Source organism: Sturnus vulgaris, chromosome 4 (assembly GCF_052056855.1).
Source record: "Sturnus vulgaris isolate bStuVul1 chromosome 4, bStuVul1.hap1, whole genome shotgun sequence".
Taxonomy (NCBI): Eukaryota; Metazoa; Chordata; class Aves; order Passeriformes; family Sturnidae; genus Sturnus; species Sturnus vulgaris.
Window position 1 is genome coordinate 63,600,711 of NC_142246.1, and position 144,179 is coordinate 63,744,889.

At 39.9% G+C, this 144,179-nt stretch overlaps 1 protein-coding gene and 1 long non-coding RNA gene across 9 annotated transcripts; one reads left to right on the forward strand and one right to left on the reverse strand.

Moving 5' to 3' along the window:
* Positions 1 to 5,773: 5,773 nt before the first annotated feature.
* Positions 5,774 to 100,732, reverse strand: GAB1 (GRB2 associated binding protein 1). 8 transcript variants are annotated; one of them, XM_014878967.2, is made up of 11 exons: positions 100,577 to 100,732; positions 45,885 to 46,179; positions 35,203 to 35,416; positions 27,717 to 28,318; positions 25,359 to 25,444; positions 24,849 to 25,152; positions 13,219 to 13,308; positions 11,354 to 11,447; positions 10,887 to 11,010; positions 7,884 to 8,006; positions 5,774 to 7,676 (listed from the first exon to the last, which is right to left on the reverse strand). In XM_014878967.2, the coding sequence occupies exons 1-11, from the start codon at positions 100,646 to 100,648 to the stop codon at positions 7,518 to 7,520; spliced, it is 2,163 nt and encodes a 720-aa protein (XP_014734453.1). In that variant the 5' UTR covers positions 100,649 to 100,732; the 3' UTR covers positions 5,774 to 7,517. The 8 variants fall into 8 exon arrangements, with proteins under 8 accessions (XP_014734453.1, XP_088020252.1, XP_088020253.1 ...); XM_088164126.1 differs by lacking the exon at positions 100,577 to 100,732 and adding an exon at positions 74,387 to 74,481; XM_088164127.1 differs by lacking the exon at positions 100,577 to 100,732 and adding an exon at positions 64,473 to 64,816.
* LOC148224050 (uncharacterized) lies at positions 47,377 to 51,619 on the forward strand. The gene is made up of 3 exons (XR_015803377.1): positions 47,377 to 47,491; positions 49,366 to 49,439; positions 51,426 to 51,619. It is a non-coding gene; the product is annotated as an uncharacterized LOC148224050 (long non-coding RNA).
* Positions 100,733 to 144,179: the final 43,447 nt, after the last annotated feature.

Consider the following 144,179-nt stretch of genomic DNA (forward strand, 5'->3'; position numbering starts at 1 on the left):
TGACATATGAAGACCAAAAGTCTTGCAATTTGTGCCCAACCACAAACCAGTGAATATTTAGTAACAGCAACATGGCATGCAGATAGCATATCAGATTCTGCTTGTGTCCAGTTTAAAACAAGCCTTTTGATCAATAAAATTTACCCATGTAAAAAAAAAAAAAATGACCCCATAGGGAGTAATTTCTGATACTCATTACAGAAATCCTCGAAGAAGTGGGATTCTGTAACAAGCAGCACTCTCACAGAAAAAAAACCCAGAATGAATAAAATGCTTTTAGATTTTATTTCTTTGCTGCTGTGACTGAAAAGGCTCAATCAAAAGGAAAAATATCTATTTTTCCAATATGTAAAATACATTTTTTGTAAAAAATAATGCACAAACACTTTTATTACACACATAGATTCTTCTCCTTTCAAAACTTCGTGTCCTCCTCCCTCTCAGCAACCAGGTTCTGCCCTGACTCTGTTTTCTTTCATGAAGTTCACTCCTCACCTTACAGTACTGCAACCAGAGGGAGATAGGGCAAGGAAAGTTTCCTTTAGAAAACTTACTTCCTCCACCTATTGGCACAGCAATTAAGCCACTTGACTTGCAGAATCACAGAATTAACTAGGTTGAAAAAGACCTTTGAAATCAAGACCTCCTCCTGCTGCTATTATTCTTAGAGCAAAAAGGGACTTTAAGAAGTTGGATATTTACCTTCAGTGAAAGATAGGTTTTAAAAAGAGGTTTTTTAAAGCAGGACATAATACTTTAATTTTTCTATTTTAACTACATGGGCAGTTTAAGTAAAAGTTCTAGTTGGATTCCACATATACACCAGGCATCTATCTGTCTCTACACCTAAATTCCATACATTGATGCCTCTGCCATGGCATCTGAATCTGATTTTCATGGTTTTCTTGCCTTTCTTATGCTGCTATGTTTCTCCTCAGTTGTGACCTGGGCCAATTTTCCCCACGGTGTTTAGATACTTAAATACTCATGAAAGACTTTGAAAAACACTTTGACACTTAACATTGTCAAATATCTGCTTTCCTATAACTATAGTATCAGAATAGGATACAGAATAGGACATACAGGGGCTTCCATCACAGCTTTTATTGCAAAAATGGTGGGCTCTCATGTGTCCTATGGACTGTGGTTGTTTTGTGCCACATATATTTCCTGAGCCCTTGGTTTTAGACATGAATATGCCTTTTGTATTAGCCTATAGTCACTGTTTTTGGAGTTACTACTTGGTATACATCATCTGAATTCCTTTCTGCAGTAGTGATTATTCTGAATCACAACAGATTTGCTATGTTCAAAAAACCTCCTGCTCATTCACAGAAAACAGAGCAGCTGTTATAAAAGTAATTGGTTTTCAACCTTTCTTTAATTAAAGAGAATAGCTGAGGGGAAAATCATATCAGAAAGACATGGGAAATCAAAGTAAGACTTCACAAAAGAATTAAGTCCTGGAGAAAATGTAACAGCATTTATTCAGATCATTATGATGCAGGGGAGATAAAAACTACTAAGAGAAAAGTCTGACATTGTGTGTGCAGAATGGATAATTTAAAATAATTTACTTTTCAAACATTTTGTTTGGTTTTTTTTTTAAAGCAGAATAACATCCCATTTACAGAAAAATAACTACTCGCTTCATTTCAAGTTTCCATCCTTATACACAATGCACCTACTAAAGGAATATCTCAAGATCTTAGAACTATCCATTGGAAATTTATTCCTAAATTTAAAATGTTGTTGGGAGCCAATGTTTTCTGATCCTTGACCCCAGACTTGAAAGATAGCCCTTCTCCTGCTACACCAAATGCTCTACAAAAAATACAGACCACAGATACCAAAAAACTGGCGTGAACAATGGTGAGATACAGCACGGCTCCCAAAGGGTAGTACTGAGTATACTTGCATCACAATCCTAAATATTATCCTAATCATTTTACACAGAGGAAACAAACCCACCAACCCTCTCCAAAACTAAATTTTTGTTTCAACTCTTGTTTTTAAGCAAACCACTTTTTCAGAGCTTTTTTGGTGCTTCCCTGGTACTGGCCACAGGATCTGTGTCCCAACTTCTGAGCCAAGCACTGGAACTGGGGGCAGCTGCACCCCATGGTGTATGAGGGGATCAGAGGCTAAATCCTGAGTGGCTCCTTTACTTTTTTCCTTCTTTTTAAAATAGTTCAAGGAACTATTGAACTAATAGTTCAAGGGCCAAGTCTATTTTGTGCTTCCTCATACTGGGCTGTCAGTGAGTAGAGCTAAAGGCAAAAATGTCTTAAGAATCACCACTTCTTTCATTTATGGAGGAAAAAATATAGTTAAAACCCAAGAAGTGTTTTTCAAATTTAATTCCTAAACTTATATTTACATAATTGAGTAGAAATTAGATTTTGAAAAATTCTTGGAACTTTCACTTACTTAAAGAGGACAGCAGTGCCTTGAATATTGAATTCTTCTCCTCAAAAGATCCTAAATGGATTTGTGTGCCTGGGGAATTTGAACCCTGTTACACATAATGCCTTTTCAAATGCTGCTCTATGCCTAACTGGAGATTAGGGAGCTTAACTCTAAACACCATTTGTTTCCAACATTTGGGTTTCAATTATGATTAATTAAAAAAAATTAATTATATATGCACAGCATGATTTATAGGTATTACTGTGAAGATCACCTCAGCAGAGGGGTTGAATCACTGTTTTGATGCAATTAACTCCAGACTCTGAGGTACACCAGCAGGCCAGTCTGAGGCATCTCCAAACTCCCAGGCCAGCATCCTTTACCTAACACATAATGAAAAGAAAAAATCCCTAAACATTTCAGTTAGTCTGCATGGTTTATAGTTGTACAAAAACCAGCACAAGTGCACAGAAGCAAGTAGTAATTCCTTCCTTTGAAGTATATTCCCTGAAAAGCACATAGAAATATGAAAACTTACATATTTTTAAGTCTGGTAGGAATTCAGGGAAAATAAGGCATATTTATATTCTCCTCTTCTGGCCTTCTGATAAAAACAATCAGATGTCTGGGTACCTTGTGCAAGCCTTGTGCACACACATTAAACCAGGACTTCAAAGAGCATTTATTAAAATCTTCTTAGGATTGGCCTTTCTGAAAATGTGATGAACATTTTCTTTTTATTTCACTGCAGATATAACTTACCAGGAAAAGGCTTGGCAATGATGAGATATCCTGGGAAAATTTTCAAGAGAGAATCATGATGATTACTACAAGTGCTGGCTTTAAAATTGCAGGAAAACATTGAGAGTCTCCATTTTACCAACTTGGTGCTTTATGTTCTAAACCGTACGGGATTTTTTTCTATTCCATTTTAGCATATTGAAGTTAAATATTTTGTGTGTGTGCATAGCAGATTACAAAACTGTACACTTCAGCTAGCCTGCTGCTTATAAAAAAGCTGAAGCAAACATAGATCATCCCTTTCAAACAAAACATGGAAATTTTATTTTCTAGACCATCTAGAAAGAAAACTGGCACCAGAACAGTCTAGCTCTGTTTACCTAACAATGAGATGGCAAAAACCTTTCAACTGGTCATGCATTCAGTACTTGTTCTCCTCCCACTTTGTTACTGAAAACACCAGGGCTGTGGAACCATAAACATATTCTGGAAAACTTAAAATGTCAAAGACATTGTTCATAACCCTCTCAACACCTTTTCTTTGTATCCCACTCTGCACCTTGTCAGGCTGAGAGCTCAACTCAAAATGTTTGTTCAGTTAAGGCAAAAAGACAGAAACCTCATTGCTTGGGGTTTGGTTCATCTACACCCATTCAACACAATGTTTTTGTGGAACACTTATTACCCTAATTGCTAGACAAGCACCCTTTTTTGTGGTGATGGACCATATTAGTATCCCCAAGTAATAAAACAAAGAACAAGAAATGAACATTTAAGAAGCAGTTTGATGCAATACACAGAGATCAAGAGCAGATGTAGGAAATATGGAAGATAATCTCCAAATTTAACTGCACCTGTGGATAGTGCTGAGCCTCTTAAGAAGTACAGGTAGGAAATATTTCAACAGATGAAGTGACACTATGGCTGTCCAAATTGCATGCTGATATTGGATGGCAATACCTTCTCCTTGAGCAAATAAATATCCATTCACTTTTCATGACACAAACCTCTATAGCTGAGGAAGAAATGGAACTTCTGTCCAGGCCTGCTAAGTTTCCAAAGTAGTTTCGCCAGAGTATTAGATACATACATATATATATATATATATATATGTACACACAAACACACACACACACACACAAATTTACTGCTGCAGTAATAGCTAAACTTAAATTTCACTCTGATAAAAATCTTGCTTGGCTCATAGTGCACTGTGAAAATTACAGAGGTGCCCATCACTCCCTAATTAGCTACAAGAAGTGATGAATTCTAAATTACTTAATCAAAACAGCCATTCTGTAATTTGTCTGTACTCCCTAAGTGTGGCACTATGTCACAACTGCCATACATGAATGGATTGTTACTATTTTTTTACACAAATACAAATGTCAGGAAAGAAAAAAGACTATGACCACATTTTCACCTTTTTCTATGTCACATTACAAAGTTTTAGTGGAACAGAGCAGCTGTGTTTGCACCTGCACTTCATGAGGTAATAGTGATTATATCACAGTGTGTAAAAGTGTGGCCATTGGTACTTACCAGATCTTTATGTTCAGATCACACCATGGAATGATACCAAATCACCTCTCAAGTCAATCTTAGTGCACAAGGCACCAAGTTTTCTTTTGATTTTTAAGAGCAAGATGTTGTGTATTTGTAAAAGACATACTGCACATATGTATTTGCAATTTATAGTGACACATACAGCAATGAAAACTGGTACCATATAGTTTGAGTGAAACAAGAAAAAGTTAGCTATTTGAAAAAAGAAAACTTGACAAGCAACACTGACAAGCTACTTCTGCACCAGTATCTGCTGGAGTTTCCACCAGCTTGCCTCCAACAGGAGTGTCCTCACAAAACTAGCAATTGGAAGTGACACAGGGCTGACATCAGTTTCACTTGCTTTCTACCACCTACAACTTCAGGAGTCATATTTTCAATTTTATAGTCACATCCTTAGACCATTCAAGAGCTCAGACAGATCTGCACTGTGAAGCTCCTGTAGCTTCACTGGTGAAAATGAGATGTATCATCAAAAGTTAATATCACACCTCTCATTCTGAACATACCGTGGACAACATATAAGTATGGAAAATGTAATACTGGAATATGGGAGAGAAAGCTGCTTATAAATCTAATTAAAGAGAAATTGTAGACTGCTACTTAGAAAATGTTACACTGTCTGTACAGCGTGGAAACTGTTTTCCTTAACAAAAGAAAGGAGAAAAGCCTAGAAATTGAGTGGATTCTCAATCATAATAAAAAATGATGTTGTGAATCCTGCCAAATTTTAGATGAAGAAAGAGTAAGAGTAATCTGTAAATCAAGGACTGATATCAGCAAACCTAGAGCAAACCCACCTTCTATCACTAGCTCAGCGTGAGAGGCCAGCCTAGGAAACTGATTTTTTCCTGGCTCCCAGAAGAGTGAGATTTCACATTATTTGGCTTCTTGGTGCAGGGTTTTAAATCAGAGATTAATGTTAAAAATTGTTCTAGCTGTACACGTGGTTTTTGAGAGGTACTAGGAGGCAATCTACAATTCTAACAAAACGTGGTTGGTATCCAGGCACCTTCCCAGACACACTGACATCCGTTTGCTGCTTCACAGGACAGAGTTTACACATCAAAACCGAACAACTTGATTTATTTAAAATTCACCTCAAAAATGCATTGTGTTTAGTTTCTTTTTTTAAAATGAACATTCAAAGCATCAAAATATTACTAATTTCAAAAGAACCTTTGTTAAGAATAAGATAATTTACATACTGTAGATTGTGGCTGTGAGGGGAGAGAAACAACCGACGGTAGATTAGGCACAGTACGAAGGCCAACATGCCAGAAAACAATGCAGCTTTATGCTCAACTTTTAAATGACCTGGACAAAATAAAACAATTGGGCAGGAAAATGAAACCAACCACTTACTTGAGGGCATTTTTATAAAACAAAAGTGTTAGTAAGTTTTCTATCTAGACCTAACTCATTCATGTATTTAAAGAATTCTATCTTCTTCCAAACAACAAAAAAGTGTTTCTAAACCAAGGCAGATTATTATTTGGAACTGGCATAGTAAAATAAAGGATCACAGTATACAGAGCTTAAAATCCTGTACCAGGAAAGAGCAACAAGTGGTTTACAAGGGGATCATTTAGGTATATTATCTAATTTTTAAAAACAGAGATATAAAATATCAGTTGCATAGGGATTTAAATATAAGGCCAAGCAGGAGATTAAAGTAAAATAGAGCTCATAAGAAGGGCACTATGGTGTTAAAACATAGTATTTCCATTTGAATTAATGTCTAATTCAAAATCACAGTATTTTGCTAGTACTACAAAAAGTGAATGTCAAACTGTCCCATTAATCTTGAACTGAAAACTGACATTAGAACTTCTAAACAGTACAAAACTAAAGCTCATTGTCTAAACCTGATCAGTGTATTAGCACAACAGTGCTTGGTACGTACCTGATTTATATACTCTACCTTCTGTAAATAATATAAAGGTTATTTCTTGTTAATAAGTGTGAGATCACAATATTACTGCATGCCATCAGTGGTTTGCAGGCTTAATCGACATTTAATTATTCAGTCTTTGAAAGTGTAAGATCCCACCCTGCAGAATCTTCACCCATTGAACACAGAACACTGTCATTAATAAAATACAATAGAAGTTCCACCACTAACAACTAACATATAAGCCAGGATTTTAGGTCTAAACCCAGTACAGTTCATTATTATTAACTCACAGCAATTTTTTGTTAGGAAGGTAACCTGTAGACTTCCAAATAATCTTGTGTGTATTAAATATAAACAAGTATGTAACTAACGGTCGTCTCTTGGCATTTCAAGTAGATTATTCAATTGTGAAAGTATTTCTTCAAAATCAATTTTCAGTTGTTAAAATGAAGTTCAAATATTAATTTCTGTATCTACATGTAGCTTAATTAACCTAAAATTGTAAGGAATAGTAGTGTAAGGAAAAAAGAACTCTCCAGACGAATTAGGCATTAAGGTACACTAACTGTGAATACCTGAACCAACATTGTAACTGAAAAAGTGCATAAACACAGTAATACTACAAATGTGTTAACTACAGAACAAAAGGTTTTCTGAAAGCTAAGTGATACTATTTTACATATTATTTACAGGCTGCGATTTTTCCAGACACCACAGAGCCAATTCATGATCTTAAAGTTCCTTTGATATATTCAAAGTGTCCTTTGGCTTCCATCCTATTCGGTGAGGAACTGATTCCCACCCCGGGCAATCAGGTACTGTACAGCCGAATAACAGCGCCTTTGTGGTTCTGTGATTCTCCAAAATTCACTTCTTTGTGTTCTTCAGAGGCAAGGCAGTGTTTTCACTTCACACTCTTGGTGGGCGTCTCGGACTCTGTGGACTGTCTGCCGTCAGTCCACGCCTCCCGGGTGCTCTTCAGGGCCAGCGTTTTCTGCTGGTCCACCACAACGTAATCGACCCTCTCGTCCGCCACGCTGCTGCCCGAGCCACTGCTCTTCTTCTGGGAACAGGGACAAACAAACCCAAGTAAATTAACAACAAAAAAGCAACTCCTTGCCCCATTAGATACAGAACAAGCACCGGTTTCTCTGAAAGGTCCAGCGCTGTCCCTCAAGCGATCATTTGAGAAATGACCATTGAGATGATCTTGCCGAAGGCAATTTTGAACTCCTGATGGCAGAACTGACAGAGCTGAACATCTGCTTACCTTGCGAGGTGGGGTAGACTTTCCTGAATCTAGGTCCAGATCCAAATATTCCACTTGTTTATCTCCTTTAGGTTTTACCATAGGGCTGCTTCCTCCATCAAGGCTGTTGCTTCCAAACAAATTCTGAAATCATAACGTAAACAACCTCAGCAACAAATGTATAAACTAGTGGTGTGCATTATTAAATACGTTTACTATAAACTGCCAGAATGTTAAAGGTTAAGAAAATGACTGAGACTCTTGCAATCCCTTAAATCATGCAAATTTCATTGACCCTGTATGGCAAGGGGATACATTCTATGTCAAAACTGGGACAGAGTCAAAAGCCAATGGGAGGAAAAAACCCAAAAACCACCCCCCAAATTTAAGGTTGCCACCAAACCCATCTGTGCCTTCCACTTAATGTCCCCTTCATATCATGAAATAAGAACAGAGCGTGTTTTGTTCTTTTTAAATGTAGTTTTTATATCTCAAATTTAGCGTTACTTAAGCACAAACTTTTTTATTTACTTAAATTGTTGTTAAATACCTACAATAATTTCTGCTTTACAGTAGTGACAAAGGTAAAAATGAAACTTTTACATTTCATTCTAAAGTCATTATGATTAAGCTGAAAATCAAAGAGTATTGTTCAACTGACAAGATCAAAATATTAAAACTTTGGAAAATATGTGTAGGGCTACCTGAAGTTGCATTGTATATACCTAAATTTCAATTAGCCCAGACTTTTACAACCTCACCTCCTCTGTCCTCTCCCAGCCTGATCCCTCCCTCTTAACAGGTGTTATAGGAACAGTACAATAGAAGGACTCTTCTCTAAAAGATAAAGAAAAAACAGGAAGACAGAGGGCAGCAGTCAGCAAAAAATGAAGAGGAAGGCAGAAGGAAAGACAGAAGGGTAAGGCTGAGAGCAACTTGAAAGAAAAAGCAGAATATTGCTGATTTTATTAAATAAAACATAAGTATGACACGTCCAAACAAGATGTTTCAAAGCTGATGACAGAAAAAGATGAAGAAATACAGATTCCTTGCTAAGATAGAGTTGGAACAAGTAAAAATTCTTTAAAAGTCAGATTTTAAAACAAAGGCCGTGAGATGTCTGGAAATGTTCCGGTTCTTTAGGAAATACAGTATTTTATGAGCTAAAGCCAAATGGGCTGGGCTTTTAAAATTGAAATTATCCATTATATCTCTATTGTCCAACTCATTTAATGTTAAGTGGTAACAAGGACAAACACAAACAACTGATACAAGTTCATTTTTGTTGCTCAAATACTCTGAACAAATTTCTGCGTATTAAACATACAAAAATCAGATTCTGTATCAATGTTTCCAGCATAAATTAAAAAAGCTGTTACTCTTTAAATAAAACATAATCTGTTATTTCAAACAAACTAGGCAGGCAGAACATATGCATTAGGAAACAAACTTGAAATTCACGCAAAAGAAACAGAAAGGAAATCTGTAGAATAACCTGAAAATAGGACCAGTGCAAGCAAACAGAAGATATTAATGAGCTGGGGCATTAATTGCACCATCTTGGTATGGAAGTGAAGCCCCTGGAACAGCCTTAAGAATCAACAGAAACGCTTGGGTTGAACTGTAATTCTGTGCAGGGAGAACCGTGGGCATGGGTGGGGCTATTCCCTGGTGTAAAATGGGATATTTCTCCTGTGGAATGGGACATCACCCATTACTTACCAATAAGAGAGGGTCTAAGATTTAATATCAGCAGGTCCCCCCTGCTCAGTGCCTTTCCCCTGGGAAGCACAGCAGGCACGGCACAAGGCACAGCTCCAGAGCCTGCACCCTGCCAGCTCCCATGGGGAATGGCATGAAGGGGATGTGGCATCCAGAGGTGAGCAGGGGGGCAGGGACACTGGAGGAGACTGGAAGGGGATCCAGAGCAGCAGCAGGGGACAGGGAAGCGAGCAGCCTTGCTAGAGGAGAGTCCAGGGGCAGTGAGATGGGCCAGCACATGCCATATAAGAAGGCAGACACACAAACAGAACAAAAAAGGTGCTAGACAGGGCCTCCCCAAAAAACGTCTTACATAAATGATTTAGAGATGAAAAATGCTGCTGTATTCCCTACTAAGAACCCAAACATGTGAGTGCACTGAACTGACTGGATGGGGCTTTGAATGACCCAGTCTAGTGGAGTGTCCCTGCCCATGGCATGGGAGGTTGGAACAAGATGATCTTTAAGGTCCCTTCTAGTCCGAACCGTTCCATGATTCTATACTGGACAAAAAGCTGAGCTCAAGATACAGGATTCCTTCGGTGTTTTATGCATATTCTAAACCACATTTTAGTTTAGGCCTAGGTCTACTGTTGTTGTCTTCCTTAAAACTACTGCTATTGGGTCTTCTTTTTCCCTCTCTCCTTTCCCTCACCAAAGAAAAACCACAGTGTGCATCATTAACTTTTCCTAACTAGCTGCACTCCATGCTGAGTATCTGAAGCTTCATTATCTGAGAAAATTCTCCCCCAAAGGGGAAAAAAATACACTCAATACACAAAGGCTCCTTCTATCCTCTTCTTTGAAAGAAGCCTAATAAAATACACATGGTTCAGTTTCCATAGGATGTATACAAGTATTAATCCTTTTTTTCCTCTGTTCCTTCTAAATTTCCTGGAAGATGTCTTTTAATACAATTTTTTAAAGCATGTGTCAGAGGTCCTAGGACAGTTTATTTCCCTTGATGTCATAATACTAAACTGGTGCATAGCCTGAGGACAAGCAATTACAAAGAGGGGATAGATTCTAGGAAAGAGGTAGAAAAATTCTTGTCTTGAACTGTTTTATATAATAGATATTCTCTTTATGCTCTTAACTTCTTCAGTGAAATCCTACCAAAATTACAGCTTTGCTATGGAGATTTATCATTCTGTTGATCTAGAAGTATAAAGGGGGTGATGTTGAGTGAAGGATCTGTGTTTGCATGATTTAAAAGTAAGGACTGCGCAGGAAGAGAGTAGTTAAGATGTAGATTTTACATACTGGGTCTTCAGTGGACTGATTTGGGTTCATGGATACATAATTCTCTTCACTGTCGTGCGAGTCACTGCTGGAAGTTGTGCTATGAACTGAATCCGGTCTGGGAGACACGGGAAACCTGGAGGAGCTAATTACCAGGAATTATTTTACAAACAATACATCTCGAATATCTTAAACCTCCTGGTAAACAACAAAAATAAGCATATTAGAGCTGAAATTTTCATTCAAGTTTACTAGAGTGTCACATTTTTTGGTTATACACAGTCCCTTATATTTATTATCACAAAACAAAATTTCACACGGACACACTTTATTTCAATGCACAGATATACACACACAGACTCACACTCTTCCACAGGAAACTTCAAGCTACAAACAAGCTAAGAATATGATACAGATGTGCACACATTTATTAACACTCTAGTCAGCAAAAATGATTAACCTGAACGAGGAAAAACCAGGAAACTTACTCTCGTGCAAAGCTTCTGGTGATAGGAGATCTAACTGGAGCTTGTAGTTCTTCCCATTCAGGCAGAGGTTTTATTTCTAGTGGAGCTGGTTTTGCTATGTAAGAAACAGACAATTGTAAAGCACAGAACATTCCTAAACAAACTTAAATTTAATAGATTTTCACAGCCTAAATACAGAAAAAACCCTCTATCTTTCAAATAGTAAATTGTAGTAAGGAAAGGGAGACATTTCCATTTCCAGAAAGACATGATCTATTAACTTATTTCTTTAATATTTTCAGGTAATGAGACGAAACGTCAATTTGAAAAATTAAAATATAAAATTTTTAAAAAACACTGCAATTTCAGAACTTTGCAGCATATACTTGCAGCTAGTAATTCTGTTTTGAAAAAGAGATTCTGAAAGTGGCAGCATCGTGTTCTGTCCTCATTATGCCGTGGTGGCTTGTTGAGCTGGCAAGCCCAGGGCAGGGCTGATGGGCTGTTTCAGCAGAGCCATCTCTGGGGACTTTTCTTGGCTCAGGGCCAGTTGTTAATATGCAAACTGTGCCCTGGCTGTGTACATGTGCCCTTACTGGTGAGGTTTCACAGCTCCACGAGTGGGCAGAACCTGCAGCTAAGACTAAGCCTGCAAAAGTGAGAAATGAGCCAGCAGCAGGGAGAGCCTGCTCAGTGCTCATCCACAGGCGAGCAGAGCAATGTGCCACCCATGACAGCTTGTGCCACCCATGACAGCTAACACTGTTCTCAAAAAAAGTGCCATTTTAAAATTCCATTTTCAGAACAGAACCACAAATAGGCTATTAGCAAGAAACACATTATCCCTCCCTCCAGCTTATCTGTCTCACCCCTCCTCAACATTAGGGAAAAAAAATATATATAAAGAGGTTTGTGAGAAAAAAAATATCACAGAGTCAAACTGCTGTCAACTTTACCCTCCCTAAAACTGTTTTTAGAAAAGAAAATGCAATGCCATCACAAAAACAACCCTTTCTCTCCTTGTGCCCCCTCCCACCATGAGTTTTCTGCCTCTTGGCAGGTTCACTAAGATCAAGTGTCAGGCATGTAGTGACAGAACTGAATGTAACAGGCAAAATGATACTAAAGCACGACTGACACAAAAATTGATCAGCTTGGCTCAAGTCCTCTGTAAAGGTCTGAGACTGCCTGGAAGGAATAAACAGTGGGCAAGCTACTGCTGCAGCAGAGACAGAGCCAGGACTTTGTCCAAAGCCCACCAAGAACAGCCGAAGTATTTCATCCACTTGCAATGGACTTTAAAACCCAAAGGTAATCAGTGATATTTCTCTGAGATTTTTAATATTCATTATTTTCTCTACTTCTTGTTACCGTTTAAGGCACCAACTCAGCATCTTCAATAAAGCCCATCAAATTAATTGCAATCCTCTTTAAGATGCATAAATAGATGTCTGTACAAGTGTATGATCAGAGGATCAATATTTCGCTTAATTTCAGGAGACCTACGTGAACTGTGATTTCAGCTTATTGCCTAACAAAAGTTTCAAGTAACTCACAGGTTACTATGCACAAATTACAAGTTATTATATACTTGCTTCTAAATCAACAGACAAAAGTAAATCCAAAATATAAACAGCTACAACTTAGGAGATCAGAACATTAATGTTAATATCAAAGAACAGTTTCCATGCACCGTTCAAAGCAGAAAGTCTTTAATTCCTTGCATAGGAAACTGGTTGCTTGACATGGAAAATGCATCCATGACCTTAGACTATAGCAGAAAAGAATATGCCAGAGTGAAAGTTATTCTAAAATAACAGTTTTCTTAATTTTTGCTTCACTTATTTTTATAAAGCTCCATATACATACGGTGCTAAAGTACATACCCTTTCTTCTTGTAGTAAAGTCACCTATGGTTTGTGAATCTGTTCGCTCTAAACCATGTGGTTTAGGTCTTAAAATTTTAGGACTTTGACCTAATTGGTAAAAAGAAGACTGTCTTAATAATATTCTACTTGTAAGTGGAAAACTGGAATTTTGTAAATAAACATCACAACCCCCTGCAGAAAGGTTAATGCCACAAGCATAAGCAAGCTGCTGAAGGAGATTTTACCATCTAGCTGGGGCTCACACTAAGGGCTTAAGCACCAAACCAGAAAAAAAGAAAACACTGCATGCAAGTAATAAATATATTGGAGGCAAGCGTAAAAGGTGTACAAAAAGGCTAAAAAGTGCGTTAACAAATATTGTAACTGATCATTACTACTAACTGGTTTCATTAAAAAAAAAATTAAAAATATATCTTTGAGGCATATTTAGCATGAAAGGAGAACAGTCATGTTTCAGATACAAGTTGAAGAACCCTCAGAGAAATTAAATCCTCCTCAGTCACAAAATTACTTTGGAAATAATGACTCTTGGGAGCCTCCACTCCTGTGGTGCTCTTGGGAGGTCTTCTACCCACTGTGTATCTCCCATTTGAGATGCCCCAAGAATCTTTTTTAACAGTGTATTTGTTAAACTTCTTCCCCAGAGGTCTCCATCTGTCAGTACCAAACCCCACCACTCTGACTCTGCAGACACAGTGGGATTTTCTTCCCACGTTTCCAGCCTGCATAATGTCCCCATACCAAGCCACAACCCAACCTCCACTAGAAATGACCCTTGCATGAAAATACCAATCACCTCCCTACAGACAGCAACACAAATCCCCTCCCAACGAGGATGTTCTTTGGCCAACTTGACCAAACTCTTCCAGGTCACGCCATCGATTTTAAATAAACATGATTAATAATGTGTAATAGCTCCAAGATTTTATTAAAGTCTATCTGACAAAATGTTAATATTAAAAAGGGCAAGTGCCTTCAAGTGGTACACCAAGAAGCCATATGAATAGACTAAATGAAAAGTTTAAGTCTGATTATGTTAGAAAGCTGCCCTACAGCACAAAATGGAAAAGGACTGGTACAGACTCAGGTGTGGGCTGGTACTCCCAGCAATGGGTGAGAATGCTTTGTAAAAAATAAACTTGGCAACAAACACCAGTAGCTTGCAAATCTCTACCCCAAGGGTTTTGCATATGAAGTGCTCTATTACTGTTATCACTGAAGTATTGGGAATAATCAAGTAACAACAAGAAAGGTAAACACAGAGGTTTTGTACTGTATCTTAACTTCTATACAGTGCTTCTGAGAGACCATGCAGGTAAGATAAAATTTATTTATTCATTAGTTGTGCTGCATAGAAACTTCCTTAAAAAGGACATGAAATTATTTTTATACAGCAGTTTTTTTCCAATTTCAAAATCAGATGCTCCCTTAAATGGCTCAATGTGCTGATGAAATGGGCGAACAGTTGGGCAATGCTGACCAAAGACAGACTGTGAAGTGGAACATGAAATATTTCTAACTAGAGCCAAGTCAAAAGCAGGAGCCAACATGTTGGTGTACTCAATTCTCAGCTGATCCAATATTCTTAAGTCTTTGCCTATAACTCTCTGATAAAAGCCTGCTGATTTAAAAAGACCAAGATCTTAAAATCAATTGAATAAATGTAGAAGTTCAAATCCAAACACTTTTTATTAAGGACAATTCGATGCTGAATATCATTACCTGATCATAATAATTTTGTACTTTATAATCTGTTTTAAAAGAAATCTGGCCCAATACAACTCAAGTTAACATGCACTGACATAGAAGCACGGATCACAAGCACAGTGAGAAAACTAGCAGAGGTAATAGAGTTAATGAAATTATTTAAGCAGTGTGCACTTAATAACCTCTGCTCTTATAACCAAACAGACTAAAGTGCCTGAAACTCATAATACAGATAAGCTCAAGGAACTCAGGGCTGTGACTCATTATTTCTCCTTCTGTTAATGATGCTACGTGGTCTAGCACAACCAACCTTCCTGAACTGGGATTAGCCCCATTTGTAAAATATGGATATTATGTAACTGCCTGCTTCACACTTACTTTAGCATTTACCAACCACTCTGAGATTTTCAGAAGAGCTATATAAATATGTACAGGTCCGTTTAATACTTCTACATGAGACAAAGACTCACTGACCTTTCATCTCTTGCTGCTGGAAGACTGTTCAACCTCAATAAATTTGGTGGCAAAACAGCTTGCTGCTACCAACCAGCCAGGATAATTCAATTCCTCGAGTTTAATGTGTCACAGAGAATTAAAATATTTGTGCAGAGTGTTTACTTTTACTTCTCTACAAAACAAAAAACCCAAAGGCCTAATCTCTATTGAGGAGCTTATACCGTGCAACAGGAAAGACCTGCCACCAGGCAAAGGAAAAGAGCAGGGGGGATCAAAATCACAAATCTGAGGTTATGTATTGGTGTAACTGCAGAATTCTTTCACCCTGTTTTTGCCCATTTAGGAAGATATAGTGACATGAGCCAGGGCACTGAAAGCCCTTAATAATATCCCTTACTGCCTTCAAAAGAGAATTTTCCCCAGGAGTACATCCCTGTATCTCTGAAAAGCAACAAACTGATTAAAATATGGAGGGGAAAGTGCTTCCCACCTGTACAGCAGGCTGGTCTCCCACATCTGCTCTATCCACAAATACTCACTGAAGTGTCACAGGGCTGTTCTTCAAATCAGTGTAGTGACAGGAGAGCTCTATGGAGAGCCTGGCTCCATACAGCATTCCAACACCAGCAAGACTGAAGAACACATTTCCTGTGGTTCCCACAGGCCCAGATTTACCTCACCTCAGGAAAGATAATACTTATAACTTACATACCTATTCTGGGAAAGATAGATCTGGGTAATGGGAAAGAAAAAGTTTCATTTATGCAATTTTTATTTTTTTTCTAAGTGAAAAGGAAATAAATGTTGCAACACTACTGGATGCATACCTACACAGGAAAAAAAAAAACCCAAATAAATTATGTCAAGTGAAACCAACCAAACAAGAAGTGAAAATTAGATGTTTTCACTGTTCAGTCAAGTCACCACCTGTGAAATGCAAAATGCTACAGCCAGGAGACAGAAGCTCAGCTTCTGCACGTTCTATCAGACTGCACAAGGGCACTCTGAGCTGAAAAATCACTAATGAAGTCTATTTTTCTAACAAATGGCTGCTTGTACAAACTGCCAGGCAGAGCAGGCGATTATGGCTGTGGCACTGGAGCACACTCAGACACAGGAATTCTGCTCCTGGCATTTGGGGCACATCAATGCTGCCTTTGTCTGCAGAGTCACCAGGAGAAGAGTCCATTTCACATGTTTGGGTTTGTTTCAAACTCAACTGGAAAACCTTTTTGGTGTTAGCACCAGCTCTTGTTGTCTTCTATAGAACTTGGAATACAATACTGGGGGGCAGGGGGGGAAAGTTGTCCCACTGCAGTAAATTCCTGCATCAGTGTAGGTGGGTGCTAATGTTTTTGGTTTTGAGAACATAATGCTGAAGAGATTCGTTTGTTCTCAGACTATTGCCTTGAAACACCAGAACTAAACATGATTTCTGTTAAGGACACTTCTTTCCTGACTGGATGCTTGCTCCATGGCTTGCTGGCAAGGGATTTCACATCAGGAAATTGCAAACATCCTTACAAAAGAGGCCAACTCTTCTATTTAAATACCAGCTATTTAGGGCTTAAAATTTTAAGGTAAATGTACTAATGTGACATAAAATTTGAGAAATGCATGATCTTATAATGCTGTTTCCTGGCCAACAGGACTAATCCTCATGAGACAAGGAGATCAGAAGTAGGAATGCTAGAGCTTGAGCTAGGAGGGGCAGAGGAAAAGGAAAAACCAGCCACATAAGTGCTCTGCATCTACACAAAAGTACTTTCAGAGAGAAATAACTAACCACAGCTTCTCATTTCCATCAACAAAATACACATCTTGCCCCCTTTGCTTTGCAATTAGACGAAACTGAAATTTGCACTGAGGTCCAAGAATTCCTGTACCCAGAATCACTGTCGATTTTTCCTTGAAAAACAAGGCTGAAACTCACTGTCTTGCTCCCACAGGGTTTATTATTTGGTTTTCAGTTCTGCAGAGTAAACTCCTCCTTCTCTTCTCTTCTCTTCTCTTCTCTTCTCTTCTCTTCTCTTCTCTTCTCTTCTCTTCTCTTCTCTTCTCTTCTCTTCTCTTCTCTTCTCTTCTCTTCTCTTCTCTTCTCTTCTCTTCTCTTCTCTTCTCTTCTCTTCTCTTCTCTTCTCTTCTCTTCTCTTCTCTCCTCTCCTCTCCTCTCCTCTCCTCTCCTCTCCTCTCCTCTCTCCTCTCTTCTCTCCTCTCCTCCCTCACCCAAGTGAACCCTGATTCTCAAGTACATGGTCTTCAACATAGAACTCTACAAATATCCTAAATTTGCTATTTCATTTCTGTTTTTGTAAGACTGTTTCCTGCCAAGGTACTTCTAATTAGAAACATATATTTAGTTATACAACATTCAAATGGATTTCCATTCTAGTATCCACCAACAAATAGGAATATTAATGTGTGTTGTGCTGGTCAGTGATAAGATATGGATGCTGATAACTATGGCCTCTTTAGGACAATATTCTTCAATGTTATGAAATATGAAAAGCAGTCACATAAAGAGTCCCTCTCTAGTCCTCTCAGACATCTTTATCCCCTCAAAATAACTTTTTACAGTGAACTGGTACTTTGAATGCTACAGAAATTAAGAATGAATTGGAAAAAAATATCTGATTATGAAGAAGTCCAACTGGATCTGACAGCTAAGGTTCACTGGTAATTTCTAAAATATTTGGTAAATGCCATAAAACTGTTCAGAGAATGGCAAATGCAAGAAAAAAAAAACAAACTCAGAGAATACCACAGCAATTAATCATCAAAATACTATTTGACTGCTCTAATTTGTGGGCAACTCTACATGTCTGTATTTTAAAAGCCCCCAAAGCATGATGAACCAAAAGCATTCAATAACAAAGACTGTTTTAAAACCAAAGTACAGTGTTCTGGAGTGTTTATTGATTAGCACTTTAACGCTGCACTAAGATTCGTGAAGTCCAGCAGACTTCAAAATCAAAACACAGAAAAAATCCCCCAAAATTTAAATTATTCATCGTCAAACTAAAGCTTAACATTAAACCTATTAAAAATGAATGGAATAGCATGACAATGTGTGCATCAAAAACTATGTTTTCTTGAAAAAAGTGATAAGGACACAGCAGAGAAAAATTTTATGAAGAGAAATAAAAATAGGACATTATTACTCATGTTCTCTTGTTCCTGCTCTACCTCATATTTTTGGAATTTAAAATTACTTTAAAAAAAAAAAAATCCCTAGCCCTAAACTTAATCATCCCTAGCACTAGTATCAGAGCAAGTATTGCAGTTTGTCTTTAGAAAACTGGCATGTTTAATTTTCTTACAACCATTGTGTCCAGCAAAGCTCAGCTTCCTCTGCAGCTGTGATGCAGCCATCCAAATGAAATCTTTATTGAAATTATTTGTTGTTTCAGAGTTTTAGAAGACAAATCACAGCTGCAAGTTGACGACTGGTACATCACAGCAAGGAGTTATGTAAACTTCGTTTAAAGCTGTTAAGTAAAAACTAGACTTGTACAAGTAATTTAGTACAGGCATGGAAGAAATCTAATTTTCAGCTAAATGGGAGCTTGTGGAAGGTCAAAGAAGAAAAAAAACCAATCAATAAATTTGTACTCAACTTGCTTTATGAACTCTGAGGAAACACCAAAACATCTCTCAAAAGCTTAATTTTTAAAAATTCCTAAATGGAATGAACAAGGGGTGTAGCTTCCAAGAGAACAGAAGATAAAATGCATGGATTTCTCAAAAGCAAAATGAACAGAAAAGTCACCACAAAAATCACAGTTTCTTTTTCAACAGATCTTCTGTTCTTTCTGCAGATTGAAATCACCATTCTCCTATTTTCAATGCCTACTTGCCCTAAAGCCTCAGAACATAACTGAACCTTTATTAAAGAATATGCAAGACAATGATGTTAGTGTGGAACACTGAAGTGTTGCCAGCTCCTAATTATTATTATTATTATTATTATTATTATTATTATTATTATTATTATTATTATTATTATTATTTTTAAAGAATGGTCAGTTCCCGTTGTCACAAATGCTGTCGGTGTTTCTCTGAAGTTTTATTTAAGGATGTATCAGCACATGCAATATGTTCCCAGTGTCCAACTTAAATATTTACATGTTTGAGTGTCTAACAAGGAAACTGTTCATCAGGCTATTTATAGCTACCTTCATGATTAATGAGGGCTCTTAATTTCCTTAACAACTACCTGCTTTGCCTGGGATTTGTAGAGCACCATGCTACACTGCAACAATGGGAGATTATTCCAGTCATGCAGAAGCATCACAGCAGGTCCTGTGGGGACCAGAATGGGGCAGGTGCTTCCTGCCACGGGAAGGTTCTGCACACAATTACCTTTTCAAAGTGGGCCTGGGCTCTTTTATAAAGAAAACTGGAATTCTCTGTGAAGTTAATCCATTTGGGAGATGCTCGTGAGGAGTGGTGGCAAAAATACGGCCACATTTTTAGAAGCAATTCACATATTTGTGGTTTAACCACACAAATTATGTCTTTTAACATCTTAAATGAGAAAATAACTATGAGAAAAGCAACCAGATAAAATTTTTAACATTTTTAAAAACAATCACAATTCTCAACTCCATGAGAATTTTCTTCCTCTCCCTTGGTTTCTTTTGTTTGTTTGTTTTCTTGTTTTCAAGCTGCAACTGGGTATTTTCTTGGCATGAAAAGAAATGTATGCATCACTCACTGTCTCTAAATCCAAGTTTACCACATGCTGGGCTGAAAATTACCAGGGCCAAGCAGCAGTCTCTTTTAAAGGCAATCATGTGGACTTAAGTTGTAGGAAGCCTCTCAGTTTAAATGCTGATATATTTTTGTTGAAATACAAACCATTAAAAAACCCCAAAAGCCAAACAACAACAACAACAATAAAAAACAAAAAAAACCCAATCAAACAAAAAAGTTAAAATGCACCACACTAACTATTGGCTATTTTTGCTATCAGCAAAATAACCTGTGCCACCCAATCCAAAACTAGGGCTGAAAATAATGTTCTAAATAACCTTGAATGCAATTAAACCATAACAATATTTGGACAAATAGAGTTGCTATTCAAGACAAATGAAACAAAGTCCAGTATCATGTTGTAAGCTGGGAATCCTAAATTCTGTATTGCCTCTGCCAGCAATCTGCTGAGTGATCCTGAGGGCATTGTTCTGTCTCAGCTCCCCATGACCCTGAACTAGGACCTAAATGAAACTCTCTCAGAAAGTGCTGTTAAGTATTATTGATCAAAAACTTTACAAAAATGGCACTAATATTAATTCATTCATATACTATATTCAAATGAATGAGATTTAACTTTTGATTTTCATTTTATCATGGCCATGAATTGTTAGTTCAGCCATATGCCCACTGCTCATGTATTTCTTTTCAGAACCTTAAAAAGCCAACTTTGGTAGAAGTGTGCTATAACACAGAAAAAAAGTTATCAATTAAATGTAAGTTGGGCATCAAGCTGAGATTTTAAGGAAGTAAATTCTACCATCACCAATTCCATTGCTGACTTTACACTTTGATTCAGACATTGAAAAGCTATATTTTATCAGTGAAGATGACAAGCACATATTTCTTAAGATATTTCAGCCTTACAGATAGGATGATATTACACATCCATAAGGACTTGTTCTGGACAGCTCCTAAACAGTTATTTAAAAAAAATCTGGTTTGGTCTTAAAGTCTTGTTTCAAGATGAGATACCCCTCTGCCCTAGCCATGGAAACAAATCCTGGGGCAGGAGGGGGTCACTGTCATGCACAGAGGTTCACAGAGACCCCCATCTCTGCACCACTCAAATGCTTCCTCTTGACCCATCAAAAACAATTCACACCCTTTAAATTGTATTTTTGACCAAGATCTTTTCCCTTGGAAAGAGAGCCTGGTTGTTGTTTGGTGCCTAGTCTGTCTAGGGAGTCTTCCTTCACCTCACAGCATTTGGGCACCTTTAATTCTACTGCTCCTTCCTGCTTCCTTGTCACCATCACAACAAATGTCACTTGTGCTCTGTGGCAGAACCAGTCTTTGAACAATTCAGAGAGTAAAACCTATCTGCATGCTAGATGCAATTTTTTTTTCTGCTTGAAGCCTTTTGCCAGCAAACACAATTGCAATTTAGCATCAGGACGACATGCAATTGTGGCAAGCTAAAGCAGCCAAAAAGCAGAAATAAAAAAAATATCAATCTAGGAAATGGTCCTATGTAGCTAAAGAATCAGCACCCTGAAGAAAAAACAAATTAAAAAAGAGATTATTTTTGTCATTCAAATACACGTGAATGCAGAAAAGCACCTGCCAAATGCTCTCGATTTTGTCCCAAGCAATACATCACTTACCTTTCAGTGTGCTTCTCTAAAGAAAAAGTAAAGTGTTTTGATTCAATTTATTGGGGCAGAGAGCCAACACTATGTTTTGAAATTACTTTCAAGACTTCCAGAAAGTACTGGAAGTTCCCCATATTTACAGAAACAGCTGTGAGCTAGAGAAATGAAACTACACAAATCTGTATTGTAATCTCAAGGCTGTAGATACTTCTATTCATTATTATTCTTTAACCTACTTTCTGAAACAAAGTTCTTCTAGAGACCAGAGGAAAAAGAAACAGGCTGGGGAGATCAAAGAGCCTAAGCAGCAAGCCCTTAAACCAAAGGAAAAGAGAAGAGGTGCTAAACACATACATTTGACAACAAAAAGCAGTGTATCCTTCCCTTATGTGCTGGTTTCTGTGCATTATCTCTTTGTCAAATGCATTTTTAGTACTGGATGTAACAAACCTCCCTGGCCCACAGAAACATGACTGAGCTAAAGCTACTGCTCATGTGAAAGGTGTTGGTGGTATTTCTAACAGCTTCCAAAAAGCTTGGAGACAGTGCAAACACTGTTTTTGCAGCAATCTGTAATCAATTAAAAAAAAAAAAAAGAGCAGCTTCTTCTGACAGAACATAAAATGTGCCCTCCTCACACCTTACCCCCACCACACCTGACCTCTGCAGTATTTTAGAGAAGCACCTTTGGAGAAGCATCTTTTGGAGAAGCACCAGAAGTTCTTGAACCAATGGCATATCAAATCCTCTCAACATTTAAAGGAACAATAGCTCGAAGGTAAATATTTTATGTTCCATTTCCTCCCCTTCTGTGCCTGCCAAAGATTTATTGAGCACACAGGCCTACTTGACACTTCGAAAGCATTAATTTGTAGCAGAAGAGCATTGCAGTACATTTACATAAACAGAAACAACCTGATAATAGAAGCTGTTACAAGAACTTGAAAGCTCAAAAAGCAACACAGAAGAATATAAAGCACGCTATTGTTTTAGTTAGGTAAAGGTCCACTTAAACAAGGGCTTTACTTAATTTAATTCAAAGGAACCTGCAGTTTTATTTTCCCAAAGGTATATCTGGAAAGAGTTATTTGTGTAGAGACCTCAACTACTGAAATGGGGATATATCACCAATCTAATGTCATCAAATCTGCTCCTCACAACAATGGAAAACTCACAGTGGTGCATTTGATAAAATAAGAGCAAGGCAGTCAGTGTGTGTTACTAAGATAAAACTCCCAGTGGTAAATCAGAATCATTACTATGCTTGGCAGCTCAAGATAATTCACAAAACTTTTTTTCACCCCCTAGGCACCACATCACATTTACTTGTAGAGACACTCACACACAATCAGGCACACTCACACACACTTGGACACACCCAGGCACACTTGGAAACACCCAGGCACATTCAGGCACACTCAGACACACTTGGGTACACTCAGACACACTCACACACACTTGGACACACTCAGGCACACCCAGGCACACTCTGACACACTTGGGCACACTCGGGCACTCCCAGACTCACTCACACACAATAATCACTTAAATTTGTAAATTACATTAAACAATCTTATCATTTTACAGTGATAGTATCTTCCAAAAGCCTACAGGCAAAAATTTCATCCAATAACTCTGCATTCATTAAGAGGTATGTTAACACATCTTCAAGTCCTTCCCCTGGTATTAGCTACATCTTTCTGGCTGTAAAGCAGTTGAGGATGAGAGCAAAGCAGGAGCCTTACATGCCACTTTCTGAATGCAAAACACTAATTCAGTTCCAAAAAGAGAGATGCAAGAGCAAGGATGCTGCCCCAGCAAACATCTGTGTGGCAGCTTTGCACTGCCAACAGCAAAAGTGAGATGCTTTTCAACACATACATTTATTAATTCTGAAGGTCAAACATTTTATCAGTAAAATACACAAAGTGGCCAGTTTGGGAAACTATTATAAATCAGTTCAGTTGAGTTTATTCTGCAAATGTTTTCCAGTTTCAGCTTTCATCAATCTCTTCCTCTCTAGTATTTCTTAAGAACATAGCAAAACTGCTGTCTGGTATCACAGAAACAGACGCAAACAGAGGGCCAAAAGTCTTTAGAAAAGGCCATGCCTCAATTTTTGAAGATGGACAGGCAGAATGAGACATGGTACCTTCCATTTCACACAGCTCATTTATCATAGTGATACTCTCTACTTCCCTTAATTACAGGCTGTTGTCACTTAGTGGTAAAAATACTAATTCAAAGGTTTGGTTAGTGAATATTTTGGATCATCTGAATATTTGTCATCACTCTTTCCCACAATGAAGTCAGCCATTCTCAATGTAAATACAATTTTTTTCAAGTAAGTGAGATTAAAAATAGGACTTACTCAAATGCAAAATAGAACAGACATTTGACCTAATGTTCTTTAGTTCCCCTCTTTTACAAGAAAGTTAGTTATCTTGTCTCAAAAACTTAGTAGGGAAACAAGTTCTTTAAGCATTTGCCTGTATTTCTAGTAAGATGGCTGATAAAACATTTTAGATAAACTGGAAAATCCAAGCTATTTATTAGGGATTCTCTATGCAAGCATCTCTTATAGACACATTGCAACCCAATCATCTTGGTTCCTTAAGAACTCTGGTCACTCAAAAGATCCTTATTTTAAGGCAAAAGAAACACACTATGTGCCAGATTTAAGAGATTAACTTTTTAGGATAGATTCAACGGGGCCCTCTAAAATGAGTATGTGTGCTGATCCTGTACCAAGCATTGCTATGGCTATAAATTTGTGTTTTACCCAATGCCTTGTGTTCTCTCTCTGCATCACAAGTGTCTTCTATAAACAAGGACACACTTCTGAATTTTAGGAATTCAGTGACATTTTTTCATTAGTAACTACAGCAATAAAATCTAAACCTATGCTTTTATTTGGCATTGTTATTGTGATGTTTTAATAGTGTTAAAAATAATCCTACTAGGGCTCCTCTGTGATTTGTTATCTCATAGGACAAAAATTGTTTCTAAAATAATTTCTAAAAGCGTGATAATTTTCCACAGAGCAGAAGTTGAGAGAGCTACTTTATTTTCTTAGGTGGTTAAAAATTAGGTTTTCTTGGAGGTTTTCCTCACCTTTTCTGTCTGGTTTGAGGTTGCGATCCACAGGCGGAGGCTCACATTCCGCAGCAGGTACCGACCGTCTGGGAGGGGTCTTTGGGCTGGACCTGAAACCCATGTGAGCAGGAGGAGGGACTTGCTTTCCAAATAATGGAAAATCAAACGTGCCTGGTATCATTGGTACATAGTTTGTTTCCTGGATGGGTTCAGTGAAGCTGCTGGAATGCTGTCGTGGAGGAGAGTTGGGATTCATTGGGACATAATTTTCATCTAGTTCTTCACTTGAAACACTTCCCACTGTCAACATGCTTCTGTTTTTCTAGAATTAACATATATTTCCTTTAACAAAATAAGTTATGCAATCAGCTGTGAATCATATGAGTCTTTTAACCTAATCTACTCAGATTAATGTGTTCTATTGAAACTGAAAAATCACAAGCACTGCACAGCTTGCTTTCTTACACAGGAACAAAGAGCATTCAAGCACTGTCACTGCTGCCTCTGATCAGATCAAGTCATACTTACAAAGTGGTTATGGAAGCCCTCCAGTGAATTAGATCTGTCATTCGGAAACGTTCGTGGAATATCATAACAGTCTTGAGAACTAATTTCTGAAGAGAAAAGAAGAGAAAGTGGCTGTTTATCACCCCTCTTCCTGTCACTTGGCACAGGCATCCAGAGTCTGTTGTTATTTACTGTGGCCCCTAGATTTATCTATATTTGAGAGGACTGTCTTCACAAAGAACCTTAGCACTCATCAGTCACAACTTGAAGCTCTCACAGTGGCATTTTTCCTTGGCAAGAAAAGAGAAATGAGTTTTTACTTTTAAAGAAGCAGCAGAGTCTACCTTTCAGTTGACCAGGTGTAAGAATTTAGTGTAAGAGTGAGAATCTGGGCCCTCATGAGAAACCTATTCTAAAAAAACAAAGAGCAGATGTAGTTTAATGTCTGGAGAAAGGTTTTCTGACTGATGTCCTTTCATTGGAAAGTGTTTATTTAACAGGATCCCATCTGTTGCAGGAACAGGTGAATCCCTTCTCTCAGCTCCCCAGTGTGGTTTCCAGGGGCTTTTAGTTGGAATGGACTGCTGGAGAACCAAAGATCTCTCCCTTTTCTGAGTCCTGGCTCTTGGCAGTCCCCATTAAGCAGGTCCTCAGCTCTGTGGCTGGGTCTTTGCTGGACAGGGATTTTTGTGAGATTCCTGGCTGCTCATCCATGCAGGCAGCAGGCTGCCCTTGCCCTGTGGCAGGGATGCCCCTCCTCATGATGCCAGCAGAGAAAATGGGAAAACTCTGGAGTTTATCCCCACCTTGCCCTGAAAAAAAACCTCTGAAATTTTTTAAGATTTTCACCACAGAAAAAAGATAAACAACTCTGCTATTAAGTACCAAATTTAAACAGTGTTTTCAGAAATATTACTTTTCCTGAGGCAGAAAATCTCAGATTCAGTGTAGGAATACTCACCTATAAACTTAGCAAAATAAGAGAAAATAAGCAAAGCAAACAAGGATCTTTCATGGTGTTACTTTGTAATTTTAAAACACTAACAACCACCAGTATTTTATGCTCAGTCTACAAAATGAATGACAAATAGGACAATAGTAGCTGAGCATCTCTATGATCCATTCTGTATACTGCCTCCTCTAAAAGCCTTGTATTCATCCCTCATTTCAAACAATTCTCCTTTAAAATCACCTCTAACATTAGTATTGACTTAAACTAATATAAAATTTCACTTTAAAAACAACACTGTAATACCCACCTGCTTCAGAAATCTGAAAGAAAATGAAACCCTTAGCCCAAGAGTGGTTAACAAGACAATACACACAACAGCACATCTGGAGTACCAACATTTAGGTGGCCACAAGGAACAATTTTAATTTTACTAAAAAACTGCAGTAAGGATATCTATCACTTGGACAGAAAGAAAGGCTGGTGGCAATGGTCATCAAATCAGGGTTGATCTCAAAGCTCTGGTGGGTATACACCATATCCCCCTGATCTTCATGAAACAATTTCAGCCTCTGCAGATTGGACCACACTTCACTAAGCTCACTTTGGTCATTCTGAAAGACTGATAATGGTTGTATTCAATTCAGTTATATGGGCTTATTACCAAATAAATACATCTAGATCTTCAAACATTTTTAGCCAAGGCTGAATGCCACAGTGCCACATCCCTTACGGATGTTCTGTGCTTTGCTGTTTAGATGCTTTCCTTTAAAAATCTCCTGTTGGAACCCTGGAAACTGAGAATTTTGGGCTTTCTGTGCTGTCAGGCACTGATTCCCCAAGAGAACACTGCATTTGACCTGAGGCCGTGGAGAAGGCTTCCAAAATTGAGTGACAGAACTAGAATGATGGATGTGCAGCTTGAATGAAGGTGTGTAATACCACATGGTGGAAAATTAAGAATTTAATGCCTTAGAATCTAGTAATATATAGAAAGCAAGATGGAGGTTTTACGACAGAGGTTTTGTCCTTCTTCTTCACCTTCTTCTTCATGGGTTTGGGTGATGTTTTGTGTTTGGATGGAAAGGTCCACACTGTGGGCCACAAGTGGTTGGTTGTTGGGTTAAGAGTAAGGGTAGTTTGGGTAGTTTTTCTTAATTGGACAACTTGCCATTGGAAGGCCTTGTAGAGAGAGAGAGCTACCTCTCCATTTTTAGCTTATTAGCTAGAAGTGCTGTAGCACTCACTGTAATAACATAAGAATGAATAAACATCTGAGTCTGAAGGAGAAACAGCGCGCACCGGCGAAAAGAAGATAAAACGCGATAATCCCCTTTCCTCTCTCTTACATAATTTAAACATTGTGAGGGGCTAAACACTTGTTCCTACAGGCCTCCCAAATCGGTCAGGATAGCGCAGGGAGTACCGACCTTTCCGGAAGACGTTGAGGTCTCCCGTGGAAATGGTGTTGCTGCGCGAGGGCGGCGCTCCGGCGGCAGGGATGCAGTAGCTGCTGTCCGTGTCGGAAGCGGTGCGGCCGATGCCACAGCCTTCCACGGGAGATCGATCCGCAGCCTGGTGAGGTTTGGGTGGCCGAGGTGGAGGGATGTCTGGAATAGTCTCCAGTTTTGAAGTCTGAGACAACGTTCCCTCCGGGAAAGTCCGTGGGATCTGGTAAGTACCTCCGGGTGTGGGGGGAATGTCGTAGCTAATGGAGATGTGCCTCATCTGTGCGTCCAACGACGTCGCTGACGGGGCGCTGAAAACGTGCTGCTCTCCCTCGGCATCAGTCCCAGATGGAGACGCCGCCTTGGGCAAAACATCCTGGGAGTAACTCCTGGGCAGGTTGTAGAGGCTGGAGTCTGCCAGCGGCAGCGCGGAGCGGGAAGGCGGGGAGTCGTAGACGCCCGGCTGCGGGAAGAAGCCGTTCACAGCGTGCTTGCTCCCTGATGGAGCAGGGTTTTTGTGGGAGGGCAGGTTATCGTTGCAGTCTGTTTCTGAAGAGCTGGATTTTGCAGAGTCAGCATGAGATCTACGTGCGAGATGGAGAGATCAGAACGTTGGTGAACACGAACATTGCAAAGCCTAAGCACAACCTTCATCATGTAACCAACTGAAAAGTCTACCAATGTCTTCCAATTATTTTTTTTTTAAATGAGATGCAGGAACTCAATCATTAAACAAACAGGAGTACCAAGGGATCCTAAGTTACTACATTCATGCAAACCCATGCATGTGAAATACACAGCACAACTGTGGAGCTTTATCAACAGCTCCACAACAGGTTGATGTTCCATAAAGCAAGTAATTTTCAGGATGCCAGTTTGAAGCCAAGTTTGTTTGGAGACTAGAGGTTTTTTAATTACTATTTTCTTAACCCATGCTGCAAACTAGCAGCACTTTATTGGCACTGTAAAGGTAAAAATAAGATGCTCAATTCTTGGATTTACAGTACTTGCTAATTCTAATCAAAAAGAATTAATGAAAAAAAGTCAAGAGAAAAAAATATGACTACTTGTAACCCTCCTAAACGTGTGCCTGAAGTTATACTGACCATATAAAACTTATTTGAAATATCTAAGGAAAAGAGAAATAAGAGATAAGATCATAAATAGGAGGAAAATAGTATGTTCTTTGAGGGAAAAAAATCCATAAGTTGCATGTGCAACAGAGAGCTTTTGTCTTGAATGCAAATGAAGCTTTCAGATAAAGCTGCAGAGCAGTTTACTTTTGATTTCTTAGGAAATTCTTTTATGAGAACAGCACTCATTAGTACTGGTACTAACCACTACCAGTAAACTTACGTGGAAAGTAACCACATTACAATCATTTCATTTCCTTTCTAAGCCTACCCATTTACTGTGCTCCAGGCAGAGAAATTCTCTTATCAGTCTGGCTCCTTGCTTAAATGAAAGTCAAAACAGTGGCAAAATACTAACACTGGAGATATTAGTGGTGTAGTTAAGTCCATACACTTTTTGATCAAACATACCGTGATATTTCCTATTTTCGTTACCTCAATACCATACCATTGTGTTAATTTATACATGCATATGTAAATATTTCAGCATGCATGTGTATCAATGAATACCTGCAATACAACTCTTATTAGTAAGCTCTATTAAGCAACTGGACCACACAGTAACAAAACTTTTGAGGAATAAAATACATAAATAAAGTAAACCCACTACCACAAGGAGCATGGTTCTGCACCTCACAGTTATCACAACCAATATTTATTATTCACATTTCATTTGTCAATAAGTTTGTACAAAACTTTCTTAAGGGACACTGGATTTATCTCACAACCTGAGGAGAAAGGAGTCCAGTTAAGCTATTCATTTAGGTTCCCTCCCCAGTCATCAGAGGAATGGAGACTGTGAAACACAATCTGTTCTGAGATACCCATCTAAACCCCATGAATCACTCCCAAAGTACCTCTGCCAGCTATCAGGAGAACCAACACGATCAGCTGGCAATGGATATCTTCACTCAAGAGAAATTTTATTCACCTCACCACCTGGTTTTTGTTCTGTTTAACAGATAAAGATGCAATCTTCCATCAGGACAAGAGGCTTATGATAGCTCTCACTTCAATTTCATCACATTTTCCTAGCAGCTTGCTCTTATAGTTTTAGCATTTTTTTCATTAGAAGTATAGTAACTTTGCTCTGGCTACTATCTTAAACATGGATTTCAGTTCTGTCACTGGTCAGAACTGGTTTCTAGGTAACTCTGAACTTTAATCTGCATTTAGTTTAATTGACCTCCTCACAAAGAAAAGAATTTTCTCATTATTTGTTCTTAGCGCAACCAAGGAAGTAAAACTTCTTACATTTCTCATAAGGCTGACCATTAATATATATTTTTTTCTTGTATGTTAATAGTTGTCTCAGAGCTCTTTGCCTCAGAGCTTCAAAAATTCATGCATGAACCACTGGAAATTTAAAACACTTGCAGAAAATAGAGCATATAGGACTGAAGGAAGCACATGAGGTTACAAATCGTGAACACTGAGCTCAGCCCCTATTGCAGCCCTTCCTCTTTATTTAAAGGATGATTCAGGAGTCCTCACTTTCTAGATATACTCCCCTTGTTCTGTGATATCCATTTAGTCCAAAATCCCAGAAGAAGTCAAGCATTTTTCACATGAGCAAATATGGCAAGGATTGGGATCTCTAATTTTTATACTATAAAAATAAAGTGGGCAGTCTAAAGAAGCTGGACACTGACAATCAATTGCAGATCCAAAATTATTCGTTCCAGTTCACTGGGATACACTTTAAAAGAAGAAAAAAATTCTAAAACTACAGGAATAAAACAAGCACTACATTTATCCTACAAAGACATGCAGGAATACACAACCAAAGTTTGAAATGGAACAACAGCATATTTACAATGCCAGAGCCTAAGCATTGCCCATGAAATGCAAGCAACAAGCACTATTCTTTTTAAATATAGGAGTTTTTCTGGGTCTGAGTGAATGATGCTTCTTCTTTCTTGACCACAAGCACTTGTGCCTACAGAAGGCTTTCAAAAACCATGACATGTGAGGCAGCCAGGTCTGTCATTTGCTCAGCTGATGGCAACAGCTCACATTTCTTATTACAAGAGGGCATTCCTGATTTAATTCCCAATTTTGAAAGTAATCTTCTGGAATCAACAACTTAGTCTATTGAAATAGTTTTCAAAATATGAATGGGTTGTAAGCAATCTGATTTTGCACAACTGAAAGTTTGAAGACACTCTGAAACAAAGAAAGTAGTTTATGCCGAAATGGAGGCAGGGAATTCAGCCTCAGAATTTTAACTATTTTTAAAAGTCAGCAATAACCACTGGTCACGATAAGAACACCATATACAATTTTGAAAATGTACAGTGCATAGTTGACAGGAACAGACTGTACTCCTGGTTTGAGCTTTATTTTAAATGACTTCTGTACTTACTTCAGGAATTTCAATTTTTCCCTTTAGTAAAGCTCAATTAAAAAAAATCAATTGGCTTAAATATTCCATTAACAATTGGCTATTATGATAATAAGTATTAAAGGGTTTTTACACCTCAGTTTAAAAAAAAGGCAAAGCTGGATGCAATACAATGATAACTCCTCCCTTTATAGGCAGAGGATGACTATGACATGAATTCAGTGTTATCACATGTGTGCAAGTAATAATAAGTGGCCAAACTATCCTGTACTCAGTGCTAGGACTGGCCATCTCTTTGCACATACCAAGAAAAGCAAACTGTCCAGCCTGTTGGCCTACAAAAATGGGGATTAAGATGCACGGAGGGAAGGTGGGGCAGTGAGACAAGAGGAGCCCAGGAAAAAGCCAGCCTCCACATACTAACAGCCACTTGTTGACAGAGAGCCAGGAAAAAGGTTTATCAAGTGTTTTAGTCTGAGGGGTAATCATCTCATTTTTGCAAACAAAGTGTTCAGGCTGGCTTGACCACTCATCCTTCTCAGCTGATTCTTTTCCCGCCTGCAGGAATCAATATGACTGATTAAACAGAATATTATGAACAAAATGGCAGCAAAATTGCTCTTGTGTGCCAGCAATCTGGGACAGCAACAGCAAGCATAGAAAAAAACAGGATAGACATACAAACAAATAACAACCAGACCTCTTTTCAGAAAATGGAAGCCAAAGTTACATAGTTTTTCTGTTAAAACTCACAGAACACCATGCAAGATGAGTCTCAAACAAACAATATTTTCAGGCAAGTTATTGGCTCTGGGATTAATTTCTCACACGTGTTCCAAGAATGGCTACTGTTCACTCACTGCAGTGGAATCTTTTTACTTTCAAAGTCTTCCAATAGCAGGTATTCCTGCCCTTCTTCTGAGAGAAAAGGTGACCCTTGGCTGGTTCACACACATAGGAAAGATGGGGAAGACAGCATTTAGTATTTTGGTACACCTCTGGCATGAGCCAGAACAATAAGGGCTTTGGAAGCAATGTTTGGCTGCATTTTTTAATCTAGGCTCCATAAACAAACCTTAAAATCTCCTTAAATGCTACAGTGAAACAATGCTCTTTCTTAAGTCAGCAGTGATCAGAGCATGAAACTATTCTAGACAAAATACTACATGATAGTTACAGCTGCAATTGCTGCATGCAAGACATTCTCACAACAGTATGTGGTGCACTCTATGACACTGTAATGGAGCATTTAATAATTATTTGCTAGGTCTGAAACACTACAATTCTCAAAAATCCCAAAGAGGCGACTCAGAGACATTTATGTTTCACAATTACTCATCTCACCCAGAAAAGAACCTCAAAGCCTTGAGACAAAATTCAGTGGTTCCCAGATTACCTGTAAAGTAACATGCAAAATCAGAATAGAAAATGTTCCCTCTGCATATTGGTAATTTTTAAGTCTAAAGGGAAAACATTTAAGTAACAGTACCTGCCTGTTTAATTACAGCTATTAAGCCTTGCACTTCACATTAAGTCTGTATGAAATACAAAGATAAATTGTTCCAAGCCTAGAAAATAGGAAAATGATGCAGCCATTTAATTTTTTTTTATTTGCCTGTCAGGATGTGGATTGGGGTAGAGTGCACTCTTACTATCTCAGTAATGTGCTACACAAAACTCTCATTCCATAGGAAAATGTCTGTATGCTCCATGCTCTGTCCCAAATCCAGCTTACCTACTTTACCAGTCATAAAACGTTGGCAGTCCTTTTAGGTGGAACTGAAAGTCCAGCACAACTGTTATTCTGAATTTTCACTATCACAGCCTTTTCAATGAAAGGAAACAACTATTTATATATAGAAAATAAACTAATATCCAAGAGATCATCATGTCAGTGTATTCAAATATTCCTATAAAGCCATCATTTATTTAAACAATTTCTACACTCCCAAAGATTTTGTTCTGTTCTTTCATTCACTAGGCATTTTATCTCCACTGGACCTTTTGCCTTCCCCAGTACCTTCTCCCCTGTGTCACCTGTGACTTCCTTGAGAAATTTTGCAGGCTAATCATGGACTCTACACTTTGCCATATTTGGTGGCCCCTTCTATGATCTCCTCAGCTTCTACTTATCCCACACATCACAGAACTGTGGAAGTCAGGTCAGAAAGTCAATTACACATCCCAACCTTCATCATTCCTACCTACATCTTCACATTGTCGTGGTAAAACTCTGCTCTGAGCCTGTCCCTTGCAGGAGCAAATGGGCACTCAGACACATTTCTGATGGGCCAGGATGCTGAAATCCAAGTCAATTCCTCTGCCAAGCCATTCTGGAAGTGATACCAAACTTGAAAGCTTTTGGCATGAACACTGACATTCCTCTGCAGCACTATCAGCTTCTAAACATCACTAAACACTGAAACCTTCAACACTGGGTTTCCCCTTCTCTTGCAGGAGGTTCTGGGGCATTCCATGCTGCCTGTAACCTCCACATTCCATACTCTGGGGGAACTGTAGGCTCATTCCCTTGTTTATAAGGAAGGCTGTAAAGGGTGGATGCTTTTCTACCACATAATCATCAGTAAATGGAGCAGGAAACTCCTCAGGCAGAACAGAGCAAGATAAAAACGCCAAGGGAGTGCAGAGCACATGGCACAGGTAGAACTGGCAGAGCATCAAGGTGTTGATGCAGAAGGCACTGCCACTAAATGGTATGGCCCTAAGGAAGCAGGTGAAATAGTCATGAAAACACTCTCAAAGGAAGCTTTCCTCAGCCTTCCACATACTTGTCTGTAATCACAAAAAGAATATGATGTTTTGTTAATTTTTCTGGAAATATCCCAGCAGATTTTATTTGAAATTACTGCAGAAAAGAAGCTTGCCAGAGGGATTTATAAGGTTCTTCTACAGAACGCTCAGGGTCAGAAGGGACCTCTGGACATTATCTGCTCAGCTTTTCTAACACCTCTAAGCAAACCCTTCAAAATCAGGTGAGGCTCCTCAGGAGCTTGTCCATTCAAGTTCATTTGTGGTTCTTTTAAATAGTTTTTTTTTTAAAAAGGACAGAAACTCCAGTATGTCCTTGGGCAGCCTGCTCTAGGAACGGCCTCCATGATCCATTATAGCAAACCACAGTGATATTTCCCAGGTAGCTACTATAAATATCATATCTTTCTATGCAGGAGGTGCTGTGCATTTATTTAAGTTAGAAGTAGCAGATGGAGAAATAAATAGAGATTTAATTTGGTAGAAGTTCTAAATTTTTCCTTCAAATTTCCTATTGTACACTTCTCTAGAGCACTGACTGTGTAGGTACTCTTTATTCAGTAAACAATAAAGCTTATTCGAGTTTCCTTTAAAATATCTGTTATTTGGGAAAAGTTGAAATTCAGGATATGGAAACTGAGTGCTTTCTGCATTCTTAGTTTTCATAAAATAATTGGTCTTTTTTTCTTGTTTGAGAGTCTGAACCATGCTAGTAATAGTAAACAAATGCCACTTGAATATCACTGTAGTCAGTGATGTGGTAACCTGGCAAGTGATAATAAAATCAGCATGTTTTCTAAACCTCTTCCATGAAAGCTTTAACTGGCAAAACTGGGACACCAAATGCCAGGAGGGAGAAAGGGTAAATTCCTCCAGCTTTTTCTAGTACTAAACTGGACTAAGCAGACCAGACTGTGGCTAAAGAAAGGAAGGCTAAAGCTAAAGCTCTAATGAAATGCTTGGATTGCTGCATTACTGTGATACTTCATGTTGGCAATAGCTGCCCACACTTTTGGAGAATGCAATATGGGTCTAGCACTGATAAAACAACTTACAATTGCAGCAAAAGGTTTAAGGCATGGAAAGAAAAGAAGGAAAAGTTACAGGCAGCTTCCCTGTGTAGATATGTGCATCCAAACGCTCCAAAAAAAAAATGGGTTCAGCACAAACATTTTCAGCCTGTAACACAAATAACTGTCATGAAGAAACAAAAACCACTTACCTCATAGGTTCAGGTTTTTTACTTTGACAGTTTATTAGCAGTAAGTAGTCTTGAGGATCTTCTTGACCAGAGGAAGACTCCAGAGGGGGGACGTTGATGAGCCGGTAGGGAGAAGGAAGGGAAGATTCTGCTTGCATGGAAGGCGGTGAGGTGCTGATGGGCAAGGGTAACTCGGCAGATGGTTGTAAAGAGCTGACTGGGGGCTTCACAGCATCTGCAAACACAGAAGCAAAGAATTCCTTATACAGTGAAGAAACAGTTCTTCAACCATAAGAAAAGAAAATCATTAACAGAGGATGCAAAAAAACCTCAGGTTTTTGTTCGAATTTGTGAACGTCTGGAAGTTAACATTTGTTTCAGGGTATTTACATTTACGTACCAATCTTTATATTTTCAAACTGCAATCAATTTCTTAAGCAAGCCTTGGAAACAGAGGTTCTGCCTTACTTAATGACTTATTTAACCTGCTTTCTGGCCACAGAAAGAGCAAAGATGCTGACAGCTGCGGTAATACAGCTAAAAACACAATCTGTTGTTTTAATCAAGAGCAGACAAAGGCCCATAAGTTATTACTTGAACGTGGCAACCTGAGTCAGCACTTGCAAGTATTCATTCCTTTTTGACCAAGGCCACTTCACTGTTTTGAGATTAGTCACCAGGCAAGGCTTGGCCACTCTCAATATCTGAAAATCAAGAGGAAAACTGCTGCTTTTGCAATGGAAGATCCCTTACAGCTACAAAAATAATGGAAAGGTACAACAGGTAACATGTTCCACAAAGCCCCCTGATTACATACCCTCATTTTTTATTGTTGTGCAATAAATGGAGCAGTTGTGGTTGGGTTTGATTTTGGTTTCCTTTTGTTGTTTTGTTTTGGCTTAGTTTGGATTTCTTTTAGGGTGGGAGGAGAGGAGGTGTTGCACAGCGTTTGTTTTTTTTTTTAAATAACCTTATCTTTATAATTTTTATCCACTTCCTATCCATGTATACTCTACAGTAACTTCTTTTTTCCTTTCAAATACATGTATCCAGACTGTTAAATTATCTGTGAGACAAGAAAATATCGACACCATCAAACATTAATTTGGCTTTTTCATTGTTTTAATGACACATTGACTAAGAACCACATAATTAGGCAAACTATTTCCCAGTTATCAAGGCTCCCTTGCAACTCATTGTACATTCCAATTTGCACACCCTAAGAATGGACCCTGATTATTAGCACTGTTTAAATGAACATATTATTATCCAAGGCTGCTGCTCCTGCCAGGCTTACAGGCCAGCTATGCACTACAAAGTAACTTCATTCAGCTTCTGCTTCCCAGCACTAGCCTGGGAAAAACCAGATGAGCAGCCCAGAACACAGCCCTCCTGCTTCCAGTGCTGTGTACACCAGCTACAAGTGATTTAGACATGGAAATAGAAATAGCAGCACTTGCTTTGAACTCCCATGGCACCTAAACAGGCTCAGAAATTAAATCCCACCACACCCATGTGGGTGGAAGAAGTCTAGGTGTATGAAAATTCCTCAACTCAACCTACCTGAAAAAGTAGGATAGCCTAAAAAAAGTTATTATGAAGGGTTGTGGCTGACCTAATCATCAAACTAGTTAGCAGAAGAAAGGAAAAACCAGATTGTATCAAGGGATCACACACATAAAAATAAATTGATGCACCCAGGTCAGATAAATAATAGTATAGAGATATTTGCAATTAATAAAATATTTATACATTACATTTCTTGAAACAAATATTCCTGAAAATTCCTGACCACATCCTATGGTTTAGAAAAATGGGGGAAAAATGTAAAATTCACTACATTAATTTTTCCTGAAAACTGTTACTTAAAATAATCAATGTTTACTTAAATACCCTTGTCTTTATAATTCCTATGCACTTCCTATTTATTTGTATTCTAAATTCTTTTTTCTTGCAAATACAACAGTACTTGGAAGCAAAAGCTACTAAAAAAGTAGCCTATTTTCTACATGCTGAAATATCAAACACGAACAATTTTCTATCATTTAGGAAATTTGAGAGCTTGAAGGAGCCTCTTTGAGGCACCTACTAATGTTTCTTGATTTCCCCTAATGCATGGGTTCAACAGCAGGAACAGAGAAGTGCCTGAATGGACCTACCAGGAATGTACTTCTTGTTCCTGGAAAAGTGGTGGTGGGAGAAAGGACAAGCAGCTCCCTACCCTGTCCCCTGCAGAACTGAGGAATACAAGTAAATTTATGCACCAGTAAGAGCGGGGAAGAAAAGTTTCTTGCCAAATAAATCATTCTTTGACCACACTTAGAGATGAGATCCTGTGCCACAATCCCCACCCCATTCCTGGGCCCTGGCTGTGCACAACCTTGATGTCATTGGAGCTGCTCAGTGCCAGGTTCACACGAGGGGGGAAAAAAAAAAAAAGAAATCAAACAGGGTATCCTTGGGGCTCCCAGGGCAGATGGGTGTGTCAGCCAGGAGAGCCCAACAGGTACAAGGTAGGATGCCTACGTGACCTGACACAATTAAACAGACCGTGTCACAGCATTCCCAGGAACAGTAGCAACAATCAAGGGTAACTTTCCAGGGAGAAATAAAATCAAGAATTTTGAAAGAGGACCAACGTATCCACAAAGTCTGATGTACTGTTCCAGTTTCTGGGGCACCCCGAGACAGAGAGCTGCTTCCACAGCCTCTGCTGACCAGCCTCTGACACTGTTCTCTGAATTTCCCCTATTTATTTGAGTGCCTTTATGTTTTTGACCTTTACTAACATCCTGTGGCAGTGAGGTCCACACCTTATTACACATGACATGAAAACCTGCTTCCTTTTAAACCTGCTGCCTGATAGCTTCACTTGATATATTGCAGCTCCCATCTTCAATGAAATTGTGAACAATTGCCTCCTACTCATAATTCCCATTCCCAACTTTACACAACTTTGTCGTAGTTTTTACTGAGTTAGTGCTGCTTAAATTTTCCTGGTGCAGAAGCCATTTCACTGCACATCTGGTTACCCTTTATCCTCACCTTTCCTAGCTGTGCTACTTTTTCTTTCCTGAGAAGGGAAACTAACTATTGAACACAAAGCACAAAAAAAAAAAGAAAAAGTCTGGGACACACTTACTGATTTACAAAGACATAACAATGATTCATTCTGTTCCTTTCCTAACCTTTCCCTTTCAATTGTTACTGAATATTCAAGGTGATGCTGTCCAGCTGTCTGGAAGCTTTATGATTTGTTCCCTGAGCAAGGATTTGGAGCCCATTAATGCTAATAGATCGTTAGGGACACTTTCCTTCTGATGAGTTGCCTCATTTATTTTGACACAGATAATACTTGATAAAATCCCTGATCCTCCTACAGATCTGTGTGGGGTTTGTTTGAGATTGGTGTTTGTGTGGTTTGGTTGAGGGTTTTTTTATGTTGGGTTGTTTTTTTTTTCCTTCCAGCATATAGAGCATTAACTATTAAAACACCACATTTCTGATCTGAAATCCATCCTTATACAGGTATTTTGTATGTGTTGAAGAGTGTAGGCTAATGCTAGATTTAAAGATCTACTGAACTTGGTCTAAAGCACTTCAGATTTGCTTTATGCATTGCTGCCATTTCATATTTGACTTGGAGGGAAGCAGTAATGTTAAAACTTTCATCACTGAGCAAATGAAGGCTGTTTGCCTATCTGCACCCTCTCAAATATTCTCTTCAGCCACGTACTCCTGAAGCTGATATGAAGGAAAAGTTTCTCTCCCAGCAGCCCATTTTGATTTCAAAGAGTACAATCATCAGCTTGCTCCACTTTGGACTAGCAGATTTTTAGGGAAGGGGTCATCTGCACACCAAAGAGCCTTGTAAGTCATTTGGTTTGTTCCCAGAGCTCAGACACTCGGACTGCTTTGAAATAACTGGGAGCTGGAAAAACAGCCAGAATATTTAACATGCAAATGAGTCTAACAAGAATCCTATTTTGTTTTTATAATTCCTGCATTCAGTACAGCTAGAACAAGCAGCTTTCTCAAAACGGGGTGAGAGTTTTATCTTTTCTCAGTTGGCCTGTTATGAGCAGTTATAAGCTTCATTTTCACTAGAATTCATACTTTTTCCTCATAACTATTTTCGTATCTTATAAAAATGACGAGGTTAAAAGACCGTTTTCTGAACAAGAAGAACATCCACTTTCTTCCTTCTTAACTATATCAAGCTTCTTTATTCCACAAGTTCCTGTATATCTGTGCTTTGTGTACAATCTAGAAAATCTGAGTGTGGGAGTTTCCATTTAGGATTGGGTTTATATTTTGTTTTTGTTTTGTTTTTTTTTATTGAAAGCAGAAATTAAATAGTTTTCTACATTATGATGTACAGCCTCTTAATATTCTAATTATGCAAAAACTTGAAATGTTCTCATAGTGAACAAAACAGAGCCTCATTACAGCACGCATTAGTTTAAATGTCAAAATTGCAATCAAAGTAAGAGAATGCATTCTTTGCACATTGTAGGTAGAAAAATGAAAACAGAAATGGTATTTTTCCACTGCAACAGTGAATCAGCAATAGATGTGCAATGGCATGATTCTTCTATTCTTCTGAGATGTTTCATTCCATCCACTTACTATAACGCAGGTGTTAGTAAAATAACCAGTGGCCAACAAAATATCAGAGCAACAACTTTGTGCAAAAATTCACAGCTACAATAGTAAGAGCCATAATTAAAAACAAACAAACAAAACCTTCATAACTTCAGCTGAACTAATGTTTGTTTGAGAGATCCTGGAATCAAAGGGCCACATGTGCACACACAGAGCACAAGCACATGTATGCTGGTGACCACTTGCTCTGTTCACACATTAACTCGATAGATTAGAGGCAGATCCAGCCCAGAAGGGGCACAGACACACGAGCATGGATTTGGGTTTTGGCATTAAGTGGTCAGCTTGGCATCAATATGAAATCTATGCAGGAAAGCTCCATACTGAACCTAACAGCTACACCCAGAGAAAGTCCTTTAAAATGCTCTAATAACAACTTCCTATGCATTTCATAGGTTCATTTTCTTAGTTTAATACAATCTCACAGTATCTCTCTCTTTCTGAAGATCAACATGATACCCTATTTAAGGAATGAAGAATTCAGCTTTACACATCATGTCCAGGACAGCCCTGCCTGCTGCATCCCAACCAGAAACATGACTGACTGTTCCAGGTTCCACCACATGCTGAAGTTTTCAGCTTTCAGAGCTAACATGTAAAATTTAGTCCTTGCTATCTGCACTTCATGTGTAATTTTAAGCTGCACTTTTGGTTACCCATTTCAAATTTGAAAATACCAAAAGCATTTGCACTTGGAATTGACTCCCCCTCTCCACCTGCAATTTTCTTTTGAAGACTATTCATTTAAATGGAGAAATAAGAGGAACATCTGTAGCCTGTTCTCCCCATCCTCAGATGGCACACAGGCTGGGTGACACAGGGAAAATAACCAAGGAGTGTCTGACAGACTAACTTCTGTAGGTGCTCATGAAGAGAAACAGTGCAGACCACCACACTAAAAAACTTGGGAATTCTTTTCCTTCACCAAAAAGGCCCAGAACTTTCCTTGGCAGGGCATGCTGCTCTGACCAGATAGTGACTTTTTCCAGCTGGGTGCCTGAACCTCGGGTATCTCTGTGTTCCAGAGAGGCTTCCATCATTCCATGTGCTGCCTCCCAGCACCTCACGACCCATGGGATAACAACCTGCAAAAACACTTTTCCAGCCCTTCTCCCAGCAACTCAACAGCGATGTTAACAGCACAAGAGGTGTCTGGCAGGAGCAAGAGAAAATTAAATTAATTGCCTAGGCATAATAGATTCAGTTTATTTTTCCTCAAGGAAATTCAGAATCATCTTCCATGTGAACTTCTGTAACATGCAGCTGTCAATTTAAGATAATGACCACAAACACTCAAGATTAAGATTCTGATCATACCCCGAGAGTAAATTATTTTTTAAATATATGTGGTTTTGCCTCACATCTTGTAAGGGAAGACCTACTACTGTAGATTTTGTGCTCTATTCATCATCATCATCCTCTCACTTAACCACCTGTTCCTTTACTACATCATCTGAAGCAGAAGACATCTTAGTCCTGTCTGCTGTCCTCTCTTTCTCCTTTGGATAACAGGTAATGATCATCTCAGCTCGAGCTACCAGCTCTATCAAAGCCCTGATTACTTCTATGCAATTTTGCTAGTAAGCTCTAACATCATTCTTCACAGTCTATCATCACCTTCCTCGCAGTAATTCCACTCTTAAAAAAATCATATTTATATGTCTTGGTGGCCATTATCCCCCAAACTTTACTGACTCAAAGTAAGCAACCAAAAAAGCCTTCACAAACGAGATGCCTTTGCCCCATCATTCCCTCTAAACCTACTGCCTCGCTTGTGTGGCAGCAGACCCACAACCCATCTCTGGAGGGTTTCTCTCCTAATGCTTAACTCAGTTCTTTTGTTATTTTTTACTGCACTCCAGGTCATCAGTCACCCATCCTTCTGGCACATCACCTTTGGGCCAACAATTCTCTCTAGCTAATCATATCTGAGAGATACAAAATCGCCTCAACTCTTCATGAAGTACATCATCTCCATAGTGCAAACTTGTTGCAAGTTGCTTTTAAGCTCACTACTCTGTCCTTGCACTTCTCTTTATGCTCTTCCAGAGCCTCCATTCCTTCCTCTAGAAGCTCAGCTATTTCTGCTCACTTGAGCCCTTTAATGACCAAGGTCTCAAATATTCAACATCTGCTGTTGGGATGGTGATTTTGCTTTGCCAAATGTGCCACGCCCTGTCATCAACTTGTTACAGCTGTCAAAGAAGAACATTTTTTATTTCTTATGTGCAGACCCTTCTGCAGGAAGGGCACCCTAAACACCTCTAATAACCACCATTTCTTTATCAAAGACAAGGAATCAGGATGGGAAAGTGAAGTTACGTTCATCCTGTCAGTCTCTGATATTGCACCCAAGCTATGATCAACCTGCAATGCATGGATTATTAGAACATCATTTTAAAAAAGCATGGTTACCCAAAAATAATCTTATTGTTCCAAAGGCAAAAACGTATGAGAGCATACACCAGCAGCCTGGACAGAAACTTTAAAAGCATCATATGTAAAGCAAGCTGCAGCTCCTTCAATGTATGGTCCTTAAGACAACAAAAACTTTTTCACCGGATTTTATCACTTGTGTAAATGCAATTGCAGATTTCAACATCTTGTTATTCCCTTTTCCCCTCTCTTCTCTACCTTGTTATTTCTTCTGGTTTATTTTGCTACTGCTATCTTTATACAAATGAATACATGCAAGTAACATGTTTGCATACAGTAAGATCATTTCCTCCTTTCCCTGCTCTGCCAAGCAGGCAATTCACTAAATTACAGAAACATGGAGCTGGATCACATATGAAACATTCATCACAGATGTCTACTAAATTCTAGGGAAGGACTTTCACAGCTGTGCTTAGATATCCTTCGAAGGCTTTTCTTTATCATTACATCACTCACTGAGAGAAAAGCAAGTTCTCTCTTCAGATAACAATGGATCCATGTCCTGCTTATCACAGCTTTGGTTTTGAAAGTCAGTTCTTCCTTCAATATTTTCTTCTCAGGGGAAAAAAAAAATCCTTCAACCTTTCTTCTCATCAATCACTCTTAAAAGCACATTTCCTCTCTTTCTACCTTTCTTAAAACATTTATCCTCATCCTTCTGAAAGTTCAGGCCACAGTATTTCAGAGGACATCTCCACAGCAGCAGCAGGGACAAAATAACCATTTTTGGACCCATCAGGTCTCTCAATCCCAGATTGTTTCTCACTAGAGTTCAAAGCGAAACACTGGTGACACATTTTTGCCTTATAATTCCATTTTAACCTCTGGATGATCTATTATGCCATGATCTTACAGAGAAAATATGAATGGTAAAAGTGCAGCATGACACTCTGTGACAAACCCAAGCCCAATTCTCACGTGTAGCACCCTCTAACTTTGCACATGTATTTTAAACATATAGATGCTGAGAAAGAAATGTTTTACACCTTCCATTTGAAAACAAGAAGCATTAGCTGAAGAAAACAGAAAAAGTACTCAGGAATTTATTTTTAAAAGTAAAAGAATTATTGACCCTATTTAAAATAAAAATTTCTTCCCATTTCTGTCTTAAGTTTAAAATACCTAAATCACTGTGAAACCTTTCTTGAAAGAAAGTCCTATAAAAAGCCAAATACTGCATATATTGTAATTGTAATGTAATCATTACAGATTACACTACACTATGATGCAACCAGAAATGTAAGCATTCAGTGCTGGTAAATATGATTGAAGAACACAAATTTATCTACTCTGTCCAAATACAAATGTAACATTGTAGATCTTTACAATGAAGAGATTTCACATGCAAAGCTCAATTTCTTCTTGGAAGATCAAAACAAAGCATTAGGTGAAAATGAATATACTCAAAGTAATTTCTAATGAAATAAAACAAAACTTTACATCACAGGAATCACTGAGTCTTTGCTATGTCTGAAAGGAGCAGCTCAGAGCTACTCTGAGCTTTATTTTTCTGGTCTCTCCACTGTTATGAGCAGTACGCTTTCTCTGTTTGGTCCCAACACCAAAACAACAACTCCACATTTGTTTTCTAATAGCACTAGCCACTGCCATCTTGCAAATTTTTTCTTTACAAATCCAAGGAGGCAATGTTCCTGGATTTCCAAATGAACCCCAGCAGGAGCAATAGGGCAGTGGTGTCCCTAGTTCTTGACTGAGCAAAGGATGCCAGTGACAGGACACTCACAGCACAACCCTTAATCAGTCTGGCAAAAGACATTTTGTCCAGCTTCAAAGAAGACTGTCTTCTGCTTCCACAGGCTAATAGAAAGATTGGGTATACCCCATGCTCCTTTTGTTTAGCTCCAGAGTAAAATAATAGTGTGTTTTTACTGCCTGAACTTCACCTGTTCTTTAACTCCCCAAAATAAAATGCAGGTGAACACAGATTTTATAAAGTACATTTACGACCCGCTCTTCTATTGGCAGGAAGATTCATCTTGGAAAAATAAGAACTTGGCAACAAACACTCAGCAACTGATTTTCCCATTTTCCTTTGTTAAAAATTCTTCCTCAATGCACTGCAAGGCATCACTAAACCCATAAAACAGACAGTACTGTCATCTCTCAGCTGTGTGAAGTAAAGATGTTGGGATAATTCAGCCAAAGCTAAAAGATGAAACATGCAATGAGAGTACAATGGGGAGAAGATATCAATACAATTGACTGAAGCAAAAACTCAGTTTGTGAGGGCACAGTTCCATCTGTCCACATCCACAGCAGGTTTTATCTTCAGTTCAAGGACAGAAAACACAGGGCTAACAATACAGCAGCTCTCAGAGGAAAGCTCTGATGGTTTTGAGGGGACCCCACCTCTCTGCTCCGTGCAATGGACACGTGCTCCTTTGTGCTCTGCCAAAGTGCTGCCAGGTGAACACGTTTCCTCCTTGGATCCCACAGTCCCAGTTTGTCCCCAGAACCAAGGACTTCTGCCCACACTGGTGCATTGCCCCCTGCCCTCCCCTCTCTGGAATGCAGGGATGCCTGGCAGGCTGAGCACTGGATCTCATGGCAGTGGCTCTCTGAGATGTGCTGCAGGTCCTGGGTGTGCTCAGCATGCCTCAAAAACATCCTGGGACGGTCAAAAGAAGCAAATTCCCTGAATTTGCTATTAGAGTGGCAATTCATAGGTGAGGTTTTCATGACAAAGTTGGAGTTCAAAACTGCAATAAGGAGAAAGAAAAGGGCCCCTTCTTCAGAACACAACAGTATTTTCCAGTCACTTTTGAAGATTTGGCTGGAGCAAAATTATGCAATTCCCTTTTTGTCCTTCACCTCCCTCAATCCACAATCCTACAGAAAGCAGGGATTTAATTCTAGCCCCCTTCAGTCAGGCATGCCTTATGCATAACCCTCTTACCACTCCTATTTAATCTTTTCTTGGAACTGTGCACAGAGCTACAGCAAGTCATGTAACCCAGTAATCTCCAAAAGGAATGCAGGAATAATAAGTAAATAAATAAGAATGGATTCAGGACAAGCAATGGCCACAAGGTATTTGCAAGGAATTAAACACACCATCATGTTTCCTACAAGCTGCCTTCATACAATAGCTATTTTGGTAGGATTTGAGTTGGATAGTGCAGAACTAGAGGTTATTTTTTGTTTGTTTCAGCTGATGGGGGGTGGATTTCTTTTCCCCCAAGTTTCAAAGCAGACGGAGAAATGGTAATATTAGAAACCTGACATTTTGCACTCATTCCTGCTTGCATAACCATATGTTTTTATACCAAATGGGACTCCTTTGATGATTATGAAGATCTACTGCTGTGCATGACTTTACTTAGAGATTTTTCCTGTACTCCCAAAACCTAACACCACGCAGAACAGAAGAGCGTCATCCAAGTTCCACGGCACACTTAATTTGTAACAAATTCTGAATATCTCCCTCTGTTCTGCTTACTTTTTTTCAGGGTAACAAGGAAGTTTCAATGCCAATACACACAAGTTTTAGAGCATATGCCAGCTAAAGATAGCCATCTGATCTTTGAAACATTCTTCACACGTAGGCACCACACTTTCTCAGAAAAAGCAGCAGAACTTACCCTCATCTGTAGGGTTGAACCCACAGATATCACAGATACATCGAACCCACTTATTCATCTCCTCCTCGCTGTCTGCTACCAAATAGAAAACTCGGTCTATAGTGTTGATATCAAAAATATAGCTGTTTTCAAACTCCTTCTTGTTGAATGTTAATCCAGCATCCACTTGTTGACACAGATTTAAGTCAATAATACGGATAGGCTTCTTGGCATGGTCATTTTTGTAGTATTCCAGCACATCTGGGTCCCCCGTTAAGCGGCCGCTCCGAAGCACAAACCATCTTCTCTTCCATGCCTGGAAATTGGGGAGAGAGAAAAGGCAGAAAAATTAGAAGGAAGAAATCACACTTGAAGACCTTTTATGTGTGGTTTCAGCCTGGGTTGAACCAAGTAATTCAATTATTATACTAAGAGGTTACACACCAAATACCCACATTTTACACCGGTTAGGTATTGTTACAACAGTGGACTTGAGGATTAGTGAATTTGTATTTTAAATTTTATATCGTGGCTTTGTTTGTAACAAGTGGATATATAAATTAAACCACTGTTTACAAATGAGAAAGCGTGAATACACTAAAAAAGAAAGTGGGGTGGGGAGCAGGAGAGGGGGGAAAAAAGCACACAAAAAGGGCTGCTGAAGGAAGCACTCTTAGGCATGGGAAAGACAAGATAAAATACATCTTTCAGTGTTTCATGGTGTTTTGTTTCCAATATCTGTTGTTTCAAGCTGATGCATTTTAACTGAATTTTTCACTGATACTCAACAGTAGTGGCCTGGATTTAAAGAACAGACAATGCTCACATTGTACACACACCTCGATGCCAGGGGAACTCTGCACTCAGAACCTCATCATATTTCTACAGTAGTACCTCTTACAGAAAAAGAGCAACATTATTATTTTCTGAAACAGTTAAGAGAGATGGGGATGGAGAGAATGACCAAGTGTTATAGTTTTACCACATAAGCCCAGTCTTTGGGGAAGACACAGAAGAAATTAATTTGACACTGTGCCTATTATACCAGCCCTCCTGATGCTGCAGAAAGAAGCTGACCTAAGAGAAAAGCAAGAGCAAAATGTCTCATTCTCTAACTAATCCTCAGCTGCCTTTCATCCCGTGGGTCTCCATCACCTGCCATAATTCTCATCAAAGACCTTAACTCAAACCACACAACCAAGCTCAGCATACAGCTGTCCTGCTGCTTCCAACAGCATCTTTATTGCCTCACTTGGCTGCAATTTTGTTCCTCAGCCCTACCAGCAGTACTGTGCTAGCAGCTTCTCTTTGTACCCCAGTGCCAGGATAATGGGCACAGCAGAAGAAACCACTCATGCTGCCACTGCTCACTAGGAGAGCTGACTGCTTCCACACTGAGAAATCTGAAAGCAGAGCCCAGACACAGTGGGGAGCCACCCCCGTGTCATGCTTTTGTTCTTAGACTTTTGCAGCAAAGTTGGAGACCAAGGTAAATCAGTGCAGTAGCCAAGCCACACCATGCCCCAAGGCACCCCACTTCAAACTTCTTTAGGATATTCAAACAAGGTTGTCAGTAAGTCCTTTGGAAGATAAACAAAACCAGCAGAAAAAATGCAAAAATACGACAGGTGAGTGCATTTTCCTTTTGGCCAGCCCTGGCTGTGTGCTAACCAAGGAAAGGAGCAGAATCAGCAAGGATGGTCCCAGAAACGGTCAGGATGTGTAATGTCCTTTAAACACTGGGACAGCAGCTTTGAAAACAAGGATTTCTTACTATGGATTAGGGAATGATTCAGAGCCATTTTTGTGAGGCATGAGAGTGCATTCATTTCATTTTTTGTAGCTTCTACCTTCTAAGTAACTAAAGGAAGGAGGGCATAAGGGACAAGGAGCAAGAGCTGCACTGCCATCCCCCTGCTCTGAATGAGTGCTGTCAGCTTTGCCCCAGAGACACACAAACCCTCCCTGTGAAGTGGGCATGCCTTTCTGGGGTTTAGAAAGCTATTATGAAAAGATAATACAGAAAACAGGAGAAAGAGGAAAAGGACAGACACCTTAATTAAGGCTTGTGATCCATTCTCCAACTACCAAAGCCCTAAAAGTTTTTTTATTTTAAAATAATGTCTATACTTTACAAAACAATTGTATTTATTGTAGTTCTGAATAACAGCATCTGCTTTTAAACTCTGAACTGTGTGAATCAAGTCAAAGTATCAAACAACTATTTCCATGGTAGCAGTAAGTTTAACTGGGTGAACAGTAACAATGTGGAGTATGTAATAGATTAAACCCCTTCAATTTAGATTTCAAATGTGAGTATATCCTAGCAGCACAGCTGGATAGGCACCGTTTACCAGCGACCCAAAAACATCAGCAGAGTTTGTTTTGTTTCCTGCTTCCAAATCAAGTGACAACTTAGATGCTGGGATAACAGGAAACTTCAGTAGGGGAGCCTCTCTCCAGGCAAGGCTGATCACAGATAACTGCTACAAGCTGCTTCAGAAACAAGCTTTATCTTTAAACTCAGCCTTCAGTCACTCAGATGAAATTTTCAAAGCAGAAATCAGGAGGAAAGAGATTAGAGATAGGAGAGGAACAAGAGCAATTGAGAAGCGTGATGCGTTTTGTCTCACGTTTTGTGCAACAACAAAACCCCATGCAAAAAAAAAAAAAAAAAAAAAAAAAAAAAAAAAAAAAAATCCATCAACTCTGTATCAACCAGGCATGCCTCTTCTAAAAGTTTATTTCTAGTACTGTGCTGAATGGTTTTTAGCAATCTTGGAAATTTCTATTAAGTATTAATGAGTAAATAGGACTCTAAAACTGAGAAAAAACACTGAGCTAAAAAGAATTTCCTTTCAGCCCTTCAGGCTACAAAACAGCAACTCTTAAGTATTTAAAACATTGAATTTAGCCTGCTAGCACCTGCTACTATTTTTGAAGGTTTTTCACATAGTGCATATGCGAACATTTATTTCGGTCCTATAGTGAGTCACACTCTGAAACTGGCACAGATTATATTCAAAAACAAAAGCAATTCCATAAACTACACACTAATAAGGCAGATACAAAGGTTCTCTGGACTCCAGTACAAAGCACAATTTAGCAGCAGAATAAAGCTTAAAGCTAGACAAGCGAACTGACATCAGCACCCTTGCTAATCATAGTACAAAAGCGCCTCTATACTTTGTCAAAGTGCAAAATGAGCTCACATAAATCACCCTTTGTTATTTGAAAATATCTGGGATTCTTAAAGCTTGATCTATTTTTAACATTTCAGTATTTGTCTCTGCAATGAAAGCTGTGCACTGCCCCACTGAAGTGCAGAATATTGTGTTATTTGTGTTGTATGTGCAAGGAAGAGCTTCTTCAGCAACAGCTTTCCAAAGAGCATCCCTAAAAGAGAGAGTGCACATGTGAAATACATACTTAGGCAAGTTTTATCTTTTCCTCTTTTTTTTTAGCCCATTTTTGTTTGAAAATATTGTGTTTTCTCTTACAGAAGAGCATGCTACAAACTGTTTCACATAATCACTCAAAAAGATGCGACCAATTTACGTCACAGGAAAATTAAAGGTACCAATTATTTATCTGTCACAGAACTGATGTTATTATCAGTCATACATTATCAAAAACTGCTTTTCTGTGCTAGAACTGCTTTAAGTTGGAGAAGTTGAAAAAATAGCCAGAATATGATTTACACATTTTGTAGTTATTTAATTCTGGGAAGAAGTTTGAGCAAATAATTTTTTTTTTAATTAAAGAGTCACTCAAGTATATAAAATATGTTATTAATTCAAATAGGGTTTAAAAATATATTTTATAACTATACTACCACTTAGTCACTAAACACTGCTTGCAGAGCAAATACCTAATTCAGAAGAAAAACGGCTCAGTTGTAAGGCAAACATCATGGCAATCAAGATCACCAAAAGCCTGTGTAGCCTCTGTAAATTAATACAAAACACAGTTTAACAAGGTTTGCTGCTTTTCCCTCAGTCTAAGAAAGGCCTTGTGTGCCTCTGAGCTTGTTTTCTGCTCTGGGCTGCACAGCACATCAGCTGGCCCAGCACAGGACACCAGCACGCCTGCCAAACATTGTCCTGCTTCTGTCATGAGACCATCGCATCATGAGACCGTCATAACTATAGAAACCAGCTTGTTTGCCTGCTTTTGAGGGAGGCTGAAATGTGACAAGCTGCTCACCCACAGAGCATCAAAGGAACAGTGGAATTCTGTCTTTTTCACACAGCATTTTGAGTAAGGTTACAAGGTAAAACCAAGACATTGCTACAATTAGGGTTTTTTTTTACTAAGGTTTATGCAAACTGCTGATTTCAATGTGAATGAATGAACTAAAAAATTGACAGAAAGCATCATGCTGCAGTGTTAGGGTTTAGGCTTCTTTTTTTATAACTACTGCATACTACTGTATGCAGTACTCAGAATTTACAATATATTCTACTCACAAGAGGTATACCTATTGAAGAAGTTGTAGCTATACTTCCCTTAATCTTTATATTTATGGATTATTTTCCCCTCTGCTCTCCTCATATACACTCTAGATGTATCTCATCCAGCTGCTGCCTGTAGTTCAAAGATGTAGGAAATAGGGGATGTATATGTAAATGGAAAGGGAAAGGAAGGAGGAAGGGGCAGGAAAGAGCAGATAATTTATATTTTTTAAAGGATTTAACCTTCCTTTTAAGTCTCCCTAAGATGTTGCTCAAGAGGCCAAAATGATTACATGACATGTTTAAATAAAAGCTTAGAGATGTTAAATCAAAGACAACTTCTTCTGGTCAATTTTTTACAGATTTAGCTCTCACATGTGAGCCAAGTGATTGCTTACTGATAAATTGATCAATTACCCTTCTGTCTCCTACTGTTATTATCCACCATTCTAAGGTTGCTTAAAGCTGATTTTCCTCTTCTAGCACATTTGCCACCATTTTTCTTCTGGGTAGCATCCAGTCAAAAAAAACTTTCAAAACTCCTGAGCACTGGCTAAGTTGAAGAGGGTATCCCTTACACCTCACCCCAGTAACACTGCTAATAAATCTTTCCCCATGTATAACCAGTAAACCCAAGAATAAAATTACAAATCTCAGGCATTCCTTCTCATCTCTCAAGTGTGCAGACGTTTGTGCTTAGGTTTTCATCTCTGTATTCACAGAGTGCTTTAAAAGGGCACTCTTTGGCATCCTTGGCATCCACCTTTCTCAGAGACATCAACTATGTCCTGGCTGAAAGAAATTACTTACCCAGGGGCACAAAGAAGGCTCCAAAAAAGTATCTGGTGTTTCATAAATACTCAAAAAGATTTTTCCTTATTCCAAAAGAACTTATGAAGTGCACAGAAGACAGAAGGTAGAACATGAACCAGAGAGAAGAACAGCAAAAGACACAGCCTGAGGTGACTTCATAATGCTCTTGTGGACATTTACGTCCTGTAGCTACTATTAAGAATTTTTCAATTGTCTGCTGGGATCAAGATTTAATTTTCCTTATGCTTTTTGTTCCCATCTATTTACTGTATTCCTCTCTCTACTTGTTTTTCAGTGCCAAGGTTAAACAACAGTGAAATTGGTACATGTCTGTGACAAACAACCAGAAAAAGGATCCTCAAACAGCAGCTGAGGATTTCTGCTCCTTTTTGCCCCCACATTCCCAGTGTCCAGTTATTCCAGCCCTTGCAGAAGACAAACACACCTCTGGCACAGCTTGACTTATGAGTTTAGACCTGTGCTCTGCATCCCAGTAGAAGCTCAAATGAAACAAAAATAAAAGCGTTCCTTCACACTGTGCCTCTTTTAAAGTCGTGTTTGTGGTCAGCCTAGCCCAGTGACAGCTACCCCCGAGGAGCTGCATCCCACAAGGCACGTACCAGGGAGCAGTGCTGGGAATCAGCACAAAGAGGTCACATCAGGTAATGATACTGCAAGTACAGGACTCGACTTTTTCCACTTGCTGCTCTTCCAACTTGCAGGACTAATTCCAACACGGTGAAATTGTAAAATTTCAAATGTTTTCCTTAAAATTTCCATATGGATTTCTATATAGATTTCTTAATTTGGGGTGTTTTAAGGAAAGCATTTTCGGTAAATCTTTTAAAAGATTTTTGGTTGGTTGGTTTTGTGGGGGTTTTTAAATCTGGTTTCTTTTTTAAAGGCCATATCATGAGCACCAGGAACTGAAGAATATGTAATTACTAGTTATTTCTGAAACTCTTGTCATAACACCAACTGGCAATAGATATCCTCTTATCCTTTTCCCTAAAAATTATGCCCTTTATTTTTTGAAACCTAAGACAGAACAACTAAACCAAGGACAAAAAAAACCCCAAAGCATATTTAGTGTCTTAATTCTATACAGCAGAATCAGCAATTTCATGATTTGACAATAGTCCAAATATCCTACTCTTAGTAGTGCTAGATACTAAGAAGTGTAAACAGATTGCTGGAAAACAAACAAATGTGATATGAGGAAAATACTGAATGTGTTATGACTTTCTTTAAATACTTAAGACTTGTTTTCCAGGAAGCACCATCTTTTCTCACTGAGCAAAATAAGGAAAAAACAGTCTCAGTGGAAGTTTCCACTCTCCTGGCCATCATCCTGATCATCTGTTCCGAATACACACAAGGCCAAAATTTCCTGTTTTCCAACTATTGTCACCATTTTCTAGTCTTGTGCTGTCGATTCTAACTTTAGCTTGTTAAATAAACAAAACACTGAAAATACAGCTGAACAATACTTCCACACACTTTTACTGTGAGCTCTGTTTCATAACTGATGTTTCAGCACGTGAGTTAGTCTGCCAGCGTGGTTAAAGCACCAAAAAAGGTACAAAATAAAATGCTGACAAATGTAGCACAAACTGCTGCTTTATTTTGTGAACCTGAAACTAAGTGAATATCTTCATTGTTCTCTCCATTTTGCACGAGAATTCTTAATTTTTTCTTGCCTTTTGCACCTTTTTTCCTACATCCTTATCCCTATTCCCAATCTACAATTGTGCAGCCTAGTCTGTACCATCTAATTCACATTAAACTGATCCTTATTACAGCTGGTTTCAGTAAATACTTTTCTGCAACATGTCAGAAATTTTCTAACGGCAAGCACAAACTTACTCCTGCACACCAGGGAATTATCACCATCTCTTCACCAAAGGAGAGCCTATTCAGAGCTATAGAGAGCAATAAAGCAGGAGCCCTGCAGCAGCACCTGAGCCCCCATCTCACCATCTCCAAGCCAGGACCAGTGACCAGATCATCTCTCTCTATTCCTACATCCCCTAATCCAATCGAAATGCTTATAAAAGTTCCATTGGTTCTGATCCCTTGCAAACCCACCTTTTCACTTCTGGTTGCTCTCCTCCACCACCCATCCTGTGTGGCCAAGACATAACTCCTAGGAACTTGCTGGGAGCACGTTCCCCATCACAGATCTGAGCTTTGCCATCTCCTCTCAGCACTCCATCTCACTCCTTTGTCAGCAGTGAAGACACAACACTCACAGCATGAGGTCTGCTTTGGCACAAGGAGAAACACAGCTATTGCAGGTCCCTTACTCACACATCTATATGGCCTTTGGTTTGCTGCCCTGTCTCCCAGAATATTTCTAAAATTTGGTCATTTCCTCTCTGATCATGAGCATGCTCTGATCATCCCCCTCTCTAGTCTTTCCCATATCCATCCGATTTGAAATAACGCTGCCAGGAGAATCTCCCTTCTTTCATTCTGATTACATCATCTTCTATTTTAAAGTTCTCCATTTATTGACTTGCTTTATTGTACTTTCGGGCCTCTTTTCCTATTTTGAGGCTTTTCCTACTTAGAAAGATCTGTGTTCTTACTTGACTCCCTCTTGCAAGTCTCCCCCTATTGCTTTTCACTTTACCACTTATACCAGATTTGGATCATTTTTCCTTCTCTCCTGCATCTCTCATCTTTCTTTTGAAGGTTTCCTGAACAAAAAAGCAAGGGCAAGACATCTCCTTCCTTCAGATTCCTCCTAAAGATCAGCCTCTTTGACAGCACTTGTGATCACCCAACCAAATTACAATCTGACTTTGCATCACATGGATTTATTTTGAAAATAATGTTTTTGTGTATTCACCAGACAAAGGTTTGTTTGTTGAGGTTTTTTTAAAAGTTGCTTCAGTCTTTTCATCAGCTTTTAATTAGCAGTCACTTCTCCCCACAACTCTTAATCTAAGAAAGCAAATCATCCGGGGCAGGCTCTGCCCTGTTTTTAGAAGTCTCAGTACATTGATTATCACAAGGATTACCACCATGCTGACAGAACCCCCTTAACAAGACAAGGCAGAGAAGACACCAGCCATGCTGTTTGACTTGGGTTCCACTCAGCTCATGGGTGTAGGTTGCATGAAGCAACACCCAGAAAAATAAAAAATTTAGTGTTTATAAAAATGTGAAAAATTCAAAGCTGAGAAGTCAAGCCTACACTCCACTGATACCAACAGCTGCTTGCCCTCTAATGGGCATAACTGGGGATTAACTGTTTCACCATATATTTTTATCCATTCATTCCTCATTTCCTAGGAGGACAGTTGTTTTGAAGCAGTGTTTGTAAAAAGACAGGAAAAATTCCCATTCCTCCAGATCACAAGCCCAGTGCTTCCCATAATATTTTGTACAAACTGAGTTTTATTTTTTTCACTTCTTAATCTCCCGTGTAGGTATCTATCTTCATAATCTGTGAAAGACTTACACACAAGGAAAAGCAAGAGGAGACACTAGAATTTTGTCATCTAACAGGGGTATGGATCCTCTAAAGGGCCCTGGAGTTGCAATGACCATACAACACATGCTTGAGTCACTGCTTCACGTTTGGATCACTCAAACATGCTAGTTCTGCAAACAATACAAGAGTTTTCTACAGATGACAGGAGGCCTAGCATTCTGTACATCATCTCTTCAACAAAATATTCACAGGCTTAAACCCTGTGCTTTGTACACCCTACAAAAATAAGGGGATTTAAGCTACAGAAGCATCAGCATCTCCAGCTTCAATAGGGAATGATGAATTAAGAGGGATTTAGCAATGAATTAAGGACAATGGTACAAAGATACCCCATCATTTTTACCATTTGCCTCTCAAATAACTAACCTGGTTTAACCTACCAGTTGTATTAAGGAAGGTCCTAGCCATCCATTAACACATAGTCTCCAATGGAAATTCAGACTATGCTTTAAATAATCCCTACAAATTAAACTTAGGACATGTTGACACTTCATCCTTATCCATTCCCCATGAGAGCCAGGATGCAGAGTCACTGGCACCTTTGCAAATGGAATATGTGCAGACCAAGGCAGGAGCCTCTCTTGCAAATAGTCAGCCACTGCTCCAGCAATGAAAGGACTGACACTGACCCAAGCCCTTTTCCTCAGGCACAGTGAAGGGAAAGCTAAAGGAAGCCTATTGTTCTGCCCAAGCTTCACAGGGAGAATCAGCACAGTAGTTTTTATACACAGTGAGGCATTGCAAGGAATTCCTTATACATACACAAGGAACATGTAATTCTGTGTATTAGAAAGGGGAAGAATTAGGAATGGCAATCCACATTTTAACACTAAAACTATAAACTTTCCCATTACAAGTCACCAGATCTGAAATGTGCATGTGCAGAGATGGCAGGGAGAATTGCTAAGAAAAGTAAAAGCTAAGATAAAATAAAAATCAGCATTCTGTCTGATAAATATATTCTCACTTTACACGGCTGAAAATATTTACCAGTTGCGCTCCAGCAGTTTTTTCTGAGCAGAACTGACCTGAAGAACTTCAGAGAAAAATTTATTTCAAAACAAACAAGCACAAAGTCCAAATCTTTTCAAGACATTATGATATATAAATTCCTTTCACTACGCTCCTTAACTCCGTGTTGCTATTGAAGCAAAAATATTGTTTTTCCAACAATATGCAAACGATACTTTTAGATTCAAATAACTCACTGGCAGTAATAAAATGGTTAAGAAATTCAGAAACCAGCAACATCACACATCAACAGCAAATTCAACTACGTACTGGGATACTTGAAAACTAAGATCCTCAATATAATTATTCAATATAATTACTTGGATTAGCTTACAAAACACTCCTCTAGCTCTCATTAGCTCACATAAAAAAGTTTTCTGCTCCTTCCAGAACTGTAACAGTACCCTCATGCTGTACATTATTAGGATGAACAGCTTTGCAGAATGTAACCACACAAGCAATTCCCAGCCACGTGAACAGACAAGGAATCACAGGCAGCTCTTCAGTAACAGCACAAATACTAAGATAAAATGTAATTTTAGAGAGCTGTATTAACACACTTAATACACATCCATAATCAGAGCTTCTGTTTGCACTTCATGGCAAAACCTTTCTCTTGTTTTTCTTTTTTAGAGCTAGTGATACGAGTGAACAAACAGGTAGAGAGGTTTAGGCTCTTGCTTCAGAAAGGAGAATTCACCGAGTTAACTTGTAAATCAAAACTAAAGCTCTTTTTGAACAAAAAAAAATTTCAAGCACAAAGATAACATTCTTTAAGGAAGCCCCTGTTTACTCACTCCCATTCATTCTCCCCATACCTAAGTTACAAAGCAGAAAAGTAAACAACATCAAGAGCACAGTTTTCGACTGGTTTACCTCTTCAAGCCTTCAGAAAATGTAAGCGATGTCGTGGCCATTTCTGTAGTTTTGTCTACCCCAAAATAAGCAAAGCTTTCTTTTTCCTGCCGGCTTCCCACCTCTCTCTACACCACCCTATCCTCATAACCTTTGACCAACAGGAAGCAGACACAATGGACTGAAAATAACAGCAATTGTAAGATTTCAAATGATTTAATACATGAGGGGTGGGCTTAAGATTCGAAAAACTTCCCTTGCTTTGGTTTTTTCAACAGCTGCTTAAAACACATTATCTACATAGACTTAAAAAATTAACTCAAAATCCTAGGTTGAATGGGGCTAAAGTCTGTGAAACTTTTACTAGGCACTGTTAAGAGCACAGAGGTACAAATGCTTGCATATGTTGAGATTTTGTGTTTAAGTCACAGTCATTAGGCTGTTTTATACAACAAACTTAGTTTTCCAGCAGTGTTAGCAAGAGAGGTAGAAGTTTCTAAGAGCATTTTGTCTTTCTTTAAAAAACTTTTATTTATCTGAGCTTCTAGATCAGAAATAGGTATCTGTCCCATAAAATTAGAAGACATTCTTATAAGAAATGCAAGTGCCCATTTAAACACTGCAGTTAATCCATGGTGATGGATTAAAGTCACCATGGTCACAAGTGAAAGTCACAGGTCAGTTTGCTAAGACAAAAAGGACTTTTGCTAAATCCAAGTAGCCAAGATGCACTTTGTGGTGTAGAAGGAAAGATCTTTACTCCTCACATAAAAGCCCAAGCAGTGATCCCATACATATCTCCATTACCAGTAAAAAATTCATGTGCTTTAAATTGTACCAACAGCTTGGCACAAACACTGAAGAGTTCCAGATTCCAAAGTCCAAATGGGCAATTGCAGCATTTCTTTTTATTAGTTATAATGTTTTTTGCCTTGCACCCCAACTACCTGCTGATTATTATTTTGCAAAGCCACAACCACGTCTCAGGTTCCTCCTCTGTGGTTACACCACAACACACAGAGGTCACAGAAGAACAAAAGCACCAACTCAGAGAGGGGCTCACCTCTTGCACCAGGGCTACACTGTGTTTTCTGTACAAAGGAAGGGGCAGGGGGTGGGATAAAGAGTCAGTGGCATTTTTACACAGACTCCTGGTCCTGAGCACACCAAACCCAAGGATCTCCCACCATCAGAGGGGTTGGTGACATCCTCTGCCTTGCAAACACCGAGGAAAATTTCAAGCTGTGAGTATTACATGGAATAGTTACAAGCATGCTGGAGTGCAAGGTCATAATAATTTTCCAACATTATTAATGTTCCAACATAATTCTGAGTACGTTATGCATACACTTTATCCAGCATTCACTGCACCTCTATTGCACATTAGGCACTGCTCCATTTCAGAGGCATTTTAATAATAGAATTACAACAGAAACATTCTTTTCTTGGCAGGGGAAGCTCGGGCACTGCATTTCTGCAGGATAAGACTGGATCTACCTTGTCAATGCAGTATTTCATTTAGGTCTGCCTAGAGCTCAAAATAACTCCAGAGAAGCCCCTCACAGCCCTCGGTATCCAACAACAACTTCCAAACACAGAACATTCAAACAGCACACGAGCAAGATTCTGGGCACAGCAGCACAAGCCACCACTGACATGTTAGAGGAGCAGCTTGAAGCACAAATAGCTCAACAAGGAAAGTAAATACAAGGTCCTCAGCCAGCCTGCAGTTTAAGAGTCCCTTGATACCACTCTGTCTGCTAATAGGATCCTCCTCTTCCCTTCCCCCTTTTTAAGACACAACCTGATGCCATCACACCAAGGAATAACAGAGAAAGGATATCCTGCCTAGATTTTCCATTATACAGATCAAATCATCAATCCAGAGAGGTCTTTGCTTACACATGGGATAAAAAGAAGATGCTTCCAACTGATAAACCCTGAGAGGAAGCAAGGTTGGCTCCATGACTATTTTTAAGTAGTTAACATTCACACAATGGCCTAAAATTAATGGCCAGCCCCCAGGGTCCACAAAACCTTCATTCAAAATAAAATGAAAATTAAAAAATAGGGAGTAAGCATGCCTGAGAGGAGAAAAGCAAAAAAACAAAAGAACTAGAAGGTGACAGATATAATTATGCTTCTTCCCAGACTCACCTTAAATTCAGTTTGGATGCTAAGTATAAGCAAGTGAAAAGATAGAAAGCTTTATGTCATTCTCTCTAAAAATGAAGCATTTCCTTCAACAATTGCTGGGTGAAATCATTCTTCAACAGCTCTTGTCATTTTGACTAATACTCTTTTGCTGTAAATATCATATGACAAAAAATAAGCAAACAGAGAAAAATAAAAATATCTTCATGTAGCTGTTTTATGAAAGGAGGAACTTGTTTCTTAGCCCTCATTTCCAAGGGCAGATACCACAGCTGTGCTGCAGCTCCAGCTGAACAGCTCCCTGCATCTCACCACCTACCAGACAAAGGGCATTTAGTTTACCAAATGTCCAGTGTTTCACATTTAGCTCAGTTAAAAGCATCCCACATCTAAGGCTTCATCTAAGCATAAGAAAAGTCACGCTTTGTGCATCTGGGCAGCTGATGAATACAAACATCTTCGGTATCATCTAAGGATAAATAATTTAAGTGGCATCGTTTCAATGTCAAATTCACTAGAAATGCATTCTCCTGCCAGGCATTTCTCTGGATAAAGGACAAGATGAGGTAAAAGGCCCTGTAAGATCATCCTTGTAATCTAGGAAATGCCCACAAACTCAAGACATTTTAAATATCACCATTCATCTCCACCTTCTAGTGCTAAGAAGGATCTTTTCTTTTAAGCATTTATCCTTGTGGAGGTTGTTGTTCTTGTTCTTTTTAATAACAGCATCCTTCTGATGAGTAACTAAGAGATTCATGAAAAACAAAAATTTCTGATCTCACCACAAACTATTCCCCTCCTCCTCTGTGCACTCAATAAAAAGTGAACAATTAGCCTGCTGTTTGCTCAGTACAGTGAGATTGTTCATTCCTTCATTTGTATCAGATCACATCACGGAATAGAGAAAAACATTAAAAATACTTGAAAGAAGAAAAAAATCTACCATTAAATTACCAACACAGCTCTGAGAATTTAAACCCCATCAGATTTTTATTATTTATTTTGGTAGTTTTGAGCAGAGTCAAGTGTTACCTTTTACCTTATCTGGTCTGCAAAGTACTTCACATTTTTACGTTTTGCTCTTTGACATGAAAAGCAAGCACCGAATTATCCAACTGTTTTTTTCCACCTTTTTTTTTTTTTTTTTTTTTTGGTGAGAGTTTCATAACTGGTTTCATTTGCTATAAAAGTGTTTAATTTTTAACTTACAGGCAGGAAAGAAACTCTAAAACTGGACTCCTTGTTACTTTATTTGTTGTCTTTCTTATACACCTAAACGGCATCTACTTTGTTTACTGACTGGAAGCTCTTACCACTGCCAGCACTTCAGGAACAATGTGACTGTGGAAAGGGAAAAACATGTTTTTCTACATTTTGTTTGTCATCTAACAGAATTATAAGGTACACATGCAGAAGTTTCAAAATATTTTTAATAGCGGATAACCTCAAATGGACAAAACAACTTAATTGAGCAGGTACTTTATCTCAACTCCTAACTTAACCCTTTTCATTCTGGAGCCACTTATGAATAATAATAACTCATAATAATGTAATAAGTAATAATGATTTGCTGTAGCAGTGGTTGTTTTCCAGTCTCTACATCATGACATTGAAAAAGTGTATTCTATTTCTAACAATGACCATTTTTTAGTCCTTGAAATGGAAAGAGCCATGAGAGCAAGAGGCGTGAAATCAGAAACAAGATTTCATTTTGTGCAGTATCTTGTACAAGATTTTCCACCTCCTAAACCTACATATAACATTATTATTATGAATCCAGATTTGATGATTTCAATTTGAACATGTTGTTTTGCCTCTTCCTCCCAGAAAGACGTAGAGCTGAAAGCTGCTTAATCACAACTTGAATAATGAGAGACTAAGACCAGCAATAACCAATGTCAAACCAGAATTTTGGAAATCAGTGATACAGAGGGACTGTACCTTCACTGTCACTGAGTGCACAGGCAAGACACCACTAATGTCACTTTATCTGTGCTGCTGCTGCCAGCTCCAGCCCCCTGTCAGGTAGGTGCCACTTCCCTGGAGCTACTGCATGATTTGAGAGCACTCATTATGCTCCACAGGCAGAGAGGCCAAAGGCTGAGTGATGTGGAAACAAAAGCATTCTCACTTTTGGTAGCAAGCTGATGTGCCAGAATGGCCAGAACATCCATTCTTACACTCCTATTTAATTTTTTTTTTCAACAGAAGATTAGGCATATTTCAATAGATTGGACAAGTCAACCTAGATTTTACTAAAGGAAAATTACACCACCACCCAGTGAAGATCAGAAGATTTTGAGGATAGGCCGATGGGATGATATAGCCAGAATGTTTAGGTTCAAAAACATAAACTTTAAAACATGAGGCCCCATGGCATGTGAATAGTATAAATACTGCTAGGGCTGCTCACATCAGCTACTGATGGACGCAATCCAAATTGTTTCAATCCAGAGGAAAATTATTTTGGTGATGAAAGTTGCTGAATCAAAGTAACAATAAAAAGCACTTATTTTAATGTCTTGGCACCTTAACCTAAAATACACTGATCAATCAATTTGTTAGACATTTCATGACTAATAAATAAGCATAACCAGTATTTATTGTATGCTTTCTACCTCTTACAACTCTGCTCAAACACAACAATAAAAACATAGTTTAATGGTTCACAGTTTAATGGTTTTCTATACTATGAATTCCTCCCCATGGTGGCAGGGATAGATGATTTTCTGCAATACCTTGTGCCTGAATTAGACATACAAATTACCTTCTGCCTGGCAGCATTGGATGCAGCTTGGGGGAGAAGCTGAACTTCTCTTAGCATTTAAAAGAGGTATCACATCATCCTGACAGAACTGACAAAATTCCCACAGAATGTTAGAAAAGTTTCAGTGACTTTATCACACTCAACAGAAATGAGCTGGCAGGGTAGAGAGGCATATACAAATGACTGCTTTCTCTTTGATTCACAATATTTAGATTGTTATTTCCAGCCCAGGTAAAACAAATTGGTGTTATGATACTATTGTTAGGCTGCATGTATAAACACACTTATGCACTTTTGGAGGCAGGCCAGCCAGCTCAGCAAACACATTACAAAAGAAACAGCAAAGAGGTAGATCATGAGCTGCTGCTTGGGTTCACCCACCAGGCTGTTATGGGAGGTGGGAAGGAAGAAAACAGCACGAAACAGTGGAGCAAAATATGTTGTGAACACACTATTTTAAGAAATGTGGAAAGTTTCTTGGAAAAAAAAAAAAAAAGATGGCTCAAGAGCTGTTTCACGCTTAGCAAAATAACTTCTGAACATTTCATACAGACAGACAATCAAGTAGTTTAAATCACCTGGCTTAACCCAAGGCAAAAGAAACAAAGAATCAGCGGATATAGATTTCTTACAGTGAAAGGAAATTGGTGGGCAAAGCACAAATTACCATCATCAAAATTTGAGCCAGTGGAAAAAGACTATTTGTTTTCTTTAAGAACAAAGAATAAGGACCAAAAAAACATTCTGGGTAACCTAGATCTTCCACTACACTTTCTAAGGAGGAGGGCTCAGTCTTACCCCCCTCTCTTCTGCAACCACTCAGGCCCTTGACTACAATTCTCCACTCTACCCAACATTTATCTAAAAAAATGACATTAAAAGTATTTTTTTTTCTCACTTCAGTCAGGAGAGGTGTTTGGAGACAGGTCATTTACAGCTGTTCTCCAGGAGACTGGGTTTACAGATACAGAGTTGAAACAAGTACATCTGAACCAAGAGAGATTATGGATTTTTTCAGCCATTTTACAACCAGCCTATATAAGCAGAAAAAGAGAGATAAGTTTTAAATAAGAAAGGCAGACTAACAAATACAATCATGGATTAATCTCCCTAGCTTACATTCTGTCTTGGTGATCCTGAAGTCACTAATCTGTTCCAACAGCCAAGAGGGCTGAGGTATCACCCCCAGAGTTCCTTTTCTAAGCACATCCAACATGCAGAAAGAAGACAGCTGCATGAAGAAGTACAGCCAGTAACTCATTCCCTTAGGAAAGGGTCTTGTGAGGTCTCTCATTTGTGAATTTCTCTCCTTCCTTCACAGGAGACGCTCTGGAAAGAGTAAGCTGGGCTGCACTCATACCAACAAAGGAGGTTTTCTATTCTCATAATCAAAACACTTGCCTTGTTTCATGGAAACGCTCCATAATTTTATATTCTATTCAGAGGAACAGGTCCTTCACTGGCAAAATAGAGCTGCATGACAAAGTCTGCCTTTGCCCTTAAGGTAAAAAAGTAACTGCAAAGAAGTGCAATTAATAGAGTAGCCCCAAACATTTCAGGAAGCATCAGAACTTGACCAAGGTCTCCAAAAAGGAGATCTTGAGATAATTCATATTTGAGAACAAGCTGAAGTTGAAATGGAAAATATTTTCATAAGTATACATTCATAAGATATTGTAAGAGTCAACTCACTTCAGTCCTCAACACAGGGAGATAACTACAGTAAAATAACACTTTGTGTACAGTTCAAAAGTTTTTTTCAAAATGAAAAAAATTAGACACTTTTCAATTCATTTATTTTCCTAAGTATTTGGTATTTGAGGAAACTTTACTTGATTTTGCATATAAATTATTGGCCTGCCTGCCTGTCTCTAATTTACCTATCACTGATAGCCAGTATAACCCTGGATTTTAAACTCAATCACTAGACAATGTCTCCTACCATCAAGCTATGCCATTTTTAGCAAGCTGGTAAAATCAAATCTGAAAATTTGATGTGCATTTGCTCTGCAAATCACAATCCACATAATACTGGTGTCTGTAACCTCTTCCTAACTTGTACAAGTTTGTCATTTTATTTTGTCAAATACACGTGAAAGAACATTCTCTTCATAGTGTGTATATTGCCCCACTTCTTCACATACTGGAATAGTCTGTTGTGGTGGATTTCTGGGGTTTTTTTTGTTTTTTTTTTCTGACACCAGATCCAAAATAGCTCCTAGACAAAGGTCACTTCCTTGCAGAACTGCTAAATAAATAAACCACATTTGACAACAGAATTCAGAAGATAATGCATTGCTGGGGTTCTCTTGTCAAAAAATGGAATACGTGTGCTTTTGTCTCATTAGATGTGCTTATTAGTACTTTATGTAAGCAAAAATGGACAAATTGCTCAGGACACACAATGGAAGTTACAAATCTTTCTTCTGTTTGTACTCAAGCTCCCAACAGATCAACTGGACTATTTTTTAATACAGAAAAGTCTGATTTTACAGCAACAGTGGTCACTACCAGTCTCACAACAGCAGTCCTGACTTTCCAAAATTCTGAGCTAGTAATCCTGGCATTACAAATATTGCAACACTGGAGATCCAGAATAAGAAATTTTGTAGCTTGCTAGCAAAAGCAAAGCTCAAGTATAGGACTAATCAAGCATAACAATTTTAATTTGAAATTCAGCGTTCTCAATGGGCTCCTTAGAACCAGAAGCACGTGAAGAAGTCAGGTGGGGTTTCTGTACACCAGCAGCTCTGGTGTGGGCACATGCTGCCTGCCACACTGCTTGTAAACAGGACAGGCAACAGGACAAGGAGTGACACTTACACTACCCCTCATCACAAAGGCAAAGCCAGCCTGCGGGAAAAACACAGACACTTTACAAAAGCACCACGGTGATCCATACACCGAGATACTCCATAGGAAGGTACACAAAGCACATCCTCCCAACAGCAATATTACAGAATTTCACAAAGAACAGCAAAGCATGATAAAACTAGCACAAGGCTGACAACGATTTTAAGAGAAAACTGCATCATCATACAGAACCTTACTTTTAAACACAGAAAGATGGAACATTCTTCATCAGCCTCCAGCTGCTGCAACTATTATCCAGGAGAAAAACCCAGCGAGATCTCCATTTCAGCATCACCCCAAGGAGAGCACTACACTTCTTTAGCACCAGTCCCCAACAGCAATGCTACTGAAAGCTCTGCAATCTGGTGGACTCAATGAAGGTTTTAATCATCTAATGAGATTACCTCATCCGTGTGTGGTTTCACAATGGTAGCCCATTATGGCAGTCCCCTGACACTCAGTATCAATCATGCTAATCGGCTTACTCTGCTATCACTCCTGCAGAGACTCACTGCCACAAACCAGGCACAGCTTCTACTCCACAGCATAAAAGGAACTGTGCAGGGAACACACTGCTAGCTCCTAAAGCCGAAAATTCATGTGACTTCTATCCAGCAGGTTATGAGCCACGTTCTGTTGGTAAATTTGACATACATATGCTATGCATTCTATACAGCAGCTCCCATGGAGAACATGACATTTACATATAACAATTGGCATGTTTACAGTTGATAAAGATCACGTTGGAAAAAAATCTTAAAGCTTCACAGAACATCCGTAGCTGCCTTTTCTGAAGCACAAGCTTCTTCCCCAGGTACCATCAAGTGGAGCTCACAAAGCACAGCTCCCCTGCTTGTTTTACTGTCACCAATATAAAAATGCTACAGTAATTAATGCCCTTCACTCACCAAAGCTGGGAGCATCCAACTTCAAAGTAACATAAGGCATGTACCAATAAAACTGGTTCTATTTGAGAGATGAGGGTAATGAGAAAATCTAAATGTTAAACACGCACACAACTAACACAACAAATAGGAAGCAGCTTTACACGTTCACAACCCCGATTATCAGCCCATTTTGCTGGGCCAAGCACCCAAAACTCTTCTGAATGCATCTCACTCCACTGCCAGGATACTCACTTAAAATGGAAATGCAAAATGGCAAAGCCAGCATGGCAATGTCAGGGCAATAAGGCTTTGGACCTTGTTATCCCAAATTAACTGCCTAGTAAGCCACTGACTCAGCTGGCCCAACAGAAGCCACGATCTGACTTGGGACTCTTGCTCTGCTGAGCAATCTTTATTTAGACATTAAGATACCAAAAAGTAACTCTGTGGAACTCAACATTTGAGATATGACAAAACACGTATCTTTGAAAAATATCTACATTTTCTGCCCTACTTTTCCACAAGCACGCTCAATTCAAGCAGTTCTATTTTTAGCATGTCATCTTTGCACATCCCAAAGTGAAGGCAGACAGCTCTAGTTCAAATAATTAAATGAAGACTTATAAATAATTTACCCTTGCTACCCAAATACATATTAGTTCTTCAAAGTAGAATATAAAATTGTAATACAGTTTAAAAAATGCACAAAAACCAAAACTCTAGATACAAATCAACAATGCTTCTTCCATTATTTCAACAAAATAACTGAGCTGATAAAAAGGAGACAAGACAGAGGAGAGGAAGGAAAATGCTTGTGGCTTGGCTACAAAGAGAAGGAAAAATATAACACTTTAATAATGTTTTAGTTCATCTAAAGTATCAAATATTGGTATTAAAAGTGGCATTATTATTCTGCCACTAGCATAACACTGAAATCCACCTAGATTGGGCAATTGTTAGCTGGTCTCTGTAAGCATGGAACACACACAGTGCAGAAGTGTCTGTCTTTACACTGCTGAGCTGTTAATAGACTTAGATATTTAATTATGTCCCATCCAGGAACTTTCTATTCTTTTCATATTTGAACAATATTCCAAAAGTCTCTTCCTTCTGAGGCCAAGATTTTCCTTCCCACCCCCCACCAAAAAAAAAAAAAAAAAAAAAAGCTCTTGTTGAAAAACATTGAAATACCTTCCAGGGTCTCTCAGCCTTTCTAGTGAAAGAATTTAACAGGGGTAGAGGACAAAGAAGGACATCTTGCTTAAACAAACCAGTAATTATCTCATTTTTACTCCTTTTCTCACACACAGCTTACAACAGATATCCAGGACCAAAAGTCATTACACAACCAGTTAAAACATGATTTAGCTAAGACAATGCTATAATGGGAGATGTTAGGCAACCTAAAACTTTGAAATTCATTGGATGGTCTATCTGTAATAAGATTCCTGATGTTATTATGTTAGTTTTCATTGGGATCCAAAACATTAATTAAGTGAAAAGTCAAAAAACGTGTGAGTTGCACTCTCAAAAAAAAAGAACAACAAACCAAACAAGAGATCAACTTTATATGACACTTGTTTTACCATGCATCTCAAATTTGCTTAATGCCTCTGTGTGATGCTCTATAAAATTGTCATTTAGATTAAAGTAACTCTCAGGTAGGAGAGTCACATAAAGCCCAGGGAGCTGCATTAGGATAAGAGAATTCATTTCTAATAGCAAAGCACACAATTTATTGGCTTTCTGTCACTCATTTATCAGTGGGACCATTTTTCTCCCACAGTCATTTTTGTTATTCTCAACAGAAAGGCACAACATGGACAGAAATGAACACACTGTGCTGCTGACTAGACCCAGTCTGAGCACCACAGAGATACACAGGTACTTGCCCATTATGGTGAAAGACCAGTGAATCACCAAGAGTGCTCAGAGGATTAAAAAGGGGGAAAATAAGCAGTTTAAAAAAAAAAAAAAAAATCAAGTCACTGTTCACCTTTCTGCTCATTTTTCTGGAGGATCTGGAATGGGGAGGAGGGATAGGAGAGAGCAGAAAGTAAGAATTCATGCATGCAGGTCATCATGCAGAATAGACTAAGACTAAATTAAGAAATTGCCTTCCTTTTGATAGAAACCGAGTGATAGAATCATGCAATTCCTGGATTTGCTTATTCTTGTTGATCTCCAAGGTCCTAAATACTTCTCCTAGTGCAAGATAGGCATCTTAAAATTGCATGAACATGCAAGCAAGCAGTGAATGGAGAAGAGTGAAAGACAGGAAGAAACTGATCTTCAGTGCAGGACAAGTAGGAAATGGTGATTTGTTTCGGAATAGGAACTGCAATTATAAAAATAATTTTAAAAATATTTCCAATTACTGCCACATATCAGGAAATTATTATCTCAAGCTTGGTATGCAAGACCATAATAATGCTTGATGCCTGACAAGTCATTTTGGGTCATAAAAACATGCTATTTCTGGCACATTTCTCGTTGGTCAGAACCTACAGATTGCTCCACACATCTAACCAGGGCATTGCAATAGGTGCAAATGTTGAAAGAAGGCTTTAAGAAATATCTTCCCACCTGACATTAATTTCTTTCTGACTTCATTATGATGAAGCAGAGTGTGAAGCTGCACTGGAACTTACACCCACAGAAAACTTTAAAGATGAGAAAATGCTTCTGGAGGTGGACATTTGACCACATTACGTATAGGATTGGGGTTGTTTGGGTGTTTTTGTAATTTTGCATATTTAAAAGAGTCCGTCCTGGGAAAGTGCAGGTGCTCCTCAGGCCAGCATGCTTTCAAACCTCACCTACAGGATTTGCAAGGGATGCAGTTCAGGAACCACAAACCTCAACACATTGGCTGCACGGCCCCGCCAAGACCACGTCTGCAGCGAGGCGTATCTCAGCCTGCCCAGCACAGCAAACAGCCTCCCTGAGCAGCACCACGCCAGGGCACACACACACACAGTCACACACAGTCACACACAGGCTCACAAACTCACTGCATCCCCGTCAGAGCAAGGAACCCTGAGCACTCCTGCTGATCTTAGCCCCCAGCCAGCTCTCTCACACAGGCGAGCAGGGAACCACCATTACCAGGGGACAGACCAGCTGGAGAGAAAGGAGCTCCAGGGCGTTGTCTTACTAATAGTCAAAATAAAAAGCTGGCCTAGACAAGTCTTCAGAGGCAGCAGAGCTCTAGCAGAGTGAGCTCTAGACCCAAGATGTTGCTAATAACCAACCTGCCATATCTTCTAATCTCTGTAGTGCAGATTCAGGGCTGAAAAAGAAAGGATAACATCTTTTTTTGGAATCTGCCTCCTGCCCCTAATTTCTGTTGTACATTATTACATACAGAGATATGGTATGCATACACCAGAAACAACATGATTTTACAATTATAAATTACCGACATTTGGTAAGACAGTGATTTCAGCCATTGTTCCAAGAGCACCGAGCAGTCATTCGTTAACATATGAATTGAAACTGCATGAGATTTTACGGTATAAATTTATAGTCAAAAAGAAAAACAGAACAGTCTCATTAATTTTACTGATTAAAAGCACACTTGAAATGTTTCACGAAGTACAGTGAGTGTTATGGAAGAGGGGGAAGCACTGAAGTGCATGCAAAGAGACAAGACATGTATAGGGTGAGCTGTTCCAGGTACAAAACACCATGGAAGAAACAGACCTACCAGAAGAGGGAAAACCGATTAATCAGCCCCAAGACCTGAGCAGTTAAAGTAGCATCAGCTAGCAGCAATAACACACCATGGGCATTTCAGCAAAGCCCTGCCCACACAGGGGCAGCCCTGGTCCCTGTCCTGCTGCGGGGGGATGTGTGGGGTGGGTGGCACACAGCTCACCACCCACTGAACTCCTCCTAGAGCCACAGTTTCCCGAGGCCATCTGCAGGAAGGATGTCTGCACAGCCTGCACGCCGCTGCATCTTGGATGCTTTGGCTTCAAGATTCCAACTTAAAAGGGAAAGCTGGTTGTATTTATTTATACTTGATCAGAGGTGCCTCTTAAGATCACAAAGAAAACAAGCCTTGCTCATCCTCCAAGAATCTCCCCGCAGCTGTGCATGGGTGCACACACACTTGCAGACAAGTATCTCGGGAGGACAACAATTGATTTCCTGCAAGTGTAACGTCCTGTTGTTTTTCCAAGGTAATCTAGAGAATTATCACAATCCCAGATGTTTACAGGGGGAAAAGAGAAACTGCAATAACTCTGCACAGGATGAGACAGTTGATGTTGCCTAAGCACATTATTCTAAATGCAAATTCAAAGTTTCACTGCTTTTTTCTATAGAGGCTCTCCGTTCCAAACCCTGGAACTGCAAGCTGTGGGATATTAACAAGCATACATTTGAGTTTGCAGTCACTTCAAGCGTGTCTGAGGCAATGAACCTATACAAAGTATTTTTAGACTTCCTGCAATCAACTGTCCTCCCAGCATTGCTCAATATGACACACAGTTGTCTGAGGGATGCAGTTGTGCTAACATACAGCTTAATTTTAAAGTTTCATTTCTGTGTTTTCCATAAAATAAGTACTGGCAAATTTGCTCATCCAACAAGTTGAATCACAAGTGATTAAGGGTCATCTAAGCCATGCCATATTGTGTAAATGCTTATTAAATTACATTTATAAAAAGTAACTCGTTTTATCTACATAAGATAATTGTGTAAACTAAACAAAACACTGGTAATGACTGGGTGTGTGCAGCAAAAAGGGATGGCTAAATTCTGCACAGTGAAGTTTTGCCATTACAGAGTCTCACAAGCCTAAGGTTATTCTTGCCTGGAGATAACCTACATCATCTGTGTAGGAAAACAAAGAAGAAAATGTTGCCTTGACTTTACACATCCTGCAAGCTAGAAGAGCTGATCTCTATGAACTGTCCTGTTTCCTGTTGTGGGGCAGAAAATAATAAACAATTGAATCATTTTGAGGAGGAGTTAGGAAAGAGTGTGACAGCTTGTATCATCTGGGAATCTTATGTGTCCAAGAAAGGATCAAGAAATATCAGTGCAAGCATAGCAAGCCAGTCAGAGTATTCCAATATACAAGATGCTCTTGCAAGAAAATAACCATGGACAGGGTGATTACTGGAACAAGCAAATTATTCAGCAGCATTGAGTAACAAATCACTATTTGATGCAGCTCCAGACTATCCACTATTATAATAAATACTGTCATTAACCATGATTAGGCATTATCTCTAATGAAGACGCTTCAAATGAAGGAGCTTGCTAATTAGCTGTGTCCTACATCTCAGAGCCAACAAAGGAATCTTAGAAGTCTTCTGCTACCAGTTTGTAAAAATGGGTGACTGGGACTGGCCTAATAACACGTTGACGACACTTCTTCCATTAAGAAAACAAAAGATGCCATCAAGATGTGGCACTATGATTTCAAACTGTTACTGGTGTGTTTCTTTTGGACTGTGACTGCTCTCGCTGCACTTTAGCACTGTGGCTGTCATTTAGAGAAGAAGCTGGCTGCTACTTTTGGCAACTGCCTCAATTCGTCATCTCCTCACTGCTGCCATTACTATTAGAATACTAAGTCACAGAAATATCGATCACACTGCCAACTATTCAGAAAAAAATGACAATCAGTTTCACAGACTAAAGCTGATGTAGAGACTTAACTGAATTGCCTTCGATTAAAGGCCCAGCTGAAATTACAATGCAAATAAAGTAGTTCATTTTAAAGAGTCAGTTTTCACAGTAGTGTCCTGTTGTGAAGAAATTTAAATTCTTTCTGAAGAATGACATCAAAATGACCTCAGTTTCATGTTAATAAGGACGACTGTTTTCCTCAGACTAAATGATAACAGACAAAGAATTTAAATGAAAGAAATAGTCTTGGGGTGGAGGGAATCCTCTAAAAATGGTGAAGAACTGAGTGAAACTATCATAATTACACTGGATGATTCAATGCTGCTGAGGCTTACTGCAGTATGTACAAGTGACAGTAGAGCATTGTGTTCCTTTTTGCCAGTTATAATCTTGGTCTTGAAAAAACCAAGAATGGTTCAAGGAGTTAAAAATTAAGCCACATGCTAAGCTAAGGATCCTTTTTAGTAAGCATAGAAAACATTTCTTATTATGACAAAAATGGGTTGGATTAACTGTGTTAGCAAACAGGAAAAAAAAAGGCTCTTTAGCCATTTGAGTTTTTAGAACCCCACTCCCATTCTGTGCAGCACAACCAGCAGTTCCACAAATAGATTATCAAAAAAGCAGCTTTATTAACTTGAACAAATTTCATACATTTGGTACACTGTAGAGGGTCTTTCACTGGCCAACACATATGCAAAAACATTCAAGCATCTGTTTTACACAACTCTTCATTCTCTTTTGCGTCACATGCAAGGAATTTTTCTGAAATACCATCTGAATGCAAGACTATTCTTGCTATCACCTGCAGGTCCAAAAGTAGCAGAGCAATCTCAAAGAGACCTTGCCCACACCTGCAAATTCCAAAGTGTTGGTTATAGGCTACTGTTTTCACCACAGCTTCAGTCCATGTTTAGACATTTAGCAGCCCAGCACAAACAGCAGTAGCTCCAAGAGCAAACCAAGTCTCAGCTTTTCAGAAGTCAAACAGAAGAAAAAAATAAAAAAAAAAATCAACCAGGCAAAATTCCAGTTACCACACTGACTTTGGGTTTGCATGTGCAAAATATCAACAGTGACAACAAAAGGCAATGCACTGAGTCCAAACTAACACCTCCTGCATTTGACATCTCTTGGCTGCCATGGTATTTAGCCAATTGACTCACGTCAGTCAGCTGGAAATGCACATCTATGTTATTTACTAGGGATATGTTAGGAAAGACATAAAAAGATATAACCCATGTTGTCACAGTAATCCTGCTCATGTGGAATAAAACCAAGTTTGTAGAGTAAACAACAAAGGAAAGAGAAAGCACCAACTCCTGTAAGGCAACATACTTCTTTTGTCTTAGATTATAAAAGGCTAAGAAATACTTCAACAGGGATTATGTAGATGTTTTAACAGGAAATTTTAATCAGAGAGCTACAGATAATTAAATAGTTATGGATTAGAGCAGAGCATAAACAAAAAGTTTTTGTTCATATTGAGGTGAAGCAAAGAGGTTGGTATTTGTGCCATGAGTACACAAACTATTTGTAATAAAGCACAAGTGATACTGTTGATACTCCTGAGAAGTATTACCAAAAAATACATACAGCAGGAGAAGCATGCACAGAAAAAAAATTAAAAGCACAAGAGTGGTTTTTTAAACTCAGTTTTATGCCACCTAGTTTGACAGACTGGAAAGGTGGAAAACCTTTCCATCTCCTCTCTGTTCTCTCTGGGATATTTAATATTCTGCTTTTTATTTTTTATTAAGCACACAAAGTCATACTGAAATAAGTGACTGGAAACTATTTCACTTCTTTCTACACATATTCTCATTTTGTATTACCATCAGATCCCGACACTTAAATAAGAAATCCTGGTTGTATTTCATATGGGCTGTTACAGAGATTTGCCATTCAGAACATGCTTTGCAAATTATTTTCCAATGCTTTTAACTGGATAGTTAAATGCAGTCAGAGGAAAGTGCTTGAGAAAGCCCCATAAAACAAAAGGCAGTTACAGAGAAAACTGCATGTACAGAACACTAGAATTTACACAAATCAAGAAATATCTCAGATCACAGTCTTATAAGCACCTATCCCAAAGTCTACAGTTAAAAACCAAAACAAACAGAAAACCAAAACAAAAACACAGAACAAAGACCTTCACGTGAGAATTTACTACTCCTAGGTGAACTTGAAAGCATAGTCAGAGCTAAGTTCCTCTTTTAAAGCAAGGTCAGTACAACAACTCCTGAAAGCAGAAATAGTGCAAGAGTTAAGTTTAGTTTCAGTATGAGAACATCAGTACCCGGAACATGACAGCAGCCAAGGTTAGTTTCACATTTTCTCACTTGAGGAGTGAACACCAATTATCTCTGGACAATGCATGATCTCACAGAAATTTCTTTAACACAGGTGATGCATGAGGGAGGAAAAGTCTGTTCTTCACATGGAGAGAGGCAAGGTGTGCAGGGCATGTCCAAAACACAGTTTCTCTTTTCTCTTTTCTTTTTTACTTTTCAAGTTTTTCTTAAAAAGTGTGGACTGAGGCACTTTGCAGATCTACTGCATTAAGATGAAACAAAATGTTTTGCAGCAGCCTTGGTAAACTAGAAGTCACAGTTTTAAACATCAACACCAATCATTTCAGTAGCACAGAAGTTTGAAAAAGCTACTGCATTAGCAAAGACTGAATTCCAATTGTTTATTAAGCTTTTTCAGGCAGTTATGAGATTCTAGATAGTTAGCAAATCCCCACTAGTATTTTTTTTCTCCTTTGAGCTATATGTTCTAAGGAAGCAAAACCCATTGGAGCTTTTTGCTAGCTTTCTGTGCTATGTTTTCAAACATCCGCCCTTTTATTTATTATTGCAGTTCTTGAGAAGAACTCATAAAAAGATTATGAGGAACCGCTTTCTCTAAAGTTGACAAACATTGTTTCAAGAAAAAGCCTATTACCTTCTGTAGTAAATCCAGTTAGTGTTTCACCACAGTCTCTGTACATACAAAGTAAAAAGGCACTGAGATTACAAACAAAGAGAAATACCAGTCCTATGCCTGTGCAATTGGTTTATCAATGTAAGACATGCAATCCCTGTCAAGATGACTTCAGATCTCATGTATTTTTTTTTCACCCAAATTTAGTAACCTGTAGATTATTTTAGGCAAAATGCTTGACTTTTTCCAAAAAAGAAACAGCTAATACAGACATTTCCAAGATAATAACGATGACGATAATCTGAGCTGCTACTTCTATTTATTGTACCAGTAGTTATCATGTGCAAAGAGCTCCTGCTATTATTTGTAAAAGTTTGGCTTGTATGATGTGCTTGTAGGTGCACACCTGCCTTTTTGTTACACAGCTCTACTGACCTTAAAAGCCAAGCCTGTTGAACACGACTTTCACCAATGAAGCGTGGTTGCTTAATGACTTAATGGAGGCAGACCATTAGCTTACAAAACAGCATCGCTCTGCCTACCCAGAGAGAAAGTAGAATTATCCCAGTGGGACAGAGAGTAAGGAGAACCCAGGAAATGTCAAGGAATTGGATATGCTGAGGATGGCAGGGCAGAAAGACCAGACATACCTGTGCCCTTGGTGCTGCCCCTCTCCATGGCTCACATCCCCGCCTGGGTGGTGTGAAGAGTGGTCTGCACATCCAGCTGCACATCCAGCACAGGCTGGCCCACGGCCAGCTGGGTGACTTCAGCTGCTCCATATTAATATGGCCACAGAAGCAGCAGGCAGGGGGGACAGCCAGAGGAAAGGGAGGGGGTTGCACCCTGTGCTCAGCAATCCCCCTTGGGCAGCCAGAGGGCACAGAGATGGGACAAGGGAGCCCCTGGCTCACACAGGACCATGCTGGCACCTGCTGTGCCACCTAACACAGCTTGGTGCAAGACAAAAAAAAAGACAGACAGACAGACATTCCCCTCCCTGCTGGGGAGCTGTTCACTGTTTTTACAAGGCACTTACACGGCAACCACCTCCTCAGCCTCGCCACCCAGCACCTCTCACAGACACTGGACAAAGCAGAACCTCCCCGTGGTAAAGGGGAAGATTAGAGAGATGGAATTTTAAAAGGCCTTGGAAGTTTCAAAGAGTGATAAAATGCACCAAATTCCTGCAATAAATTATCTTGCACATTCTAAGCTATTTCCTGATACACGAGCTGTTCAGTCAAAAACTTAAAGGTCAAATTTGCATCAATAGCCTCGCCAAAAAGTTTTCTACAGAGAAAGGAAAGGAGGAGGAAAGGCTAAAGAAGCAGACATGAAAATATGAAACCAGTATATGTATTTTGTGCAAGATAAAGTCACTTGCAGTGCAGAATCAGTCTGAAGGGGTGAGTTATTAGCGTTGTTTTTACCAATATGTTCTTATCTCTAAGTCTTTCTAATTAGCAGTATTCTTTCCAGTGTTACTTAGAAATTCTTCTTTCTTTAAAAAGAGGGGAAGGGGATTAATGACTGTCTCAGTTCTAATCCTTCCTCACACTCCCACACAGAGACCTTTTTCTTCCTTAAGGACACTTCACAAGTACTTCATTATGTTCAATTTTTTTTGTGCCCAGTATATATAAAACAGCTACTTGCCATTTTTAACTCATTCAAGCTGCAGCCAAGCATCTTGCCACAGAAAATTAGGCACACTGCTGTTAAAAGCAGTGAATACTGAACACTTAGAGCTATAATGGTATGCTTAAGCAAGCAAGCACATGAAAATGCCAAGTATAATTTCTTACCTATGTCAGGTTTCTTATGAGTCCACATGGGTTTGATTTGTTTGGGGTTTTTAAATACTTCCTTTAAATGAAGGAGAAATGGAAGCACCCGTATTTTTTACGACCAGCACACCCCAATAAGAAAAGTGAAAATCTTAATTACTCAAATCTGTCTAGTTCACAATTAATCAAGAATGCCCAGCATGAAAAGGTTCCACATTCAACCAGCTGGTATTTTAGTGAGATCACATCCATATTAAAGATTATATGCTACAACACTCAGATGGAGAAGAAAAAAAAAGCACAGCCACATGTATTCCTTATTTTCACACCTCATACTGTCAATAAAGCCTTTCAAAAGCAAAACACTCAAGAAGAAAAACCCTGTCTCTTAATGGAACCTGGCACTGTGATTTGCAAAGTAAACAGAACACATTTAAAGCTGTTACAACTTAGTAATAGTTTCACAGTGCTCAAACCACAATAAGCCATGTACAACTAATACCCAAGAAGGAAGACTTCTCAGTAGCACAGTTTCCAGGCTGCCACTTCATCCTGCTCAGCTTCTCCTCCAGAGAAAACCTGCAAGGTATGTACCCAGCATCACTTATGCCTGTCTTACACCAGAGTGCAGCTGTGCCACCTGGTACTTGTGCAGAAAGGCTGAACTCTGTTCAGCCCTTCCCTCCCCACTGCAGAGGCAGAGGAATACCAAGAACCCAGCACATTTTTCACACCTTGCTTCAGCCTCTCCCCTGTTAAGGTCACCGTTTTCCCTGGGGACACAGACTTGCACCTAAGAAAAAAAAAAACTCTGTTACCACCAGGTGCTGTGATCCACAGAAAGTAATACTGAAATTCCCCAAGAGAACAGATTCAGCCCAGCTGACAGCAACTGTAGGTCTGAATGACATATTAAAAAGCAATCAAGCTGATTACATTATGCATCAAAACATGGTTAAGTGGTACAGTTTTGCTGCAATGTTAAAAGAACATCTGATCTTCCTCTGAAGAAATACAGCCTCACTGTCAAGATACTGGCAGGGAAAAAAGATGTAAAAACTGCAATGGAAAAAACAGGGTTTTGTCAACAGTTTCTAGATGATAAGTCTAAGGCTTCCCACACCCAGTAAAAGCCTTATTGAAGCAAAGGGTGAGTTTAATGACCTTGCTTTAAGAAGATGGAAGAGACTGTAACATTACAAAGTTCTCCTATTCCTTTTTTCCTTTTGGCTTTTCTTGTTTGTACTCTTAGGTGCAAGTTATTCCTGCCACTCCCTTCTCAGCAGGTGTAGGCTCACTTCTAAAGCTCCCAGTAAACCACCTCCCCTTGGAAGCACAGCCTGGCTGCTGCAGGCCAGCTACTCTCCAGGCTTTTATAATCACAGCCCAAGTTAAAAAAAAAAAAGTTTTCTGTAGAAAGAAGGAGCATTCAACACGTCAAGAGAGGAGGAATTCAGCAGAGATAAGCAACAGCAGAGAAAGAAGTCCACCTGCCTATCTTCATTTTTCCTGAAAGTGTCAATGTGCTGCTTTTGGCTGGGCTAGAGCTCATTTTTTTCATAGTAGCTGGTATGGAGTTATAATGTGGATTTGTGCTGGAAGCAGTGTTGATAATGGGGATGTTTTTTGTTATTGCTGACAGGGCTTACACAGAGCCAAGGCCTTTTCTGCCTCTCAGCCCAGCCCAGCAGCGAGTGGGGTGGGGATGCCCAAGGAGCTGGGAGGGGACACAGCTGGGACAGGTGACCCTGACTGACCAAAGGGATGGGTGTTCCAGGCCATGTAACACCACGCTCAGCATATAAAGGGCAGGGAAGAAGAAGGAAGGAGGGATGTTGGGTCTTCCCAAGGACCTATTACAGGGTCGCCAGCTGGGTTAAACCAGGACGGTCACTCATGGAGACTGCAGAGCTCCACTGTGGGTGTGCTAGGTTTGTGCTGCAGACAGAAACAATGCACACACACGTTCCCCCCCAGAAACTACTAACTCTGGGTGCTGCCCCACGTGTAGAAGGACCACTTTGATCCAGAAAAGAGGGGAGCAGCTTAGGAGGACACACAAGCCAGACACCAACAAGATAGCCCAAGTTCCTCAGCCAACAGTACCACAACATGCTGTGAATGACCTCAGAGAGCTCTTGGTTATCCAAATTGACAATATAGTGTCATGGTTTTAAATGGGAGCTCTCCTTCTATTTTTAATTGAAAACTTTCCACTTCACGTTTCCTCCAAATTTTGGAAACTTGACTAAGAGAGACAGTTTAAGTCAAAACAGCTGCAGAGAGAGATACATTACAAGTTTGTACACACTTCTGCATACCTTTGCATCAGTACTTTTAACGTGGTACGGCTTTTTTCTTTGAAGGCCTAGAGAAACTTAAAAAGTAATATTCTGAATATTAAACTAATGTTTGGATTCAATGCAGGGTAAAGATTAATTAGCAGTGTAAAAGTATGCTTTGTTGGACCACCACCAAGTCTGTCTGTGAACCTCACAGAGCTCCAGAACCGTTCTTCTGAGGCTCTGCTGTTGTAGCCCAGGGGGCACAGGCATTTATTTGCCCTCAGGATAAAAAATATATCTATCATTCACACAGCATTTGGACCAGCGAGAACTCACAGTCTGCTTTTAGGACTGCCTTTTCCCCTTTTTTCTTTCCTGTTTTTAATCCAAAAGGGTTTTGCTGATTCCTCTTGTGAAGAGCAATGCAACAAAATAGCTCCCAAGTCTAAGGCACTCCCTCATTGCAATTCCAAAATGCAGACTTTTGTGGGCAGCTGAGAAGATACAACAAGAATGGAACTATTAAAGCAAGACTTTTCTCCAACAGTGTTATCAGCCCATGAATCCTGTACACAGTCTTGCATCACATCTGTGGAATAAAATGCAAAAAAAGTAATTTTCCATGGAAAAAAAGAAAGATTATGTCCCACAAAGCTCTCTGCAGGCAGCAGGGGAGTGGATGTCTCCTTTTCCTACATAGCAAGTAAGAGCATTTAAGTCAGCCAGCACACCAACACATAAAGTTTCACTTTTCAGCACTGAAAAAAACCCCAAGAAAAATCCCAGAAAAAACAAACACACACAACAAAAAAAGGAAATTCTGCTTCCAAGCATTAGGCCTGAGCAGGAATATTCACTAATGATGGCTTCTGACTCCAGTAAAAGTTGTTCCAAGTTATTTTTTGAGCTATGCAGTCAAAAGTCTTTGCATTTTATATCACGATCCAACAAATGAATTTCCTTCCAAAACCCCACCCTTCTCTCCATGCCAAAAGCTCACAAATCTGAAATTCTAGCCCCATCCTGGATTAACAATTCATTGCTCTGTCACCAAGTCATATTTCGCAATGTGCCTTCAGTGTATTTGTGGCAAGAACCATCTATAAAATCCTGAACCGCCGAAACCTGCTCTGATATTCCCACTCCATTTGCTCCCACTCTCATTCAAGACTCCAGTGCAGCCTGAAAGCAGAGACAAGGAAAGGGCATCTCTGCCCTTTCCAGTCCAGGTATTTTTCTGCTATGGTTATTGAATTCTCTGTCAATCTAAATTGAAAGATTCCCTACATGTCAGTAAGTTTGAAATGGAATGAATAAAGCTATTTGTCTCATTTCATTCTTGCCTCATGAATGAAGGAAAAAGAACTACTAATCAGAGATCAGTCCACCAGGTGCTGCAGATCATGTAACTTTTGGTGTATATACTGATAAGAATAAATGAGGAAATTCTCCAGAGCGTAGCAGTCATTGTTATAAAAAATATATAGTTTCTCTACTCTACGAATGTGCTATTATGTTCTTAAATACTTTAAATTTTATTCCTGTAGATGGTTCTTTCTGAGAAAGCTTGTGAATAGAAACACTGATTTCTGAACATACGGAGTGAAAGCTGTAGACAATCTGAAATTTAAAGACTGAAAAAGAGCATTTGATTTCAGGCTTCCTAATTATTTTTTACATGATAGCATGAAATTGAAAGATGGAAGATTTTAAATAGCAAAGCTATCTGGAAGTGAAGCTTTTAAGGAACAACATGACAAAGGAAGTGTATTTATAGGTTTGTAAATGGCAGGGGGGGACACTGAAGCAGCTGCACTGTTTTTGCACAGTGAACAAGAAAAAACAATTACAAAGGAGGAAAAGGCAGACAGGGAAGAAAGTAAAGTAGTTAAAACTAAGGCTGCAGTACTTAACTTATTCCTGTCTCAGGTATCATGAAAGCGTTGCTGCTTTTTGTTTTTACTTGAAAACTACTGCTTTTTTTTCCCCTACCTGATCCAGTTTTCGTAAGCGCCTTTCCCAGTTTTCATAATTAAACCCATTAAATAAATAATTATTCGGCTATGACGCATGTTGCTATGGCAAGGACTGCGATAGCAAAGATTCAAGCTTTTATGACTTCACTGCAAGGTCACGGAGAAGCCTGTGAGCAAGAAAAACGCGTGGTGAGAAAAGCCATTTCCATGAACATCACCTGCAAGGAAAGACACCCGAGATGAAGAACGTGGCTGCACCCTGAGGAGTGGTGTAAGGGCAAGTGTCCTTTCACTGCAGCCTGTGCAGCCGGTCAGAGGAGGAGGGGAAATGTGACTGCTGAGTGCCTCATCCTCCCAGCTCTGTCCCGGCTGCCACATCCATTCCTCTGCCGGCTAACCCGGCCCAGCGCTCTTTTGCCTTTCAAAGCATCCGTAAAAATACTGCAAGGCTGTGATCTCTAAAGAGGGTGCACTCCTTGTTCCTTACTTTAAAGTGGCGCTCGAGGAAGATGAACACGACAGCCTGGCTTCCCATAGGAACACGGGCATCTCCGCTCCCACCAGCTTCCAGCCCAGGTGGGAGAAACCCCGCAAGGTGCACAAGCACAGCAGAGGGGCAGGAACTTCTGGGAGTTCCTTGGGGACATCAGACACACTTGGGTGGTCTCCTTGGAAAGCTGTGCATGGAGTAAGACAGAGCCCCACAGCAGGGCAGGGAGCAGCTTCCAGCCCTACACCTCGCAGGGTTGAGGGGGAGAAGAAAAGCTGCCCTCACATTTCTGAGCAAAGCTCCTTACCAACCAGTTATAAACCACTGTTGCTGAAGGCTCTGGCCCTGACTTAGAAGAAAAAGTGGCCACTCACAGCATGGTGGCCTCTGGGTGACAAAGGCACAGACAGGCACAAACACCAGTCTCTAACGAGAAGCATAACCAAGCTAAAGCAAGGTGCCTCTAACCTGTTGCTATTTTTACCAGTAAATCTTGTCCTAAAAATATTTGCGTGGGGGAGGAGGAAAAAAAAAAAAATAAAAGGAGGATTCAGTGGGGTGTCAACTAAAAACTTCTCATCAAATGCACGCACGTATTTGAAAGCAAATAAATGTCTTTGATGCTGCTCCGTGGTGATGTCTACAACTCAGCAGAGAGGACAGGCAGGCAGACTCTCACATTAACACAAGAGGTGGGAGATTTAAAACTGGAGATGAAGAAAGCACACACTTGTACTGAACTTTCAGAACAAGTTATTCCAGTTTAACATTTTTCTTCCTGAACTGACATAGCATAAATAAGAACCAATGAACTAATGAAATGCAAAGCTTATCCCGAAGCATGAAAGTATTATAATTGTGCTGCGCTTTGCTAATTTTAGAAGACGAAGAAGAATGACTATACTATAATAAGTCAAATGTAAATATATAAGGCCATCCAATCACCCACAGTGCATGCAACCCACATTACTCAATTCTTCTCTGCATCCTCTCAGTTTAAGGCAATAACAGCAGCAAGGAATTCCTCTACTATCTCCAGTTTGCTAGATAAATCTGTTCTACTCCAGAGTAAGTTTAAAATTTACCAGTCACAATTTCCTTTACTTCAAGGCTGAGCTTCTGCCTGTAGGTTTCTCAACACACAGGAATGTCAGACAGTGAGATACAGTTGTCAAGTCCAACGCCTTCACAGTGCTCCATGCCCCTTCCTGGCTCCATCAGCACCTCTGAATCCCAGGGAAAGCCAAATTTTCATCCCTATGGTACCCACACACTGGGCTAGCATCACTATAGTCTCAAGGCGACAGTTCCTTACATGGCACACAAAATAATTGGACTGAAAATTCAAACAATGAAAGAAAAAAAAACCAAAAACCACCAAAAAACCAAACTACTGCAAAGTTTCAAATGAGGGAACATCTTCCCTTCTAGCTACTATTTCCAGATAAAAATCACTATGGGTCATGGCCTCTCCTGTTATAAAACCAGCATTTTGCACAAACCTTCTTCCTGTAACACAGATGATGGAGGTGAGATAACTGCTCAGAAATATTGGAACACAAGCTACATGGTAAACTATACATAAATATATGCTCACTACCTCCACTTAAAGTTACCCTCAGAAACTCTGAACAATCCATCCCAAGCAAACTATGATAAGCACATTAGGAAGGCTATCAAAATAGAAAAAGTCAGGAAAATCAAAGATTATGAAGCTACATTTCCTTCCACCCTTTTGGGAGAGTGGAAAGAGCAGAAGAAAAAAAAAATCTGGAAGTGCATTGCTTCAGTGAAGTTGTATTTTTAGTTTTCTGATTAAATTTTATTATTGCTTTCATGTTAAAATTAAAATATATAATTTTTACTGTGACAGAAATAATAATTAAATATTTCTATTCTATCAAAACATTTTTCTACAAGGGTCATTAAATCAATGGATTATAATTAAATACTTCATCTAGATAACAATTCTGAATAACTCTCTGGAGGGAAATGTCAACTCTTTTGAGAAACTTCAGATTCTTAGAGACAAACAAATATTACATACTAATGTTCAAAAGGGACAACAAAAAGCAATTCTAGACATCAAAGCCCCAAATTTTTACAACAGAACCTGATTCTATAGCTGAAGCTGTTCTCATGAACAAAACTGGCAAAAAAAATGTATTAACTACAGAACTTGGTTCACAACCAGACTAATTAATGTTTTTCTGTTCAGCACAATAGTGATCAACTTACAGTAGCTCTGATTAACTGGCTCACTTGGAAAATTCTTTCCTAGATTTTGCTTTGCATTAACTCATGAAGTTTAGTCCAAGAGAAAAATCAAATTTTCCTTAGCATTGGAAGTGTTATGCACAATGACTACTACATTCTTATTACACTAGATCTTCTCAGAGAAAGCAGCTGTTCATAGTAGCTATATTATATGAAATACCAAAAATGTTCTTGTGATGAACTCCAAAAGGTCACCAGAAGACCAATAAGGCAGTGAGCCTGGGAAAGGGGTTTAGAAAAATAAGTCACCTCACTTGATACAAACTGTCCATCAACACATTTTCACTACATTTCAGAGCAATCCAGAAGATCATCAATAAGAAAATCTGCAACTCCCATTTGCCTTTGTCGGGAGCTGAGGTCCCTTGATTTATTTTTTTTAATACAAAAGGCTGCAATTACGGTACTTTTTTTTTTTTTGAGTGCTCCTGATTTCCCACAATCTGCAAAAAACTGCTATCATCATTCTGAGGTGTGTCTGAAAAGCACAGAGATTTCATGTGCCATTAGTGTGTCACAGCACAGGGGCATATTTTGTTAGTGCTATGTAAGATATTACAGTACATTCACGTAGCTCTGCAGACTTTACCACACTCACCCAACAAGACAGGCGAGTTTGGCTTATACAATACGTAAACAAGCCTTAGAGCAAACATGCAGTAGAACAAGTTGAAACATTGGTTACATTAGTTAAACCTCATTACACCTGAGTAGCCTCTTCATTTCCAGTTATTCCCATTAAGAACACTGCAGGTTAGCAAGATCAGAAAATAATAAGTCATCACCTTTCACCACCCCCCTCCTGGACTCCCCTTCCAGGAATACTTGGCACAGATTGATGCAGCAGAACAATTGGAGAGTGCACAAACAGGTCTGGACCACTTCCAACTTGCTTTCCCATCGATATGAAGACAGCTCTATCTTCTTCCCCCAATCAGGGTCATTGCAAAACTCAAAACATGCAGCCTGGTCAGTTTTAGCTCAACCAGCAACAGCCCTCAGTGCCTTCATCTGTCACCTTGATCCTGCCTTGATTTCCTCTTGGACAGCAACAGGATTGGATTACATCATCAAATCACAGAATATTCTGAGCTGGAAGGGGTGGCACATAGGGTACAGGGCTTATCTCCTGTGAACAATAATTAATTCTCCTTTGTCACACATCATTCTCAGAGAATTCCTCCAAGACTTGTGAAAATAGAAAGCAGTAGTCCCAGTGGCCATGTCACCACTGTAAATGTATCTTCCAGCTCCAAATCACTTCAGACTTGCCTGGCACAGTTTGGGAGAAAAGTATCTGATAGAGGCACAGTCCAGGGAAGACATGACTGATGCTGTTAAAGCACCTGAAGACTCCAAAGCTTTCTACCCCATTCAGATGAGGGAATGAATGTTGTGAATTCCATTGCCTTCAGGTTTAGTTATATTAAAAATAAAATTTTAAAAAACTAATTATTTTATTATTAGGGTAGTGAGATCATCAAATGAAAGAAAATTTGGCTTTATAGTCAAAATTGCATTCCTTCAGGGGTCAGCTTTCATATTTGTGTTTGCTTTTATATCTCAGTGGAATTCGAATCATGCACTCTATTTGGGGCTTTACTGAAGGATGACCACAAAGAAACTTTACAGCTGATACAGAGGAGAGCAGCTTATCTTGGCAGCACTCCCAAAAGAGCAGAGATAATTCCCATGCTCACCAGTCTCTATTCTGTCAATTGTTCCTAGGCATAAATTCAAGCCATTTTGGCCTTCATGGATCTCCATATGAGCAAAGTCCAAACTACAACGGAATCTCTTAATCTGCCCAGATTAGACTGAAAAAAGAGCAATTACATGTAAAGCCTGCTAAATGATTTTCAAGCAGAGAAAGATGTTTTCCACCATTAAATCCTCTGAAAAATTTGTACGTAGTTCCTTCCCCCTGTATAGACATAAGAGCAGTGCACAAAAATACACAAGTGAATAGAATTACCACACAAATCCTTTGTACACATAATAGAAGAAATCAGTCTTGATTGAGAACAGAAGGGAAAAAAACACCCTCTAGTTCTAATAGTTCAGAAAATAGTTTTATCACTTAATCCCAAACTTAGCACAGAGTTTAAAACCAGATATAAATCTGCTAGAGCAGACAGGAAAAATAATAATATATAAGGCTCGGGGAGGACTTTATTGCTAGCTGCAATTCCCTGAACCGAGGCTGTAGTGAGGTGAGGTTGGTCTCTTCTACAAATTAACAAGAAATAGCAGAAGAGGAAATGGTCTCAAGTAGTGCCAGGAGAGGTTTAGATTGGGTATTAGAAAAAATTTCTTTATGGAAAGTGATCAAGCACTGGAAAAGACTGCTCAGGGAAGCGACAGAACCAGCATTCCTGGAAGAGCTCAAAACCCCTACAGATGTGATCCTTAGGGACACAGTTTAGTGGTGGAGGTGGCAGTACTGGTTAAACTGTTGAACTCCATGATCTCGGAGGTTTTTTTCAAACTTAATGAGTCCAAAAATATGAATTGCAAGCCTGACACAAAAAAAAAAAAAAAAAAAAAAAGCCATCAGCTATAGTTGGCTCTGTCTGGAAAATGTCTGCCCAGCCAATGGTGAATGTGGGCAAGGCCATCTACAAATTCCTGGAATGGGCAACTCTAGTGGCAAAGACTTAACATCAGGAATAGATTGGGCATATGTTAAAGGAACAGAGATGTCAGCTGCAAAGACAACTTCCAAGAAAACAGAAAATACACTTAATTTGGTAGCAAAACATTAGGGGCAGTAGCACACAGAAGCCAAGTCTGAGAAAAGGCAGCATTTAGGAGCAGAGAGATTGTGTGTATTGATGCAGAGTTTACACAGAGTGAGCATGAGGAGCCATCCATGGACAGATCAATGGCAAGGCAGAGCAAAGATGAACAGGTACAAGCTGACACAGAAGCTGCAGATCTTCAAGGGAAAGTGAGACCAAAAGGAAAAGGAAATAAAGAAAAAATACTACTACCTTTCAGGAAAGACATTAATTAAGTTACAAGAGTAGCAGGTTACTATGTAACAAGGTTAAATACAAGAGCTCAAGCAAGGAGTTTTTGATTGCTTCCAAAGTGAATGAAGGTGAAAAGGGGAAAAAAAAGAAAGAGAATAAATGAGTACCAGCTTGGAAAAGGTCACCTGCAGGCATCTGCAAAAGTCACCTGGAAAGACTGAGCCGGGTTAAAGCCAAGGCTTCACCTTCTGAGAAGACTCTTGGCCCCAAATTTTGCTCCAGCTGACCCCTCATAGATAATCTTCTAGGCACACTGCAAGACTTATTTATTTACCCCCGTTTTTACCTGAAGGACACAGGAGCCGAGGTTTTATGCAGATTTTCCTATTTCTTACTAGGAAGGCACAGAGATACATTTTGTTGGCACATCACTAATTTCTAAGGTGCTTGAACTGCTTTAATTACTCTACATATATATACATACACCAAGAGGTTCTGGTAATCACTGAAAAACATAAATTTTGCTCTATTACATTTAAAAATATATGCTTATTTGTACCTTGAGGTAAGTTTTACCACACTCAATTGAACTTCAACTCAGTATCTTTTAAATAATTTCATAAACAATACTTAATTTTTAACCAAGACACATAAACTTTGAGAACTCTCCTACTTTTTTTAAAGTTACAATAACACATGACTAACAGAGCTACAGTTCAAGCAACATGTCCTTGTTATCACATACAATAATTACCCCAAACAAACTTTCTGTGTTACGCCATTGAAATCTTAAAGATTTGCTGGGTTCTGTCTAATCTTCACGATACACCCTTAGGTAATTTCACCCTTGTGAAATTGTCCTCGTAAATCAAAAGCTCAGTCCTGCAATCCCATCTGCATCTGGGGACCTTTTCCTACAGGTGAATAAGAATGTTTGAATGCTAGCAGAGAAAAAGTGCAGTTCAGAAGAGTAACATTTAATAGTCTCCATGAACTCTCTTCCAATCAGTCTCTTTTTAACGGTGTAGCCTCCAGATTAGGGATCTGTTATAAAAAAAATAATTAATCAGTGTTGGATGCTGCACTTCTTCATGAAAAGCCAAGCTTAACACATTGAGCCAACAAGTTCTATTTTGAAATAGTTTAATTCACTAAGGAGATGACTGCTTCCCCCAAATGATGCAGACTTGCCTGCTGTTGTCTCGGCCAATTCAGAGGCTTGTTATTCACTGCTTGGTTGATTTCAAAATCAGACTACCCCTTCAGAAAGTTGCAGAGACTATGACATCACATTTATGATAATTTATTGCACAATTACAGTGGCTACATCCCTGGATTTTATTTCATGGGAAAGCATGTTTCTACTATAGTCTCAACCATTTTCTTGGCTTACATCTCTCCACAGTCACAAGTTTTGGTATAAAGCTTGGCATGATTTTTTTCATAAAACTATAGAGGTGTTTAATAGCAACTTAAGGCTGCATAGTTCAACTGCCTAGAGAAATATCTGCACTTTACAATGAGACTTACTGAAATTTCACAAGCAACTCAGAAGCAAGTTGCTAAAACTCATACAACACTCCATCAGATTTCATTTTAATACTACTTATGTATTCTTAAAGAAATAAAAAGCCCAACATCCTCTGAGAAGGCAAGATTGTCTTCGCCTCAGATGAATGACAATAATGCAATCACTGAAATTCAATGCAAGAATATAATTTAATAACCTCAAATTCCAATGGAAAGATTTGCACACCACTGTGATGTTTATTGACTAGAACTGATAAAATACTACTGTGGAACATTACAAGACAAAGTAATGCAAATGACTGCAAAATTGGGTTTCATTGTACTTTGGTCAGTGTTATCTTCATTCTAACCAAAACACTTTATATTACAAGCTTTAAAGACAATAATAGACAGGCCCTATAATACTATAATTACAGGACCCAGCCCTTACATTTTTGCTACTGATTCAGCAAAACTTTCACCACACAGTACAGAAAGGACACATAAGTATTTTCTACATTATTTAACATGGCATTTATTTGAATATGTACTATTAAGAGTCAAGAATTCCAAAATGCATGTAGCAAACAGATAAAAATATTTTCATGTAATTGTTTCCACATGGTACAGTATGATTATGAAAGAGGTTGCCACGATTTTAGACTGAACTATATGATTTAGAGGATGCTGTCTTCTATCACAATACTTTCTTTCCAATTCCCTAGTATGTACAAAGGTACATTACCCGAATTACACCCCCCCAAAAAATTACTTTCATACTCCACATTCAGAAAACTCATTTCAACCCCAACCATAGGAAAACTTTTATTTCACTATTGTGAAATAAAATGTAAATTCTTTCATTACACGCAGGCAAACAGTGCAAGTAGGCAATGATGACAAAAAGGCTATCCAACCCAACCACAACTAAAACAAGCTCTCAGGTCCAAAGTCTCTCAACCCTATCTTTCTGAGCAACTTCATCTATTAATTTACTGACTGCATGAGAAAAAATGGCACAAGGGAAAGCCTTGCATATGCAGCCTCAGCCAGAACAAAATGGAGCAAGAGGCATTCCTATGGCACATAATATCAGGGTTCTTTTGTTTCAATTGTGTTTTCTGAGAGTGGTACTAAACCAGGCTAGGGTAACATTCTGCTGCTTTTTCTTATTGGCACAACCTGCAGAATGGTTTTGGTAGGTTTTTTAGATAATCTGCATAGAGAATATGCTCTTCCCATGCATTACACAACACTGTCAGAAAAGTCAGGGTAAGTCACAACTTAAGAAAAAGGCGATCTCTTTATCTTTTACATGAAAGCACAATTAAATCAGCACAATATTAAGGGTGTTCTTACCTCATCTAATCTATCCTAAACATATTTAACTTATTCTCACCTTCTTGCATCTTAGTAGTAAGAACCAGAGAGGGAAGTGAGGAGGCACAGATTGGTAGGAAGGTACAAGTGCAGAGCTGCCAAGACAAAGACCGGATCTTTCCTCTGCTGTCTCTGCTCACCAAGTGAAGTCCATTTAACAGTTCCACATGCAGTGCAGGAGCTGTAGACCTCAACACAGTGTGAGGCTGATCTATGATGATTCAAGATGAATTTTCTTCATCAAGGACAATAAAGAGAGTGCAAATGCAACGGGAGAGGTGGGGAGACTCCATGGGTGTTAGCTGTGTCTTCTCTGCATCATTCTGGAGTCACAGTCAATTAAAAAATAAAAAAGAATTTTCAAAGCTAAGAAAGAGAAGTAATAACACGAAAACTGAGGATGACACACACTTATTTTGCAGCTTTTACAAGTGTGGTCTCAGATACACAGCAGGCTGATGGAGGCTGACACATGCTCCAAAGTATCCTGTGTTATCTTCTTGCATTGCAGTGAAAGAATCCAAAAAATGAGCAAAGCCTGAGCGTTAGACCAGGCAGTGTTTCCCCCAAGTTAGACGACCCACATTGTCTATCTCAGCACTGTACCTACATGCAATGTGTGAGAGCCAAGGGGCACCACCAACAGCAGCAAGACCTGAGGCAATCTCCTCGCTACTGTTATTACCTGCAGGAGCTCACAGCCCACTGCTCATGCTCTGCTTTTATCATCCACTACCACTCACCTGCTTGGCCTGATCAGCTCCACCAGTTTGGGAGATTGGAAAGACAAGGAAATCAGCTGGCCACAGAAGCACGCAGTAAGCAGCTTACCCAGCCTGTACACAAGGGAATTAGCTTCCCAAGCACACTGCCAGAGGGACCCCCTCCACATTCATAAACACAATCTCCATGTTTGGAAAGGTGCCAGGAGTAAAATGTTTGTTTACTGCAGGCAGGAAGAGCTACCTATGATTCAGACATTAGGAAGTGACAGGAAGGACTAAATTATGCAATTTAAAAGTAGGAAAATAAACACAAAGTAGTTGCAATGAGAGGAAGAAGGAGGAGGAGGAGGAGGAAAGGATGAAGAGGCACAAGTTTTGTATCTTTGCTCCCACTTGTGCAGGGCTGAAGCCATCATTGCAGCAGGAGGCCCCCAAAGGATTCCTTCACCTTTTAACCCTCATTCTAGAGCCCCTAGCCAGGGACTTTCCTCCTCAGCACTGAGTAAGAAACATCTGTCCAGCTCAGTTGCCCAGTTGGAAAGGACAGATCACAGTTTTCCTTATTCCTTATTTTAAGCCAACTGAGATTTCAGAGGAGCATTCCATTTGCCTTCCCTTTAAACAACAACTACCTGAAGCAAAGGATCGAAGTGCTCATTCTCCAGCTCTGTCCAATGCTGGCTGCAGAAACTGATAGGAAAACCTCTTCCCGTAAGCAGAAGGCAGGAGAAGCACCCCGATGGGAATAGCACTGCCTTCCCAGCAGTTGTTGGAAGCAATCTCAGCAGTGCTGCTTATGACTTTGCACCTCCCATCCACAGTTAGATCCCAGCAGAAGTTTAAAGTTTCTTCAACTGCAATAATGATCTGCATTATTAACATGCTCGTTCCAAGGCTAAAACAGCAAACAAGCAGATTTGTATCACAGTGAGTTATGGCTGTACTGTAAGAAAACCCCACCAAAGAATACTCTCAAATTTATTTAATGATAGTGGTGCCTCCACTCTATTATCAGTAAAGATCTTCCTGTCATTCTCTTTATAAATCAGACAAAAAATTCCTGCTCTTTTTTTTTTTTTTCCCCTGGTGCTGCAGAGATTCACAAACCGACAGAACCATCAGATGAAGGCAAAATTCTAAGAACTGCGAATTAACTTAGCACTGAAGTACACACTAGCAGAAAACTCTGTAGTTACTTGTCCTGGGACAAAATTACCCTGGGATGAAACCAGGGTTAAGTTTCCCAGTTTACACTAATGAGTCACTTGTATGCTGCTCTTCAGTTTAGACCTTCCCCCTGCCCCATTTCTCCCTTCCCCACTGCAAACCTCCAGGAAAGAAAAGACAGGTTTTATTTTAGTAATGACTGACTCCTGAGTGAATACAAGTGTGTCCTCTCTGCTGACAGACCTTTGGTAGTGAAGAGTCATTTTAGTTATTTCTCATAGTGCTGAGAAGCTTATGCAGTTTAACTCCATTTGTGCACACAGACAACTGCATTAGATAGGTCATAACCAAGAGCGTGACATGACCTCAGCTTTGAGGGCATTATTTCACACTGAGTAACAAGCCATTAGACTGAAAAACTTACTCACACAGCATGATGCAAATAATTTCAGCAATAATTGCATACAAACAGTGAATGGAAATGCACCAGGACATGCAAGATTTGGGAAGACAGACTTATTGACATCCCTACTCTTGCACTTATTGAAGTTATCTCCCTTAGCAACAGGGAAGGATTTTGTAAACAACAAGTTTATCTAATGCCACCATGAGCACATTGCCCAGTGTAACATGCAATTGAAAGAAAAAGCATTTTTTTAATGAAGAGCACCAAAAGAAATCACAGAATTATGTAACAAGTAATAGATTCAAAAGCGAAAAGTTTTTGTCAGTTTGTGGCTTAAATCTCAAATTAAGTTCATATAGACCACTACTTTCTAGGAAAGCAGAACTGCCAGATGGCATCAGGCTCACAGCCTACCTCTGGCTCTTCCTGCACACCAGCAGAACTAGGAAAAGACTGGATCACACAAGTGAACCAAAGGAACCAGTTACAACAGGACATTTTACAAGTTTCCTCTTATCACAGCCCAGACCTCCAAGTGTTCATGTTTACAGATGGGGGATTCTCTCCAAGCCTCCCTGGAATCTCCTGCATTCCCAGTGTGGATGCCACATGGCAGAGCATTCCACTGCCTCATTTGTCCTGGAAAACACCAGCCTCTTCTGTTTCAAACTGCACTCCAAACACTCCCTTCTTTCTCCCTGCCCCCCCTTTTTTATTTAAAATTAAACAATGCAAGGACAAATTGTCAATTCACATCAAGTTCATACATTACTCTGACATTCCCTTTCTTGCTTGTTTAATGATGAAACAAACATATACCAATCCTTAAAATAACCATTAGAGACATCAAATAAATTATCCCCACCACCTCTTTCCTTATAAATTCCTCACTTTTCAGTGTTTACTGCAAAGGGACACACTTGCTGTCAGTGTTTTGCCCTATTTTTAAGGATCACAGATATGTATATGCATTTCTTAAAATGTTTGTTAAATTCTGTATATGGACTCATGACTGGTTTCAAAAAGCATTCCTTATAAAGCAGCAATTCTCCCTGCACCATCCCAAAACCAGGTGCAGCTTCTCCACTACATCCAATCCTGTTTAAGGATCTACATGGAAACACAAACGTCAGAAAACCGTAACAGAAACATGCATTAAGTGTGAATGGGAACATTTGTCTAACACATTACGTGACTCAGTGCAGTTATTCTTCATACAAAGGGAAAATGACAAACTGACACATAATTTTCAGAACTGCTTTTTATTTATTTTTTTTTTTAAGAAATGGGTTTCATTCAATTTTGAAACTCAAAATCCATTTCTCATCTGGTATCATTTGTGTATTTACCCTTTTAATACCCCTCCCAAAAGCACTGTAATTCTTATGTGTTGATTGCATCAAATGTCTATTTGAAGGCAGGGGTACATACAGTGTTTGAAGAGCTTCCTGTATTCTTATCCCATACCCCAAATCTAATCCAGCAAACTCCTACTGTCAGCAATAAACACCTACAGAGGGTTTATTTTGCTTTTAAATCCCAAACCCCAGACAACATAGAAAAATAAACCAAAGTCTAATTTGGTGTTGTTTTTCTTTTCCCCCTTTTTCCTTTGAGGCAGGAACACAGAAGAGCCTGGTGTAGCCCCAGAGAGAGGAGCCTGCTGGCCTGCTCCACTGAAACCCATCACATTCCTCCTCCCAGGGTGGAGACAGGCTTACCCAGGAGGAAGGAGGGAGCACATCTGCCATCACCCTGCCCCAAGGCTGGCTGTGCTGGGAAGTGGGTGGGGAAGCAGATTTACTTTGTGACAGCCACTATCTCCACTGCCACGAAGGGTTTATCTGGCGTTGTTTTCACTTCTAAAGCAGCAGACTTTATAAACCCAAATGTCACCAGGCAAAAGGACGAGGTTGCTTTCCTCCTGCTAGGCAAGGTTATCCCAATGCCTGGCCACCACCCCCAGCCACTGGCCTGCACAGCAATCCCATCAAGGTTTGTCATCCGGGATAGCCAGACCGTAGCAGAAAGTAAAAATGAGCTCCTTTTAAAAAACACAGAAAGGGAAAAGCTTTCTTCTGGCTTCCTAGAAATTCTCAGACAAAAGAACAAGCACGGCTCCTGAAACAGCGTCGTCGTTCTTAAATCAGTCTGCCAAGAAATTGCTGTACAAAATAAAAAGGAGCTGAAGTTTTTCATTTAATTCACTTCTTGATGTGGGGCTTAAACTCGGCTCTCTGAAGAGACAGGCTGGATCTTGGCACAGCGTCCTAGCTGAAGCATCGCCTCTTTCTCCAGGTATGTTTTTAAACAGAATTGTTTGTATTATGCACAGATATTATATATAATAATACACAAGCCATATGGGCATAGCTGCCTGACCTTTTTAATTACATGTTGCTGTGCCACCAGTTCCAAGAGAGACAACTCCAAATAACCCATTTGCCATTTACCAAGAAAAAAAAAAAAAAAAAAGGAAGAAAAATGTGTCACCATAACCTTAGGTAGTTTAATCATAAACTTGTAATTTTGGGGCATAAAAAGCAATTAGATATATACCTTCTTCTCAGTTAAAAAAAACAAAAACACAGCAAGAAAAAGATGGTTAGTGAGTTCAACAGGGAATTCAGTCTCTTTCATCTCACAGAAAGTTACCTTGTAAACATTTCCCCGCTGGATACTGCTAAGGAGACAGTCAGATACTACGTAACATAAGAGTACTTCTTACAACTAAAAGCACTGTGGCATGTTTCAAAGAGCTTCAGAAGTTCAGCGTGAGAAACAAAACCTTTGTCAACAGCTGGAAGCAAACACAAGTACAAAAAACATACTACGTAACCTTTTATTGGAAGCCAGGGGTGCTTTTCTTTCAAAAAAACCAAAAGGTTCACAAATACAAGTAGCATATTGCACTGAACAATACTTACAAAGCTAATGTTCTTCGTGCAACTATGAACACTTTTCCTAAAGCAAACAAGCCAGAGAATTCATAAAAGAACCAATGCAAAAGCCTAATCAAGAATTGATAAAGGAGGAATTGAAAATAAACAGTTGGGAGATGGCAGAATCCTGCCCTTATCCTTCCCAAAAACAAAATAGAAAGGAAAAAAGAAAGAAATACATAGTGCTCCTTTAGAGCTAATTGCTTGTACACATAAGGTGCTGAATTCACATTAGAGTCCCTAAAACAGTAGCAAATTACTCTATACTACAATATTCACCTGTACACAACACTTACCTGCCTTGACAAGATTATCCCTTTCTGTGTGATCTTTCTCCCTGCTTGCTCAAGTAATTTGCAAGACATAAGGTTTGTCCCTCCTAATGAAATACTGCAATGAAATTGCAACAGTTGAACATGCTTCTATTGGCAATAAAATGATTACTCACTGAAGCACAGAAAACATTAAGGTAATTTTGAAAAGGTCTCAAGAAGTCTGTCACTGCAAAACGGCAAAAGTGAGAATGAAAAAATGAGGTGAATCTTAGCTCTAGCAAAACAAAACTTGCACCTCACCAGCTATACTCCCCTTCATGATTTAAGAAAATATTTCACCCAATATAGTTCAGTGGTATCTACTTTTAGACTAGGAAAAGGTGAGAGAACGACTAAAGAAGTATAAGATACCCAAGCCAGAGCCATCTACAATCCACAAGTTTATCCTCTTCTCTAAATTTACTACATTTTGAATCACTGGCGTTTCTTTCACTTTTTAACCAACATTTCTATCAAAGCCATCAGTAAAATTTAATGGGGAGTAAATGTTTTCTAAATGTCCACAGAAGAGTGCATTTGATTCTAATAATGTGATCCAAAAGCTATGTCAAAAAAGACAAAAATAAAACATACTTCAGAAGTGACCAAACCATCGTTCCAAGATTCTTAAAACTTAAAGAGGGAGAGAAAAGGACACTAGAAACAGTTCTGTTTGTCACTTCCTTCTCTCTCTAAATCAGCCACTCTTGAATACCAAGAATTACCTCTCAGCCAAAAGAGTTACCTGCTCTACCAAAGGTTTCTAGAATTGATGCTCATTTTGACAGTCTAAGCTTTATTGTCCAATAAAATATTCTTTTCTCAATTTATCCAATTGTCAATTCACACAGCTGCTTTGGGCTGATGATTGACTAAAAGGCATGCAAAACAAGTTCATCTGTATATAATTGGAAATTAAAATCATGGTATTTCATTATTTCCTCTGCTTAGCACATATGTTACTTAATTTCAATGCTGCAAGACTCTGTACATACATGGAAGAGTGGCCACTATGCAGCATCAACAAAGTGCCAGACACTGGTTTGTTTTCCCACTTCCTCTCCCTGCTCCCTGTTAGTTTCTCATTGAACTGTAATCCCCTGTGATTAGCTGCACCAAATCTCATTAACAGACTTATCAAAACACAGGAGCAATAGTGAAAAGGCATCCATAAATTGCTTTGCGTCCAACTGAGAACCATCTTCAATATCACAAAAAGTCAGAATTTGATTGTTCCTTCATTTCTCAGGTACTGTGTTCTCAAATTAAGAGTTGTTTCACAGCTGTTAGGAAAAATTTTTCACACCATTTGACATATTTAGAATATCTGGCTTATTTCATATGTCCAGTAGTTCACCTGCATTTCAAGAGGAACAGGACAACTTCTGTTAATTAGGTCTCCAATTTTCCTATCTACACCAAGGAAAAAAAAAATTCAAGTGGTTCAGGTACCATCTGACCCCCCAGCCTCAGAAATGCTTAAATTAATAGTACCGTAAACTACATAAAATTTAAAATAACTAGTGAAATATAAATATAATCTTACTATGCACACATTAGACTTTTTAATCTGTTTTATATGCTGCTGCCTGCTCTTACTCTCTGCAACCCACTTCTGGGAGTTAATTCAGAGCATGCACCATAGGTCAGGCACTAAGAGTGCTGCAGCTTTGGCAGCAAAGTCAACGCCAGCTGTCCTGTCAAAGATGACAAATTCTTGTATAATGAGTTCCATGCTCCTCAAGCGAGCCTTACACCCCAGCAGCAAGCTCAGGCCGTAGCTCCAGCCATAAAGTCATACCCAAGATTATATCAGCATCTTCAGCTGGCACACAAAACAACTCAACTTCCTCCTATAATCAACAAAACACTGTGTTTAGTCACGCTTTCAACTCCACGGCTTAAGGTTTACTAACCCATCTTTGAAAGGATCAAAAGTCAAACTGCTCTTTTCTGACCAGTGCCCAGCAGAAGGGGAGGGTCAGGCTTGCTCCCAGAAAGCAGGTTTCCTGCCTGAACATCCTCAAGTCTTCAGCAACTTCTTGAGCAGCACAAGCACAATCAAGTTTAGAATACAAAAGACGTCACATAATGTTACTTGATGATACTCATCTGTCCTGAGTTAACTTAACTTGACCCAGTTCCACGGAGACAGCACTGAATGATGTCAGACAAGCTCACCATGGTTCGGCTTTTTTTTCCTGTAAACCAACCAGCTTCTTAAATTTGCTCACTGTGCTGATGAAAGATCACAAAAAAAAAAAATTTTACACAAACAGGTGTCTTCCAGAAAAAGGGCCTTGGTCAGGCACTGCAGCTTTTACCAAGTTACAACTATTCTGCTGAGTATAACATTTCTTTGCCCCATTACATATCTTAGCACATTTAAGTATCACTCAAGACAGAAGATGCACCTATGTGATTAGTGCCAAAGAGCAATCAGCAAACAAAACCACAGCAAAATATTCCACTTCTGCACCTGTGCTGTCTGAGCCTCTACTTTAAACATCAATAACTAACTTAATAATCTGGCACTTTTTTAGTCACTGTCTACAACTGAAAAGATTAGAAAATAAGAGGATGCTATCTGTAGCCTTGCCTGAATCATATCAGTGCCCCTTACATTCTAGGGAGATCAAGTCCATTTCTCCTTTTTAAACTCCTTGCTTTTAAGTAACTTAATGAACTAGCAATAGGAATAGTCAAATAATCACAGAATTTTTAGGCATACTACATAAAAATTAAGGTTTCTTAATTTATTTTCAAAAATCATCTTATTAGCTGTAAGAAGAAAGGGGAAGTCTGTTAGATACAAAAAATCTGAACCCATTTATCCCAAAAAGTGTTAGGTCTACAAAGAGTATTTTTGATGGCGTTTTACCTTTTATCCAATAAAATGTATTTCTAAGTAGGACTTATTAGACTCACAGAACAGTTAGGGTTGGAAAGCACCTCTGGAGTTCATCCAGTCCAACTCCCTGCCAAGGCAGGATCACCTGGAGCAGGTGGCACAGGAACACATGCAGGTGGCTTTTGGAATGTCTCCAGAGAGGGACAGTCCATGACCTCCACAGTCAGCCTGTTCCAGTGCTCTGCCACCCTCAGTGTGAAGAAGTTCTTCCTCATGTTAAGGTGAAACTTCCAGTGTTTTTAGTTTATGACCATTGCTCCTCATCCTGTCACTGAGCATCGCTGAAATTTATCTGGCATTGACCTCGTGGCACCAAACTTTGAGATACTCATATGCACTGATGAGATTCCCTCAGAATACTGGGAATTATTATACCACATCAGTAGACTTTCTCCAAACTGGTTCCATAAACCAACCATCAATGCTGAGATGCTGATTTAAAGCACATCCAGGTGTCCTACTGAGCCCTAGCCTACCCCAGACAAAAGCACAGTCATTCTAGGAGAGAATTTAAGACTTATTCCTACTCCCTCAAGCTTTCCTTCCTTGCTTTCCCAAGGACAGCTGTGTTTAAATATCTGGTGGTTTCCTAGCACAATGGCAGTAAAAAACCTCTGTGCTGCCACCACAAAGCATCAGCTATTTTAACTGGCACGTGCACAGCAGAACTGCAGCGCAGCAGAAAACCACGAAGCCAAGGTTTACTATCACATCTTAATGGACAGATGGGGAGAAAGGGGCTTTCCAATCACATCTTTTAAAAATGAGGGGACAGAAAAATCAAAGCAAGTTAAAGTGAGCATATAAACCTTTGCAAAGTTGAAGGCAATGGGACAAGGGAAGAAAGAAAAATATACAAGAAGATAGCAGAAGCTGTGAAATTGAGCAGTCCTTCATCTCTGCACAAACAAGTTCTTTCATGTACTTGTGAAACCACAGGATAGGCTGTGGAGAGCTGTGCAGGATTTAGCCCCAGCTTCCTTTTTCTTATCCTCTGCTAAATCCATGTCTTGGACCCCCAGCTAGCACCAAAAGTTATCTGTACTTTCCTCAGAGATCTGCTGCTGGAAATGACCAGCCTATTCCCACAAACAAACTGTTCCAAACACCATCTCCAGGAAACTGACAGCAGGTGCCAGTGGCTGTCAGAACATTAATTCCATAGCAAAAACACACGAAAAAGGCACGAGAACAGAACTCTTAAGAGGGGAAACAGGCATTGATGGCACTCAGGCATACACTCAAGGAAATCTGATTATTCCACCTGCAGGACAGGGTTGGTTGGAGGATTTTTAGTTTTTTTAGCCTCGAAATGAGTATAAGCTAGCTTTAATATCACGTCCAACTGTTTCAAACTAAGAATTGAAGTCCCTGTGAAACATATGTCTGTGTACTAGCTTCAAAGCGCTCCTTTTCACCCTTCCTAAGAACTAAACCATATTTGACTGCAATTTCATGCTTTTTATCTCCACTCCCAGATGGTAACCTGGGTTTGCCCCAACACTTGCATGCAAAACCTAATAGAGCGCGAAGTTACAATTTTCCATATATACGTGTGAAAAGTATGCGTTGCAGAAAAGCAGTTTCCCACTGAAATCGCTTTCCCATCTTTTCATCTGGTGCTGCAGCCCCTTGAAATACCACCACCATAAAAGAGGGCTTTGGAAAAGGCAGCTCTCTGCTGTGCCTTCCCTTAAGCATAGAATTACAGGGAGCACAAGCCAGCTTTCCTCCTGCCAGTGCACTCAGCTAAAGTTCATCGTCTTAAGTACGTCAACTTTTTGTTTGCTCGAAGACGGCGACCGTAATGTCAAGGTCACTCTTAGGTCTTTGAAGGGAGCGTCAGCCTTCAGCCTGCAACAGATCAGGCACTGCAGACAAACAGGAGGAATTTTACTTTAAGTCCTTCTCATTCACACAAGCAGAAAAGAGTCAAAAATGTAAGATTTAAACTCGCGACCTTACGGCCTACAACGCGTGGTGATGTTAAACCAAATCATGCTAACATAAGCTTGCCATATTATCACCCTGATACTCTGCCCACTCTAAAAGCAGCTCCCCCTTCCAAGTGAAAATTAAGGAATTACCTCTTTAGGACAGGGAAGCACTTGACCAGTGCTGTAGTCAGGGTTTTCCCCTCAAAGGTTCTGGTATGGAAGTGGAGCTATAAATACACTGAAGGGGCAGCTACATGCAAAAAAGTTGGCATATTTAGAGACTGATTTATGAGATCAATTTAGGAGGGCAAACTGTCCATTTACAGAGGGCAACCTTCATGGGATTTAGAGTTTGAGCTGAATATTTATTAAGAGTTTTGAAAAACAGAAATACTTCTCTTAATTCCTACACATTGGTAAAGAGGCATCCTGTGAATACACACACACAGACATGGAGAATCGGCCAAAAATACAGTCCACGTCCAATTCAGCGGGGAAGTAGAACCCTGCTGTGACCCATCAGGATGTTCTCTTTTCTTTGCACAAACAGGATTTCTGACACTGGGAACCAGAGAATCGCCTACCCCAAATATTGTTTTTTTATTTAAATAGAGTCTCATTTCACAAATTTCCTGGCATTTAAAAAAATCGCCCAGAACAATTCTTTGAGAAGAAGCTGCATGGTCACGTTAAGATCTGTATTCACAGATTCTCAAAGAAATCTGAAGTTTAGCTGCTTTAAGAAAAGGGGGGGGGGGGGGGGGAAGAAGACAGAGAGGAGGAAAAAAAAAAAAAAAAAAAAGCCCAACATTTTGTCCCAATTACACAGATGCCGCGAAACAAGCCAGGTGCCAATGGGAAAGGGCTCAGGCAGCAGCGATGACTCCTGGCATCACCCATCCCTCCTACGTGACCTGACAGCCTCCCCGGCGGCCCCGCAGCTCCGCTGTGCCCTGTCACGGAATCTGCCCGCTCAGCAAACGCGCTCCATTTTCTCGCCAGCAGCGCGGTGTCCGCTCCGCCGCAGCCCCGGCGAGCGCAGCCACTGCCGAGCAACAGCGGCAACAACTTCGGGAAACACACGGGCGCTTCTCTCACAACTCTCTCCTCTTTTTTTCCCGGTGCGGAGAGAAGGGCTGAGCTCCCCCCGCCCCGGCGGGAGCGCTCCCGGGGCATCTCCGGCTCCCGCCGCCCGCGGGCCAGCAGCCCCCGGTGCGATCCCGCCGGGAGCGGCGCGGAACCGGGGCACCCCCGCCCTCCTTGGGATCGGGCACCGGCTCCGGGACGGCAAGTGTTTACGTTTAAAAATCCATATATACCGAGCCCGGACCCAGAGGGAAGAGGGGAAAACTCCGCCCCCTCCCTCTCCCGACTCCCTTGGAAAGGCGATAAAAGCTGGGCTGAAACATCTGACCGCTCGGCGCCCCTTTTTTTAAGGAGAAAAAAAAAATAAAAAATAAAAAACTTAAAAGAATAAAAAGAAAGGAAGTAGGAATAAAAGAAGAGGGGGAATAAAGGCTGGGGAAGCGGCACGCCTGGGGAAGTGCAGAAGTCCCGGCTGGAACGGGGAGGCGGCCGGGAGGGCGGCTCGTCCGGGCCCGGCCGGGAGGGACCGCGCGGGGAGGCCGGGCCGGGCCGGCGGGAGCGGGAGGCGAGCGCGGAGCTCCGGCGGGAGAGAAGCGGGGCAGGGAGGGAGAGAGGGAGGGAGAGAGGGAGTGAGGAGGAGCGCGGCCCGCGACTGGGAGAGGGCACTCACGTAGCGTTTCAACTTCTTCTCCGGCGGGGACTTTCGGAGCCAGCCCGAGCAGACCACCTCCCCGCCGCTCATGGCTGCGCCGCTGCCCGCCGGGGCGCTCCCTCCGCCTCCTGCTCCTTCTCCTCCTCAGGCAGCGGACACGGCAGCGGCGCCCGGGCCGGCCTGGCCGAGGGAGCCGCGATCGGCGGCAGCACCGCGCCCGGCCCGGCCTCCCGGGGCTGCGGGGCGAGGGGCGGGACGGGGCGCGGGGTGTGTGTGTGTCTGTCTGTCTGTCTCTCTCGCACAACAGCCCGCCGGAGCGGAGCGGAGCGGGGCTGAGGCGGGAGGGTTCCCCCTGCCTCCTCCTCCTCCTCCTCCTCGCCGCCGAGTCACACGGACATCGGGAGAGACGACAGGGGCGGCCGCCGCCCCGCCGCAACTTGGGCGTCCCGGGGCAGGATCCAGGATCCAGCCACCGCCCCGCGCCCGTGGCACCGCCCCGCGCCGCCGGGACCCTCCCGCCGGGCAGGGCCGAGGGGCTTCGCTCCCCGCCGAGCTCCGCGCCGGCCGCCGCGGCTCCCGGCTCGCTCCTTCCCCTTCTTCCTCCTCCCCCTGCGCCGGGAGGAGGGGATCGGCAGCACTCCCGCTTTCCCTTCCTCGCCTTCCCCTCCGCGGGGAGTGGCGGGGCGAGGGTCTGGCCCCGGGGCTGGGTCCGCTCCCTGCCCGGCTTTTCCCTGGAATTCACGGCGCCGTGTGCCCCCCGAGCCCCCTTTTCCCCGGTGCCGCCCCTGCCGGCTCCGCCTGCCCCCGCCCAGCGCCGCCCCGAGCGCCGCGGCTCCCCCCGAAACTCCGCGGAGCCTTTTCAAACAACAAGGGCTGGCAGGCGGGGAGGGACGGCCGGCGCTTCCAGAGGGATCCTGGGAGCTGTAGGCGGCGGCCGGGAGCGGGGAGTGCGGCGGCGCGGCCGGGAGCGCAGGGGACCGCGGGGACGGGCGGGCTCGGTCGCTGCGGGGAAAACAAACAAACAAACAAACAAACAAACAAACAAACAAACAAAACCCCAAGCGAGCAAGCAAACAAACAGAACGCAACCTAAAGATCCCTGTTGAAACTGCATTAAAAACCGCGCGGCCAAAGCGAGGTCCTCTTAGCAAGTCTGAAAGTGCCTTAGCAAAAAAAAAGGGGAAAAAAAATACAACAAACTTTAAATAATTATCCAAGTCATTCACCATCTCTGCTGTGGGTGCTCGCTGTCTCTTCCACTTCATCAGCAAAGGGTTAAATAAGTGATAATAACAACTAAAATATATATATAAAATCAATAAATGATACACTATTAAATAAAGAATAATAATAGTACACTTTTAACAAAAATAATTATAATTGGTTTTAAAACATTTTTTTTTTTTCAGATTACTAAACTGCAGGTTCTGGAATGGGATCGCTGCTGTGTTGTTTAGCCCCAGTGCTCTTCCACTGCAGAGAAATAGTCCCCCTAGTGTGCCTTGGCTGAAGGGAGCCCGACGATGCTGCCATTCATCTAGGTATAAGTGCATTAAAAAGTTACAAAGCAGTGGTTGCAGCATATAGGGGCATTCAAAGAAATAGCAGGAAAAAATAAAGGAGAAAGCACAGATGTGTTAAAATCTGTGCATCAATTTCAACATAAATCTTTCCATGATAATTATGACATTATGAAGCATTATTAAGCACTAAAAGAAAGATCATCAGAGAAGATATTTTGCCAAAAACATTTGAAATAAGGAAAGAGGTGAATGTTGGCCTTTAGCAATGTTCAAAACACGCAAATCGGAGCATCCAAATCATCCTTGCGTGAATTTCTGCACACCATCATTTCAGCTTCCTCAGCGGGGCTGGTGGAAAGAGTAAAAAAGTGATTTGGTTGGTAAACATGAACTTAAATTGTACTCTTAGGTTTAGGTTTCAAGCTGAGTTTCAGTGCAACTCTTTTGTTTAAGCCACTAATGCCATTGTTTAAGAATCTCAACATTTGAGATTATCCAAGTGCCAGATAAGACCACAAAATTTTCCAGTTTCCTTTAGAACCCTGGAGACGATTTAGTATTTAGAACATGTAGAGTCAGTGTGAACCAGCTAAAAATGCCATTGGCATTGTGACCTGATCCGATGGTTCATTTGAGTGCCATTAATTAACCCGTGCCTTGAGGGCCAATCAAAGAAAGCCTGTTTTGTCTTAAGCAGTCTCCATGGAGGCACCAACCAAACAAGTTATCTGGTCCAGAGACACAAGATTGTCCCTGAGGTCAGATTTCAAAACATTACATTTGTGTTCTAAAACACGCTGAAACCAGTGTCAGCCTGGACTCCAGCATAAGTTTTCATGCATTTGTTTGTCGGTTTTGTGGGGCGGGTTTCATCTCTGTCATGTAATGATAAAACATTCTCTAGAGAAAGAGTTAATGTCATAGTGATGAATAATAAAAAATAAAGCTTGCCTTTTAGACCATACTTATTTGTTGAGCCTAGTCTCAAGCCCCAAGACTGGACATAAAATGTTTTTATTGCATTGTGGAATTGAAGAAAGTGTAATACAGCAAAGCACAGTTTCCAGATGTTAAGATATTGTCTCATGGACTGCTCCTTTCCTAGTTATGGCAGTAGATTTCCTTTTCTGCACTCAGCCATTCGAGTTACCCATCCATAATCCCACTGGTGCCCTCACTTACCATCTCAGGAGAGGGCTGCACAGAGCTGTACCTCTCTTTCCAAGTTAATGGAAATTTAATGTACCTTTCTTTCCAAGAAAATCCAAGAATAGTAATCCTGTGGATTTCTGTGCATATCCAGCTGTGCTCCGTAGTTCATAATTTAGATACCCTGTATTAGGGCAAACTGAAGCAATTAAGGCTAGGGAAATGCACAAATAGCACAATATTTAGGTCTGACTCTTAACAACTGCATATTTACAACTGTAAAACTGTCTATGAAGAGAGTAATGAAATAATTACACTAGTCAGTTTCTAGATGTAGAAAAATTTTTACACAGAGCCAACTTAGGCTAGGGCATAATTTCCTGAATTTAAGGATGAAAGTCACAAACCTCTGTTGAGAATAATTGTTTGAGCTACACTTCTGCCCTGAAAGTTAAAAAAACATTAAGCATGCCCCATTTTGAAATTCTTCTGCAATATGGCTTGGAAGAACCAAACTCCCTTCAGGGCTTGAAGGACTGTAACCCTGTGTCAGGATATGACCACTCTCTCCCCTCACTTTGTTCCCTCAGGTTATTTCTGTGCTGTTCCTTGGGAAGTCTGGAAGATAAAGGTGTTTTGAGCTCAATAATTTGCACTACAGAGGTCTTTGCTATTTGTGTACAATGCCTTTGAGGAAGAAGAGGGAAGCAAAGAGGATTTTTATTTTCTTGGAAGAAAGGGTATTTTGCCTGTTTTTAACAAGGATATTGCAATGACAGCTGTTGGTTGAAGAAGAGGATGTGGCCAGCAGAGCAGCCCGAGAAGGGAGCTCACAGGGGATCCATCCTCTCTGCCTACAGTGCCGAATCCCGCTACCGCATTCCAACACATTCCAACATTACTGCTGGGAATGTTGCCATTCCTGGATCCCACGTGGCCTTTGCCATCCAGAAACAGTCCCTGTGCTGTGAGTGGACACTGTGACCCACCTGCAGCACACGCAATTCTCAATAAAGCACTTCCACCAGCGAGGTGATGCCGCGGTGATGTGGAATGTGGTGACCGCACACACACGGCCACTGGTGCTGCCTCCCAGCTCGGGAAGCACGTGCAAGATGCCTTGATTCCTCCACTGACCTTGTGTTCTTCCACAAGTGCATTCCAATGTGTTTAAATGGCTTCTCCAAAATTTTGGAGTAGACTATTTATGTATCTTGCCAGATAAAGTAGGTCATGTGGAAATCCATTTGTCTCTGGTTTGCTTGCCAAGTCGCCTTGACGAAGGAAACAGGAGCTGATAGAAGAGGAGATTAAATACACATGGGTTTGCTTTCAAAAATATAAATGACGCTAATTTCTCATGCAAATAGCTTAAGAACTCTGGACTTGCATAATAAGATGGTGCTCACTACAGCTCCCAGCTTTGTGTTATACTTCTAGTATGAAAACCTATGCATTCCTCTCTGGTTTCACCTTGCAGTCACAGACAGCTGCAGCTCCTGACAGTGATCCCTAAACTCCTCTATGCCCCCTTGCTTACATTTGAACACAAAATTTGTACTTTGACAAAAAAAGAGCCAAACAGTCTAATTAAAAAAAAAATTAATTTAACAAAAAATTTTGCATGTCAGTCTGTATCTCAAAACATCTTTAATTGTTCATGTAACAATGAATCAGTGAAAAAAGGAGAGATTCTTTTAAGTTTGCAAAAATCTGCATTTATATATTTCTTTTCATCTCAAATACTTCCATTTTGATTTCAAAATTATTCCCAGGTAAATTTAATCTATGTAGTTATTTTGATCAGTTTGTGGATGACATTATTTACAGTTTCTTTCAGACTGTAGTTATTTAGATTATTTGGCAAACAGATTGAGGAAAGTAATACAAAACAGACATACTTAAAAGAGATGACTGTGTCCACACACTTTAGAGTTGTTTACTGGTTGTTAGGCTCCCTCATCTCTTTTCTGTGATTACTTTTAATATTGATGTAGGCAAATAAAGGCAAGAGTATACTGCAGAACTCATACAAAAAAAGGACCAGTTTTCAGTTCTGCATAGGTGTAACACATTGATATTTCCTTTGTGGATTCTGTAGAAAACTCTCATTCCTAATTCTGGAGTGGAAATTCACTGGTAAATGTTTGTCCTCTGTTTTTTCACCAGGGGATCAGTTGACTACCTTACTTCATGCAAGGGAATTTCCCTTTTTTTCCTAGGCTAGTCAAGGAAGAAGGAGCAGGCTGGCTGGTTGGCCAGCCATGCAGAAACTTCCTCAGGCCTATGCTGTTAAAAATTTAATTGGAAGCTTATCCCTCCATAAGGACGATACCTTTGCACCCATGTACTGAGAATGTGTGGACTTTTTCTACCATGGGAAGCATTTTACAAGTTCAGCACAATAGAAATTTAATCATTCAGCCACCTTAGGCTTGTAACAGAAATAAAAATTACTGTAGAGGTGATCAAGTTTCCAGGAAAGAAAGTAATGTATGGTCATACAAGAGACCAATACTCCAAAGCTGTGCACAGTCAAAGGAAGCATCAGCCAGGCTCTTTGGTTGAGTGTGGTTTGTCCTCAAAAAGCACGAGGTGGAACTTGTACTGAACACCTCCCAAAAGAAAAATTTATTGCAATGTAGGATCCTGGGGAGCAAGTTAAGTCTAAGAGACAGCAAATATGGTAACACTGCAGGCTGGTGGTTTCTGTTACTGCTTAAAAATGTAGGCTCATATCAGAGAATATTTTGGTTAGAGAGCCTTTTTATACAATACAACAATTTCAGTAATTCTGGCTACAATGCAAGTGGAATAGTAAGTTATATCAACTAGATTTTATGCTTTTTCTTAACTTTCTTTGTCTGAATCTCCATGCTTAAACAGTTCATTACAGCTGGCATTTTGAATGTAAAGTAGGAAAACCAAAAGATTATCTAGAAATATCTGAAGGGAGAAGGAAAATTGTCTGAATGCCAGGCAGGGTTAAGGGGTGTTTAGCCAGAGCTCCTCTCTTCCCCTAAGAGATTTATCCAAAAGCAATGCACAGTGCTCCCAAATTCCAGTTATTAAAATACTTTAAACCAAAAATGAATAGGATGTCTTGGAATACTTTGATACTTTTGATACCCAGTGGAACATGCTTTCAAAACCAAGGGAATTAGGCAGTAAAGAAAATTTAAAAACTATGTTTTTGCTGGAGGCCCACCTAATGAGCACACAAATGGCTCTGAACATTGCAAAAAAAAAGACTGACCCCATCACAAGATGGGGACAATGGTAAGGAGGTGCCTTCCTGACATGTTCTCAGGCTAGGGAGGGACACATTAGGGCCAAAACTCACACTTTGGCATCTGGTACTTTGCAGAGAAATTAGCACCACTACAAATTACTTCTCTGCAGATTTGAGGATGCCTCCATCAGAAATGCTCCACCCTCATTCTGTGCTGCTGCTTTTCAGACAGCTGCATTTCCTTATCTTTTATTTTATTGAAAGAATAAGAACTGCAAGGCAGTAACACTTCCTTCAGGGGTGGTGCTGACACCTGTCTGCAGCCTCAGCCACAGGGATTCCCACCACAATTTTCCAACCAGCTGGGATTCCTCTCCCTGCATCACCTACAGTGTGGAGGTTTGTGTATGCACCACTCACCTACATTCACCTCCTTTACAGTCAGGGAGAGATACAGGGAACTGGCACACATCTCATCTCTTCCAAAGGCAGATGGCCAAAGTCATTAGGTGAATTGTCTTCTTGAAGCTCTTGTCTATAGAATAGTCTAGACACCTTGCTCAGAGGAAAGCAGCCATGATTGTGACATGGAAAGTTAGGGAAGATGAAAATCATAGTGTGCAGGTGAGAAAAGCAACCATATTCTCAGTCCTGAATGTGGATTTATCTATCTACCTATCTATCTATCTATCTATCTATCTATCTATCTATCTATCTATCTATCTATCTATCTGTCTGTCTGTCTGTCTGTCTATCTATCTATCTATCTATCTACCTCAGCTCAGTATATTTGAGAATTTTCCTCAATAGCAGGGATGGGAGGTGTAATAAATTTACAGATTGGATGAAAAGATCTGAGAGGCAGAACCAAACATTTTGCCCGTAGACAGGACAGAGCACAGAGGTGAGATGTTGTTTTTCTGTAGGTTTTTATAAAATCTTGAGTGCTCTGGCCTGACATTTCCAGAGCCTGAAGCTAAAGAGATTTAAATGTGTTCCTACTATTATTATTATTTCATCAGACTCTGATACTTAAGATCACCATTTTAAATCCCCAAAGTACAAAACAGGAGGGTTTACTTTTTTCTGCCTTTTCAAACAGGGAGAAACAGGTTGTTGTTGTTTTTTCTCTTTGCAAAATTTTGATTATTTTGTTTTAAGAGTTCTCACACTAGACTCTGGTCACATCAGAAAAATCCTTTTTGTAAGACCTGAACTCTTTTCTAAATCTGAGCTTTCCTGGCAGGAATTATTGTCTCATCAGGAATGCACGTAGTGGAGCAAAGCAGGCTGTCTCAGCTAAGTGAGTGGACCATTCTGTATTGCCTGAGTTCCAATTAGAGCCTCCAAACATTTTTTTACTCCTCAAAACACAAAGGCAAAATCAGACTGGACCTTTGTGGTGCCACTCTCAGGGAAGAAGAAGCTCGGGGCACACGGTGTCTGGGACAGCACAAACACAAGGAAGGGAAATGGGGTGGCAGGAGGGCAGTGGGGTCACAGCTGCTTCCTCAGGATGTCTCAGGCCAAGCCCAGAAAAAAGGGGAGGAAGGGACAGTCACAAGTAACTTGACAAGAAAGGTTCGAAATTTAGGGATGGGGTTCATTGTCTCTTGCATTATTTCCAGTAATTCCGGATGACAGAGTTGTCAGTAATACAGGATGAGAGGAATCTGAAGAATAGCGGGAAGAAAAATTTAAGACAGGTGTGAACTCATTCTTTCCAACACTGCAAAATTCAGATGGGCCCTGAGGAGTTCAGGAGAAGTCACTATGATAATAACTCTTTCTTTTAACTTCTTGCCACAAAATGATGCCTCTTCAGCAATTCTGAATGAAGCTGAAGTGTTAGGAGGCTTTGTCCCTTCTGCAGCTCCTCCGTCATGAAACAGAAATGCCACACGCTCCCCTTGCTTCTTTCATAAGGCATAAACAAATATTTTAATTTTAGCATAAAAGATGGGGGGAAATGCTTCTAAATTACAGGTGAATAAATAGAATGTTCTACTTGTATTTAAAAGCAAAAACTTAAGTTTCTTAAAAATCATGTCCCATTTCTATCCCTCTATCCACTAGTGTTTCCTGAAGACTAACAATATCACAGTTCATTGATCAGGCCATCACCTTGTCCACAAGGTCATCCAAGGTGATAAGAAATAAAAATATTGCTTACTTGATCAGCCACACTCCAACATTGATAGGTGAATAGTCAGCATGAATCAATTCATAGCAAAATTGCCACAATTAGCAAAAAAGTGAGCTAAACTGTTCACAGGAAACTTCTGATCAAGTATAAGAGCTACATTTGACCCCCAAATAAATATTTTCTATTTATTAATACATCTTCCCCTACTAAAGACTATTACATCATATTTTAAAGGATTTAGCCTCACCATTTTGTCTAGAATATAAATCTTGTGCCTATCTGTGCACTGTCCATATTTACTGTGGACTTTCACTGACAGACACTTATCGTGGGTCTTGAGATGTAAGACTTTAGCAAAGGATTTGGTATTTTAGGGATGAAATATTTATTCTTATGGACTTTTAAAGCATAGCTATTATTTGAGCCAGTTGCTCCACTTGCTGTGAGCTGGAATCAGTTCCAGAGCAGTAGTTTTTGCAGGCAGACAGGCACAGTCATTCCTGCCACCCAGTATCTATTACACAGGTGCTGTAGGAAAAAGGCACTCAGTTCTGAGGTTCATCCTAGGGATATTGGTACAGGCCTCAGGTTTTTTCATCACATTCACTGAATATTTCACAAAATGTTCCTCTGGTGTTTTGCTTATTTTTTTTTCCTGAGGAAAAAATAAAACATTTAGAGTTAGGATGTGAAAAAAGCAATTCAAATAATAATTTTGCTAAGTCGTGATTAACAGTGTTTTTTTAAGGGTAGCACCTACTAGAATTCTCTATTAATGTTATTGTAAATTTTTTTTTAATGCTCCTTCTTCCTGGTGTTTTTAGATTGCTTGAAAGTTTCCTCTGGGTATTCCTGTTCCTCTAGAAGCTGGATGTGTTGCCAGAGTTTCCTTTATAGATCAGTGGTGTAAACAAAACCCTCACGCAAAACAGAGAGAAAGGTGCAAACAGAAGGTGAGTTGTGGTTAATTCACCTCCCTAGAGAATGGGGAAACTCATTTATACTTTATTGCTTCTTAATATTTCTAATCTCTTAATTTCCTGATTTCTTTCTTAATATTTCTAATGTGTGGATTTTCTACATAGAGGCAGCACAAGGCTTTTCAGTGATGTAGACTAACTCAAGATTTGCCTTCCCACAGATCAGGACAAGAATGACTTAGACAGTTTTCATCCTCAGGAGCAGCACCTCCAGTTTAGCAGGAGAAGAAGCCTGCATGCTCAGAATGGGGAAGACTCAAGTGGAAATTTCAGGCATCAGGGAAACAGCTTGGAAGAGACAGAGGACAGGTAACAAAAAAACCTCCAGCTTTCTAACCTTGGGACAGAAACTGCCTTCAAGAGACTAAAAATTTTCCTTTTTCTTTCTTCTTTCCTTCATTTTTGGCAGTGAGCACCCAACTTTTGCTCCACCAAGACCCTAGGAAGAGAGCTTTGGTGTGCCTTTCCCAGCTCCTGCAGCATCCCCCTGTGTGCTGTGGGATGGAGGTGCCTTGCCACATGCAGTGGTATCATTTCTCTCTTCCTGGCCCTGCTCTTGGTGCATTTACAGCAGTAAAACAGAAGGGGCTTAATCCTATTTGAGAAGTGCCCAACATACCCAACTGAGCAAAGGCAGATAGAGCAATGGTGATGATAAGCTAAAGTCTAATTTATTGCACGCATGTGCAGCCTTGATAAAGCAGCCATTTACGATATAAGCAAAGGTTAAAAGTGACTAGAAATCACTTCACGTGATAAGGTGAAAACTATTATAACCTCACCTGCATCTTATTACCTTGATTACTTTTATGTCTGCCCATGATTATACATCTCCATCTCCATGGAGGAATCAGGCTCTTTACTGCAAAACACTGGAATTTACAGCACCACGTTTTGCTCAATAATGGTTTTGTTTGCAAGGAGATGTTCTGTTCTGGGTAAACAATTAAACTCTCCCATACTCTGGTCCAGTATAGCTTCCCTTTGAAAATGATCCAGCTTCCACGGTAAAATTTTCTGGCTGAAAACTGAAGATCATACAAACTGTATATAGCTCATATTTTCTTATGAATGTATAATTAGAGATTCCCATAAAACAGGTTTATATAATGTGAACTGTTCCTGGCTAGTGATGTCAAAACTGTTCCAATGGCTTATTTTCATTAGTTGCAACATCCTGTAATCTTAATAAGAACAAAGTGCCTTAAATATCTAATAAAAACAGAGCATGAAACCATGAAAGAAAATGATTTAAGAGTCTACTGATACTAATGGTTGGCAGTGATTTTGTTTTAACTTTATTGCGCAACAACCTCGAAGCAGCATTCCCAAAGCCACATTGCATGCAAGTAAGGAACATGTATTTTTTTTTTTTTAGAGCAGGTGGATGCTGTAATTAGTCAAGCAAAGAGAAAGACAAAGCAAAAATCAAAAGTAAGGATGGGAGAGGGTAAATAGGGCTGCAAGCTGAAGGTGAGAGCAGTAGTTGTATTTCCCATGGGATTTTTTGTCTTAGGTCGTAAATTTTTTGAGGTGGGGAATGTCTTTCTGCCTTGCATTTGCATAAGCAACCAAAAGAGATACACTTGCAAATATACATATTTATTCTATGTAACACACTGTGAAAGGCCCAAATGCAAGGGGACTGTAAACTTAAACCACTAAAAAGTTCATGCACAACTATGGATCTGCTCTTACATGACCATGTGTCTGTAGTGCTGTTTTCACAGAGCCCCTGCCAGAATCTCAGCAAAAATGAAGAAATGCCCTGCAAGTAGTTGAAGCTGGTGGGAACTGAAGATATTTTGCACCATAGTAAACCAAGGGGGAAAAGCACATGACATGCTTCTCAAAACTACGTGAAGAGAAAGTGTAAATTTAAATAAGAGACCATATCATGGTGCAAAGTTTGGTCTTTTGGTCTAAACAAGCTGTTACTCAATTTCTAACAATTGCAATTTCCTAAGCTTCTCTGAGGGAAAACAGGAAAATGAGAAAGAAAGATGCTGGGTTTGCTGTTTCCTGGTCGAAGTGTCTTCCCCAGAGATGGGGAAGTGAAATTGTTTGGGATAGATGGATCACACATGAAAAATATTTCAGAATATGGTTGAAATGCCTCAGATCAGTCTTCCATTTAGTCTCCCAGCTGCTGTATGGTGTGCCTGAGTCTATTTGCAGGCACAAACACAGGCTTGCACTGTGTTGTGATCAAGGAATTTGTGACTTTCAGCCCCAGAAATGTGGGCTTGGAAAGATAAGAGCAGCAGCTCCCCCAGCTTGCCTGTAGAGAGGGAACCAATAAACACCAGTTCAGGGCTCTGCATATTTGTGACATAATTGTGACAGTGCAACTTCTTGCACCATCATTCATTAACCATCATTGACCAAGGCAGACCTCCCACGTCAGGAAGGCTCATATGTCGTGGGAATCAGCAGCACAACTTTGGCAAAAAACCACGGTGTAGAACACCAGCAGCTTTCTAGGACATCCACTAGAGTGAGTGTCACTTTGATTTATAAATCATTGCAATAGGATGGACACCACTAAGGTGCATGTGTGAGCATATCTATAACCATATTCCTGTAATCTTCTGGAGCATTACAGAAGGAACTTTGCCCTTTATAATCTCCTGGACTTAAAAGCCTTTTCAGTATCTGCAGGTATAATGAGCTTAGAAGACTGAAATAGTCAATACTATTTATTTATGGCTTTTTGCTACACTGAAACAATTAATGAAGGTTTGCAAAACCTTTGTAGTCATATTGTTCTGGACATGGAGACCTGCTAGTGCTGATGCAGCAGTGCAGCTTGAGGGAAGGCAGGTATATAGCCATGTAATGATACAAAATCCACATTTCCTTGGGGGTAGGGAATATCCTGTGGGATAATCAAAGTTGTAACTGTGCATGATGCCAAATGTTACCCAAACAATTAAGTGCTATTGCAGTACTAAGAGTAGTAGATTTATGGGATGTTGTACATTGCTCTTTATCATTTATAGATCTTTTCACATGAAGCAAGGCAGTGGTAACCACATAGCCTTTTTCCCCATACAGAGTGAAGAGAGGCTGTGTTGCCTTTGCATCCAGATTTTCAAGACTCTTCCTGAATTTCCTGTACCCTGAGGTCTGCTGTGGTCCTTAGGGCCTAGGAGGCAAACTGATATAAGAAGACATAGAGGTGACCTCTGAAGAGGCTGTGCAGAGCTGCAGGAGCTCCAGCTTTGTGCCACAGCTTTCACTAGAAGGTGAAACGTCTGTCCCAAACCCAAAGAGAACAGGAAGCAAAGGCAGACAATCCCTCATAGGAGCTTTGAATCTTAGTGGGGCCATGTCATGGTGGTACCATGGGCCCTAACAATGCCATAATATAATAGTTTTGGTTTAGTATCAGCTCAGACACTGGCATAGGTTGCCCAGGGAAGTCATGGGTGCCCCATCTCTGGAAATATTGAAGGTCTGGTTGAATGGGGCTCTGAGCAGCCTGGTCAAGTGGAAGGTGTGGTGGGGGATTAGAACCAGATGACCTTGAAGGTCCCTTCCCATTCAAACCATCCTGTGATTTTGTGATTCTCTCCATACAAGAATTACCACTGTATCAGACACGGTTTCACCCACAGAAGGATTAAAAATGAATATCCTTATTAGCATCAGTTATACAGGCTTTGGAGTGCACACTGGCAGTGCACTCACACACACTGCAAACACCTGGTGGTGGAGGGTTTCATAGATAAAAGCTCAAATCAGGGGAAAATGCCAGAGGAAGAACATCTTCTTGAAGAAGCTGAGGTTTGAAGTGGGTAAAACATACCAGAAATACCATGTGAATGTCCAGGGGCCAAGATTGCACCTGACTTGAACAGGGATAAAGCACCGAGTGCTCTATCCACAAAATGGATACATTGCTCCCTGCTAAGATGGATTTTCTCTTTTTTTACTCATTCAACTCATCTGTTCTTTTAGGTGAAAGAAATCAGCACTGGGTTTTTGGAATTGACTCATAATAGCAAAAATCTGACATAATACGGATTTTCCAATGATAATGGCATCATTAATGAATAAGCACTTCTATACCATTTTGGAGAACTGCCACCATTAGGAAGTCTGCTTTCTTCAGAAGGAAGACTATTCACTGGGAAAGGAAATGTCAAGGGCAATTATTTTGCCTAAATGATCATGACTGTTTCTTTTGACAAGCACTGTAGCAATTTCTGGCATGGTCCTTGAACCGAGTGAAAAACCTAGCTGGAATATCACAGAATGTTTGGAGTATAATTTTCTATCCTGAATTCTTATTTTAGACCACTATTGGAATTGAAAAATAATGCTTTCTTGTTTCTTCCTGAAATGTACTAGCCAGGATCTCAGGGCTTCCCAATGCCTTTCTTCTCCTATTACCTCCTGGAGAAAACTTTGGAATAGTTTATTTCCTGTGAGGGGAGAGTAATTTGCAGGCCTTTTTAACACAGAAATATCTGCTTGGTACAACCATGCAAAGTAATTAGCAAGTATTCCTGATGGGAATCATTTGAGACTATCTCACACCATCTGTACTAGAGATCTCCTTAGCAGCAATACATTTAGGGATCTCATTAATTATGTGTATTTAAAACACACAAATGAAGAAGCAGTGATACCTTTTAAAGCCCTACCTGACATTTCTCTGCTAGTAACACCCTCTTCTCACTTTAAAAATTGTGCTTCAAAATTGCACAAGATTTGCATGAGCTTTTAAGGTAAATTCTGTCCATGTAAATTCATTGAAACACAATGTATCATGTTCCCTTTTAACCTGGGGAACAGGAGCAGATCAATCTATCACCTACATCCAAGTGAACTTGAAATCTGGCTGCATTTATGTCGAGCAGCCTGGGCATCTCTGCACTCCTGAATGTCCCCAGGAAGAAAAAAGGGTGTAGGAGAGCACAGAGAAATGGGACCTTGAGTCTCCTGTGCACAAGAGCAAGTGATGGCAGTGACAAGCAAATGAAGCAATGTTGTTGCAAAGAAAATCTCAGCAGAAAATACTGTAATCATAAAAATAATAATAGGTTTTTACAGTCAAAGAACCTGAGATTCTGCAGAGTGACCACAAAACTGTCTCCGCTGCAGTTTTCTTCTCCCAAAGTCTTTCTGTTTCTCCCATCAGCTGTTTATAGATGGATGCTTTGCTACAAGCAGCCAAGGGAGGAAGGTAACCTCCAGTGACTTGTACCTTAGGTGAAACCCAGAGCAGTCATGTGCAACAGTGCATCTCAGCAGGCATCTTCTCTGGGGCACGATAAACTTTTTGACTCCTATTTCTTCACTAGAAGTGGGAAGAGGCAGGGCAGATTCTGCTGTAGGAAGAGTTGCAAAGCAACCAACTATTTTGTCGTTTGCTTCCCACCCTCTTCCTTCTGCTCAGCATCCCCAATCCCTGTGAAAGTGTACCTAACCACAATAGTAATGACAAAACCAACAATAAATAGAAACTCCTTCACACACAACCCCGTGAAATTATATAAAGCAAGCCAAAGCTTTAGAGGACAGGAAAGAACAAGGCCAGAATAAAAAGCAGATGGGAATGCAGTTAATGGAGAGGAATATGTTTCTGATATGGAAAGGCAGCCTTGCTAAATTTTTGATCAAACATATCTGCACTTTCAATAGAAACCAGAGTTAGGGTGTGAACCCTGAGGCAATGTGTCATTAAAAACCATATTTTGTTTAGGAAGTTCTCAAAGGTTATTTACCTTGAACGATTAGTGCTGATCACTGATCATTCTCTCAGTTGCTTCTGCACCTCTACCATTATTGCCTGAAAGAAATATTTGTAGTAACATAGACGAGTTTTAATTTCCATTAAGGAAGCAATGAATCATGTCATAGGTTTCTGAATTCATATGCATAGGAAAGGAATGACTTTTCTGGGACGGGATTATTTTCTATTTCTTTCCCTGCACATGCAAGTCTGTCCAGTTCCAGTAATGAGTGTGGAGCTGAAAAACAGTGTTTGTTGCCTAATCTCATACTTTTGTGTTCTTCCAGAGGCATGTCAGCATGTTGATTGCCCCATCTTCTCCAAAAAGGTCTGAGATTCCTTGGTTGTGGACAAAAGTTTAGAAAGATGACTCCTAAGCCCCATATAGATGTATAGTTTATCATTCAATCAGCCTTTCAAAATACTTTAAGTTAGCAAAGTTATTTTCCCACACATTTCTTTGCCTCCTCTTTCATAATTAGGGTGGGAAGGAGGAAAGGGAGGAAGGCACAGAGTGAAATTTCATTTCACTTCTGTGTGAGCCATGCAAGTGGAAAGGCTGGTAATGGAGACTCCTTCCTCCTCATTGCCCTCACACACATAAGGTCCAGGTTTGGCACCTAAAGCAGAATCAATCATGGTAACAATTTACTGAAAAATATGATGAAATGAGGACCTTATATAGGACAGGCCCTGATGCCTGAAATTAATTAAAATATATTTTAATTCTTGCAATAGCACGTACTAGATTTCTCTGCCTCCCTTAAAAAAAAAAAAAAAAAAAAAGGCAGCTCCCCAACAGATGCTTTATATCTTTATATCTTTGGACCTCAGTTCCAGGCACCAGCACATTCCAAATTCTACTGGCTTTTTGAGCTGTGGTATATGGACTGTTTATTGCTTGAGTTAATCTACTGGCTGGATTAAAGCCTTGTTTTTAAATCTGGGAGCAAAATGGACAAAGAGAAATCCAGTAAGAAATTGAGCAAAACATGTCATGGATGTGAAATCTTGTTTTCCACATATAGGGCCAAATGTGAAGTCAGTGGAGTAGCTTTGAACATACAGTGGTGGAGCTGAAGGCAGGATTTGGCCCTTGAAGCTGTGGATTACTAGGTTTGGAAGAGAATTCCAGTTGCTCTGTTGCAGCTTGGCTCTGACAAAATATGACTTCTGGAGCTCGTCCCAACAAGACGGGAATTATTTCAAACAATAATCGTTTTGTTTGCATAGCTTAGGATTTCACTCAGTTATAAATACATCTTTGAAATTAAATTTCCCTTGGAAAACAATGATTAAAGGAATAAATTATTCGTTAAACTCAGGGTATTCTTGGTGAAATCTAGAACTAAGGGTGGGGTCTATTGAGCCCAAACCACTGCTTAGTTTTTGCCATGACCACAACAATAGGATGTTCAATCTCAAGCAGAGAATAAGTTTGGCCTCACGGTTTCCTTTGCCTTTCCTGTAACAAGGCGAAAAATTCACAGGCAGCAATGGCACAAAGTTTGTTGTTTTTCTCTCTCTCCCTGCTCAGTGAGGACAGACAAACCGTGGCTTTCAAAACACTTCAACTGTGGACCACACACAGCCTGAGGTTAACGCTATTATTGTTGCTTTGTCAGGCCTTTCTTGTCTGCTCTGCCAAATGAATTGCTGGTTCCTTTATTAAATAGGATTCTTTTCCAGTAGCTATCTCCCCTAACCTCAGAATGATCTCCTTCCTTAGTGAAGAAAGATCAGCTGTGTGCTCTTGTCCCTCAGTGAAATGGCAGAGACAACATTTCACCAAGGGATGTTTTAGAATGTTCCCTGAACCTCTTACAGAAAAGGCAAACAACAACAACCAAAAAACCCCCCCAAACCCCGTATTTTTCCTCTCTTTGGGGCTGGAGAGTAAGTGTATGGTACTCAGGCTGAATTCTGGTGTCCCCAATCTCTTTAACTGACCCTTCAGAAAGTAAAGCCTGACATTTTTTTTACAAAATACTAAATTTTCTCTTAGATTAATGCCTATCTATAAGAATTGTTCAGAAAGCCCTTCTGCTTTCTGGGATTTTTCAAGGGATGAGCAGGATGGTTATCTAAAAGAAAGGCTTCTGACTGCGTGTGCAGAGTACCTGTCACTTAATGTATCTTTGGTCATTGTCAGCATTCCAAAGACTTCAGAAGATTCCCTAAAATATCTACAGGACTATCATTATCTTCCCTTGTTCAGTTTTCAGTTCACTGCTCCTATGTTCATATTGCTTCTCCTCATTTTCCTAGGACTGTGAGAGGAAGTCCCGGAGTCCAACTTTCACTTTTTATTCCCTGTACAGTAAATTTTCTTCTGGTGCAATCTTTTTTTTTTTTTTTTAACCCTTCCCTTTGACTTCCTCTTTTCTGTCACCAGTTTTGTTTTCCTAACTGTTTATTAAGCCCTCATTTAGTTGCTCTGCCCAGAAGGACTGTGTTAATAAATGTACAGTCATGGTCTAACCAGATTTAGATGTGATTTCTTCCTTTTGTTGACTGGCAGGTGACAATTAAATCATTCCTTTCAGGCTTACTTAAGGAGGTGGAAAATATTTTTATTTTTTCATCTGGGATTTGTGTTATATGAAAAAGATAATACCCTATTTTTTAAAGGGTTTGCCATCTGAAAGCATCGTGTATGCCCAAGAAATGTTTTTTTGCTTTGTTTTTTCCCCCAGGAAGCTCAACCAACATGCCAAATCCGGTTGGAAACCACAGTCCACCCTCTTCTCACTCCTGTACCACCTCCTGCACTGTCTGTTCCTTGCAGAGCATCAGCAATTTTTGGCTGTGCTGGTTTGGGGGGCAGAGGGAGAGGTCCAGGCCCTTGCTACAAGGGGTGGAGATGGGCAATTCAGCACCTCTGAGTGTCTGCTCATCAGAGCAAACACTCCCAGACTGAGCCCCGAGGGAATGGCAAGGGAGGTTCACATCTCTGCTTCTGCACTGGAGAAAGCAGAACCACACAGGGCCCACAGAGACACAGAAACGTTTCTTGGCTTTCTTTAAACTGGGGTCACTCAGCACCTTCTACTAGAAACCCATGGAAAAACCCTTTGGGTTAAAACTCATGAAAAGAGCCAGAGGAAGATTTTTGATGATTCTGAGTAATAGTCAGCATTTCAAGCATATATGATTCAAAGGATACAATATTCCAGATAAGGTCTGTGTTTAAATAGCAAACCTCAGCATAATGCACATGCTAAAAAAGCTGTTAAAAACTGACATCTGTGTTTTGCATGGGTGTGTGGCTGCACACTATTTTTAAGTCAGTTTTGCAGAGAAAAAATGAACAGAGAAATGTGGGTTGGTACTGTTAAAGTTTCCCAAGTGGCCAAATCAACTGGTTATCATGCTGAGGGGATGACACTTCCTCAAGTAGCTTCCAGCAGAAGAGTAACTAAAGAAATTGTCCCTTCTCTCCATTGTGGGAGTACACACTGCTGAAGCAAAGGGATCTTAACACAGTGGGATCTACAAAGTGCTTCTTTCCCCCACTGGGAGAAAATAAACTGAAGCAGACTCCTAAGAGCAAAATAATCCATGTGTGTCACTGGGTGATGAGACTTTCCCCCTGCAAGACAAATGCATGACAAATTGTGCTGGGGAAGGCACACAGCCAGGCTGCAGGCTGTGCTATGACAGTGCTGAACAAAACACCCGGGGAAGGAAATTTTGGGGACATCTGCACTGGACTCTGCTGAACTTCTGCAAGCACATAATTAATGCCATAGTATTCAATATGAAGTTTCTGTGTGAGGGAAGCTCATATTTATAGATGTTCTATGTATAGATGTACAGATGTAGAACAGAAGAGTTGTGTGGAATAGTGGGAGTTTTAGTGGGAGTTTCTTCTCCTCAGTTAGTGGATATGCAGAGGACCACCATAAGAACAACAGAGCAGAGAGCTTTTTTTTGCCACACCCAACTGGAAAACAGCATTTCTGCTAAGAACCCAGTTAGTGTTAAAATCCTATTGAAGAGTTGGAGATGCTGCAGAGATGTCACTTTGATGGCCTCAGCAGAAACATTCATGGTATGGGAGGTCAGAAGAAAAAGTCTGGACCTGGAGGGCAGGCACCTGTTCCTTGCAGGAGGAAGGAAGTTGTGAGGGCTTTGAGCCTGCCATTCCCTGATGGAAACTGCACACTTGTGGCCACTCAGTCCCCAACAGGAGCACCTCTGGACCCAGCCTCAAGAGCCCCCAAACAGGATCTTCCCTTCTGAGAAGGGAGCCTGGAAAAGCACCAGGCAGAGAGAACACACCAGTAAACAAAAAATTAATCTCTCCTGGCCCTGTGCAGTCGTTTAGGTGTCTGGGGACTGGTGAAGCTGCTGGATGAGAGGACATGCTCTCCCTGAGGAGATATGGGCAGAGGAGTTGTAAAAGCTGCATGACTTCTTTGATACTGCGTGCAAATTTCTGCTCAGCAGAGTGACCTGTACCCGGGATGAGGTGAAGTGAAGTGAAGTGAAGTGAAGTGAAGTGAAGTGAAGTGAAGTGAAGAACCCAAACTACCATCCCTGAGTAAGAGCAAATGACTGCTACAGAACAACAAATGTGTCACCAAAAAGGGCAGGTGACAAAAAAGAGCACTACAGAGGGCTCTGAAGCAAGGGGTGTTCAGCACTGACCTCCAAGAACACAATCTCCAGGAGTCCCCCTGAGCTCATCCCTTCTCTGCTATCAGCAGCTGACAAGTTATGACATTAAAACATCATGCTCTTCTTTTTGTCAGTCACTGGCACACCACAACAAATACTTGAGTTAATAAAAGCAGATAGTGAAGAGCCATCCAGTAAAACCAAAATTCAAATGAGTTATTATAAATAAAAGTAGAAAGCAAGAAAAAAGTCACTATCAATGGCAGATTCAGCTGGCTTGGAATCATATATGGCCAGCCAAGGATGATGTTCCAAAGAAACTGGGGAAAAATAATGTGTTCAGCTAGTTCCCCTTACTAAAATCAGAGTTAAAATTAAAAATATGACATCTCAAAATCCCTGACAAAAGGCTTGCTTTTTCTACAGGGTCTGATGAATGGGAATTACATGAAGTTAATGCTGTTGAAAGGAAGAAAATTGGATAATGTAAAATGTGGTGCTGGCAAATATCCTTGTGTACCTTCTGGTTAGTAAAATAAAGAACACTAATGTTAGCAACAGTGCTAGAAAAAAGTACACCATTTCCAAACCTGAGCAGCCACAGATGTACACTTTGGATGTTTTAGATATGGCAATGGAAATAACTATAAAAAATTTGTCATGGCAAGGTGGGAGGGGACAACCAGAGAAGAAGTGAAAGTAGTTTGTTTGAGAAAGCTTATAATCAGAAATCTTTGTGCAGCTCACATAGCAGAGTGCTACAGCAGGGCATAAGGGAAGTCTGAGGGCTATGAAAGGAAAAAAAACCAGTTATGGAAAATATATCTGAACGTGAATGTAGAGAATACAATGAGTTACCAGTTATTAGAAAAGAAGGTACTATGTTTTCACAATATTTTATCTCCAGACTCAACTCAAGTTGACATCTAAGCAAGGGTTACACCATAAAGAGAAGCAAAGGAGTAAGTGCTGTCAAATTTACACTCAGTAGCCTAAATTAATTTCTATTATTTTAGAAATGTTTTAATCCCCCTCCCTCGTTCTGTAGCCACTTAATCAAACAAAGTTTGCCTGACAATATGTTAGCTTCCACTTACATGGATGGTCTTGTAGGAGAGTCATTCTGTAATCAGGTAACTGTGTGGAATCTCGAAATGTACAGATCTGTGTAAGCAAACTGAGCCCGTGTAAGTGTCTATATTCTCAGTGGATAAAAGCTTTTGGCAACCATTAAGCAAAGGGAAGTGTTCTGTCTGTAAACGTTGATGAGGCCAGCATTTTTTAATTTCTCACTTCTTAAGAGATCTTTTCCAGAGGATTAAGTACATCTCTTGCAAGCAGAGGAATGCAGTTTAAAATGCAGTGTTGCAATAAGCATCTATCTAGTCTGGGAAAACAGGTTATGTTTTTAGACTTATTAGGAAAAACTGTATTAATTAACCAATTTTAAATACTGTTTAGCCTCCTGCATGAATAATGACAGGAAAAAATTTAAAATATTAGTCTTATGAATAGATAACATATTTTCTAAATGCCTGACTGTAAAGGGAGCTGAATTTTTCTTTAGAACTCATTAATGCATGTTATAAAGACACGGAGTTTTTACTCTGAAAGACAAAACTGATAAGCCAGAGTACAATGAAGGAATAACTTGGAAAATTCCAGGTTTATTTGTGTTTCTCTCTCCTCCCTTCCTTTGGCTGATGGTGGTCTGCAATCCTCTGAGCCCATATCTCCTGCCAATGCAAATGCAGCAGGGACTGACTCCTCCTGTCCTGGCAGGGAATCAACCTCAAATCAAAGGGCTTTTCCAGTTTACACCTTGTAGAACTGGCTTTGTCACTGTCAAAAGATGAGTTTACTGGGAGGCAAAATCCCAAACTAAATGAAAACTCATGCTTGTGATTAAGAAACCTCAGCATAGCATTTGCAGTGCAGAATTATAATCAGTACATCAAACACATCTGGAAGGTGCCTCGGTTTGTCCAGGAGGAGACACTGGAATGTGAATGTGGACTAGGCTGGGCCATTATAAACTTGAAGAATGTAGGTCAGGCGCATTGCAAATCTGTTATCACATCTTTATTCCAGAAACAAGATGAGAACATTTCAAAAATAAAAGCCAAACAAATCCTTTGGGTCAGTGATTGAGGTTACACCGTGGCTGAATTGTGACTCCGAGATCAAAGTCCATCATTTACAGCAAATGATCTTTTATTTATGTAGTGAGGTGTTGATCAGCATTCACATCTGATGTCTTTATCAGCAGTTTCTTATTTTCCTTAATCCTCTCCCTTCTGCATTGCACCAGAAGAAACTACTTTCTAAAAAAAATCTGCTTTTTTCTCTGAGTGTCACAAAGGTTGAAAGTAGAGACATGGTGGATGATCCTGGTTGCTGATGCTGTGACAGTGTCCAGGAATGGAGGTTCTTAGGTGGAAATTTGTATTTCCATGGATCATTGCCATTTTTCACGAGTTTGTGGTTCCTTGAGCAGGACCCTTCTTGCTGTCTGCAGCCAGACCCACAACCGGCAGATGAAAGTTCTTTGTTTCCCAGAGCACAGATGGTAATTTTCTTCCTAACACTTGTCTCTGAAAATATTAGGCAGATGGGAATGGACCTTTTAGGTATCTTTTGATAATTATACTACAGTTGTATCATTCTAGCACTGCTCCTCAGGTCTCTCATCCCAGCCCTGTCAAGCCTGGATATTCCCTTCATCATTACCTGTCTCAGAGCAGAAGCCCTAAGAATGACAAGGCTGGTTCTTGTCCAGAATCTAAGAGAGGTGTGAGTGACAACAGCACCTGGGAGATGTCAGCTCTCCAGAACAGATTTTTGAGGCTGAAATCACCAAAAATCAAGATGTTTTTGCAGATTGAAGGAACCAGTGTCTTCTCAAACACCAATCAGTAACACCCAAGTGTTCTGAGCCAAGATGTTATGTACCCCCAAATTTCTGCTGGCTCCGGAACAGCAGGAATTAGAGGTGTGCAAGCCTGATTCCTCATTTTCCCTATTAAAAGCTTAACTTTTTTGTTGTGCAGAAATGTATAATGAGGTGCAATTTGAGTTCAGTGAAAACTTTGTGCGCTGATAGCTTTTATCCTTTATTTTTCCTTTTTCCCCTCAATGGTAAATATTGCAGTAAAAATTATAGCAGCAGAGAGGATATTAGTCTTGCCTGCAAAGGCTTCAAGTACTGAAAAATATACCTGAGACATTAGGAAGTAAAAGAGGGTGTAGTCTATTTTAAAAGGCAGTTATCCAGTTCCAGGTGGTTGGAGGGCAAGATCAGAACATTCATTCATGATGTGGGTGGTCTGGACTGAGAGTTGAACTCTCAGCAAGGGAGTGGACTGCACAGTGGGAAAAAGAAAGCTTGAATTTATTGCTTTTTAACTTTATTCCTATAAGTAGAAGTTATTAATGGAATATGTGCAAAGTTCCGGTAGAGCTGGCAATGCATAGTTTAAAGTTACTAAAGATATTTAAGCCAACCTTGGGAGAAAAAAAAAAACATGGAGGAGAATAATTTACAAATCAGAAGTAGCTGTGGGGTAAGCACTCAGCTCTGAAATGATTCTGAATTTTCTAAAATCTGGATTCAAATCTATTGGGCTATGGCAAGCTATATCTCTTGTTTAAAAATCTTTATTTTCTATCCCCTGTGGCCTTCCTCTGCTTGGTTCATTTACAGAGCACAAGGGATTATTTAGGAGAGGCAGGGTAGGCATCTTCCTCTGGTGATGGCATAACAGGACCCCCACCATAAAAGGGGTGTTGGGAGTGCTGCAGTAGTATAATTTAGCAAAATCAACTTTCTGGCTAATAAGTATGTGCTCCAATCCATTACTCATGGGCAAAATATTCCATAACTGTATTACAGGTTTATAAGCGAAGTTTTTCTACCACATTTTAATCTGGAAGGCACTTTTCTGTCAAAGAGAGGAAATGTTTTTGTTTGTTTTTGGTTTTTTGTTTTTTTTTAAATTTAAAAGGTAATAATAGTTGTACTTTTGCTCTCCATGGAACATTTATACCTGAGTTTGTGATGCAGCAGAGATGGGAGCAGGTGCATGATTTCTGCAGCACTGCTGGGAAACCAGACCAAAGGCCCTGTGAAGATCACTGAGAAAAGACCTCTTTTTAGTGGCATCAATCCCATGTACGACAGAACAGTTTGGGCCATTACACTTTCAAGGTCACTAAAGACAGCAAATAAAGAAAATGATGAAAAAAATATTCTAGAGCAGCTTGATTGGAACAAGTGAATAAAACCCCAAAATTTCACGTGTAATATATGCTTTCAAAATCAGCTATGATTAGTCTAAAAGCTTTAGCCTACTGAAAGCAATTTAAGGTTGGAATGTTTTTTAGAGAAATAGAAAGCAATGCTACCTAAATTTCTGGGGGAAAAGTATGTTCAAGTATGCTGTATCTAGTATTCTTAATTTTCTTTAATGAACTCTTTTCAAACAAAATTATAGATGGACCAGGGAGTATGTGGAGTTCCCATCCTTGAATATATCAGCTCCCCTTGCTAACCTTTCCCTGAGTGGGACAGGGTGGAATGGGAAGGACAAAAGTGGGAAAATCTATGCTTTGTGATAAAGACAAAACAAAAGCTGTGTTTGTTAAGTAGAGCAAAAATAAGGAATTCTTTTGTCATTTCCCATGGACAGGCAGGTGTGCAGCTTGGTGGGAAAGCAGGGCTCCATCACATGTAATTGTTACTTGGGAAGGCAAACCTTAACTTATCCCCAAAGTTCTCCCCTGCTCCTCCTTTCTCCAAGGTTTTATTGTTGGGCACGTGGTGTGTCCCAGCTGTGTCCCCTCCCAGCTCCCAGTGCCCCACAGCCTCAGGTGGGGCAGCACGAGAAACAGAAACCCTGCAAGCTCTGCTCAGTGATAGCTGAAACATGGGGGTGTCATCAACACAAATCCAAAAGAGAGCACAATGCCACTAACAAGATTAACTCCATCCCAGCCAATCCAGCATATTGTTTCTTTTTATGACCATAGTGCTTATCTTCCTCAACTATCTCCTAATGCCATTTTACATTCAGTCAGCAAAAACAGTATTTTATAGTTGTTCCAGCATTTTTGTTCTGATTAAACAGCAATTCCAATGTGCTAGTTGTGTGATTTTTTTGTTTTAGCGATTTCTTTCAGTGAGTTGGATATATCCAGCAACTCTGCAGTTGTAAAAGTCTCTGCCAAAAGAAACCCCTGGTTTCTTCAGCTGACTGGTGTCACACGTCACAGCCCCAGCAAGAGGAGCTCTCAGCTGCTGGCTCATTTCCATTCTCCATTGCATCTCTATAAATCAGGAGTCAGTTATCTTGGATTCAAAAGGTGTAAGTGGGAATTTAAAACTGGGCTTAGGGTGGTCCCTTCCAAACTGACCCATCCTGTGATTCTGTTACTTGTTATGCTAACTAGAAGTAGTATTACTTAAAAAAAAAAAAAAAAGAAAAAAGGAAAGAAAATGAGAAGGCACTTAAAGGAAAACAGAGAAAAGGTCATTGGGACAGACAAGGGAAAACAAAACATTAACATGAGAGAATATTTAGCTATGGTTTGTAGAGTGGAAGGCTGTTGGAGGGCTGAAGGCAATTGGAACACTCCAAAGAGAAAACTCTAGTGATTACAGCTTCCTCCTGTGGTTTACTGCCTGATATATAATGTCCTGAATACATTAGGTATTACAGGCTCATTCATCACAAATGTGCTCTAATGGAACCAAGGGTCAAGGGCAAAAAGAATGCTGAAGAGAGGGGATGGAGTGTGTGGAAGGGGGGAGATGGTTATTTTTATTTTAGCTTAGGTTAAAAGGTTGCTATGTGTCAGTGTATGCACAGCTTTGCACAGTGCAGGATTTCTGGGCTTATGAGCATAGGGTTATTTTAAAGCTCCATGAAAAAATTCTAGATATGCTAGGTAAACAGTAAAAGGTGGTTTTAAACTAACACAACAAAAGAAAAAAAGATGCCAAAAGGTGAGAGAATGTTGTAATACTTAGCCACAGAAAGAGGGAACTTCAACATACAATAGAAGTTTTATCCCAAGATATTTCATTTTATGTTGTCAATTTAATTCATATTTTTAATGTACCTTTCTGAAAATCTTGAGAAGATTGTATGCAGAATAGATAGCAAGAGACTTTTTGCAATTGGGACTTTATGAGATGTCAGAGAAATAAATGTGGTGAAGACTCCAGAGATCACTGGGGTCTCCAGCTGAGTCACTGAAAAAGCTGTGAGCAAATACTATGGGAACCACTAAGTCCCCTTAGAGGCTGTGTGCACATTTCTGACTTGCTCTGCATGCAAGAGGAGCTGAGAGAAAAAAATTCATATTTATGAAATCTGAATTCAATTCAGAATATTTTAATAACAATAATAGCTTGATTAAGATCTAAGTGAAAATACGAAGCTCTAAAATGAGTTATTTTAATAGTACATAATTTTCCCTTTTGAAGCTGTGCCTAGAAAGGAGTTAATCCTCATGGACTAAAGAACACAACATGCATAGGAAAGGCCTTTTGAATGCTTATTCATTTCTGCAATGTTGATGACACACAAGTAATTGTGTGGGGCCCACCCACACAATGAAGACAGCAAATATCAAACTCTCTCAAACCCAGGTATAGCCAAAATTTAGATTGTCTATACAACTGCTGTTCAGCCCCCTTCCATGCAGGCTTTGGGGTAAATTCATTAGTTTTATGGATATAAATTATTTTTCGACAGTGGAGTCTGCCACTTAGTCCAGAATTGCCTGTTCAGGGAGCTCAACAGCTGTAAGATATTTAGTCTTCCCAATTTTGCCAGTGACTTACTTATTACCCACCACCTGAAGCCTACACAGAACCTCTGATTCCTGCACAGAAAGGGAAGCTGCTGCTAGGATAATGATCCTGCCCCTGAAGAAGGTACCATAACACAAGAGGACTAAATTAGGGATGTTCACAACAACCTCAAGAGTTTTTGAGCATTTCAACACTTCCTAAATACATTTCATCTAATGATCTAGTTTCTGGATGTTAATTCCTGGGGTTTTTTTTGTTTGAAGACCCAGTCACAAGCCAGCATCAAGAACAGGGCTGAATTCTGATATGCACTGCTCACATAGAATTGAACAGGTATATTAATATCAGGAGATTTATGATGGGGGTTATCCTTTCCACATATATCCTGTGTCAGAGTGATGAAGTAGAAGATATTGCCAAGCATCATCAGCCCCAATCTCTCTACCCACATCCCTTGAGAAGATGTATGTTCACATAGGTCTGAGCTGACTAAATGCTGTTCCTTAGGTCTGGGATCACAGCTTCCCAAAAGACCTAAGCTGAACCAAAATTTCACAGCCACTGAAAAGGAGAATTTGCTCTCTCTTCCATCTCCATCCCTTCCCCTCCATCTTCCTGCTTGCACAATGCAGTTTGTATTTCTATATGTTTTTGCATTTCAGGCAATGACTTGTGAAAGACATATTATCTCATCACTGGTGTCACAAAAGCTCGTATTTATAGGGATTTATTCCTTGGCCACCTCAGAAGGAAATGATCTAATTACAGACTAATATAGTAGGATCATTATTATGTTAGCTGCCCAAGCCTTCTCGTTATAAAACCCCCTTTTTTATTGTCTGTAATTTGGCAGTTTTAACTCTGTGACCAGATTTCTTTTATCCCATGAGACTTCTTCAGTCTTTTTTTTTTTTCTTGAATAAAATTTTCTGCCAAAACCCATGCTAATTTCCAAGAATACAGCTGAAAAGAGAGATGCTGTTTTCCTGACACTAAATCTTCCATAGGAAAACCCTGGCCCACACATAGCTCTGGGCAGGGAGCAGCAATTTAGGGTGCAGGGGGAATTAAAGAATTGCTGTTTGAAAATCAAAAGCAAAAAAGTGATGCAAAAAAGTCTGGAAAAACAGTAGTTTGCACATGTTCAGTAGAGACTGTCCAGAACTTTGTAACATCACTCTTCAGAGATGCTGCCTGCAGTGAGCACTCTTGACTTTACATGGTTTTCTGTGGCAGGAAGGTTTCCAACCCAAAACCACAAACAATTGTTCCTCCAGAATGGGTTGTATGTGTATGCAGCAGATTTAGTCTCGAGCCTGCTGATAAATCCTATTGCTGTCAGTACAATTACACAGTTGAATTTTACTTGTTTGCACCTAAGCTTAAGAAATTTGGCATAAAAACTCTCCTTTAAAAAAATCTCAACAGTATAAAACCTATGCAAAGTGAGTATTATTACCCCATTATACAGATTTGCATCTGAGATATGTGAAGTTTAAAGCCAAATGCATGCACTGGTTTTTGTGTATCCAGCCAAGAAGTAAAATGTAATTTTTCACATTATTTTTAAATTTTTCTGAGCACATGGCATGACACAGCTGTAGTTGTGTGTTCTCTGACTCCTGCAGACCTGTTTCAGGTCTCAGAGTCAGGCATTCAAAGAATAGGGAATATACAAGATAAAGACTACCTGTGAAAACCATGGGGAAAAAAAAGTGATCACCCACAGCCCCTGGCTGACCTTGCATTACATGGAGGACTGCAGCTGGGATGGGGAAGGGATTTCCTGGTCAAGAACTGACAGTAACAACCTTTTATCACAGTATTTCTATAAAGTCACTCATTGAGATTAAAGGATGCAAATAGGCATACTCATTTCCCAAAAAGTTTTTGGTCAGGTCTATTTCAACACCAGTTTGGTCTTTCTGAGATTTTTCTCTTGTTTGTTTTTATGAACAAAAATACTATGAAATTATTAGCATATCTTATCTTGAAAATGTATAACCACTGAACACTAATTAGGGCAGATATTTGTATAGTAAATATGTTATATAGACACAAAGATAATAATGATTTCATTAGATCAAACCCTTCATTATGATCTATTATAGAACAATTAATACCTTTTATTTTGGAAGTCTAGCTACAGAGATCACCATAACACTGGGAACTTGGGCACTGGAAAAAGTTGATGACAACGACATGTAGTGTTAATCACATGGTATTAAAAAACAAGCAGAGGAAATAAAACACAATATTTTCTTTAAAACTGTTGAGACATTATGACAAACACACAGAACCACTTGTAATTAAGATAAACACAACATCCTCTGAGTGCTGCTGTGCTTACAGCTCTTGCAAATAGCACATATGATTTGTTCTTTTATCAAGTGTGCTTAGACCTTTTTCTCCTAATGAGTGATTCTATGTGTAGTAGTTGAGAGCAAAACAAGACTAAGTTAAATACACTCTGGCCGTCTTAACTCAGAATTTCCTTGTATTTACGGATTGATATTAAATCCCTAAGGTTATTTTAAAATTGTTTTCAGTGTTATTTTATCATTAATCTTATAATCATCCAAAAAACTGGCTGCAAATGATTGCTTTGAGGATTGGCAAACACATTTGTACAGCTTGAAACAATTTATTGAAAACATGTTGCTTACTTAGGAGAACACGCTGTCTTTAAATTCTTTTAGTAAGAAATGTTCATTTCTTGGATTTCCATTCTATTTATGGGGAAATAAATAGGATAAATACATTTTAAAGTGCACCTAAAGGTTGCATATATTTTTAGGATTACCTTATTTTAACCTCAAGGGATCTTCCTTGTCCATCAGGCTCCACAGTGCACAGCACACAAGCCAAGGTAACACGCCTTTGCAAAATATTTGATCTCTTCTCCAAAGGAGCAACATGTAACCAATCCTGCTCTAAACTGGTGAGCTATGGTTTAATAATGAGAAGATTTTAGTTTCAGATCAACAAAACAATCAATTTTAGCCAAATGTATTTCTGTGCACATAGTACGTACAAGAAACATTGATTTATGGTAATGCATTTCCCTGATATCTCTGAATCCCTATAATACTTCAGTCATTTGGACATTTACATAACTCCCTAAGATGAAATATCTGGTAACATGAAATATCTTTGCTATTCTGTAGCTGGTGAAAAGGAGGTACAGCCTGAGTTACACAGTGCATACCAAGTAGAACAAAACTATGAACCCCCAAATGGTGAGTCCCAGTGAAATTTCCTCTGTCATGTGTGCAATTGCGTGTGCAAAAATTCCAAGCTTTTAACAGATATTCAGCCCCAGAGCATCTTCTAGCAGGAGGGAAGAAATTTATTGACTTGAAATGGGAACATTTTGCTACAGCAGTTCAGGTCAAATAAAAGAAAAAAAAGAAAAAAAAGAAAAAAAAGAAAAAAAAGAAAAAAAAGAAAAAAAAGAAAAAAAGAAAAAAATGAAAAAAAAAAAAGAAAAAAAAAGCAAGATAAATTTCTGTATATTCTTCTACCTGGTTAGATATGAAGCTCTGCCTGTATATCTGTCTGCACTCAAATTTCATACAGGAACAAATAGAAATTCTTTCTCCTGACTGAAGAGAAGATGGAGCTGGCTCACTCAGAAACTCAGCTAGAATCCCACATTTCTAGCTTGCTTTCCTATTTGGTCCCTTGTTTTAAATTAACAAAGGCAGGATCCAAAAGCCTAACAGTCCAAGTTGACTCTCCTATATTAATAATTTTTTTTAATATCCAGTTTTAAATTAAGAGAGTGACATACGTGCTTAGGCATTCAGTACAGCTTCCCTTTAAAATTAAATATAGCTGTCTTGTAAAAAATTGAACTTTGGAAACACGATAGATAGAAAGATTCCCCCAACCACAAGTATGCATAACTTGCAGTCACAGCCAGACTTCAAAGCTCCTGCCTTTACACCCACAGCAGGGTCTTTTTTTATTGCAATTCTTTTCCAAATAATTAATTGCCTGCTAAGTGGTAAATAAGCAATTTACACTTTCTCCTTTATTCTTCACGGGGCAGCTGACATAATGTTGAGAGCACACCTACCAGCTTAACCAACAGCAACACAGTTTTGGCCAGGTTCCTCCATCCCATTTTCCCAGGGATAAGAAGTGTGTGTAAGGACTTCTTTCCTATTCCATTGTAACATTTGCCATGTTCTCCTTAAGATCTGATTCAGCACCTCCTGCCAAGAAACTATTCCTTGCTTCGACGGATCATAGAGAGTTTAGCCATGTGTTTGTCAGGGCTGTTTCTCCAGAAATTGGGATTTTGTACAGGAACTGCACAACCACTGGCACAAACCCTGCAGCACCTCTTGCACTTCTGGGTCACTTCTGGCTCCCCAGTAGGACCCGAGCACTCGGATGTTTGTTTGCTTGAGTGCTTGAAAAACGAAAGTCAGCGTTTTGGAGTTTTATTTGTGCTCTGCTGGAGTCTCCTTTCCTCTGTCCCCTTTCCAGAGCTCCTGCCAAGGGACGGGGCCGGGCTGTCCCCGCCTGTCACCGAGCGCCGAAGCCGTGCCAAGTTAAACGCTGCGAGTGCCACGGATCAGATTCATCCACACAGGTAAGAGATTCCTCCAAGACAACACCAGGTTTGTGTTTCTGGCATTTTCCCTCCCCCTAGACTCTTCTCTCAGACTTCTCACTTGAAAAGGATCCAAAAAAACTGTGATGGAAACTTTCAGCCATTTGTTATTTACTCACCTACAACCAGATTATGGTAACAAGGTCATCAAACTTTTAAAGATCAGTGGTCAGGTTTTCACAAACTATATTTGCAGCATATTTTTTTGTCTGGCAACATAGAATCCAGTCACACAAAACCAACTGATATCAATTACTACCAAGTAAGTAGAGAACTCACTTTCTAATCACCTTGTTAGGTCAGCACTATTCACTGACATACAATTACATTGATACAGGCACTAAAAATAGTTCACCTAGATTCTTCTTTAAGTTCAAGCCTGGAAATTTATGGTAGCTGGTTAAATTTCTCTGAGATTTAGATCTTTGTGGAAAGCCACCAGCCCAGCCCTCCCTCCATCAGTTGTGGAATAAGTCTGGGGAATATGACCTCCTTTGTCAGTAATCTAAATTAGGCAAAGTGAGTACTTTGATTCTTCTCACATTCCCAGCTTCTGCTTTATGGTTACTGTAATTTAAAACGCCTTTACAAAGGTTACTTGTTAGTATAAATACTCAAAATAAAGAGAAATGGAGCCAATTACATCCTGTTGACTAAAGGTTATTTTAGTCTGCATTAAGCACTCCTCCAAGTTATTTTATGAAGTGTTTTAAATAAATATATTTTGTAGGCTTTATAAATTTACCTTATTTTCTTAAGACATTATGGTTTTCTTGGTTTCCTTTTAATTCTTCCTGAGTTTTCTGTGTATCAATTATCATGGGCAACTTTCCCAAAGTGTTATGCAAGGTGATTTGGGATTCTGTTCCAGGAACTTCGTCCATGTATCTAACCATTTTCCTTCTCAACAGTTAATTCCTTCCTTCCTGCCTCTGATCTGAAATACAAGACCTCTTTCTCCTTTCCCTGGAAGTCCATGTTAACTCGATCCCCACTCCAAGTTTGCAAGATAAGGCTCCATTGCTATCAGGTTTGCTCCTTCCACAGTTACAGTTGCCTTGCTTAGATTATATACTCTGTGTACAGTGCATGTATATCAATTTTATGCATTATACCGAATGTTTATTCTCACCTTTTCTCACAGAAGTCCAAAAAAAGGAAATTACAAGTTCAGAAAGATACCATGCTCAGCACAGTTTCTAAAAATGCTGACAGGAGCTTGGATGGGAGATGAGGGGACACATACAGAATAAAAGCCTGCAGTGCTGAAGGGCACACCAGTCCCCCCAGTTCATCCTAGGAAGGGGCTGAGCTACAAAACAAAATGGTGAAGCTTTCCTGGGCAGAATTTCAGTCCAACCACTACCTAGGTCGTGGTCAGGCAGGCAGAACGAAGTGTTCAAGGAAAAGAAACACCTTAAATAGACTGAAATGCCCCAGTATTTTTGCTGAATAACAAGCACTGCCTGGAGGACACCATCCTTACTAGCAGCTCTGGCTTGGCTTTGGTTACCACATAAAGAATCCCCCAGAGCTCAGTATGGTTTCAGGAACTCACATGCTACATAAACGTGCAGTCTCCTTCCCTGAAGCCACATCACCAGGCACTAGAGATGAGCAGCCCAAAAATAATATTTTGGAAAGAGCACTGCCAATCCACCCTTCATGTGAACAGCTTTCTCATTGGCTTGCCTTGAGGTATTAAGAGTTATGATATGAAAGCCCTCCAGGCAATCTTTTCCTCCTAGTATTGTTAGCTTGTACTTTTACTAATTCTGGTCTGCTGTGAGGGCCTCCATCACTTCCCAGACAGAGTTCTGGTTTCAATTAGTGCATTTAGACATCTTATGCCTGGGCTATAGCTTTTTCTAAATCTGCAGTTTTCTTCTTACCTCCATTTAGAACTGGTTATTCTACTTCTCCTACTCGCTTTACTCCCCCAAAAATGTATCTGCTTGGCAAAAATATTTCCCTTCCTTGTGTCAATCATTTCTAACCGAGTCCTTCCTCTTTTTTGTTTTCCACGAGGCACAGTCCAGAGAAGAAATTATGTTTACTGGTCAAAAAAAACCCAACAAAACCCAATGCAAATCCACTGTTTGTCCTTCTCTCCTCAGACCCTGCAAGCCACCAGACCATGAGGTCCTTTTCCATCCTCCTGTGTGTAATCATGGAATGTGCCTCCTTGTGCTCCTACTCCAGAGGCAAATCCTGCACTAAATTTGTGGACCCACCTGTAGCAGCTACTGCACACTCATGGGGAAAAGCTGAGGCTCAGGGCACTAGTGAGGCTACGTGGAACTTTTTGAAAAGGAGGAGAAAAAAGCATAGACCTGATGATGGGTTAGCAAAGAAGCCCTGAGAAATGCACTAAACATCAGACCTGGCTGGGTAGGTGAAAATACAGATCAAAGATGAAGGCTGCAGCTTCAGGTGTCCTGGAACAGGTACGTGGAGGAAGGAGTGTGGTAACAGCTGAACTAAAATAACCCCCAGCTCCAGTGGAGCTCAGTGGGAAGAGGACTGTGCAGCTCACAGTTACCTGGGAAAAAGGTAACTGCTGGGACACCAAATGCAAAGTGAGGTAACAGAGTCACATTAGACAGACAAGTTTTCACCTTTAAGCTGCAGAATTCCTTAGTGGAACCATCCAGAAAAACCTTAATCCATCACCATTTTGAACAATATTATCCAAGCGATCCAGGATGCCAGGCTTTCCCAGAGCACCTCAGACTACCCACAAATAACCTTTTAATGCTGCACAAGCATCACAAACTCATGCCCTCTCAAACTAATGAACCTGGTATATCCTTCATCTTAAAAAAAAAACCAAAAAACAACCCCAAACCCAAAATATTGTAAGAGGAAGACGGAGAAAGAGCTTCATTACATGTAAACGCAGATCAAAACAATTTTCTGTGCCTACAGGTGTTTGAGAAAAAAATACAACAAAACATAACTTTCAATGAGGTGTCATGGATGAATGATTTATGGGCTATTTGTGTAGAAGTACTAAGCACTAAGTTTCAACTTGATAAATCAGTTCAAATTCCACTAATGCTATTAATAAATCAAGAGCAGGTCAGCTCCATTCTTAATGTTATTATGGTGCCTTCTGTCTGCTAATGCAAGTTTTGACATCTTCTTCACACCTTAGAGTGAGACAAAGATCCATGTATCTCCTCAGTGAATTAATTAGCAGGATTTTGCCTCCCACCACTCTCTTCCTTGCACTCCTCCAGCTTGCTGAAGGGGACATCTCTAACATGGGAAGGACGAGGAGATAGCACTGTGATAAAACTGAGGCAAATGAACCAACAGCCTTTCCAGAAATGGAAGGCTTCCCTCTCCCCTTCTGCAATATCCTCTTCTCTGCCTTTCCCTTTGCTCTCCAGCTGTGCAGGTCACCCACACCCTCCCTTATGCTGACACCAGCACTTGTCCAAGTGGAAATAAGTTGATGCAATTTACCATCCCAGCAGTACTCGAGAAACTTCAACAAAAAAACAACAACAAAAAGACCCAACACCCCACACCACTTTGAAAACAAGCCAGAATATCTGTAGGAACATTAAGCAGAACAGAAAGGAATTTAAGTGCTTTAAATTCATTTAAATGCAGTCACAAATGCCAAAGCCAGCTCAAGGTGAGAGGAGGGGAGAGGATAGTATCTCTTCCTTCTTATAGCTGCCAGTTGCTAATTTGGCTCATCCACTTAGGAAACTTTATCTTAAGACTCCAGGACACATTAGTGGGCTTAAGAATCATTAAATCTACCAGTTAGTCTGATTTTTAATTCGAGCTGGTCTAATTATTTCCTGCATACAAGTAACAGTAATTCTCCACATCTTCACTGTGCTAGTCAATGCTCAACAGCACAACGGGCTGGTCATTGTATTACATTTAGGATTTATTATGCATCTTAAAAATAGTCAACTTCTACTTGGGATATAAAACATTCTTAAGATGACACAAGAATGACATTATTTTCATAATGTATTGATGAATTTACACCTTCTGAAACACAAGCAGGTTCTGGTTGGTGCGAGAACCCTGCTCCTTACAGATTAATTTTAAGGATGTGTGACACAGAGACAGAAAGAGAGACAGAAAGAGCACTGATAAAGACTGAGAAGAAATAGCTTCTACGGATTCTTAAAGATAATTTCAAAGAGAAGGAGACTGAAGAACATACTGAAAGATACACTGGAATTCAGAAATCTTAATACAAGTACTGGCATGCCAGTCTGAGGGCCTTTTTCTGTTTAGAAAAAAACCCCACAGTAGCTTCAACAAAAAAAAAAAAAAATTAAAAATTTCTACAAGGCTATGCACTATTTTTGCTAATAACACAATTTTATACACATAAATCTAAGACCTAAAAACTACACATAAAGGTGCGTTGGCCAGACACTGCCACACACGTGGCCCCTGCTCTGCAGAGTTTACAAAGTGCTCACAAGGCAAATGGCTTTATGTAAACTGCATATTTCAGCCCCAAAATTTAAAGTGCTTATTAAACTAAACATTCAGCAACTTCCTATCTCTGCATTAATCAAATATTAAGCAGACTCAGGAATGAGATGATGTGGTACAAAGCTTTATTCCCATGTGTTTAATCTTCCCTAGAATTCACAAGTGGTCATGACCACTCAACCATGACCAAGATTTGCAGGTGTTTAAAGGCTTTGGTTCTCACTTGGCAGCCCCTGCTGTGGTCTCAGAGCACCTTGCAAGAACTAAAACCCTTCCTGTAGGTAGATAGGCATAAATTACCTGACTTGCATGACTGAACTGAAGGGGAGTGAAACAGAAGCAACTAAGGAAAGCTCCCAGGAGGAGCTGAATGCTTCATATGAACATTCTGGGGTCATCCTTCTGACACACAGCTCCAAAGCCCAGCTCACACACAGACTCGGGCTCCTGTGTGCAAATCTCCTGCATTTCCTGCATGGGTGTGTAGCCACAGTGTAACACACCTGCTGCACACAGCCACACATACGACAGGACAACCATCCCAGAATAATCCCAGAGCAGGCTTGGAACAGCAACACAGCCAGCAGATGGGAAGAGGAGCCTGTTAGCACACAGGACAGCAGAGTGGTGATCTCAGAGTGACCTGCACTGCCCAGCAGGCAATCTGCAGCAGGTTTGGACCAGATGGGGCTTTTCAGGGTGTGATCTTGGTTCTCACTAATGGAAATAATCACGCCTGGCTCTCTCAAGTGCACAGATCATTGTGGAGGATAGGTTAAGGCTCAAGCTCCTAACCAGAAGCAGATGGAAACATTTATTATTCTGGTTCTTTTGCACACACAGAGTGGAGGGGGTCTAAAGGGTCTGAATGCTGGAGGCTGACAGCATCCCTCTGTGGTGGGAGAATGTTACAAAGCAGAGAAGTCATCTCAAGCACACTCCTCTTTTCCAGCAAGAAACTGAGCTCAGCTCTTGCCCTCTGTTATTGTATCAGGAGTTCCCAGTTAAACAGCCATAATATTTAAAGTTTTTTTTTGTCTTTGTTAGGCAGACATGAGGAGAAAAGAGTATTATCTTATTCTACTTTATTTCCTTACTATTACTGCTCATAAAAATGTACTCCATGTTTTGCAACACAAAACACTGTGCAGCTTTGTCTTGTGACAGCATATATATATGTGTATGTATGTATGTATATGTATGTGAGCTGGGCATTTTAGTAATTATCTCTTGCAGCCTTCCTCCCTCATTTACAGCTCCTCCCCAAAAGAGATTAGTAACAGGAAAGATCTTATTTTATATCTGAACATGGGATAAAACACTCGTCAACTGCTTTAGGTAAAGAGAAAAGATCAAATCCCTAGATTACTTTATCATATAGGCTGCACATTCTTCAGTGTCTGTAGACATCACTTAATACTTCTTTACTCGATTATAAAGAGTGATAATCTCTCACTCTTGCAAAGATTCCTGTTATTATTGAATGGAAGCTATCAGTAAAAACAATGCAATGGGAAAATACCAGGCTCAGTAGGAGTTGGCAAGCACCAGACATAACTGTGGGAGTGACTCCCACAGTGGGCTCTGGCTAAGATATGCCAGTTATGCATTCTTATTTTATCTTCATTGTAAACTGGGGTTCTGACAAACACCCTTGCACCATTATTGAACTAATGAAACACAGTGTTATTTTGCAGCTGCAAACCAAAATTATTGGCAAGAGAAGTTCCTTCCTCTTACTGTTAATCAAAGCTAATCAGTAATTGCTAATTTTATTTTGTACCTTTAGACCAATATTTCTCCTGGAAAGTGGGAACTCAAGTGCTTGATATGTATAAAAAGGTACTCCCCCTCATCCCAGATACTTAGGTGGTGGCTCCATGCCTGGCAGAGGTGATGATCTGGAGAAGGAAGAAATCTCTTCAGCAGCTGAAGGGGAAGCTCAGCAGACCCACCTGCCCCCAATCTTCCAGCCTGCCTCTGCTCATCCCCTGCCCAGCAGCTCTCCCCCTTGGTCAGCTTTCTCACCACAGCAGGAGTAATACATCCCAAAATAGTTACAGTTCCAAGGGACCCTCGGAGGTCACCTGCTCCAACCCCTTATTCAGTTTATAACTGCATTTCAAAAATCCAGCTCGATGTTTCTGACCTCTCAGAAACTGTAATCTCTCCAAGCACCCCAGGTGAACAGAATCACACCTGAGACCAAGCTGGCCTCACTTTTTCACTTGCTATAGGAGAGATGGATTGAAATGAACAAGTTAAGCTCCCTAACATCTGCTCAGCAAATGCTCACATAAATCAAGATGCAGAATATAGAGTATTTGCCACACCCTGAATAGCAATAGTCATGCAAGATGAAGAGTGGAGTGAAATCCTGGACTTGCTAAAGTCCATGGCAAGACTCCCATTTAATTTCAGACAGGCCAGGGTTAGAATGCAGATTGTTACCATATGGTAGATTTTAAGACCAACTGACAAATGCAATTAAAAGCAGAAAATAATTAACTGTTATAATAGCTACATGAATTAACTGCATTCATATTACCAGAACGCAGTACACAAAATACATGTATCTCCCAGCAACACCTATGACTGCCCTCTTAAAAGTACCCATTTTCACTTTGAAGAACTGAAATTCTTCTAATCCAGAAACATTCTGCCCCATGCAAGTAGATTTTCCATATCTGCTTGACTTTTAAGCACAGATACTATTTTTAATATTAACATAGTTGGTTTAAATATGCTATCTTATTAATGGCTTAGACCTTTCCCTCTTTTTTTTCCTATTAATTCTAATAGAAAAGCTTCTGTCCAAATAGCAAGGATAAAAATTGGGAGTTGTTCTTGAAGTAATACAGTGGTCTCCTAAATCCAAACCAAACATCAGTGAATGCAAAAGGCCTAGAGGTAATACTCCAAGTTCATGCTCAGCATCACAGTATGGCTGTTGGATGTTTTTTTTCCTTAACTCCTTACAAATAATTTAATAAAGGCATTGCCTCCAGACAGTTATTCTTAAATTCATCCAAGACTGAGATGAATTACTATAACTCATGCTTCTCTCAGTATGATTGTTTCAGACTGCCTGTGTATTTAGGAAGATTAATATACACTGGTCACATTATTAAAATTCTTCTGTTATCCTAAGGGAGAATTGAAACACTTTTTTCTCCTATAGGTAGCACCTTCATGCTGCAGATGCAAGGTTAACAGCTCTGTGTGCTATTAAGCATGAACTAAGTCGGGCAAAGTGATTTTCACCATGCTGCCCAGCAGTCTGGGACACAAATTTGAGATACACTTGTTTATTTTGAAACATATTAGTGAGTCTGTTTCTATTTTCTTATTGGCTCCATCTAATTTTCTCACAAAGTGAGTAAAGGGACTTCTAAACTGCTGGTCACAAACTCCATTTGTCATCTCAAAGACAACTGTTCCTTGCTAATGCAGTATCACCCATGGTGACTCTAGAATTCCAGCTTCAGTAAACTATGTCACGTTCAGTTTGGCTCTGAAGAAAAGGCAGACCCTAAAAGACGATTGATAAAAATGCTTTTTTAGCCACTGCTGGTAAGATTCTGGCTACATAAAAAGAAGCAGGAACCACCTTGATTACACCATGCCATTGAGATGTTTAAGACACTTGTAGCATCACCACTCAGCCATTTATCCTGACAGTCCTGGCACCAGCTGCTCCAAGAGGGATGTTGATCAACTTGCACATTAAAGGAGTAAAGGAGACTCTACAGTACTGCTGTGCCTCCAAACTGTGGGTAAATGGTAGTTTAGCATTTCCTGCAGGCTCCTGCTTTACATTCTTTCCCCCCAAAACTATTTATAGCCGAGCTTCAGCCAGTGATTTAGAAAAAAACTCTACATTCCTAAGCCCTGCCCAGTGCCCCATAGCACAAAACTTGAAGACAACACCTAATAATTTGATGGGAATGTCAACTAATGCATAGCAGCGTCATTAGTGCTCTCTACTGGATAAACACATAATTACTCCAAAATTAATACAGCACAGCAGGGACCTCAGTAACTAAGTGGATTGAAATCATTCACATTTAAATGATAATGCTTGGAATATATTTATAAAATCTTATACCACTCAAAGGAAGTTAAAAGCTTACATAAGGACACAACAAAGGATGTATAGAAGTCCTTGAAAACAAAACAGCTGAAGTTGCAACACTGATCTCTGAAGTAGGACAATTAGAGAAAAAACAGTCAAGACTGTGGAAGAATACTTGAGTCAGAGCAGTTTTATTCAGAAATATTCCTTCCTGTTCTTCACATAATATATCCATAGGCACAGATTAATTTACAGCTAACAACTGTGAAAATCAATTTCAGAAATTCCTCTGCCCTCAAAAGCAGTAATGCATTTGGAAGTCACAAAACACTTGGCTTCATCACTGTTCATACCCTGATAATACAGGGCAAGATTCCACTTGGCAATCAGACTAAACGGTGTCACTTAGTTCACACGAACAAAACCAAGTCCAGGTTTCTGTTACCCCTCACCATCACCACCAGTGTCCATGGCTCCATCTGAATGAAGACTGCTGTAATTTACCATTCCCTCCAGGCAACACAGAACCACCAAGCCCTGCCACCAGCAGAATGGTTGTGCTGCCCTGGAGTTCAACATTATTCAGAGCCAAACATAAAATACCTAAATTGGCACTGAATCCTTAATGGTTTGAGCACCTGCAACCACAAACCTTTGCATAAAAATGAGCAGTGATTGGCCTTTGTGAGAACCTCTTAGTACTGCAATTCCCTACAAATACCTGAAGCAAACCTACCCCTACACTACCCCCTTCCACCAGTGGCCATACAGATTTCTTAGCAGGAGTTCTGAAGACACAGAAATCATTTTACTCTAACTGCTACTTGCCTGAATTTTTAAATACAGAACTGAGACTGTACAGAAAGACACTTCTCCTTATATAGATGCAACAGTTAACTCTAAGTTTTCTAATTGCATTTTTGTTACCCCATGTTTGATACATGGAAATTATGTTTATCACAGCAGCATTTAGAAGCTAACCAAGAAAGAAAAAAAAAATGCTAAGTGCAGCCCTGTAGTGACCTGAATGCAGTGTAGAAGATACATGTGTGTCCTGGAGAGATTAGCATCAGTCAGCAAGGGACATCAGTGAGGAAGGGGAGAGTGGATGCAAAAGAAAAAACACCACAGCACTGCTGAAGTCAAAGAAGGAAACATTTTGTAAGCATGATTTCCACCAAATTTGTTTAGGGGAGAGTAAGATAAAAGGAAGTTCCCAGGTGGATGGGGCAAAATAGGTTAAAACCACTACTAAACACAGAACTGCTGAGAAAACTCACCAAATGACAATTTTCTCTAATTTGTTATAGTTCAGAGTTTCTCTTTGCCAGGCAAACTCTTGGCTGCATCCCTTCAGTTTTTCATGAGGCACTTAACGTAGGAGGGGGGTAAAGAGAATAGTCTTGCTGGGACCTAGTGATCTGAAGGGTTACATGCATCCTAAAAAAAAATCTGGGGTTAAGGATGTTTCAGGGACAAGGCTACCTACAACCCAAAATAACAGACTTATCACACCAAATTAGATTAATTGTCATTATACACACCCACACCTCTTTGTGTAAGAAATTGTGCATGATCTTTAAAAAAAGTGGGGAGAATATGCAAGGCAGACAATGGTTTGGAAAAATTAAACAGCTATTTCCAAAGGAGATGAAGTTTAAAAGACAAACCCCAAAATATTTAGTTTTGTGTAAAAAAAAGAATTGCTTAAATAAATCATAGAGGGATAGGCTGGGAATTATTATAGCTGAAAAATAAAAACACAAATAGGTCAGAATTACCTTGACCAAGTGACTGCTATACTTTTTCCCACGTTTTTTCCTTATGTATACGTGACATGTGAAGTTGGTATGGTTTTGCTTAAACAAAGCAAACTCTTTTTGGTCCCAAAAAAGTAGGAAATCCACAGCTTTGCATACCCACACACTCTGAAGTTCTTGCTTACATTTCTTTCCAGCTTTTCCTTCTCCTTTTTAAAAACACTCTGCTTGTTTTCCTTTCATCAAATCCTCTCCTGAAGCTGAGCATTCATGCCCATTCCCAGAACAGGAGCTGGGGAATGTGAGCTGCTACTTTATAGTTCATCCTGTTTTTTCCCACTCAGCAAATCCTTAGCACCTAAGGGGACCAAATAAGCTGGAGATGAGCTTACTGACTTGTGGCTCATTCTGTGCAGTCACAACTGCAGAAATACTGACCACAATGCACAAACTCCACACTGGATTTGCTCCCAAGAAAATGAGAAGTTGCAGAAACACTCTGCTCCTTGATACCCCCAATGCAAGGAAATTATCTTCATTTATGACTACACTTAAGCCTGTGATCTGTGAACAGAGGGTGCACTTCAGGCCTGGTGAACTAATTGCATTTTTGTCTTTCCATCCATGCCTTCCAGCATAACACACACTGTGGGAGCAGCACTACTCCTGGAGGCTGCCATGCAAGATCACACTGACACTGCCTAGGATCCTGCTCCAGGAACTGATCCTCCTTCTGCAGAAACATTTGTAACTGCTTTTTAGAAAAGAACATCCTTACACGTCTTCTTTCACATCAAATCCCCGAATGCAAAACACAGCAGCCCAATCCAAATGATGAAATCATCCACCTAGCTGGCTTGTTTATACTGCAGCCAATTCCCTTCCCCAAGGAGTTCTGCATAGCTGCTGTTTTCGTGGTCTCAGCAGTAGGAAACACCTCTTGCAGACCTGGGATGTTTAAAGCACAGCACACAAGCAGCAGCTCCTACTGGAGCCAAGGCACTTATTAAAAAAAAAAAAAAAAATTAAAAATAGCATTAGGTTCTTTATTATGTTAAAGCTCGATCTGTCCTTTCCCTTGGCAGTTAGCAGATACAAGTTATTTAATCAAAGCAAAATTGAAACAGCTCAGGTCAAGAATAATTCTTCAATTAGCCTGAAAAGGACTTGGATGAAGGGGAGGTTCCCACGATTTTCTCCTCCCAGGGAGTACCAAACTTAATCTGGAGACCACATAAAGGCAGCTATTTCTAATGCCAGAGGGAACTGTGGGCAGCCACTTAACTCGAGGAGACTCAACTTCAAACTCCATATTCTGAGGGCAATCCAAACCTTGCCCTTCCCTCTCACACAGTTCAGCACCCAGTAGTAATTCACAGATTATTAACTGGCCTGTTAATTGTTTGAGTTTCCTAGGTATTCCTGTAGTCAAGAAAAACAACCAAACCCAAAAGCCTTCTTTCAAATTTTAGTCTCGGGAAACTTGAGGAAAAATACAGAAAAGTTAAAAACCACTTTTGAGAGAGTCATGTCTTTATTTACAGGAGGCCTGAATGTTTCTATGCCATAACTTCCATGTTCATTGAGAAAGGCTGCATTTAAACCAACTATGATGTCCTTTGTTATTTCAACAAGCTGAAGTAATTTCATCTTCTTTGAAGACTGAAGTATCACCAATTGAGAAGACAAATCTGACATATCACTGCATTGTAAATACACAGGAAATCCAGCTACTCCGTTCTCCAGATACAGTTGGACCATCAGGAGTTCTCAGGTGACTTATTTTCCATGTTTTTGTGTGAGATTCTTCAAGCTGAGATTTACAGGTAAAAATATACAATTAAAAAACCCCAAATCACCACTGTTATATTTTACTAGAACATCTCTCTTACCTCTCCAGTCAAATACATGAAAACTTACATACTTTGAGACACTTTTTGAGGCATCTAAAATATATGTATACATTTTGACTTCTTTATGCAGCCCAACACACATACAGTCATTTTGCCCCATCAATTTTTAAAAACTGCTATGAAATAGTATTAAAAATTTATGCCAGTTTACAAGACTAAAGAACAGGCATACTGTAAAAATGGTTTCAACTGTAGTTCAGTAAAATAAGGAACCAGGAAAAGACAGAGCAAGAAAATTAATTATCTTCTGAGAAGCTGAGCACTAAATATTGTAATTCTTTAGTGAATATCTGAGAAAGGGCAAGTCAGTTGAAAAAATGTAACCTTTAAAGCCAAGTACTAACACATCACTGTGTTTGGCAGGATCTAAGCCCTCCCCTCCAAACTGGAATGGCTTTGCATTTCTGCAAACCACTTAAGGCTGACACCTCCTGTTTCATCATTTAATGCATACTGTAGGAAAACAAATGGCAAAACAGTTCACAGCCCTTGGACCAAATTTTCGAAGAACTCTGAATAAACAGAGATCCACAACAGAGTCATGCAGCACAAAGTTAAGG

Coding starts and splice junctions, on each gene's coding strand:
- GAB1 (XM_088164126.1), bottom strand. CDS start 74,470: ATGTGCAGCTGGATGTGCAGACCACTCTTCACACCACCCAGGCGGGGA. Junction 35,417..45,884: donor GTTCAACCCTACAGATGAGG/GTAAGTTCTGCT, acceptor CTGTGTTTGCAG/ATGCTGTGAAGCCCCCAGTC. Junction 28,319..35,202: donor AAAAAACCTGAACCTATGAG/GTAAGTGGTTTT, acceptor TCTCGCACGTAG/ATCTCATGCTGACTCTGCAA.